Source organism: Oncorhynchus clarkii, chromosome 13 (assembly GCF_045791955.1).
Source record: "Oncorhynchus clarkii lewisi isolate Uvic-CL-2024 chromosome 13, UVic_Ocla_1.0, whole genome shotgun sequence".
Taxonomy (NCBI): domain Eukaryota; kingdom Metazoa; phylum Chordata; class Actinopteri; order Salmoniformes; family Salmonidae; genus Oncorhynchus; species Oncorhynchus clarkii.
In genome coordinates, this window is record NC_092159.1 from 35,597,842 (window position 1) to 35,717,074 (window position 119,233).

Genomic DNA, 119,233 nt, shown 5'->3' on the forward strand with positions numbered 1-119,233 from the left:
TTTGACCCGTTATTACGTCCGCCTCTGGGCCTTTAGATACATGTCCTGCCTTCTTTACCCCTTGGCACGTCGTCTACTCACTTCAAAGACTATACCAGTCTACCACGGTCTCTTCTCAAGATGGAACATTAGGTGTTGTCAAAACACTTGACAGTCCCACAGGCACATCACTTGCGATCCACAGTACATTAAATGTTTACACCTATGTCAACAATGTGAATTTTCGGTCATGATATCTTTCAGACCAGCAGTCAAGAGTTGTCACGTTCTGATCTAAGTTCCTTTGTTTTGTCTTTTGTTTTAGTTGGTCAGGGCGTGAGTTGGGTGGGTTGTCTATGTTAGTTTGTCTATGATTTGCTATTTCTGTGTTTGGCCTGGTATGGTTCTCAATCAGAGGCAGCTGTCAATCGTTGTCCCTGATTGAGAACCATATTTAGGTAGCCTGTTTTCCCATTGTGTTTTGGGGGTGGTTGTTTTCAGTCTTTGTGTGTCTACACCAGACAGAACTGTGCCGGTTGTTGCTTTATTCAGTTTTCACTAAATAAGATGAACTCTTACCACGCTGCGCTTTGGTCCTCACCTTCTTCCACCGACAGCACCCGTTACAAGAGTGCAAAGGACACGAACAAAGTAAGCCACTTTACCGTAAGCCATCGGCAGATAGAGATTGAGCACACGAGACAGAGAGAGAGATGGAGAGTAACGGAAAGAGAGGAAGAGTAGGTGAGCTGCTGCTAGACTATACTACCTCTGGCTCCCCAACCCGTTTCTCACAAAGAGGGCATTATTCTCACTCTGGGCCAAGTCAATCTGTTCCGTGTTTCCTTAGGAAATGTCCACTTAGTCCTGGGAAGTCAGAGGCTTCCCACTGCACCTTTGATTCAGGCCTTGTCTAAATAGTTGCCAGGGTGATTACACGGGTCAGGGCGACCCGGGGGACGCTGGTAAATAAACGCACGGGGCGAAGACAAATTCTAACGAGGAAGCCTTCCGACACCTCCAAAGATAACCTGTTTTCATGTCCAAATGTTAGCCTTGTAACCGCTCACTTTCACCACTTTGCATATTTCACGTTTGGTTAAGAGGCCTACTATATCTAATGCTGTGAGAGGTAAAAGAGGTTAAAAAAACTATATTTCTATAGGGTTGTATGAGGGCGGTAGCCAGTAGCCACCTACCTGGTGAATATTGATTGGCCATTGGGAGGTTCCATAGTCTTATCATATAATGACAACAGAGCTTGTGACAGAACATGAGACATGCGTATCGTCAGATGGTCCGGCGGAGTGTGTGTGTGTGTGTGTGTGTGTTTGTCCTTTTACCTACGTAGGTCGACGTACCTGTAGAATAAAGATAACAAAGATTTTTTTTCAAGGAGTGACCCTCTTACAATACATCTCTACTTCAATCCCAGCTACAGAGCTAAGGAGACGTAGAGACACTCCTAAACAGATCTGTCATTCCATTTAACGCATAACACACAGCACAGAAGACACCCATTTCTTTCCCCGTCAATATTTTGCCAAGACGAATCTAAGGCTGCAGGCGAGCATGCGCCTGACTACTTTTGTTTTCTCCTTGACGACTTGAAGCTCTTCAGTGACAATCGTTAACCGACTGTAACCGTGTGCTATCGCCAGGGAAGAGGAGGAGAGCTGAATCTGCTGTGTGAACAGTAGGGTGTTGTCCAAATGCCAATAGGTGTTGAAAAGATGGATGTTGATACATGACCACAGGATCTATTATTTATTTATTTAGGAGAGGAGAGGAGAGTCCCATTGAGACCAAGGTCTCTTTTACAAGGGAGCCCTGCATGACAACACCAAACACAATCGAGGCAGGAGCATAAGAAACCAAACAAAATTATTATAATTTTTTTTTAAGTACAATCATACAAACACACACATAGACATTTCAGACCCTAAAGCGCTGTGTGTGTCAGGTTCTACAGTGCCGACCCACCAGGGTTTGACCTGGAGCCTGTGCTGTGGCAGGAAATGTATCAAGGGGGATTGAAGTGTATCCTACTGTGAGACCACTCCGTGACGCCATATGTGCCTGAGCTAAAGCAAAGATTAGCGCTCCCTTTTCTGGGAGCCCTCAGCAGATTCACGCTTTAGATCTTGCTCCATGTCCACTTTACACCTAATATAGGATCAATTGATGCTTAGTGCCCGATAAACACTTCACCTAATTGTTCCCTTGTAACTTCCTCCCTTGGGAGTCAGCAACTCTGTACAATTCATTTTCTGTGATGTAGGCCCCTTTGGTGTGGCTATGAAAGTTATGATACAAGCTGCAACAAGGGCTTGTTGTTTCTTGTTCACATGCATTCAATTGCACTTCCACTGTGTCCTCCAGCGAGGTCTCAGAAGATACCCTCTCAGCATTTGTTTCGCATTAATATCCTCTGTCCCAAATGTCACCCTATTCCCTATATAGCCCACCACTTGTGACCAGAGACCTCAAAAGTAGTGCAGTATAAAGGGAATAGGGTGCCATTTGGGATGCAAAGCCCTGTCTACCAGCCCAGCTTTGGAAACACTAAACAGTCTCGGCAAGCTATGAGGCTGTTTGACCCGCTTGACCTGCAGAGGGAGCTTCAGACCTGGTAGTCACCACCATCACTGCCCAGACGACACACACACACACACTCACACTCACACACACACACACACACACACAGCAACATATAATTACCCTGTCCTCACTTAGCCCTGGCTGGCTATTCATAGTATAAAGACAGTATCCCATTATTACGCTCACAGACAGACTGCTGTGATTCAGAGAATCTTTCTCCTCTGAGGGAAATGTTGGATGTTGAAAGAGTGAAAATGTTACAGTAATATCACTAGTGTGTTTTTGACCCATTTTGATTCATGTAGCAGTGTTGTGAATGAAGGTTCAAGGAGGTTGTCTCTCCCAGTCACAGGTCTGCCACATACACAGATCTGCAGTTCCCATACAGTAGGATAGAAAGTGTTTCCAGAGCAGCCACAAGCCATTAGACACACATGCCCACACACTCGCTCGCTCATATGCACGCTCACACACACAACGTACACAATTTCAAAATCTCTGGTATAAAATAATAAAACCATCAAAAACTGATGTAGTTCATATGAGAGGCTTTCAGAAATAATGACAAACATTTTTTTTAAAGACGGCTTTAAATCATGTTAGATTATGTACCTAATATTTGGGAGTGGTTTGCAAATTAAGCCATTCTGGAGAAGCCGTTTTCCTTAATTTGAGAGAGTTCAGTTAAAGGGTACAACAATAGATATCTAGCATTGGGGTGAGTTTCCATTTGAAGCAATCTGGAACCATACAGTACCAATACAGTCCGTCTTGGCTGGAAGCTTAACAGTGAAAATGTGGTCAACAGTACCACCTAGTGTTGGTCCCATGTAACGTCAAGTGGAGCCAGACGTTCCGGTCACGTGGGTGTTCTTGAACAAACAGGTCGCAAGGTGGCATGATTCCCACTTTACAAACAGCTGCATATGTTCACTTAGTCATCCTATTTCAATAGGAGCTTCAGGCACAAACAACAAACAAACGTGTCGTTAGGCTTGACGTCAATGGAAAATGATGTTCCCACAGCAATGAGCGCTGATGAATTTGTACATTTACATTTGGGTCACTTAGCAGATACTCTTATCCACAGTGGCTTACAGTCAGCGCATGCAACCAAGGTAGGTATAAAACAACTACATACCATGGTTAATATTCAAATGAAGACAGGGACAAAGGGATGATTCAACACACTTTTTCTCAAGAACGTTTGCATGTGGGAAGGGTAGTACAGTATTTCCTGTGAGAGTGAGGGGGAGGGGGTTGATCCTGTCCATGATTAGATTAGGGGCTGATTGGGAATCAAGGAATGAATTAATCAGATCAGATTAAGTGGTTCAGTACGACCAGCAGAGCAGATGCCGACTAGTCTCTCAATATCAATGTGCAACACTCTCGTTAAGTCCCGGAGACGATGTTCAAAGATATGTATGGGCAAGAAAGCATGATAGAAAGGGAGCGCGAGAGAGACACACCCATACAAAACCATGTGCACGCACACACACACACACACACAAGCACACACACACACACGCACACACACACGCACGCACGCACACACGCACACACACACACACAACACGCACGCACACATGCACACACACACACATATACACACACACACACACACATACACACACACAACACGCACGCACACACGCACACACACACACACACACAAACGCAGACACCCACTACTGACACCCACCACTACTGACCCACTACGGCTAGCTTATCTCGTTGTGTCTATGCAGTGCGGTTCCATGTATACTGCATGATCTCCTTGTGTCTGAGTATACAGATATTGAGAACACCTGCTCTTTCCATGACATAGACCGACCAGGTGAATCCAGGTCAAAGCTATGTACCCTTATTGATGTCACTTGTTAAATCCACTTCAATCAGTGTAGACGAAGGGGTGTAGACAGGAAGGATTTTTAAGCCTCGAGACAATTGAGACATGGATTGTGTATGTGTGCTATTCATCGACTGAATGGGCAAGACAAAATATTTAAGTACCTTTGAATGGGGTATGGTAGTAGGTACCAGGCGCACCGCTTTGTGTCAAGAACTGGAACACTGCTGTTTTTTTTTGCGTTCAACAGTTTCCTGTGTGTATCAAGAACGGTCCACCTCCCAAAGGACATCCAGCCAACTTGCCACAACAGTGGGACACATTGGAGTCAACATGGGCCAGCGTCCCTGTGGAACGCTTTCGACACCTTGTAAAGTCCATGCCTTGACGAATTGAGGTTGTTCCGAAGGAAAAATGGGGGTGCAACTCAGTATTAGGAAGGTGTTCCTAATGTTTGATGCACCTTCAGAAAGTATTCACACCCCTTGACTTTATCCACATGTTGATGTGTTACAGCCTGAATATAAAATGGATTACATTGAGATTTTTCATCGCTGGCCTACACACAATACCCTATAATGTCAACATGGAATTCTGTTTTTTTTTAAATTTTACAAATTTGCTGAAAAGCTGAAATGTCTTGAGTCAATAAGCATTCAACCAGTGGAGGCTCCTCACAGGAGGAAGGGCCATCCTCCTCAGTGAAATGTCATAAAAATAGTGAAACATTAAAAATGTTTTCCTTTTTAGATAAAACTATACTAAATATATTCATATGTCACCAAATAATTTGTTAAAATACAGTGCTTGCAATGAAGGTCTACAGTAACTTCAACAGCACTGTCTGGGCTAGCACCATGGTGTAGTTGGAGGACAGCTAGCTTCCGTCCTCCTCTGGCTACATTGACTTCATTACAAAACCTAGGAGGGAGGTAGGCCTCACCCCCTTCCATTACCATAAACTTACATGGTAATTATGACCACTTCCGGAGGACGTCCTCCAACCAATCAAAGCTTTTGCTGTATGACCTGACATGTTGTCCATCCAATCATAGATGCAGGATCAGAGATTGAACCTAGTGTGTTGTATTGAGATTGTGCCACAGAGCATTATGGGGGTTCTATGTGTTGAAGAACCCCTTTCATTCTCTGGGATACACGGAAAAGGTGCAAATTAAAGGCGAGGGTCGACCTCTGCCTGAGATCAGTTTCGTGAAGAAGGATGAAAAGGTGCAAATTAAAGGCGAGGGTCGACCTCTGCCTGAGATCAGTTTCATGAAGAAGGATGAAAAGGTGCGAGCGTTCAATACCAACTGGTATCAAATGTATAGCTGGTTAACAGGGAGCCTATCATCAAGCCGCCTGTAGATGCTTTACATGCTGAACATCTTTTCTGGGATGTCGAAAACAATTCCGAATGATTCGATAGCTTCCATCGCATCATCCATTCAAAGTTGGATTAGAGAGGTTGACGCGGCACACAAAGTAGGCTGTGCACTTTCCTTCGGTATTTATTTAGCAACGATGGTAACACGTAATCACTCCAGACAGACACAAGCAAAAACTCATGGCATAAATGTTGCAGCAGCCTAGGCTACCCTTAAACATTGGAGATGAAAATGGGATGGGATGAAAACGAGACAATCTTTCCGTCTGATCAACTGTAGGCTACTAATAAGAGCAGGTGCATACAGCCTATGTGCCCGGTCCATCTGGTCAGGATAAACTAAATGGTAACGTTATGTATTTATAGTTTGTTTGGGTGTCAGGAGAAAATGTGAATGTGATCAAATTTAGAATATATTCCAAATTTGGCTGGCTAGGCTGCCTATACGTTTTTAAACCCAAATTATTACCTGGAATAAATCAATCAAAATAATAGTGATGGCAGATGTGAGTCCTTTTTTTTTTTTTTTTAACAAGGCCTACAGTTGCATGGGGGCGGCAAGTAGCCTAGTGGTTAGAGCGTCGGACTAGTAACCGAAAGGTTGCAAGATCGAATCCCCGAGCTGACAAGGTACAAATCTGTCGTTCCTCCCCTGAACAAGGCAAATAACCCACTGTTCCTAGGCCGTCATTGTAAATACGAATTTGTTCTTAACTGACTTGCCTAGTTAAATAAGGGTTTCAAAAAAAAATAGGCCTGCATGATGCAAAGATGCATAAAGCAAGGTCAGCCCTGTGAGTTCTGCTTCATCAGTTGTAGTCTACTGTACCTGCTATTTGTATTTACAGCTAAGTCTCCTCCTGTTCCCTGAGGTGATGACTAGTCCACTCCACTACCTTTGTCAACTTTCTCCTGACATGAACTGAAGCCACGACGTCTCACGTGCCCGCTCATCCACTGGCACATTGAATGTTTCCCCTCCAAGCACTGTGAGCAACCCTATTGATTTTCTCTCGTTACTGTATGTCGAGTCAATCACAATCACCTTTTTACACGGCAACGATTTTACTCCTTGCTTGGACTAACTCATTCTTAGCTCTTTGTGACAACTGTCTCTTTGTGTTATTGTTTTTTTGTCTTCCCAGCCAAATCCTGTCCTGCACTGGTCAAGCCTCTGAACACCTCAACTCATGTCTCATACCCTCATTCAATCCCTGCTGTGATCCCTTTCCCACACGGTGTAAGTAGCCCTCTCCTTCCCCTTCCCCATGATATTGTACTATACATGTCACTATTAAATGCTTTAGGTTAAAAATAATTTGTCTTTGATGATTTTTGAAACACACTTTGTGGTATATCCGTGCGTTCCGCGCCTATACCTCCACTGCATTCAACCCCTTTGTTATGATAAAAGTCTAAATGAGTTCAGCGTTAAAAAATGTATATGATACGTCGCATGGACTCACTCTGTGGGCAATCATGGTGTTTAACAGGGTCGTTGAAGGACTACCTCGTCTCTTTACCCCACACACAGTGCTATTATCTGTAAAGGTCCCTTAATTGAGCAGTTGATTTCAAACACAGATTCAACCACAAAGACCAGGGAGGGTTTCCAATTCTTCACAAAGATTTCTTTTTTTTAAAGCAGACATTGAATATCCCTTTGAGCACGTTGAAGTTATTAATGACACTTTCAACAAACATTGTCGTTACTCCAGAATACTAACCTAATTGACAGAGTGAAAAGAAGGAAGCCTGTACAGAATACAAATATACCAAAACAGGCATCCTGTTTGCAACTAGGCACTAAAGTAATACTGCAAAAAATGTGGCAAAGCAATTCACTTTTTGTCCCGAATACAACATGTTATGTTTGGGGCAAATCCTATGCAACACATTACTAAGTACCACTCTCCATATTTTCAAACATAGTGGTGGCTGCATCATGTTCTGGGTATGCTTGTAATTGTTAAGGGCTGGGGAGTTTTTCATGATAAAAAAATTTATGGAATGGAGCTAAGCACAGGCAAAATCCTAGAAGAAAACCTGGTTCCCTCTGCTTTCCATCAGTCATTGGGAGATTAATTTACCTTTCAGTAGGACAATAACATAAAACGCAAGGCCAAATCCACACTGGAGTTGCTTACCAAGAAGACAGTGAATGTTCCTGAGGGGTTGAGTTACAGTTTTTACATAAATCTGCTTAGGATCTATGGCAAGACTTGAAAATGGTTGTCTAGCAATTACCAACCATCAACTTGACAGAGCTTAAAGAATTTCCGAAAAATAAGTGGCAAATATTGTACAACCCAGGTGTGCAAAGCTCTTAGAGACTCACCCAGAAAGATTCACAGCTGTAATTTATGTCAAAGAGGATTCTAAAATCTGTTGACTCAGGGTTGTTAATTCTTAAGCAAATTAGATATGTATTTACTATATTTTTTATACATTTGCAAAAATGTCAAAAAACTTGTTCACTTTGTCATTATGGGGTTTTGTGTTTAGATGGCTGAGAAAAAAAATATTTAATCAATTTTGAAATGTGGCTGTAGCACAACAAAATGTGGAGGGGTATGAATACTTTCTGAAGGCGCTGTATGAAGTTTCTCTCCAAAACGCTATGTATTTTTTTTTTTAAATGTTGCTAAATTAGCTTTTTATTGTTGAAAGAAACTAGGAAAGAGATGGGTGTGTTTTTCTCACTATCTAATCATGGCATGGGGTTGTTCAATGACAGCCATGTGTTTGTTTAAAATCTATCACTTGATGGTTTCATTTCAGAGAGACAATGAATCACGTTTTTTTTTTCATTCAGCAGATGCGCTTATCCTGAGTGCCTTACAGCAAGTTCATTCATCTTAAGATAGCTAGGTGAGACAATCACATATCACAGTCAAATATACAGGGTATGAACATTCCATTCCATCTAAACAATGGATATGTAGCTTTTTGCACACAAAAAAAATCTGAGAACAGTAATATTTTACACACATATGAAGGTACACAAAAGCAATAATATCTGATGAAAAAAACACAAATGTGAAAAATTGGTGTATACTGTATATCGTTTTGGAAATAAACCTTTCATATCTTCCTCTTTTTGTTTACTTATCAAAGCAAAATGTTTTTTATATTATCACATTATTATTACAATTTTTATTTATTTAAATTTGTATTCATATAAAAAATATTTTCCTGGCATGGTTTAGAGGGCAAGTTAAACACCAATTAACACCATTCTGTGTGATCACCTTCAACCTATGGTGAAGCACTTCTATCCTGATGGAAGTGGCCTCTTCCAGGATGACAATGCCCCCATCCACAGGGCACGAGAGGCCACTGAATGGTTTGATGAGCATGAAAACGATGTTTACCATATGCCATGGCCATCTCAGTCACCACATCTCAACCCAAATGAACACTTATGGGAGATTCTGGAGCAGCACCTGAAACAGCGTTTTCCACCACCATCAACAAAACACCAAATTACGGAATTTATTGTGGAAGAGTGGTGTCGCATCCCTCCGATAGAGGGAGGATGACCCAACACCCTATTAATTAAGACACTTTATGTTGGTGTTTATTTTATTTGTACCTGTATATGTTTCCTTTCTCTAATCACCATGACTATTATTCATTTTTTTACTGTTATTGTTGTCATTGTCTCACTTTGATTTAGCAACAGTAGTTTTGCCATTCATGGAGAGAGAGAGAGAGAGAGAGAGAGAGAGAGAGAGAGAGAGCGAGCGAACGACAGAGAGAGAGAGAGAGCGAGCGAACGACAGAGAGAGAGAGAGCGAGCGAACGACAGAGAGAGAGAGAGAGCGAGCGAACGAGAGAGCGAGAGAACGAGAGAGAGAGACCACTTATTTGGATAGTCCCAAGTAGATGTTTTGTAGTTAACAACAATAACTTTCAACACCATTTCAACTAACTATCTACTAACCTTAACCCTTACCTTAACCCGAAAGGTAACTGTTACCCTAACCTCAACCCTTACCCTTATTCTAACTCAGCAAGCTGTTGGATATCAAGAGATCGACAAACTATCCGAATAACGTCTGACTGAAAACGAAAGGTGAGTTTGAATTCTTACAATTCAACGTTCTAGTTCAATGGGACTGTATCCGTTCACAGTGACATATATCATACATCAACCCACCTTCTGATCAAAATGTTGATTTCTAAAACATACATTACAACTTGATTGAATCAAGGGATACGTGCAGCATGAGACGATCCATGTTCATATGAGGTGCAAAACAAGGGAGAAGTCACAGAGAGAAGTCACAGAGAGAAGTCACACAGAGAACCAAGAGACGTCGAAGAAACTGCTGTAGTGGATACACTTTATTTACAAGCCAAACAAAACCAGGTCAGAGGGTGCACTTGGAACATTCCGGAGCCTGTTTGGAAGCTCTAGAACCGCCAGAGATAACTGACAGGTGAGGAGGTTAGGGTCATAGATCGTCAAAGAGAAAGGAAGGACACCATCGTAACCAAATGATCCCTCCTGTCCCCTGAACTGTCCCCGGATAAATATCCTCCTCCTGAGGTGACCTTTGCGTAGCCCAGTCAGTGTGCAATGTTGTGTTGTCCAAAACTGGCTAACCTAGTGGAAGTCTCTCGTGTGGGTAGTCACATGGGAACACATGGCTAACTTACTGCAGCTATGTACCACTCTTTACAGTGCTGAAAAGGCTGAAACTGACAAATACATATGATGTTTTTCCCTGTGTCCTTGTGTGCTAGGTGATTATGCAGCCTCCCTTCTCAGGCTTGTAGGGGTTCTTATCATCTGGTACTCCTGTTATCAGGAGGTCGGTACCAGACGCAGCCTCACACCAGTCCATGATGTCTTTGGATGTCTTGGACACCTAAGAGAAATGGAGAGGGGTCAATAGAAGTTTGTATTCTTTCAATGCAGCATTCTAATTCAGTTCAATGGGACGGTGTCAGTTTGCAGGGATGCCTTTGTCATACTACAGAGCCTCTCTACGTGGACCCTTTGATGATACTTACAGGCTCCCTGGGCGTCGAGACCTCTTTCTTCAGCTGTTCCAGCTCCATCTTAAGGATGTCAACGTCTGACATATCCCGAGCCATCTTTCCCTGAGAAGGAAGGAGGCGAGAGGACGCATGAGAGAGGGCACACAGAATAAACAACAAACATTCACCATGCTATAACAAGTACCTCTTATCTTGTTGCTTGTCAATATTGATCACAATTCATCCAAATCCATGTGAGGGTCTTTGGGATTTGTGAATGACTTCACTAATTGAACGGGTTGGCATACTTGTTTGAAATTCTTCTATCTGTCTTCAACAAAGCGCTTCAATGGGTAAGCCCATGAACCCAGGTCTTAATCTTCACCTTTCAAATCCATGTAATTCCTCTTTCTTAGGAATCTCATGCTGGGATGACCGGTCCAAGGCACCCTGGCCTGTTTTCTATTGCATGTGTGGTAAAATAAACCTATGATGTCACAACAAGCTAAAGAAGGTTGCAGAACAGGATTATCCAATAAGAATGCACCCTATACATTGTCTAAGTTTGTATGGCTAGTTGCCAGGAATTGAGAATACACCGACTGAGTTCCAAAATATATACAGTTTACACTATATTTTTGGGGGAGGGAAATTAATCCGCTGGCCTACAAAAGGGGAACCTTAGATATCTGACTGTATGAACAAACCAGTGAACTTTTGACATATCTGTAGTCCTTGTTGACTCTTCCCTATCCTGAAAGAATCTATCATGCAACTGAACTTTTTAAATACATGAAGGCTATGTGGTTGGTGTTCTTTGTTGGGTCCTACTTCAACCCTAGCCTCTACCAACACACTGTGCCAACATAATCAGGCAACCAACCAAACCCAAAACGAGCAATTACATGTCACATGAACAATCATATCAGGTAAGGGAGCCACTGTGACAGTGGGTGGTGCAGACAACAGCTTTATTACATTGTGACTTCTAGCCACGCTGAGCAAACACACACTGCATTCATTCATTAATTTCTGTCCCAAACAAGGCCGTTGTTTGGGACAGAAATAGAAGAGCACAGACAGAAATTCAGTCCCCCCCCAAAAAAAGAACTCAGACATCACTCAATCTAAAAAAAGAAACAGAGTTATGTCTAACAACATTGAAAACAACTTGAAGGGGGTCAATTATACAAATAATTGATTGTATTAGAAATGTGATACTACATCAAATGTAGTAGTGTGGCTTGTTGACTCCGGTCAATTAAAAAAAATCCATCCCTCAATAAAAAATCTAAAAGTTGTTCTAAATGCATACTATTTAATTCAATGAATTGCTCAGATGAGCTAGAATCTCCCTGAACACTGGTCCAGGCTAATGGCCAAGACTGTAGTTAGTTGCTACATCCTCTCCTCAGGCCGACACTCACCTATTGGTTGTGGGGACAGTCAATGCAGGGAAATTGTAGTCTCTCGCCCTCTATGGAACCGCTGCGATTGGGTTGTCTCCCTCCTGAGTTCAACTGGCTTACCCTGTCCCTCACCTCTCCTCTTCAGGGCGTTCTCCAGATGGCACGATGGCAGATTGGGAGGAGACTATTGCACAACCCCCCCGCCCGTTCCTAATCAGATTAGTCTATAATAATTAGCTGCGCCAAATGTCAACCTCAAATCACATATGACCTTTGAGTGTCACAGGAGGACAGAGAGAGAGTATCAGCTTCAGACAAATGCTCACAATGCCAATCCTAACATTTATCATGGGGTTTCAAAGTTTAAACTGGCCCCAGATCTGTGCTTATTATAAGAAACTTCCAATCTCACCTGGGTCACTCTCAGAGGTCAAAAACGGGAGAAATATGAGCATTCTGAATGACCAGGAAAGCATTTTAAAACAGCCAGGCCCACCGACAGACCTTCATTCACATACGGTCTCAGCCCCAAACTCAGGCCCCCAATTCAGTCAATTGATTTGGAAAGGTAAACTGCACTGGGTTCACTCAGAATGTTAACTCTGTATTGTAAGGACAGGTTAGGATTGTGATGGATTTAATTGGGGGGTAGGGGTTAGAGTTAAAATCAAATTAGAGAAGAGATGATAATAAGAACATGTACAGTATAAGACCTATACACTATATCATAGGCATACTGTTTAATAAATATTATTCGGGATCTGTGTCCCTTCCACAGGACGGTTGAGCTAACATAGGCTAATGAGATTAGCATAAGGTTCTAAGTAACCAGAACATTTCCCAGGACATAGACATATCTGATATTGGCAGAAAGCTTAAATTCTTGTTAATCTAGCTGCACTGTCCAATTTACAGTAGCTACTACAGTGAAGGAATGCCATGCTATTGTTTGAGGAGAGTGCACAATTTTGACCATGAAAAGTTATTAATAAACAAATTAGGCACATCTGGGCAGTCTTGATGCAAAATTTTGAACAGAAATGCAATGGTTAATTGGATCAGTCTAAAACTGTGTGCATACACTGCTGCCATCTAGTGGCCAAAATCTAAATTTCACCTGGGCAAGAATAATACATTATGGCGGCAGATAGTCTAGTTGTTAGAGTGTTGGACTAGTAACCGAAAGGTTGCAAGATCGAATCCCCGAGCTGACAAGGTAAAAAAAATCTGTTTTTCTGCCCCTGAACAAGGCAGTTGAACTACTGTTCCTAGGTCGTCATTGAAAATAAGAATTAGTTCTTAACTGACTTGCCTGGTTAAATAAAGGTCAAATAATTTGTTTTACAAATAATACATTATGGCCTTTCTCTTGCATTTCAAAGATGACGGGTACAAAAAAATACAAAAGAACGGTTGTTTTTTTTCTTTGTATTATCTTTGACCAGATCTATTGTGTTATATTCTCCAGAGGGTGGTGCGGTTTGCACAATGCGGTCTGCACAAAACATCACCGGGGGCAAACTACCTGCCCTCCATGACACCTACAGCACCCAATGTCACAGGAAGACCAAAAAAATCATCAAGGACAACAACCACCCGAGCCACTGCCTGTTCACACCGCTATCATCCAGAAGGCGAGGTCAGTACAGGTGCATCAAAGCTGGGACCGAGGCCATCAGACTGCTAAACAGCCATCACTAACTCAGAGAAGCTGCTGCCCACATTGAAACCCAATCACTGGACATTTTAATGAATGGATCACTAGTCACTTTTAACAATGCCACTCTATATAATGCCACTTTAATAACGTCTACATATCTTACATTACTCATATCACTTGTATATATTGTATTGAAACCCAATCACTGGACACTTTAATAAATGGATCACTAGTCACTTTAAACAATGCCACTTTAAATAATGTTGTTATTTGTTAGATATTACTGTACTGTTGGAACTAGAAGCACAAGCATTTTGCTACACTCGCATTAACATCTGCTAAACATGTGCATGTGACAAATAAAATCTGTCCACAAATAAAATTTTCCACAAACTTCAAAGTGTTTCCTTTCAAATGGTACCAAGAATATGCATATCCTTGCTTCAGGACCTGAGCTACAGGCAGTTAGATTTGGGTATGTCATTTTAGGTGAAAATTTAAAAAAAGGGGTGGATCCTTAAGAGGATTGTCAGGCATGTTATGAGTATGGATGCAAGAACTGACATTTTAATATGAAAATTACAAACATTAGAAGCCTTTTTAAACATTGAATACACTATAGATCCTTCTGGACTTCACTTGCACGAACAATTCCAATCCCTCATCCCTGTTTTGCCTCTTAAGAGTGACCTTCCTGGTTGTCTGCTTCTGTCCCATCTGAACCTGAGGCCTGGCACATTTGGTATCTGGCCTCATGTCACCTCTTATTAAAGGAGCAATCTCGGACAGATACAGGTGTAGAGTCTTAATTTGATCAGTCTTTTATTGTTGAGAATTTTCCTGCACAGCCGGAAATGCAAACTTATAGTGTATTCAATGTTTAAAAAGGCTTCTAATGTTTGTAATTTTCACATTAAAATGTCAGACTTGATTTGCCCTAATGAAAAGTGTGTCAACCCCTCTTATGTTCCTGCTGTAGTAAACTGGCTCAAATTAAGATCCTCCATCTGTAGGGCTGTAGAAATGAGACACTCATTTGTATGGACGGTCAGTTCTTGCATACATAGCCTATCTATGAGATCAAAATTGTAGTTTTAACCATGTTTCTAAGCGTTACACTGATGGTTTGCAATCACATTATTTACAGATAATTTAGTTCAACAATCTAATATTTTGGATTGTGACGGAGAAAGACCACTGAACTCATTTCATGAGGCATTTATTATTGACATTCTTCAAAAATCAATGGCTATATATCATCAATCCAAAATGATGAATCAATCCCAGATTGTCCCTTTAAAGGCCACATCCTGAATGACCAACCCCTTTAGCCTAAATACAAATTGCTTCCTGAGTCAAATCCTCCCAATCCCATTTCAGAGTCTTGTCTGTCTTAATCCATTAGATTAATGACTGAACCCTGCAATTTATTTTTGTATGTGTGGGAGGGAAGGGGGGGGGGGTAATCTAAAATAGAATATTGTGTGACCAAAGTGTTACAATGCACATTGCAGCTGACATACACACACACAAAAATACACTGAAATGTGCATTATGCAATGATATGGTCAGCGATCATGTAACACTTTTACAACATACAGAATTGCTCTGGTCATCAAGGGGCAAAGTATTGACACTTTTTGTTTATTGAGAGACGAGCTTAAAGTTTTCTTTACTGACCATAATTTTCACTTGTCTGACCCCTTGTATGATGACGAGTTTTTCACATGACTGGCCTGTCTGGGTGATGTTTCTTCTCGCCAGAATGATCTGAATCTAGGATTACAGGGACTCTCCGCAACTATATTCAATGTGTGGGACAAAATTGAGGCTATGATTAAGAAGTTGGAGCTCTTCTCTGTCTGCATTAACAAGGACAACACACCCGTCTTTCCATCATTGTGTGCAAATGAACTCAAGCTTATGGACAATGTCAAAGGTGATATAGCGAAGCACCTGAGTGAGCCGGGTGCGCAATTACGCAGGTACTTTCCTGAAACGGACGACACAAAATTGTGGATTTGTTATCCCTTTCACACCCTGCCTCCAGTCCACTTACCGATATCTGAAAAAGAGAGCCTCATCGAAATTGCAACAAGTGGTTCTGTGAAAATGTAATTGAATTAGAAACCACTTCCAGATTTCCGGATAGGGCTGCGCTCCTCAGAGTATCCTGCCTTGGCAAATCGGTTGTTAAGACACTGATGCCCTTTGCATCCACGTACCTATGTGAGAGTGGATTCTCAGCCCTCACTAGCATGAATACAGACACAGACTGTGTGTGGAAAAGGATTTAAGACTGAGACTCTCCATTACAACCCAACATTGCAGAGTTATGTGCATCCTTTCAAGCACACCCTTCTCATTAACCTGTTTTGAGTTATTCACAATGTTTGATGAACAAATAAGGTTTAACATGTAAGATGGCTAAATAAAGAGCAACATTATTGATAAAAAAAACAGCATTTGAGAGTGTGCTGACCCTGGTGCTAGAGGGGGTACACAGCTGGAGGTTGAATGTTTGAAGGGGTATGGGCCTATAAAAAGTTTGGGAATCACTACCTTAACCTAACCCTAACCTTAACCTGTGTGGGTCTTGGTTGCATGGGGAGGTGTCAGGTTAAAAGCTGTGGGTTTACAAGCAGAGGAAAATACTTATTTCTAAGAAGAAATACATTTAAAAACTGTCTTTACACCTAAAATAATAATTATACATATAAACATTTATTTTGTTTTAAATTGTAGTTTTACATATTACTATTATTATATATGATTTATACAAAGGTTTTAAAAAAACATCAGGGTTATAGTTTAATATTGCATGGTAAACTTAATGTAATAAAATTGATTTTAATATGTATGCATTTCTGTACTAAAGTTTTTGAATAAAATATAATAAATTAAATAGTTCTTCCTCTGGACCTCTGTCTCTCCCCCAATGGGTGTGTGTGTGTGTGTGTGTGTGTGTGTGTGTGTGTGTGTGTGTGCGCAGCTTGTAACCTGACACCTCCTCATGCAACAAAGACCCCCCAACACACACACACGGAGCCAAGCTTTCTCGGAAAGGGGTTTGGTTTGCCTTCTCTCGGACTTGAGTGTAAAGGCTCTGATTGTCCACAAGAGGTCAAGATGTCCTTCTTCTTAGTTGTCTGTGGCTTCAATGACATGTCATGTAGTCTGGAGCAGAACTAAAAGATGGTGTTCCCTTCCTCTCGTTCTGGAAGAGTGATCCTCTGAAGACAGGCTAATCAGCCATGTCATTGATCCCCTGTGGGGTGATGAGAGCAGACGATGGTCTGAAGAGAGTAATAGGATGGTCCTACTTGAATTCACTTTCCTAGATACCGTACTTAGGACAGCTAATCAGCTGTACCAGTGATTGTCTGAGGTGAGCATCTCGCCTCTTCCTCCTCATGTTGGTCTTCAGGATTCGAACCACGATGGACATGAGCTGCAGGTCTTTGTCTCTCTGGTCTAAAGGAAGGTGAGTTTCTTTCTTCACCTCGTGTGTGGAGGTGTCAAAACCCCAACACCAGTTCTATCCTCCCCTCTGCGGGTGGGAGAAGGTCTGGTGATCAGCACAATCCCAAGCGCATCTGCCCCATTGTGATCCTCACAGGACAGTCATGAGAAGTGTTAGTGTCCATCTGTTGATTCCTGAGTGTTGAACTTATGCCCACTCTATAGCCACCCTGGCAATTATCTGACCCTTCTGGTCATTACGAACGTAGGAACATCCTGACGGGCCGCCCCCAGGTGGTGAGGGTAGGCAACAACATCTCCTCCCCGCTGATCCTCAACACTGGGGCCCCACAAGGTTGCGTTCTGAGCCCTCTCCTGTACTCCCTGTTCACCCACGACTGCGTGGCCACGCACGCCTCCAACTCAATCATCAAGTTTGCGGACGACACAACAGTGGTAGGCTTGATTACCAACAACGATGAGACGGCCTACAGGGAGGAGGTGAGGGCCCTCGGAGTGTGGTGTCAGGAAAACAACCTCACACTCAACGTCAACAAAACTAAGGAGATGATTGTGGACTTCAGGAAACAGCAGAGGGAACACCCCCCTATCCACATCGATGGAACAGTAGTGGAGAGGGTAGCAAGTTTTAAATTCCTCGGCATACACATCACAGACAAACTGAATTGGTCCACTCACACAGACAGCATCGTGAAGAAGGCGCAGCAGCGCCTCTTCAACCTCAGGAGGCTGAAGAAATTTGGCTTGTCACCAAAAGCACTCACAAACTTCTACAGATGCACAATCGAGAGCATCCTGGCGGGCTGTATCACCGCCTGGTATGGCAACTGCACCGCCCTCAACCGTAAGGCTCTCCAGAGGGTAGTGAGGTCTGCACAACGCATCACCGGGGGCAAACTACCTGCCCTCCAGGACACCTACACCACCCGATGTCACAGGAAGGCCATAAAGATCATCAAGGACATCAACCACCCGAGCCACTGCCTGTTCACCCCGCTATCATCCAGAAGGCGAGGTCAGTACAGGTGCATCAAAGCTGGGACCGAGAGACTGAAAAACAGCTTCTATCTCAAGGCCATCAGACTGTTAAACAGCCACCACTAACACTGAGTGGCTGCTGCCAACACACTGACACTGACTCAACTCCAGCCACTTTAATAATGGGAATTGATGGGAAATGATGTAAATATATCACTAGCCACTTTAAACAATGCTACCTTATATAAATGTTACTTACCCTACATTATTCATCTCATATTTCGCTACACTCGCATTAACATCTGCTAACCATGTGTATGTGACAAATAAAATTTGATTTGATTTGATTTGATTTGAATAAAAAAACAAGGGACACATGTACTCAGCACAGCCCCTCTCTCATTTCAGTCCTAGGTTTATGACTTCTAGGGAGTGTTTCCTAGATGCTGTGCTTCGACATATGCATTGATTGGTCTTAGGTTTTTAGACTGGTTATCTGACAACTGCTAATGCAAAAAGAGTTAAGAAATACATTTGGTTGATTGACAGATTTTTATTATTATAAAAAATAACAATATTCTTATTATCAAAATCATCATCATTATTATTATTATTATGTTACAGGTGAGACATACTTCACATTTTTGGGTATCAAATCAACAAAAAGTATTGAATCAACAATGACATAATATGCAACTAACTATTTACTTTTTTTTTTTAAATGTGTAAATCATTATTATAACAACTATGGAGTTCAGTTTATATAACAATGGGGTGAATGAAAAAGGTTGTATATGTATTAGGTTGATGAGATCATAGATTACATGTAAAAAACAACGCGTAACTAAATCCAAATATGTATTTGTGTTATAACCTCTGAAAAACATGTCTACAACTCACAAGTGCTATTAAAAATGTGTAACATATTGAAAGACATAATAATATATACATGTACCACATCTCAATATTCACAAGAAACATATTCTAAACAAAATTGTAAACTCTTTACACATACTTATGCTACTTTCACATAACAAAATGCAACGTCAGTGTCAGTGTATGCATCCTTAGTTGATGTGGGGAATGTGTTATAGTGTGCACATGTTCCCCCTGTAGATATTCCATAGCATCTTAGATTCTAGTACATTAGTAGTACGTAACAGTGTAATAGTGCAGTACTACAGTACGGTCCTGTCTTGACAGTCTCGTTTGAAACTTTAATAAAGCTCCTTGTCTATTGTCAGAACGAGCCTTCTCGATATGTGTGGTACTGCATATAAAACATCAGTGACTCCTTGATTCACCGACGGTTCTCGCTCTCTACAGTTTAACATGAACAATAGTTCCCTCCCCTCTAAAAACATACTTTTGGATTATAAACCACGTAAATCAAAAAAAGGATGACTAAAATAGCCAATGTATCTTGTCATGTCATATACATCATAACCCAAGGGGAGGTCGAAATTGTTGTTTAAATGTTGCATATACATCTTTAAGTACATAGGCATTGCGTTACATGTTAGAATGTCTGATAAACAACTATATTGTATACATTGACAATATTGTCTGGTCAGAAAAATATGAACATAATAATAACGTTTTTCCTGCTCCTTTATGCAGACGATACAGTTGTGTATTCTATTGCCCCGCCCCGCTGATTATGATCTGAACTACAGTATGCTTTCATTTTTTTTTTTAACAGAAAACCTTTATTGACATTAAATTATTAAGGTCAAGAAGGCTCGTTCTGACAATAAACTAAGTATATGTTGTTTTCTAGAGTGCACAAAAAAGGATTCTAATGATTGAAGTGTATGTACCTAGTATGGTGTATCAGTATAGACATTAAGTTGTCTTAAAAAAAAACATTCAGAAATTAGTTTAATTAAGGTGCTGAATATAGAAAGGAGCTTCTTCTATAGAAATAGGTCAGGCCTCTTGCTTAAATAGTACAAAGCAGATCATTTAGTCGATGTTCTTACTGGTCCTAGATTATGGCAAAATCATTTATATGAATGCAGCTGCCACTTCATTAAAGCCATTAGATGCATTTGACCATAGATCACTTTGTTTTATTATGGGTACAGGTTCAGTACACATCCCTGCATTCTCTATCCTAAAGTAGGCTGACCTTCTTTGAGGTCACGTCAGTCAATTCATTGCTCTTTTTGCATTTATAAAGCTCTTTGACATACTGTAAACTCCCTTTGTAGCTATCTATAATAACCATTAGACATACTAGTCGGAGTTATCATACACAGTCTCAGGGATTGCTAGTTCTGGAAATTCCTTTGGTCTGTACAGAGTTAGGTCAATCGGCTCTTTGCAGCTTACTTGTGGAACAATCTCCAAGCTTCTCTAAACGTTGTTTTGATGACTCTAGGTTAATACAGACTGCTGAATGAGGACCTGTTACAACTTACAAAACCTTTAAAAGGAGTTCATGAAACCATTCAGTCATGGATGTACTGTATGTAAACATACGTAACACATATTGCTTGTTACAGAAGACTACGGTTGTACATTGAATAGCCATTCATCATTGTTACACCTCCTTGATGTGATTGTTCTCTATGTCTGTACATGTTTATAATCCACATAGTGTGAATAGTGGTTTCCATAAAGTTATTACCCCCCTAAACCTGAAATTACCTTTATGATCTTTCTTACCACTATTACTTTGGAGTTCTAATCCCCCTCTTTCAGAATCCTATTACTTTGGGGTTCTAATCCCCCTCTTTCAGAATCCTATTACTTTGGGGTTCTAATCCCCCTCTTTCAAAATCCTATTACTTTGGGTTCTAATCCCCCATCTTTCAGAATCCTATTACTTTGGGGTTCGAATCCCCTATCTTTCAGAATGCTATTATTTTGGTTCGAATCCCCTATCTTTCAGAATGCTATTATTTTGGGTTCGAATCCCCCTCTTTCAGAATCGCCACTGTGAACAAATCTTCAAAATTCATGAACCTTCACTATCTTCATCCCTAAACTACCAACAATAACTATTGTCTATTGTTATTCTCAATGACCTTACTGCCAATATGAAAGTTTTATATCTAGCTAAATACAATGTTGGAGACAGTTTTCATGTCTTTGGATATGCAAACATGTATTAGTGTCACGCCCTGATCCGTTTCACCTGTCCTTGTAATTGTCTCCACCCCCCCTCCAGGTGTCGCCCATCTTCCCCATTATCCCTTGTGTATTTATACCTGTGTTCTCTGTGTCTGTTGCCAGTTCGTCTTGTTTGTCAAGTCAACTAGCGGTTGTCTCAGCTCCTGCTTTTCCCAAGTCTCTCTTTTTACCCCCCCCCCTCCTGGTTTTTTCCCCTTGACTGTCCGGACTCTGAGCCCGCCTGCCTGACCACTCTGCCTGACCCTGACTGCCGTCCTGTACCGTTGCCTCTACTCTGGATTTACTGACCTCTGTCTGACCGGACCCCGAGCCTGCCTGCTGTCCTGTACCTTTGCCCCACTACTCTGGATTATCGACCCCTGCCTGCCTTGACCTTTGTTTGCCTGCCCCTGTAGATGTAATAAACATTGTTACTTCAGCACAGTCTGCACTTGGGTCTTATCTGAAACGTTATAATAAGATTATATTTCTCATGAAGAATAATGTTGTTTTAATTCTATAAAAGCGTCACGCCTTGTTTTGGTCATATGTTCTCTTATGGATCAATGATTTTAAATGACAATATAGCAATTATGTTCTCGCCTCAATTACTTAGAAGTGCATGTGGTCCCACCCGTCCCATGTGTGCCCAGGTGCATAATTGGTAGCCCAGAGAGAGTCAGGATGTAAGGCATACTAGTTATGGCAAATGTTAGGAAGACCTGGTTGTTGTTAAATATATATAAAAGCAAATCTTTACTTTGACCACATTTTTTCACCTACTTTTTATTTGGGCCTTTTTCATTTACCACATTGCTTGGCTCCAGCCAATGGAAGCTCAGTACATGTACCAATAAAAAGAATGCAAGTCAACCATTGATGGATGGTGACGAAAGTAATGATATTGCCAGTAGTCATGTTAAGGTTTTCAATATTTTCATTGGTGGAGTTTATTGATTTGCATGTGACTGTGCATTATATGATGCCTGAATAGGAATAGGATCAAGCCTACTGGAATTCCTGATCAATTCTCGATTCAAAAAGACACACCACTGTTTTGGGGTTAATTCCACATCTGCTTGCATTGCTTGGTAGTGTATTAGCATGGTATGAAACATAAATAATACAATTTAAGTCCATTTAAAATAAAACAGTCTCCTAAATTAAGATGTTGTGAGGACACAATTTTTATCCACAACAACAAAATCTTTTAGGATGTACCTGTTTTCAGTAGAGAACATATGCAGATTATTTTACAACTTTGTGTTTTGTTTTAATTATTGTTCTTTAGTAAATAGGAAACTCAACAGTGTGTTAGTCTGAGAAACATGAATTAGATAGTAGTTTTATGTTTGTGAAACCTTGAAATGTACACAATGAGAAGTGATTTTGTAACAATGATCGGGATGATCTGTGTTCAATACAGGAGGAAAACAAACTGTAGCATGCTTTCTGGTCACGCGCCTCTAACAGTACACTCCAAGCTACCCTCGTTCAAGATGGCCGTACTTCTTCATTACACAAAGGAAAAACCTCAACCAATTTCTAAAGACTGGTGACATCCAGTGGAAGCGGTAGGAACTGAAAGAAGGTCCCATAGAAATCTGGATTCCAAATGAAATCTCCATTGAAAAGAGTGACCTAAAAAAAAATCTGAATGGTTTGTCCTATGGGTTTCGCCTGCTAAATATGTTCTGTTATACTCACAGACATGATTCAAACAGTTGTAGAAACTTCAGAGTGATTTCTATCCAAATCTACTAATAATATGCATATCTTACCTTCTGGGGATGAGTAGCAGGCAGATGAATTTGGGCATGCATTTCATCCGGAAGTGAAAAATACTGCCCCCTGTCACCAAGAAGTTAAGGTTGCTGCCCCCATCATCGCCAACCTTATCTCAGACATGTTTAACATGTCTCTCCATTATGGGGAGGTTCCCATGGCTTGGAAGGCAGCCACAGTTCATCCTTTCCCTATAACAGGAGATCAAGCTGATCCTGTTATAGGCCTATTTCTGTTTTGCCCCGTTTATCAAAAGTGTTGGAAAAACTTGTAAATAATCAACTGACTGGCTTTCTTGATGTCTATCGTATTCTCTCTGGTACACAATCTGGTTTCCGCTCAGGTTATGGATGTGTCACTGCAACCTTAAAATGTCCTCAATGATGTCACCACTGCCCTTGATTCTGAACAATGTTGTGCTGCTATTTCTATTGACTTGGCCAAAGCTTTAGACATGGTAGACCATTCCATTCTTGTGGGCCGGCTAAAAGAGTATTGGTGTCTCTGAGGGGTCTTTGTCCTGATTTGCTAACTACCTACCTCAAAGACTGCAGTGTATAAAGTCAGAACATCTGCTGTCCCAGCCACTGCCCGTCACCAAGGAAAAACCCCAAGGGTCAATCCTAGGCCCCACGCTCTTCTCAATTTACAGCAACATAGCTAAGTAGGAAGTTCCTTAGCCATTTATATGCAGATGATAGTGTCTTATACTCAGCTGGCACCTCCCCGGATTTTGTGTTAAACGCTCTACAACAAGCTTTCTCTACCCTTAACCTTGTTCGGAACACCTCCAAAACAAAGGTAATGTGGTTTGGTAAGAAGAATGCCCTCTCCCCACAGGTGTGATTACAACCTCTGAGGGTCTAAAGCTTGGAGGTAGTCACCTCATACAAGTACTTGGGAGAATGGCTAGGCGGTACACTATCCTTCTGTCAGCACATATCAAAGATGCAGGCTAAAGTTAAATCTAGACTTGGTTTTCTCTATCGTAATCGCTCCTCTTTCACCCCAGCTGCCAAACTAACCCTGATTCAGATGACCATCCTACCCATGCCAGATTACGGAGACATAATTCATAGATTGGCAGGTAAGGGTGCTCTCGAGCAGCTAGATGTTCTTTAATATTCGGCCAGCGGATTTGCCACCAATGCTCCTTATAGGACACATCATTGCACTCTATACTCTGTAAACTGATCATCTCTGTATACCCGTCGCAAGACCCACTAGCTGATGCTTAATTTATAAAAAACCTCTTAGGCCTCACTCCTCCCTATCTGAGATATTATCCCCCCCACACACACACACACACACACACACACACACACACCTTTGGGGGGGTGGAGAGAGGGGTCCAGAGGAAGAGCTCATTCATTCCTGGGCCTGTCCGATCTGACATAGAGCAAGTATTATCTTAAGCCATTCTCTCATGCGAAACACAGGAGAAAACCTCCAGTTTGTTGGCAAAATAAAGGGGTGTTGAGGCAGCTGTGTATGAAAATCTTCACTGATGAATAATTCGGTTGGAAAATGTAACCCATATGGCCTTCACTCATATCAATCACACCATTAAAACAATCCGGTGCATCACAAAGAATGGCATCGATGGTTTTGTCATCGTGACCCAGACATGAAGGACACAATACATCTAGAATTGGTCTAGGAGACATGTTTTCTGTAGATTCTCTCTGGGTTTCTTGTCACTCGTAGTGTTCACAGGACAAGACTAACACTTACTTATACTCAGGCAGACCTACCTAGAAAGGACTGTTTCACTCTACAAAGGGTCACAAACTCACTACACAGCAGCTCCATAAGTTCACTACATAAATTCCAAATGGTTTCAAAAATGTCAAACAGTTGAAACTCAGGCCTCCCCATTCACTACAAAAATTCCCAACCATTTCAAATGTTCAAACACATTTTCTTTAATTTCAACAAGGTCACTTCACCACACATCAATCACCAGTCCATTACTTTTTATATCAAACATGTGCTTTACTTCAAAGAGACAGGTGCCCTATCAATTTACACAAGCACACCCAAAATAGCGAGAACATCCAGACAGGATATCCTTAAAAGGGCATAAACACAGGAATAACTCAGAAATCACTTTTTGACCGCAACTGTCTACTATATACTCTTTATCACTCCTGTGAGCACAGAACTCAGTAGAGGAGAAAGTACCTAGAGCAACAGTTTCAGACCGTTCTAAATGTGACTCTGTAAAACCTTTATTTTTTCACAAACGGTCGTAAAAAAAAGATACGGGTTTCATCACCTCACTCATTTGCTTCCTGTACATTTTTTGAAGAGAACTGCACCACTACAGACGGGATGCCGCGATTACACATTTGGAATCGTGCACCTCACTATTGCGCCACTATTTTCACTGTAATTCTTTGTAAACTATCCATAACGGATACATTTCAGGTGGTTCTTGAAGAAGTGGTGAGCTAGTTTGTCTTCTAAATCTTTGGATTTTTGACGTCGGAACGACGAGTACTTTGCGTTTGCAATTTTGGGTTGGTGGTCGATGCTGACATGACTACAGCTGGCAACCAGCAAACTGCCCAACCCATCCATGAAGAACTCTGAAACAGACATATGGACAGGGAAAGTGGAATGGAGAAAAGATGAATTACCAAAGACAGCAGTGCCTTAAGCGTAAAAACAGCAACATGGGTTTAAAAAAGCAACATGGGTTTAAAAAAGCAACATCTATAGAAACAATTTACTTTTTCTAAACTTACCACACGTAACCGAATTTGTCTTGACACAGCTTACCAGATTTCCTACTGACATAGTTTACAGACTTGCTGCAATCTGTGGATGTGCTGTTGAGCAAAGCACCTAACCCTAACTGCTCCTGCAAGTTACTCTGGATAAGAGTGTCGGCTAAATTACTCAAATGTAAAACATGTGCAAAGGTTTATACGGGGATTTACCGGCCCTCTTAGCATAGGATGAACTTTAATGTCACTGGTGGGAATAATTGTCTTAGACACACAGTACTGCTATATACAGTACAAACCGACTGAAAAATACACACATTATACAATACCGCCGCCATACACTTTGTTCACTTCTCATACTGTATATCTACATACAGATGAGGTAGGAAGTTCACATACACTTAAGTTGGAGTTATTAAAACTCGTTTTTCAACCACTCCACAAATTTCTTGTTAACAAACTATAGTTTTGGCAAGTCGGTTAGGACATCTACTTTGTGCATGACAAGTCATTTTTCCAACAATTGTTTACAGACTACAGATTATTTCACTGTATCACAATTCCAGTGGGTCAGAAGTTTACATGAACAAAGTTGACTGCCTTTAAATAGCTCGGAAAATTCCAGAAAATTATGTCATGGCTTTAGAAGCTTCGGAGTCAGTGCCTCTTTGCTTGACATCATGGGAAAGTCAAAATAAATCAGCAAAGACCTCAGGAAAAATTATTGTAGACCTCCACAAGTCTGGTTCATCCTTGGGAGCAATTTCCAAATGCCTGTAGGTACCACGTTCATCTGTACAAACAATAGTACGCAAGTACAAACACCATGGGACCACGCAGCCATCATACCGGGAAGGAAGGAGACGCGTTCTGTCTCCTAGAGATGAACGTACTTTGGTGCGAAAAGTGCAAATCAATCCCAGAACAACAGCAAAGGACCTTGTGAAGATGCTGGAGGAAACAGGTACAAAAGTATCTATATCCACAGTAAAAACAAGTCCTATATCGAAGAAGCCACTGCTCCAAAACCACCATAAAAAGCCAGACTACGGTTTGCAACTGCACATGGGGACAAAGATCACACTTTTTGGAGAAATGTCCTCTGGTCTGATGAAACAAACATAGAACTGTCATAATGACCATCGTTATGTTTGGAGGAAAAAGGGGGAGGCTTCCAAGTCGAAGAACACCATCACAACCGTGAAGCACGGTGGTGTCAGCATCATGTTGTGGGGGTGCATTGCTGCAGGAGGGACTGGTGCACTTCACAAAATAGATGGCTTCATGAGGGGAAATGATGTGGATATATTGAAGCAACATCAAGATAACAGTCAGAAAGTTGAAGCTTGGCCGCAAATGGGTCTTCCAAAGGGACAATGACCCCAAGCATACCTCCAAAGTTGTTGCAAAATGGCTTAAGGACAACAATGTCAAGGTATTGGAGGGGCCATCAAAGCCCTGACCTCAAATTCAATAGAAAATATGTGGGCAGAACTGAAAAAGCGTGTGCGAGCAAGGAGGCCTACAAACCTGACTCAGTTACACAAGCTCTATCAGGAGGAATGGGCCAAAATTCACCCAACTTATTGTGGGAAGCTTATGGAAGGCTACATGGAACGTTTGATCCAAGTTAAACAATTTAAAGGAAATGCTACCAAATACTATGTGTGTAAACTGCTGACCCACTGGGAATGTGATGAAATAAAGAGAAGCTGAAATAAATCACTCTACTATTATTCTGACATGTCACATTCTTAAAATAAAAGTGGTGATCCTAACTGATTTAAGACAGGGAATTTTACTATGATTAAATGTCAGGAATTGTGAAAAACTGAGTTTAAAAGCATTTGGGTAAGGTGTATGTAAACTTCCGACTTCAACTGTACATAACACATACTGGCCAAGTCTCCCTCCTAAAATAAATCAAGAAGCTAAACAACTAATATGTATACAGTACCAGTCAAAAGTTTGGAGACACCTACTCATTCAAGTTTTAGTTTTTACTATATTGTAGAATAGCGAAGACATCAAAACTATGAAATAACACATTTGGAATCATGTAGTAACAAATTCAAATATATTTTTCAAAATAGCCACCCTTTGCCTTGATAACAGCTTTGCACACTCAACCAGCTTCACCTGGAATGCCTGTCCAACAGTCTTGAAGGAGTTCCCACATATGCTGTGCACTTGTTGGCTGCTTTTCCTTCACTCTGCGGTCCAACTCATCGCTCGTGTTTCTTGGTCTCACATCTTCTTCTAATTGGTGTCCTTTAGTAGTGGTTTCTTTGCAGCAATTCGACCATGAAGGCCTGATTCACACAGTCTCCCCTGAACAGTTGATGTTGAGATGTGTCTGTTACTTCAACTCTGAAGCATTTATTTGGTCTGCAAATTCTAAGGCTGGTAACTGAAATTAAATTATTCTCTGCAGCAGAGGTAACTCTGGGTCTTCCTTTCCTGTGGAGGTCCTCGTGAGAGCCAGTGTTGTCATAGTGCTTGATGGTTTTTGCGACTGCACTTGAAGAAACTTTCAAAGTTCTTGAAATGTTCCATATTGACTGACAGTCATATCTTAAAGTAATGATGCACTGCCATTTCTCTTTGCTTATTTGAGCTGTTCTTGCCATAATATGGACTTGGTCTTTTACCAAATAGGGCTTTCTTCTGTATACCAACCCTACCATGTCACAACCCAACTGATTGACTCAAACGCATTCAGGAAAGAAATTCAGTCTACAAAGGGACATCGAAGGGGAGCGGCTCGAGAGTTTCAGGTTCCTTGGTGTCCACATCACCAATGAACTATCATGGTCCAACCACACCAAGACAGTTGTGAAGAGGGCACAACACCTTTTCTCCCTCAGGAGACTGAAAAGATTTGTCATGGGTCCCCAGATCCTCAAACAGTTCCACATCTGCACCATCGAGAGCATCCTGACCGGTTACATCACCGCCTGTTTATGGCAACTGCTCGGTATCTGACCGTAAGGTGCTACAGAGGGTAGTGTGTATGGCCCAATACATAACTGGGGCCAAGCTTCCTGCCATCCGAGACCTATATACTAGGCGGTGTCAAAGGAAAGTCCCAAAAATTGTCAAAGACTCCAGTCACCCAAGTCATAGACTGTTCTCTCGGTTACCGCCGGGCAAGCTGTACCGGAGCGCCAAGTCTAGGACCAAAAGGATACTTAAGGCTTGGGGGTAGAAGCTGTTAAGAACAATAAATCAAATGGCCATCTGGACTATTTACATTGACCCCCTCACCCATTTGTTTTGACATTGCATAGATATTAAACAGTAAGTAGCAGCATAGTCACTTTACCCCTAACTACATGTACAAATTTCCGCGACAAACCCTGCACATTGACTCGGTACCGGTACCCCCTGTATATAGGCTTGTTATTGTGATACTTTTTATAATTTTTTTACTTTAGTTTATTTGGTAAATATTTTCTTAACTCTTCTTGAACTGCATGGTTGGTTAAGGGCTTGTAGGTAAGCATTACACCGTTAGTACTCTGCCCATGTGACAAATAAAGTTAGATTTGATTTCCACAAATTCACTTTCTAACAAAGCACACCTGTTAATTGAAATGCATTCCAGGAAGCTGGTTGAGGGAATGCCAAGAGTGTGCAAAGCTGTCAAGGCAAAGGGTGGCTACTTTTGAAGAATATAAAATACATTTATTTAACACTTTTTGGGGGGTTATTTCACTGTTTTGATATCGTCACTATTATTGTACGTTGTAAAAAAATAGTAAAAATAAAGAAAAACCCTGGAATGAGTCGGTGTGTCCAAACTTTCGACTGGTACTGTATGTATATAAAATAAAATCAAAAAGTATCCCATCTAATGGAGCTCTTCAGACCTCAGCGAGACTTCCTGGATAAATAAAAGGTTAAATATATATGTAAAAAAATAATAATTTAAAAGCCAACCTGAATGCGCCACTCTCTTCAGCCGGGGGTCAAAGCCCACTTTGCGCACGGCGTCGGTGCGACCGAGGAATAAGTTGACCACCCCGCTAGTGAAGGAGCAGGTAGGGAAGCCTGGAACAGGTTGGTATTTCACTGCTCCCTTTCTGTTCAGACAACCCCCGTCCTCCCCATTACCCTCCTCGTACACCAAAGAGAAGTAGAACTGGCCGTGGCCCGCCACAGAGCCCCCCACCTGATCACAGGAGGCAGAGAACAGAGCAGGTCCACATGTAGTAATAATATTTATTACTCTTCATTTCATTTGTAAAGCACATCTCAGACCCAATGCCTAGAAAAAAAATTGAATATAAAACAATCCAATACACAGAACATAGGAAAATTGTAAAAATAAAGTGCTAAGAGTGTATCTAGAACCTAAAAGAGTTATTCTGCTGTACCCATAGGAGAACCCTTTGTGTAACTATTTTTTGTTATTGGTAGAACCCTTTTCGGTTCTATGTAGAAACCGTTTTACAGAGGGTTCTACATGGAACCCAAAACGGGTCTACATGAAACCAAATTGGGTTATCCTATGGGGACAGCTGAAGAACCCTTTTGGAACCCTTTTTTCCCCCCAAGAGTGTGGAACACAGACAACAAGCAAAGCTATATTCATGTGTTGTCAGATCCAGATCCAAATAGATTTAGCAGAGGTCTTTGAAAGCTTTTCTGAACAGCAGGTTATTGACCTGTGCCTTAAACGAGGACAGAGACTCTGCAGCCCTGACAGTGTATGGAAGTACGTTCTACAGCCACAGAGCCGCTCAACTGAAAGCCCTGTCACATAGTTATTAGTCTGCTGAAGGGAGAGGGACCTGGAGGAGGGAAATGTGCGTGTGGGGCAGGAGGGTAGAATGACGTCAGACAGGTACTTGGATCCAGAGTTGTGGATAGCTTAGTTGGTCTGAAGCAGGATTTTATTTTATTTTAATTGTTTTCACAACATCAATATTGCGAAGAGAAAGTGTTGATTGAGAGCTGTGCTACCACTGAATTCCAGCCCCAGTCTAAGCAAAACAGGTAATACTTGTTCTAGCCTGGTGACATATCGGGGGAATCAGGCTACAGTTACGCTGCTCACCACGTCTAGTTCTGGTGTGGCCTCCATCACCTCCACCAGATTCTCGATCTTGGTTTTGTCTGTGAACAGGAAGTCGTCATCGACCCAGAGGAAGTATTTGGTCGTGACCTGAGAGACAGCCAGGTTCCTGCCAGCAAACCAGCCCTTTTGGGAAGGAAAATGTCCTCAAAATTACTTTGCAATCTGTGATGAAAATATCCTATAAAAAGAATGGTAAACTTGTTAACAGCAGAATGTGTTCCCGACTCAACAGTTCATCATCAAAAGTCTTTGGGTGCAGGGTTCTAAAGGCATACAGATGTAGGATCGTAATTTGACCAGCACTGTCGACGCAAAATAGTCCTGCAGCAAAGGGATTTGAACGTTTCGTACATGAAATGTTGCTTGATATGTGGTTAGGCTATTAGCTGGCTAAAATTACACTACATAAGAAGTGCAACGCAGTTAATAGAACCATGTGTTAGTACGGGTTTTCAGTGGATTTATGCAAATCCCAAAGCTCATCTGTATTTTCTTACGGTGCGTGAAAATTCACAGCAACAGTGATCAAATTAAGATCCTTCACCTATATAACATAGAAAAGGAAACCCTGCCCTTACTGAAACAAAATGTTCTTTAGCAGCTGCAGATATCTAACAAATGGACGGGTTCTGCCGACAACCATTAGCGGTAGGAGAACAATTGGCATGCACCTATTATTTCTAGCTTATGCCACATTGTCCTACTGCTTTTCTTCACATTTAACATTTCTTATGTACATTTTTTTTTTAAAGACTAACAATTCCATAACAGCTTCACAATGGTTGGCCAGGTGAAAGCTATGATCCCTTATTGAGGTCACTTGTTAAATCCACGAGTATGTTTACATGCACACTAATAATTGGATATTAAACTGATTATGGTAGTAGGCAGATTATGCAATAGTCATGTAAAATAGTCACCTTCCTCTGTTTATCTTAAAAATCGGCGTCAGGTCAAAATCGAAGTAAGCATACGCCGATTAAGACTCCTGGTTTTCTGAGCAATCTTTCGAATGATTAGGACATGTAAACACCTTCAAATCAGCGTACCAGAGGTATTGGATCTGTGCATTTGATACCACCTGCCGAGCGAGCCTTCCTCTTTAGCGCGAGTGAAGTGTGTTCGGAACAACAATGTATGGCTCCTAGGAAGTAGTTCACATACAAACTTTATATGTCAGAACTCCGAATAAAAAATGCTTCCCAAAAATAGGATGCTCGCTGTGGTAGAACGGTTTTCTTTGATTGGCGTTTGTCTGCATTCATCAAAGTAGCATTAGGTAGCCTGATTTCAGGTGTGTCCATGTAAACAGGATTGTTATGGAAATTATTCTTACAAAGCATGTGAATGTCTTAATCAAACTATTATATTAAGGGGGGAGTGCAACTCAATATTAGGAAGGTGTTCTTTATGTTTTGTACACTAAGTGTCAGTGGAGGCTGGTTGGAGGATGGGCTCATTGTAATAGCTAGAATTGGACTAATTAATTTCATTCCAGCCATTTAAATGAGCCTGTCCTGCTATAGCTCCTCACACCAGCCTCCACTGCTCAGTATATATTGACAGTCAATGAGAAAATGAGAAAAACGTATGTGACGTCATGTAAATAAACTTGCATGCTTACGAAGGCTGTTGCCTAAACCTGCTCATTTGACTGACTGCTGCTGATAATGACAATTCAAACTTCAAGGCTTTGGTGGTTGTCTGCGTTCTTCTCAAGTGTATTTTTATTCAAATCCAGTGTGGCCGACTGGAGTTCGTTACAGATGTAGGATCTTAATTTGATTACTCATTTGTTGCTGAGAATTTTGCTGCACAGCTAACGTTTGTAATTTGCACTTCAAAACTTGCCCCAACGGAAGAAAAAAAGCATCAACCCCTACAAAAATGTTCATTAATTATAATCCACATTTCCTGTTGCTGCAGGATTATTTTCCTGCTGTAGCAAACTGGCTCAAATTAAGATCCTACATCTGTAAGTGTAAGTCTATGGCATGTTGCCCTTATTGCACGGATCTGCTCCTGGAGACAAATACATACACCTGGGTTAATTAATAACTGACAATAACATTTCAATAAAATGTTATTTCTATTCCTTTCAACTCAGAAATTCAATCACACATGCATTTTATGTCCATCATCAATTCACGTTGAATGTCCACTTTGAGGTTTTCAATTTGACCAAAACCAGCTTGTACCTGTGCTGGGGGCATGATGTACTGCTCAATGTTGGAGCCATTCACTTTCTGTGGCTCCAGGCTGTCGTCGGCAATGATGATTTTGATGTCCTTGTAATAGGTCCTTATGCTACTGATGAGGACCTGCAGCTCGGTGTATCTCAGAAACGTCTTGGTGACGATGGTCACCCGGTCGTTGATATCTGCAATGAGAGAATCTCTGGTTTAATGCAGTGACATCCGAGATCCTACTGCAATTGGAGGTGGATATGTGTTTGATTTGTATAATGAAAAAAATATAACCGTAACATGTAAGTGTTGGTCCCATGTTTCATGCGCTGAAATAAAAGATCCCAGAAGTTTTCCATACACACAAGAGTATTTCTCTCAAATGTTGTGCACAAATTTGTTTACATCCCTGATAGAGCATTTCTCCTTTTCCAAGATAATCCATCCACCTGACAGGTGTGGCATATCAAGAAGCTGATTAAACAGCATGATCATTACACAGGTGCACCTTGTGCTTGAGACAAAAGGCCACTAAAATGTGCAGTTTTGTCACACATCACAATGCCACAGATGTCTCAAGTTGAGGGAGCGTAAAATTGGCATGCTGACCGCAGGAATGTCCACCAGAGCTGATGACAGATAATTGAATGTTAATTTCTCTACCATAAGCCGCCTCCGTCATTCTACAGAATTTGTCAGTACATCCAACCGGCCTCACAACAGCAGACCACATGTAACCATGCCAGCCCAGGATCTCCACATCTGGGTTCTTCACCTGCAGGATCGTCTGAGACCAGCCACTCGGACAGCTGATGAAACTGTGGGTTTGCACAACTGAAGAATTTCTACACAAACTGTCAGAAACCGCCTCAGGGAAGCGCATCTGCATGCTCGCTGTCCTCACCAGCGTCTCGACCTGACTGCAGTTTGGCGTCGTTAACAACTTCTGTGGGCAAATGCTCACCTTCCATGGCCACTGGCATGCTGGAGAAGTATGCTCTTCATGGATTAATCCTGGTTTCAACTGTACTGGGCAGACGGCGTTGTGTGGACGAGCGGTTTGCTGATGTCAACGTTGTGAACAAAGTGCCACATGGTGGCGGCGGGGTTATGGTATGGGCAGGCATAAGCTACGAACACAATTGCATTTTATCGATGGCAATTGTAAATGGACAGAGATACCGTGACGAGATCCTGGGGCCCATTGTCGGGACACTCACCTCCATCACCTCATGTTTGATAATGTAATGTAAAACCCATGTCACAAGGATTATAAAGCACAGCCCCATGTCGCAAGGATCTGTACACAATTCCTGGAAGCTGAAAATGCCCCAGTTCTTCCATGGCCTGAATACTCACCATATGTCACCCGTTGAGCATATTTGGGATGCTGTGGATCGACGGGTACGACAGCGTGTTCTAGTTCCCGCCAATATCCAGCAACTTCGCACAGCCATTGACGAGGAGTGGGACAGCATTTCACAGGCCACAATGAACAACCTGATCAACTCTATGCAAAGTGGATGTGTGACGATGCAAATTGCAAATGGGGGTCAAATCAGATACTGATTGGTTTACTGATCCACTACCTACTTTTTTTTTTTTAAATGAAGGTATCTCTGCCCAACAATGCATATCTGTATTCTCAGTCATGTGAAATCCCGTATCAAGGGTCCTTTTAAGGTTTTATACACAATGTTTGCAAGTGGTAGGCACCAATATTGATAATTCAATAAGATTATGATAACTTTCATATTGGTTTATTCTCCCTGTTAACCTACACTATTATGTAAAAAAAAAAAAAAAAAAAAAAAAAAAAAGCATACATGACTGTTCCTGCATGCACAAACCCTGCTCACTGACTTTTACATTAGGAAAGTCTATATAATAATATGTTACCAGAGGGCCTCCCGGGTGGCGCAGTGGTTAAGGGCCACCAGAGACTCTGGGTTCGCGCCCAAGCTCTGTCGTAACCGGCCGCGTCTGGGAGGTCCGTGGGGCCTAGCGTCGTCCGGGTTAGGGAGGGTTTGGCCGGTAGGGATATCCTTGTCTCATCGCGCACCAGCGACTCCTGTGGCGGGCTGAGCACAGTGCACCCAGCCGGCAGTGCACCCAGCCCGTAACCAAGGTTGCCAGGTGCACGGTGTTTCCTCCGACACATTGGTGCGGCTGGCTTCCGGGTTGGACGCGCGCTGTGTTAAGAAGCTGTGCGGCTTGGTTGGGTTGTGTATCGGAGGACGCATGACTTTCAACCTTCGTCTCTCCCGAGCCCGTATGGGAGTTGTAGCGATGAGACAAAATAGTAGCTACTAACAATTGGGGAGAAAAAGGGGTAAAATTCAACAACAAAAATGTTACCCGACAACTTCAATTTTATTTAACATCTGGCTTCCACACAGACTGTTCCTACGGACTGTTATATGTTATGTTTTTTTTGTTGCTTAAGAAGCAGTGGCATCATGAACTTTACCAAATACCAGGATATCAAGGATCTGTAAAATATTCTGTATGGAGGAATGGTCTAAGATCCCTCCCAATGCGTTCTCCAAACTCACAAAGCATTTTAGAAAAAGTCTGTCATTATGCTTGAGTCTTTTTTTACTTCTTAAATCTATTTCTGAGCAGTTGTATTACTATAAAATAACAATTTCTCTCTTTTCTTGCATACAATATACAGCAACTCAGTTTTTTTATTTATTTTATAGTCTTTTTAGCTTATCTTTATCAAAAAGGTGCCAATAATTTGACTTGGCTATGTCAATACAGCAACATTGCTGATAGCAGTTAGGTGATGGCAGGTTGAAGTTGGTAAGCCAGCAGAGTTTGGGCTCATGATGAAGATGCTTTAAAAGCTCCACTTTTCAGGAATGGAGGAAGTAGGGTCATGGAATGTTGAATTTGGCAAGCTGACAGCATGTTTGCTCTGCTTTCATATTTTCATTATCTACGAGGGGTGATGTCATAATTCCTCCTGATGACCTAATCTTGGTACCTGACGATAGCCCTAAATTTTGCCGTTTTAAAGACGCAGCCATTTGCACATATCTGTAGAAGCTTCATGACCAAAAAACAACAAATTAACAATCACATTATCTTTAGTGTACCCTTTATGTCTATTCCACCACTCTGATCCCGAGTCTTGATCCTCCCCCTACGGTTGATGATTCATTATCCCCAATTTCACTCTTCAGATACTGTCTACAATACAAGGGAATAAAAGGGGGCATCTCACCGTTTCCTATGTCATATAAAACAGGCACTGATGTCTGCTGGATGACAATGGGGAAGACAGCCTCATGGTGTTCAAACGTGAAGTGAGCTGGTGAAAGAGCAGGGACGGGTGGCGTCATGAGAGTCTCAGTTCATGTGGAGAGGAAGACATGGCTATGGTAGGAAAGCTGGATCTATGGCCTTACCCAAGTCTCCAGTCCTCATCCGGTACACAGTGCTGGTGTAGGTCAGTCGTCCCAGAAGATTGTTGAGGTCATATAGGCTGGTAGACTGGACAGTGATCTCTTTCTCTCCCTGTCCCTCTTGGTCTCCCTCTCCAAGGGCCTTGATGGCCAGGACACCACTGGACACACGCAGAGTCACCTGCAGGTACATAACACCATAGCGTTTTCATAGACTTAGGCCAAAGGTTGAGCAGATGGACCATTTTCCACTTCTATGGAACTTATGTGATTGTACAGTTGTTGAATCAATGTGGTTCCTGTTAGCATCTGCATACTTCTTTCTCTAATCAATTAAGTTCCTCTGGGGTGTATTAAAATGACATTTTGCTGATAAAAGTGAGATTGAAGCAGAAAAACACTGAATTGAGATTTAGCGTTTAGATACACAGTTCAAAAATGATTTGCATCTTTTGGAGCACAAAACGTGTCAGCATTACTGTCATTGTAGACAAATGTGAAAAATAGGTGGATGATTTGTTCTACATGGTAAAACTTTCATTTGAACATGTGCCTTTAATATTTGTGCAACGGTCTGCGGATAGGCAGTTAGCTAGGAAAACATTTTGGGGAAAAAACTCCTCCATCCTGTTCATTTCAATGCGGTCTCAAAAAGACATACCGTAACGAGGAATGAACCCGTGTGGGGGGAGAAAAAAAACGGATGATTTGTTTACATAGCAGGTTAGGATAACTAACGCGGCAGGTTAGGTGAATAAACGGAGCAAGTTAGAATGGCTTAGGGTTTGTTACAGTTGTCATGGGTCCACTAAATGAAGCGGTTGTAGGCCTACTCCATCCAGTCACAACGGTAGAAGCATAAACAAACCATCTGTGGGACAAATCACAAGTATCACAACACTGGGACGAAAGTTACACAGGGTGAAAGTAACATCCCCATTTTCTCAGATAACTCAGAAGCTAGAATGATGTAGTGAAGTCAGCGCGACCATCGGACCCAGAAATGTTTTTTTTTTGGTTGTAGAGATGTGCTTACATATGTCATTTTCTTAACCCATCTAGTGACTAAACGACAGCATAGCTTTTAAGTATCATGTTAGCTAGTCTTGGGTGAGACGAAATTTCAACTGATGACCTGGAATAAAATAAACACGTTTAAACACTGGCCATTGCCTCTTATAATTCATATTGCTTTCATAATGTTATCTAAATGTTTAAAAATGATATGACATCTTTAAAATAATAAAATAAATCAATGCATTATTATAGCTATGATTCTGGGGGTCAATTACCTCAAGCATGATGAGTTTGCCATTTGTGAAGAGAATAATGTTTATTCTATTAAGTCACGAGGAGTACGCATGACAAAGACGCACATCTGATTTGTAGGGCTAAACATGAATAGTCATTTAACATTTTCATTAAAGAAATGTTGGTTAATATAGTTATTATGTGATCATTTTAGTCCGATTAATAGGCAAAATAAGTTTTACAAAAATAGTGGTGGTTGTGCGACATTGCGATTCTGACGCATGGTTAATTTTAATGAATTTCGAACCAATATATTTATTGAAGCGACACAAACAAGAAACTATGTCTGATAGTACCTTTGTTGACAGTAAGGAGCATTACAAACCCCAAAAAATGTAAATAAGATTGATATTGTGCACTTTCGGCCAGCTGTTAATTTTGCCCCAAGCCTGTTTTAGTTTAGACCCGCCTGGCAGGTACAAAAGTATATTTTAAAATAATGTATGCTAGACATTTAATTAGGGTTTATAGTGTTATAGGTCATATATACTGTAAGTTGTTTATCATAAAATGTTTTTTTCTAGCACTATCGATCTGCGTAAATAGCAAAAAACTAAAAAAGTGTTAGTTTCATCCCCGTTCTCCCCTACATGAAGTAAAAGCAAAGCAGAAAATGGTAGATATGACACCTGATGTAAAGAACCACCACCAAAAAGAGCAAGTAACTCTTAACATTAAGGGTAAAATTGACTTTGTTTGTATCCTGCGTTTGTCTGTACACTGGCTTTAGCCATAACATACGTCAATAAATATCCTTACTGTATAGCCTTACCAGAGAGTCCAATCAAACACCAACAAAGAGGTGTTCATTACAACATGGAGAACATAAGACCAATAACCCCAGTATACATTCAAAGCGTTTCGAACCAACCTTGTAACTTTGTCTTTTTGCTGCATGGAGAGCTAAACCTGAAATAATATTTTTATTGCACAATTTAAATATCGAGTTACGAAATCTATTGTGTAACTGCTTTGCAAAGAACATTCTATATATACACAGTTAGTCTATATTGATGGACGGTACATAAACAAATGGCTATTGCATAGGCTACCTGGTATCAATGTCTTCTGAAGAGGGACAACAGTGAACCCCTGGATTGGATATTGAAGAGGGGTGTTGGATGGAGCTAAAATAAGCCTGTTCAGACTGGAGCTTGTCCTAAGGGGGTGATCAAATGGTCCCATTAATGTTTCCTGAGTACAGCACGTACAGTTGGCCGTGCGCATGTGCATATCTAAGGCATACCAATCCATTTGGTGAGTATTCTAGCATTCTTGAAATGGAAGAATGTCATGTCCAGAAATGACCTGCTTGCCAGTGTAACGGAATTACAATAAACTAACTCCACAGTTGGCTTGAAATGTTAATGGAAGGCGGTCACGAGTGTTGCGAAGCACAAGTCTCGTGTTCGTGCCGGGGGGGAGTACTAGCTAAGCTACGTGATTTCCGTAACACCAGGTTACATCTGTAGTTTTTTCACCCACCTGATATGATGCTTCCTGTACTCCTCAGCTCTTCGTTTGACTATGTTATCATACCGGTCTTTTGGAAGGTGATCTTTCAGTACCAACACTCCGCCTCCCTGACAGGTGCAATTGGGTTGTCTGAGACTGGTGGATGGTAGGGCTCTATTGATTCGCAGGGACAAATAGAACACAATCTGCAAGAACTGAGAAGGTCCCATTGCTGAAGATAGAGGACCAATATACAATTTTAAAACTGGTACAGTACTTTATTGATTTTCGCGATGGCAGAACAGTCTTTAAAAAAAACAAGTGTGTTTTCAGGCTTCACCATAACCGGTGAAAGTCTTCCAACTACAAGTTCAAACAAACAGTTGCTGATAAAGAAAAAGGTACCTTATTTGCTGAGGAACTAATTGATCGGTGTGTTCTTCTGTTGTGCTATAGTGGTATATGAAGGTGTACATCACTGATGCGGACAGACAGAAAATAGCTAGGACAAGTACCTGCTTGCACCTGCCCATCTGTAGAAGACAAGAGCATCATATTCTGACCAGGGAAGCAATGTAAAATCTTGAAGTGGCTACCCACTGGGAACAAACTGGTTGAATCAACGTTATGGTCATTATACATATAGGATTTTCAAAAAGTCATCAATCTAAAGAAAGACATTTTGTGGATTTCTTAACCTAAATCAAATGACATGGTTCCACGTTTTGTTGATTTCACTTTTTCAAATTGCTTGTTGACAAACTCAATCACATGTACATCAAAACTAGACATCTGGGCCCCGTGGGTAATATGCTTTCTCACTCAAATTACAACTCTGCTACTAAGACTTCACAGGGCAGCTTATTATTTTTTTGCCAAAAGTTTCAATCATCATGCAAGTTACGCAAATACAGTCATACCATATATACAGTGCCTTGCGAAAGTATTCGGCCCCCTTGAACTTTGCGACCTTTTGCCACATTTCAGGCTTCAAACATAAACATATAAAACTGTATTTTTTTGTGAAGAATCAACAACAAGTGGGACACAATCATGAAGTGGAACGACATTTATTGGATATTTCACACTTTTTTAACAAATCAAAAACTGAAAAATTGGGCGTGCAAAATTATTCAGCCCCCTTAAGTTAATACTTTGTAGCGCCACCTTTTGCTGCGATTACAGCTGTAAGTCGCTTGGGGTATGTCTCTATCAGTTTTGCACATCGAGAGACTGAAATTTTTTCCAATTCCTCCTTGCAAAACAGCTCGAGCTCAGTGAGGTTGGATGGAGAGCATTTGTGAACAGCAGTTTTCAGTTCTTTCCACAGATTCTCGATTGGATTCAGGTCTGGACTTTGACTTGGCCATTCTAACACCTGGATATGTTTATTTTTGAACCATTCCATTGTAGATTTTGCTTTATGTTTTGGATCATTGTCTTGTTGGAAGACAAATCTCCGTCCCAGTCTCAGGTCTTTTGCAGACTCCATCAGGTTCTCTTCCAGAATGGTCCTGTATTTGGCTCCATCCATCTTCCCTGTCCCTGCTGAAGAAAAGCAGGCCCAAACCATGATGCTGCCACCACCATGTTTGACAGTGGGGATGGTGTGTTCATGGTGATGAACTGTGTTGCTTTTACGCCAAACATAACGTTTTGCATTGTTGCCAAAAAGTTCAATTTTGGTTTCATCTGACCAGAGCACCTTCTTCCACATGTTTGGTGTCTCCCAGGTGGCTTGTGGCAAACCTTAAACACTTTTTATGGATATCTTTAAGAAATGGCTTTCTTCTTGCCACTCTTCCATAAAGGCCAGATTTGTGCAATATACAACTGATTGTTGTCCTATGGACAGAGTCTCCCACCTCAGCTGTAGATCTCTGCAGTTCATCCAGAGTGATCATGGGCCTCTTGGCTGCATCTCTGATCAGTCTTCTCCTTGTATGAGCTGAAAGTTTAGAGGAACGGCCAGGTCTTGGTAGATTTGCAGTGGTCTGATACTCCTTCCATTTCAATATTATCGCTTGCACAGTGCTCCTTGGGATGTTTAAAGCTTGGGAAATATTTTTGTATCCAAATCCGGCTTTAAACTTCTTCACAACAGTATCTCGGACCTGCCTGGTGTGTTCCTTGTTCTTCATGATGCTCTCTGCGCTTTTAACGGACCTCTGAGACTATCACAGTGCAGGTGCATTTATACGGAGACTTGATTACACACAGGTGTATTGTATTTATCATCATTAGTCATTTAGGTCAACATTGGATCATTCAGAGATCCTCACTGAACTTCTGGAGAGAGTTTGCTGCACTGAAAGTAAAGGGGCTGAATAATTTTGCACGCCCAATTTTTCAGTTTTTGAATTGTTAAAAAAGTTTGAAATATCCAATAAAAGTCGTTCCACTTCATGATTGTGTCCCACTTGTTGTTGATTCTTCACAAAAAAATACAGTTTTATATCTTTATGTTTGAAGCCTGAAATGTGGCAAAAGGTCGCAAAGTTCAATGGGGCCGAATACTTTCGCAAGGCACTGTATATAGTAAAATGACAGATGGGATGAAAACAGGAGATTGATACAATTTTATAAATTAATTAAGCAAGAAATGGCGGTGGAAACGTCTTTATGCGGAAATATTGATATAATAACCATCATATCGAAAGTAATCTTACAGTCAGTCACGCAAGGACTGTGTTGTCCTCCCACAACGACTCGGGAAACCAGACAGTTTATTAGGATACAGATTAAATAAATGACCTTCACAGGGCAGTGAAAGTACACTGAGATCATCAGCTTGATGCTCCTTTCCAATAAATATTGAGGGTCTTATTCTGGTGACATGACGGTCGATGCTTGACTGCCGTTCGCTGCTTAAATTTGAGCCCTATGCACCCCTCAGTTTTGAACTGTTTCGTTCCGGAATCTATTTGCCAGGATCCGGTACCTCTCGTGGCATGAATAATAATTTTCACTGTTTGCAATGTAAACATTTTAATCAAAACGATCAAAATGTATTTCAGTTGCCTCTGTAATTACCCTGCCACTTTTTTTAAAAAAGTACTCTAATGTGAAAACGTAGATTGGCTGCATCTCTCACAGAACCAGAATTTCTATGATCTTTCCCTCTCTCTGCTCTGAGACATGAGCCTGCAACTACCATCTCTCCAGAGTTCGACTTCATCATTTATTTAATTATAGGCTCATAGCCATGGGAAGGGCATTGGTGGTGCTGCAGGAGCACCCCGCATACTTTGAAATACATTTGCCTGTAATTTAGCCACAGAGGATCAATAGATTACAAAATAAATCAAGTATTGCCTAGCTGTGGGTTGTGTATAACCCAATCACAATGCATTGTTTACAGTCGGGAACGCATGGCAAATCTGTCAGTGAACAGCATGCAGCCAAAACAGGCCTTGTGCAATATTTTAAATGCAATTGTGGGATAGCACAGGTTGGAAAGCAAATGGCTCCTGCTGAAACAAAAATGATTAAAAGCCTATCTTGAGAGAGATAGGCTTTTGGCAGGAGCCCATCGGCTATCGTCAGTGAGTGAGCTGCACATCATTGGGTGAGTCATTGAAACTGGAAAGTGGTTTGATGAATATCATTTCCTCCTCATATCAAATGTTATTGGACACATTCACATATTTTGCAGATGTTATTGCAGAAACATTAGTATACATACGATAAGTATACAAGTATACAAACAGACAATGATAACATATGCTAGGGGGCACAATACATTACAGATTATACAAAGACCTTAAACGATACACACAATACGACTGTTTTAACAGCTTTCTTATTGGAAGACTTGTCTTCATATACTGCTCGAATTCCTTATAGAAAACATGGAAGAGTTCACTCATAAAAAACATTTACGAATATGACATTTTACCATTAGCACAATTAGATTTATGGAGGTAAAATGGTTTTTCCTTCATCCTTATTATAGATAAGGAAACCGAGCAGCACATTCGCCCATAATAAACAAAAGTCATCAAGAATATTAACCATTATAAATATCTTGCCGTAATGCCAAAACAGTTTCTGGATGCTCAACACAATGTGTTGTTAATGTTAATGTATTTTTTGAGTTTCTTCGGGTAATGATTCGCAGGGTAATACTTATGGATCATTCTGAGAGACTTCTTTGACCATGTTAACAAGCAGGTTCTTATGTTGTGGTAATAACCATACTTTTTCCCAACAGACATTATTGACAAATGTATTCTAGTAAATTGTAACATAAGGAATATATACAGTATGCCTTTGAAATAAAGCACGTGTAGATCGGTTGTTCTGAGGAAGTAATGAGAAACAATTTTTCCTATTGGAGAGTCAACTGGATTAAGTGAGGGTAGCTCAAGAAGGTGAGGTCTGGTTCCACCTCTAAACAACATAAGTTCCAGATGGAATAGCGTCAAAGACTATGGCGAACTCTCTAGGTGTGAGTTATATTGTAACGAGATAAAACATTCCTCATAATTGAATAACAATCATTCTGCATTAAAAAGGTTGACTCACCAGGAGGATATGAAAAAAATAAAAAGACTCGTTTATATACAAAATATCCTTACTGTTCCAAATTAAATACCTATGCGGGGGGAAGTACACACACACACACACACACACACATATAAATATATATAATGACCATGCTAGCCAATGAAAAGCAGATAATTTTGCAGGAATCTTATCAATGTAATAGTTACAAAGTAACATAAAATGGAAGCCGATATTTTTATTTGTCAAACGGCAGCCAAGGATCGATCATAATTTCACCAGAATAAGACCCTCGATATTTATTAGAGTATAAAACTCCATCACAACATTTTCACCACCCTGTGAAGTTCATAACATATTTTAAGATATTAAACTGCATGCTTTCATGAGTCATACTAGGGATACAACACCATCGGGTGACCCCGTGTTTAATATGATGGTTATTATATCAATAATTGCCGCATAAATGAGTTTCACCGCCATTTCTCGCAAAATTACCGAGACAAAAAGATCCTGCCTTGTCTAGTGTATTTTGTTTTTGTCGAAATTTGGAAAGTTTACCGGCAAATTTGCCTGTCAACATTTTTTATCCGACACAGGCTACTCACATAAAAAGGTTGGATGGTAAAGTAGTTAGTGAAGCTCCGCGCACTTCTAGTGGTAGGCTACAATCTTATTTTAGGTTTGTGGAGATGTATTTATATATATATAAATTTGATTATTGTTTTAATCTACCGATTTTGAAGACTGGTTTGCAGATACTTATTGGATGGATAAACCCCAAATGTAAATTGTATAGCCTAATGTAAATACAAAAAAATATGTTATAAAATAGCCATAGCCCTGTAAATAGTAGGCTACGCCAAATTCATTATATTAATAAACATTTACATTTGGATAAGACAATATGCAAATGTTTACTATTCATTTAATGAAAGTTCCGTAGGTCTACTATAAGGCTATATATATGCCTTGACGCATACTAGCCTACTCAAACGGAAAGCATATATCAATTATGCGAACTACATTTTAAAACTGCTTAGTGAAAAGGCTAAAATACAAACCTTTTTGCACACAATTCTACGATGGTCCAGTCATTCAACTTTAAAAAATAAAAATTAAAATCTACAGCAGATCTGATCAGAGGGTAAACCAAAGATTATGGATATATTGACAAGACACACGTCTCTATGCCCTAACAATGAGTCGTTGTCAGCAAAGCAGCACAACGGCTGTAGAGGTCATTATTGTAACCCTTTTTTGAATATTCGATAAGGTTGTTGACGTCAACCGCCTCTATTCAATGGAGAGAGATACTATTGTAACCCTTGTTACTTGTTACCCTTGCTTTGAGCGGTACAGTCCATATCCTTCCGCCCCCTGATATTAATGTACCTAGGCTATTCAAATGAGATGTGTACGTGCTCATCGTACACTACTGTGGATCAAAAACGTCACATAGGTAAGCAATACTTCTGTGAGCTTTTTTATATTGATTTATATGCACTTAATATAACGTAGTTTCATGGTTAAATGGTGTGAAAGTGATTAGTGAAAATATGTTAGTATTTACAGTGCATTCGGAAAGTATTTAGACCCCTTGACTTTTTCCACATTTTGTTAAGCCTTATTCTAAAATGTATTAAATTGTTTTTTTCCCCCCCATCAAATCTCCACACAATACCCCATAGTGACAAATCAAAAACAGGTTTAGATTTTTTTAGCAAATTTATGAAAATAAACAGAAATATCACATTTAGATAAGTATTCAGACCCTTTACTCAGTATTTTGTTAAAGCCCCTTTGGCAGCGATTACAGCCTCGAGTCTTCTTGGGTATTACGCTACAAGCTTGGCACACCTGTATTTGGGGAGTTTCTTACATTTTTCTCTGCAGATGCTCTGCACAGCTATTTTCAGGTCTCTCCAGAGATCTTAGATTGGGTTCAAGTCCGGGCTCTGGCTAGGCCATTCAAGGACATTGAGACTTATCCCGAAGCCACTCCTGCACTGTCTTGGATGTTTGCTTAGGGTCGTTGTCCTGTTGGAAGGTGTACCTTTTTCAACAATGATCTCTCTGTACTTTGCACCATTCATCTTTCCCTCAAACCTGCCTAGTCTTCCTGTCCTGGCCACTTAAAAACATCCCCACAGCATGATGCGCCCACCACCATGCTTCACTTTAGGGATGGTGCCATGTTTCCTCCATATGTGACGCTTGCCAGAGTTAAATCTTGGTTTCATCAGACCAGAGAATCTTGGTTTATATTTTATTAGGATCCCCATTAGCTGTTGCAAAAGCATCAGCTACTCTTCCTGGAGTCCACACAAAACATAATACAGAACATTTTTAAAGGCACACGTATCCTACATATCAATTCATATACACAAACTATCTAGGCAAAATAAGGGAGAGCCATTGTGCCGTGAGGTGTTACTGTTTTTTTAAATCAAGTTTGCTGTTTATTTAAGCAATATGAGATGGAATGGAGTTCCATGCAATAATGGCTCTATATAATACTGTACAATTTCTTGAATTTATTCTGGATTTGGGGACTGTGAAAGACCCCTGGTGGCATGTCTGGTGGGGTAAGTGTGTGTGTCAGAGTTGTGTGTAAATTGACTATGTAAACAATTTGGGATTTATCAGATTAATGTTTCTTATAAAAAGAAGTGAAGCAGTCAGTCTCTCCTCAACTCTTAGCCAAGATAAACTGGCATGCATAGTATTTCTATCAGCCCACTGATTACAATGAAGAGCAAGAGGTGCAGCTTGGTTCTGGGCCAGCTGCAGCTTAACTACGCCTTTCCTTGCAGCACTGGACCACACAACTGGACAAGAATCAAGATAAAATGAGACTAGAGCCTGCAGAACTTGCTTTTTGGAGTGTGGTGTCAAAAAAGCAGAGCATCTCTTTATTATGGACAGACCTCTCCCCCATCTTTACAACCATTGAATCTATCTATAGGTTTTGAAAATGACAGTTTACAATCTAAGGTAATGCCAAGTAATTTAGTCTCCTCAAATTGTTCAACAGCCACACCATTCATTACCAGATTCAGCTGAGGTCTAGAACATAGGAAATAATTTGTACCAAATACAACACTTAGTTTTAGAGATGTTCAGGATATTACTGGCCACCCATTCCAAAACAGACTTCAACTCTTTGTTAAGGGTTTCAGTAACTGCATTGGCTTTGGTTGCTGTTGCGTATATGGTCAAATCATCAGCATACATGCTTTGTTTAAAGCCAGTGGCAGGTCATTGTCAAAAATAGAAAAGAGTAGATGGCCTAGAGAGCTGCCCTGCAGTACACCATACTTTACATTAAATCAAAGTTTGTCACGTGCCGAATACAATAGGTGTAGACCTTATGATATGCTTACTTACAGGCTCTAACCAATAGTGCAAAAAAGGTATTAGGTGAACAATAGGTAGGTAAAGAAATAAAACAGTAAAAAGACAGGCTATATACAGTAGCGAGGCTACATACAGACACCGGTTAGTCAGGCTGATTGAGGTAGTATTTACATGTAGATATGGTTAAAGTGACTACGCATATATGATGAACAGAGAGCAGCAGTAGCGTAAGAGAGGGGTTGGCGTGTGGGACACAATGCAGATAGCCCGGTTAGCCAATGTGCAGGAGCACTGGTTGGTCAGCCCAATTGAGGTAGTATGCACATGAATGTATAGTTAAAGTGACTATGCATATATGAGGAGAGTGGCGGCAGCGTAAAAAGAGGGGCTGGGGGGGGGGGGGAAATGCAAATAGTCTTGGTAGCCATTTGATTACCTGTTCAGGAGTCTTATGGCTTGGGGGTAAAAACAGTTGAGAAGCCTTTTTGTCCTCGACTTGGCACTCCGGTACCGCTTGCCATGCGGTAGAAGAGAGAACAGTCTGACTGGGGTGGCTGGGGTCTTTGACAATTTTTAGGGCCTTCCTCTGACACCGCCTGGTGTCGAGGTCCTGGATGGCAGGCAGCTTAGCCCCGGTGATGTACATGGGCCGTACGCACTACCCTATGTAGTCCCTTGCCGTCAGAGGCCGAGCAATTGCCGTACCAGGCTGTGATGAAACCAATCAATATGCTCTTGATGTTGCAGCTGTAGAACCATTTGAGGATCTCAGGACCCATGCCAAATCTTTAGTTTCCTGAGGCTTTGTCGTGCCCTCTTCACAACTGTCTTGGTGTGTTTGGACCAGTCTAGTTTGTTGTTGATGTGGACACCAAGGAACTTGAAGCTCTCAACCTGTTCCATTATAGCCCCATCGATGAGAATGGGAGCGTGCTCGGTCCTCCTTTTCCTGTAGTCCACAATCTTCTCATTGGTCTTGGTTACGTTGAGGGATAGGTTGTTATTCTGGCACCACCCGGTCAGGTCTCTGACCTCCTCCCTATAGGCTGTCTCGTCGTTGATCAGGTGTTGTGTCATCTGCAAACTTAATGATGGTGTTGGAGTCGTGCCTGGCCATGCAGTCATGGGTGAACAGGGAGTACAGGAGGGGACTGAGCATTAGAGAAGCTTCCATTAAAAGAATACCTTTGAGTTCTATTAGATAGACAGCTCTGAATCCACGATATGGGAACAAGATTATCCACATGTATCGATCACATTTTTTCCTAATACTGTTGAACTAAAGCTGTATCCATACCCACTGGATGCAGTGATCACAATATAGTGGCTATATCCAGGAAAGCCTAAGTTCCAAAAGCTGGGCCTAAAATAGTGTATAAGATAACATACAAAAGATTTTGCTGTAACTCTTATGTGGATGATGTTTGTTGTGGAAATTCTAATCGATAATGAGGAGACACAAGATATCACCATTCAGGATATTACTTTATTCAAAACGTATTAAAGGAAAGCAGGTCACACCACACACAAGTGAATGATCTGCAATAACGATGGCTGGTCGACAACACTTGACTGTTGGGTTGAGAGCCCTGACACAAAGAATACAAATATATTTTATAGCAAAGATGCACCACCTTAGTCTACATGACAGATGTGTGGAATGGGTCAAAAAGGTTAGGATTCATATGAAATAAATTAATCATTTATAGCAGACAGTATCTGCTGTAAAGACTGTTCCCATTGTGTGGAAACATCATTATCCATACCCAAGCCATCTACACCCTGGTACCTGCCATTACACAAACACCAACTGTCTATGGAATGTGGGCTCCGAGAGAGGACAAGACCATCATAAATAAGTTGCTAGAGTTCAAGCTCAGAAGCTTCTCTCAGTTCACACAGACACAATAGAGTTCTAAGAACCCTATTCCACTGGTTCTCGATCCTGGTCCCGGGGACCCGAAGGAGTGCACATTTTTGTTTTTGCCCTAGCACTACAGTCGTGACCAAAAGTTTTGAGAATGATACAAATATTAATTTCCACAAAGTGTGCTGCTTCAGTGTCTTTAGATATTTTTGTCAGATATTACTAAAGTATAATTACAAGCATTTCATGAGTGTCAAAGGCTTTTTCAATTACATGAAGTTGATGCAAAGAGTCAATACTTGCAGAGTTTACCCTTCTTTTTCAAGATCTCTGCAATCCGCCCTGGCATGCTGTCAACTAACTGGGCCACATCCTGACTGATGGCAGCCCATTCTTGCATAATCAATGCTTGGAGTTTGTCAGAATTTGTGGGTTGTTGTTTGTCTACCCGCCTCTTGAGGATTGATCACAAGTTCTCAAAGGGATTAAGGTCTGGGGAATTTCCTGGCCATGGACTCAAAATATCGATGTTTTGTTCCCCGAGCCACTTAGTTATCACTTTTGCATTATGACAAGGTGCTCCATCATGCTGGAAAAGGTATTGTTCGTCACCAAACTGTTCCTGGGTGGTTGGGAGAAGTTGCTCTCGGAGAATGTGTTGGTACCATTCTTTATTTATGGCTGTGTTCTTAGGCAAAAACGTGATTTGAGCCAACTCCCTTGGCTGAGAAGCAACGCCACACATGAATGGTCTCAGGATGCTTTACTGTTGGCATGACACAGGACTGATGGTAGCGCTCACCTTGTCTTCTTCGGACAAGCTTTTTTCCAGATGCCCCAAACAATCGAAAAAGGGGATTCATCAGAAAAAAAATGGCATTACCCCAGTCCTCAGCATTCCAATCCCTGTACCCTTTGCAGAATATCAGTCTGTCCCTGATGTTTTTCCTGGAGAGAAGTGGCTTCTTTGCTGCCCTTCTTGACACCAGGCCATCCTCCAAAAGTCTTCGCCTCACTGTGAGTGCAGATGCACTCACACCTGCCTGCTGCCATTCCCGAGCAAGCTCTGTACTGATGGTGCCCTGATCCCGCAGCTGAATCAACTTTAGGAGACGGTCCTGGTGCTTGCTGGACTTTCTTGGGCTCCCTGAAGCCACCTTCACAACAATTGAACTGCTCTCCTTGAAGTTCTTGATGATCCGATAAATGGTTGATTTAGGTGCAATCTTACTGGCAGCAATATCCTTGCCTGTGAAGCCCTTTTGTGCAAAGTAATGATGACGGCACGTGTTTCCTTGCAGTTAACCATGATTGACAGAGGAAGAACAATGATTCCAAGCACCACCCTCCTTTTGAAGCTTCCAGTCTGTTATTCAAACTCAATCAGCATGACAGAGTGATCTCCAACCTTGTCAACACTCAAACCTGTGTTAACGAGAGAATCACTGACATGATGTCAGTTGGTCCTTTTGTGGCAGGGCTGAAATGCAGTGGAAATTGTTTGGTTTTTTTTTTGGGGGGGGGGGGGGGGGGGGGGGATTCAGTTCATTTGCATGGCATAGAGGGACTTTGCAATTCATCTGATCACTCTTCATAACATTATGGAGTATTTGCACATTTCCATCATACAAACTGAGGCAGCAGACTGAAAATTAATATTTGTGTCATTCTCAAAACTTTTGGCCACGACTGTACACAGCTGATTCAAATGATCATCTCATCAAAAGGCTCTGATGATTTGACTCAGGTGTCTAGTGCTAGGGCAAAAACGTGCAACCTTTTGGGTCCCCAGGACTGAGAACCACTGCATTCTGTTGCATAAAACAACCATTTAATGCAATGACAATATAGTAATTTCCCCACCATATGTTCAAAATGTTTGTTGGTCTGATGTGATTAATATCCTGCACTTGATGAATTTATGAAATTGCTTCTTCCAATTAGTGATAAACATGCACCCGTTAAGAAACTGACTGTTAGAACTGTTAAGGCTCCGTGGATTGATGAGGAATTTAAAAACTGTATGGTTGAAAGAGATGTTGCAAAAGGAGCGGATAATAAGTCTGGCTGCACATCTGACTGGCTGACTTACTGCAAATTGTGAAATTATGTGACTAAACTCAACAAGAAGAAACTGAATTATGAAAAAAACGGAGTACTTCAAATGAAATTATGGGCAGAGAGACAAATTCAACTCCATATGTCATCGAATCATTACAAAACTATTTGATTTTGCCAATTATTTTAATCATTACTTCATTGGCAAAGTGGGCAAACTTAGGCAGGAAATGCCAACAAGGAACAGTGAGCCATCGTATTCATGCATTAAAAAAAAGCTAATAACGATAGAAAAGCATTGCAACTTTAAACTTTGTAAAGTTAGTGTGGGAGAGGTGGAAAATGTATTGTTATCGATCAATAATGACAAACCTCCTGGCATTGACAACTTAGATGGAAAGCTGCTGAGGATGGTAGCTGACTCTATAGCCACTCCTATTTGTCGTATCTTTAATCTGAGCCTAGAGGAAAGTATTTCACCTCAGGCCTGGAAGGAAGCCAAAGTCATTCCATTACCCAAGACTTGTAAAGCTTTTATTGGTTCTAACAGCATATTTATAAACTTGCTGCCAGCTCTTAGCAAACTGTTGGAAAAAATGGTGTTTCACCAAATACAATGCTATTTATCTGTAAACAAATTAACAACAGACATTCAGCATGCTTAAAGAGAAGGGTACTCAACATGTACTGCACTGACACAAATGACGATTTGTTGCGTTGGGTTCTTATTTTTCAGAGTAAATGACTCGCGGACACTAGAGAAGCTTTAACCAAGTTTAAGTCTTCCCAAAGGTTCTGTACAGCTGTAATCAGACAGCAAAATATATATATATATATATATATATATATATACACACACATCTCATGAGTTATATACAAATCCTACTTAAAACACTCCTCTCCAAACCTTACCCTCTTTATTATCTTTGTGTGGAGCCATAAAATGTAACAGAATAATAAACCTTTATTACTCCCTTAAGAGAATCTGTCCTCACCTTCCCCTCCTCCATCTAATACACAGATGTGGATCGGGAAAAAGATGGACACGTTGCTCTCCTCTCACCCCCCCCCCCCCCCCTTCCGTGCAGCCTTTGATATTATTGACCATAACCTGTTGTTAAATATATATATATATATTTTATGGCTTTTCAACCTCTACCATATCGTGGATTCAGATCTATCTTTCTTTAATGGAAGCTTCTCTAATGTCAAACATGTAAAGTATGGCATACCAATGACCTGCCACTGGCATTAAACAAAGCATGTGTGTCCATGTATGCTGATGATTCAACCAGACACGCATCAGCAACCACAGCTAATGAAGTCACTGAAACCCTTAACAAAGAGTTGCAATCTGTTTTGGAATGGGTGGCCAGTAATAAACTGGTCCTGAACGTCTCTAAAACTAAGTGCATTGTATTTGGTACAAATCATTCCATAAGTTATAGACCTCGGCTGAATATGGTAAACAATGGTGTGGCTGTTGAACAAGTTGAGGAGACTAAATTACTAGGCGTTACCCTAGAGACTGTAAACTGTCATGGTCAAAACCTATAGACAAATTGGTTGTAAAGATGGGGAGAGTGTTATAAAACCTCCAGGGTGCACTATTGTAGCAGGCATTGATGCATTAACAGCCCCTCTATTGACTTTTATTGACTTTTTTATGAGACCACTCGCAAAACGGCTCCACTCCTTTGTAAAGGACACCAGAAGTGTCCTGAGAATACTTTGTTAGTTGCTTATGATGTTGAGTCGTCACACAAATATTCCACACGAGGGCGGTATTGAAGCTATGGAACATTTTCTTCTGCAACGTGACCCTAATGAACTACCTTCCAGTGCATCCATTATAACATTGGTCTAAATAGTACTCTCTCTCACACACAACTACTTCATGTTTCTAAATTATTTCTTTATTCAGATGAAGGGTACTGCTATGGGATCCACCAATGGCTTTTAACTACGCTAATTTGTATGTGGGTTACATAGAGAAACAGTCCATTTTCAATTCTCTCAAATGTTTTCTTGCCTAACATTATTTGGAAACGGTATATTGATGATATTTTTGCTCTATGGAGGGGTGATGCAAAACAGCTCCAGGTGTTCCATGCTTTTCTTAACTCCTGTTTTGAGCATCTGAGATTTACTATGCAATCTGATACACGTCAAATCAGTTTCCTTGATCTTCTGATCTTGTGTGAAGATAATGTTCTCTACACTGATCTTTACAGGAAACCTACTGATCGTAACAGTTTGTTGAGGGCTGATAGTTGTCACCCACTTCCCTTGAAAAATAGTGTGCCTACAGCCAATTCTGTCGAGTCAAAAGAATTGGTAAACAAGAAAAAGGATTTCGACAGAAATATGGCTGAGATGCAAAGAAAATTCAAGTAGAAGGGGTACAAAAATGGTCAGATAAATACTGCCATTGAGAAAATTAAAAACATTACCTTTTCAAGGTGATTCTAGCAAAAATAAGCATTCTTGCGTTCTAACTACCCGCTATTCAAAGTGCTCTGAACAAATTAAGGGAATTGTTCAAACATTGGCACATTCAAAGAACCGATGATAGTTCGAAAACACATTTCCGATACTTTCCCTTGGTCGTATTCTCGCGGAGCAGACACCTCAGATATCAATTGGTAAACTCTGATTTACCACCAAGATATCCCTGCACAACGTCTATTTGCTCCCCTACTGGATGGAAACTACAAATGTAATGGCTGTGCTCAATGCAATGGCACTTATAAATGTAGATCCTTTAAAACACACCCAAACAGAGAAACAGATCCCAATCTAAAGGAGTTATCGCGGGCTCCACTTAGACAGTTATTTATCTTATAACTTGTCCTTGTGGTAAAAATTATCTGGGTTATACAAAGTGCGAATTAAACGTACGTATCTCGGAGCATCATTAGGTGCAAAAACTCGACACCCAGTTGCGGCCCACTTTTTGGAAGAAAACGACTCGATTTCGTCTCTACGTTATATTGGCCTCGAACATGTCACCCTCCCCAGGAGAGGGGGTGACCTCGACAATGTATTGTTTAAACGAGAGGCTGCCCTTGCTCCCTTCGGTCTCAACGTAGACTTTGATCTGAAGCCATTCTTGTGATTTTGCTATTGTACATGTTTGTAGGCCTATGCAGCCAAATGGTATCTATGATCGTACGCTATCCATTTATGTTATTTGTATGCTATTTTAATATATGATAATTAAACAATGATATCAGGCCACACCCGGCCATGATTACAGGCATCGGTGTGCAGTGTTGCCAATTTAGCGACTTAGTCGCTATATTTAGCGAGTATTCAGACCCCTCTAGCGACAAAAAAAAAAACAGAACAAAACAAAAAGCGACTAATCTAGCTACTTTTTCTGGTGTTATTGGAGACTCTGACGTGAAAACACGTATCGTTCTTACTCATCTCAACGAGCAGCGGGTGCCCACCCCCTGTCCCAAAGCACTCTCAGCCGCCCAGTATTCGCGCTGCAGTCAGAGCAGGAGATGTTCACCCCTCCGCGTCCAGACTGAAAATGAATCGCGCATGCGGGAAGCCGCCGCTGGCTGATCCCGCCCTGGCTTACATTACATTATTATTATTTAGTTTTTACAATTAACCTGATTAGGGCCAGACTAGTTACCGTCATTTTCTCACATTGCCATTGACAGTTTGTTTCTATTGTCTTTTTAGATTGTATATGTAAAAAAATGTTATGGTTAAAAATGTTCATGTTTTACTGTGACTTGTTGTAGGCTCCTAAGTGGACCATAAGGTTCAAAACCAAAACAAATTAAGAAAAATAAACCAAAAAATGAAAATAAAAACCGAAGTAACTCCGGCAGAGTGTCTATTTTGGGTAACTTTTGCCGGTCCAAAGACCGGATAAAAGAGGAGGGTTGGAATTGTGACATTAAAAAAACAAGAATCGACAGAAGAAAGTTCATTTGTAATTCTAAATATATTTAGGGTGTTTTTTTTAACTCACTTTTTGTCTCTCCCAAGACGTTATTCTTCTCTCCTGCAGCGTCCATCACAATTACATTCACATGGTAAATTATGCAAATTGGCCGATGACGCCTTTAGCGAATTTTAGGACAGCCAATAGCTACTTTCCATACCTGCTAAATTGGCTAGGTTTCACCAACAAGCTTTAATGACCTGGAAAATATGTTTCCTGCACATTTTTTTCCCACATAAAGCTCCTTTGTGGAATAATTCAGACATAACTGTAAGGAATAAGTCATTGTTCTACCCCAGCTGGCATGAGAGGAATATTGACTTTGTTCTTGATGTTTTCGACAACAAGGGTAATATTCTCACATATGAACAATTTATAACATTGAAAGAGTTTCCAATACCTTTCAGAGAGTTTATTTCTGTGATCAAAGCTGTTCCCAGTGGTCTAACTACACTAAAGAAAACTCATCTTGGTTTTGGTAATGATCACAAAGTTTATCCAGAACTCAGATTGGAAAGTGTTGGCTTACTTGAGAGATCTTTAGGTAATAAATATATAAGACAAATTCTTCATTCACAAAACCAGCTCACACCGAGAGGAAAGTTTTTCTGGAACATGCTTATTCCTGACATTGTCTGGAAAAATGCATGGTTAAGGCCTTACAAATATTGCATACCAAACAAAGTTAAGGAAGTGCACTTCAAAATGTTACATAAGATATATAAATACATAAGACATGTAATTCTATAATATCCAAATTTGTGGCTATTGATGATATCTGCGTTTTCTGTGAAAAACAAGGTGAGAATCTGTCTCATTTGTTCTTTGAATGTAAATTTGTGTCTTTTTGGGAAAACCTTGCAGAATACTTATTTACCATTATGAACACTACCTATGTTTTTGACATGAAAGATATATGTTACTATTGCAATGATAACAAGACCACTGAAATGATTGTGATTTTTTAAAATTCTTGTTGCCAAATACTTCATACACAAACAAATATTCCACAATTCTATACCAAAATTACACATTTTTTGGATTGAATTTAACTATTTTATTAAAACATTAACCCTAGTAAACAATAACAAGAATAACATCTTCCTAAATCATTACAATAAGATTTTCTCAGAGTAATTACGATTGCACTAGAATTGTTTGTTTTATTTAAATAGTTGTTGTTTTTCTCATTAATACCTGCGTTCTGTTTTGATGTAATGTTTTGATGTAAGAATGTAAATTGTTGATCTGTATTTTGAATAAAATAAAATAAAATACTTTAAAAATAAAATGAATCTGCCAACAATTTTATTTATTTTTTAAATAAAAATAAATAGCTACTTTCCTTACTGAGGAGTTGGCAACACTGCCTATGTGTGTCTTTTGACACTATATAAATTAGTCATCCCGCAGTGTTTGTCGTTATACCCTGATGAAGACAGCTTGTCTGTCGATACCTATATAAATATTGATGCATCTGAGCCCCTCGAGTGTGCGGCACTCCTTTATTTTTTTCAAGTGTTCCACTCCGCTAGCCAACACCTCGCCTAAATTGGTGACACATTCAACTTCATATTTCATCGAATCAGATGGCTTATTCATCACAAAACTATTTGATTTTGTCAATTATTTTAATGGTTTCTTCATTGGCAAAGTGAGCAAATTTAGGCAGGAAATGCCAACAACGAACAGTGAGCCATCGTATTCATGCATAAAAAAAACTAATAACGATAGAAAAACATTGCAACTTTAAACTTTGTAAAGTTAGTATGGGAGAGGTGGAAAATGTATTGTTATCGATCAATAATGACAAACCTCCTGGCATTGACAACTTAGATGGAAAGCTGCTGAGGATGGTAGCTGACTCTATAGCCACTCCTATTTGTCGTATCTTTAATCTGAGCCTAGAGGAAAGTATTTCACCTCAGGCCTGGAAGGAAGCCAAAGTCATTCCATTACCCAAGACTTGTAAAGCTTTTATTGGTTCTAACAGCATATTTATAAACTTGCTGCCAGCTCTTAGCAAACTGTTGGAAAAAATGGTGTTTCACCAAATACAATGCTATTTATCTGTAAACAAATTAACAAAACTATCAGCATGCTTAAAGAGAAGGTCACTCAACATGTACTGCACTGACACAAATGACTGATGATTGGTTGAAATAAATTGATAAGAAGATTGAGGGAGCTGTACTGCAAGATTTCAGTGCAGCCTTTGATATTATTGACCATAACCTGTTGTTAAAAAACATATTTTTGTGTTATGGCTTTTCAAACTCTACCATATTGTGGATTCAGATCTATCTTTCTTTAATGGAAGCTTCTCTAATGTCAAACATGTAAAGTATGGCGTACCAATGACCTGCCACTGGCATTAAACAAAGCATGTGTGTCCATGTATGCTGATGATTCAACCAGACACGCATCAGCAACCACAGCTAATGAAGTCACTGAAACCCTTAACAAAGCATTGCAATCTGTTTTGGAATGGGTGGCCAGTAATAAACTGGTCCTGAACATCTCTAAAACTAAGTGCATTGTATTTGGTACAAATCATTCCTTAAGTTATAGACCTCAGCTGAATCTGGTAATGAATGGTGTGGCTGTTGAAGAATTTGAGGAGACTAAATTACTAGGCGTTACCCTAGAGACTGTAAACTGTCATGGTCAAAACACATAGATTAATTGGTTGTAAAGATGGGGAGAGGTCTGTCCGTAATAAAGAGATGCTCTGCTTTTTTGATACCACACTCCAAAAAGCAAGTCCTGCGGGCTCTAGATTTGTCTAATCTTAATTATTGTCCAGTTGTGTGGTCGAGTACTGCAAGGAAAGACCAAGTTAAGCTGCAGCTGGCCCAGAACAGAGCGGCACGTCGTTCTCTTCATTGTATTCAGGTGGCTGATATAAATACTATGCATGCCAGTCTCTCTTGGCATCACTTCTTCTTATAAGTAACATTGTGTTGAAAATCCCAAATTGTTTGCACAGTCAACTTACACACAGCTCTGACACACACGTACCCCACCAGACATTCCACCGGGGGTCTTTTCACAGTCCTCAAATCCAGAAAATATTCAAGAAAGCGTATAGTATTATGTAGAGCCATTATTGCATGGAACTCATATTGCTCAAATCAACAGCAAACCTGGTTTCAAAAAACAGATAAAGCAACACCTCACGGGACAATGCCTCTCTCCTATTTGACCTAGGTAGTTTGTGAGTACCTATTGATATGCAGGCTGTGTGTGCCTTAAAAAAACTATGTGATGTAGTTCTGTCCTTGTCTACTAATGTTCTGTATTATGTATCGTTTCATGTTGTGTCGCTAGAGGGGTCTGAATACACACTAAATGTAGCGACCAAGTTACTAAGATGGTAATACTGTTCAGGCGACGCGCTGCTGTAACTGAAAAGCTGCCTTTCCAGAGCGTGCGCTGATGTTTTAACTAGTAAATTGGTTTTAACTAGTAAATTGGTTGCCCATTGGATTGTTGCAGTGAATTTAAGGCATTCATGGAATTCCAGACAAAATCCACAGTAGGTCTGTGTGTTTCAAAATGTAAACTTTAATTCCATGTAAAATTACACATTGAACCAATGGCTGATCATTTTTAAACATTTCAACTATTGTTCAAAATATGCATGTTGTAAACCTCCAGAATGTATGAAGTCAATTACTGTTTTTTGTCCCCCAGATGACTAAAATCATGCCCATTTTAAGTCAGTTAATTTGATTGGCAATCTTTTGTGCATTTAACAGTGGAGGTCAGCCATGTAAAAGGCTAGCTGCATTTTTTAGATTACCTTGGTCCTTGAATGGACTACGGTAACTCCAAAACCAGCATTGAGTCTATTTGAAATTCTTGAGATTCAAGTAAAAAAAAATGTCACATAAAAATTGAAACTTCACATTTGTTGTAGAGTTAAGACAAAAGTGTAAAAAAAATAAATAAAAAATGATACTGGCATTGACCACTGTGGTTAATCCAGCATGAAAGTGACCGGATGCTGGATATACACTGAAGAAATACCCTTTGAAATGTAAACATTGGCACAAGTCTCTTAAAGCCCCATCTTGAAATGTTTGTATTTGAAACATATTTCTGAAATGTAAAAAAAAAAATCATAATTAAAAAGCTCCAAGATGAAAAAGGGAAGCCACTCTATAAACTCCAGAAGACATTAATCTCTCATCATGCATTTCTTAAATTAGATTTTGCTTCAGGGCTTTCTAAGGGCCAAATCATAACTTGAGATCTGCCTTCAACGCTCACATATCCCCCAATGACATCAATGCAAGGTGCACAGAGTGTGAGTTTTGAGCATGTACCTCAATTTGTGATTTGGCCCAAGCACAGTAGTGAAATCAACTACACGAGGGGGGGTGAATCCAGACTAAATGTACAACCTTTTCCACCAAACAAACCTTCAGCAGCCAGAGTGCTGAAGGCACGCTTACTGCAATTCTGCCAGATCCAAATATAACCACCGCAGTCTAACCCAAGATGCTCTCTGGCACTCAAAACAATGACCTACTGCACCAAGCCACCAAGCAATACCACATCAAATTTACCACAAAACAGTTTGTCAATGGGAGGAACTGCTTATTTTAGCATGGTGTTCGGCAACCATTTATTTAGGCTTGGAGGAGGAATGTTGGGAGAGTTCATTCAGGATCCTGGGGGTGGCTGCTGGGGGGCTCCCCCCATTATCGGACAGTGGAAGGAGTCTGGAACGCGTTTGGTATACTCTACGAGCTGGTACGACTCCCTGATGTCTGAGAGGCCGAACCAAAATACAATCCAGCTGCCGTTGACAAAGCTTCCGTCACAATGCTTGAAGTACCTGAGGATAGGTGGAGAAAAGGAAGGAAAAATACATTCTAAAAAAAAGAGACAACCCTGTACACAGCAGTGAGTCTAGGTGTTGGTTCAGGCAGGGACAACTAGTATCCAAAACATCTACATTAGAAAGACAGAGCTTGACTTTTATTTTTAATTCACAGTTAAAACATTTTAAAAAAATGAATTTTTTGGTAGTGAAAAAAAAACTTGACAAATTGCCCTGCAGAATTGGAGAGAAAATATTCTAGATACTCTCAACTGGACTCTGATACTTCAGCCATTATGTGGGGCCAAAACAGCCATAAGTCATGTTTCTTGTGTCCATTGTGCAGTGGTGTCATGTTCTCCTCACCAGGGGTTGATGCGGTTGGTGGCGCGGGACCTCCAGAAGAGCTTGCCCAGGTCCTGCCTGATGCACTCCCACAGGATCTGGCTGGTGCCCTCACCCTGCTTGCTGCTGCTCACCACAAACTTGTCCAGATAGGGCGTATCGCTGCTCAGAGGCTCCCTGGTGATGATGGCTGCTGCACTGTACCTGCAGGTGATAGAACATTCCATGTTGCGGTTTCTTTGAGACACGGGCAAGGTTCCCGTTCTTTTCCTACCCTTCTCCAGTAGCGTGGACTCGTTCACTCCTCCTCATGCATTGAAAATCATTGGGTTGGTGTAAGCATTGGCTGGAGGAAGTTTCCTTCCACTGCCATATTCCTCACAAAAATTGTTTTTGTTCATCTATGAGAGCGGATTGTAGAAGTTTACACATCTGGAGAAGGGTAAGAGAATCGGAATGTAGCCACAGATCAGGAAAAGGCAAAGGAAAAAAGGATGCCACACATGAAGACGTGTGTGTGTGTATGTGTGGGGGGGGGGGCCTACCCTTCAGAGAGGTAGATGGAGTGGAGGCGGCCTTTGAGTGACTCAATGTAGTCCTCCCTCAGGTTCTTTTCGAAAGACTTGTTTATCAGGGCCAGTAGACGGTCTAGGTCTATGTCATCCAGAGTGCTGTACCTGGCCAAACAAAAGGATAGAGAGAGAGATGGTAGTTGCACACAGTAATTGTAGTTGTGATTAACTTTGCATCACTTTTAACAGATACCTGACAAGCTCATATGACAAGACCCGTGGGATGACAGGCATCACCCGTCTCAAAGTCAGAATTAATTAATTGGCTGACGGGAGAAAAGTCACCTTTCCCCATGCCTAATTGCACACATGCAGTGCACAAAAGGCTGAAGTCAGAATTGATCTTATCAAAACACTATAAATCTGTAGTTGATCTTTTTCTTCCTGCGCAAACCTTAACTTGCTAACTCTACATCTAGTTAAGGAGTTGTGGTTGTAGGAGAGTATTTGTTCCAATGTCCTTGTTTCACATCAGATAGCACAACGGCCATCTGCACGGGCTTGTCATGAGGGAGTACTCTGTGCACAGCCTATGTGCGATTAGAAGTGGAAAATACCACCTGTGGTGTGTGAACAGACACTTGTCTCCCTAGACTCCCTAGACTTATGGTTCCTGTCCTGTGACAGGTGAAATTATTGTTATGGTGCCGATACGAAAGGCTTAGTGAGGAAACTAAGCAATATAATGTCAGAAGTAAATGGCATGAGCAAGTAGCCTAATTGTTCCTAAATTTCACACAAAAATCTTGCACTGACGTCAATGGAAGAGTTTCCGTAATAGTCAGGTTAAACATGCACGACTCAAGATAGGAGGCTCCGCCCACAGTGAACACATCCAAGTTGAAAGCAAAATTGCAAGCTAACAGAGAAGAGAGTATGATAGAGAACTTACATATTTAGCTGGTTTATTTGATATGAATGGTTAACAATTCATATTTAACTAATAGTAACACTGTCCTGTTAGTGTCTGTGTTTTCATGTTCATGCTCCACTAGTTCCCTGCAGCTAATCTGGACGTATGGTCACTAGAGACGGCTTGAGCTGACAAATTAGTTAAAGACTGCATTACATAGACAAGGTGTGGTGGGTGTAACCGAGATAGCCAGGAGGAGTTTAGAACAATTCCTCAATGTCTCTAAATCATCCTTGCATCTGGGAAACTAAGCCAGGGAGGGGTTAAGACAACAACCCAAGTGCAGATAATGACAGGATGAACCCAGAGTGGCTTATGATGCTCCTTGGTCTGCATGAGAGGGGATTGAACCAACCATGGCTGAGCATTGCTAGTGTCAGCTATATATAGTACTCTGCATTTGTGTAAAGGTTAGGTTACTCGGTCGACTAGCCTCATTGCAATAATTACATCGATATTAAATAAAGATGATTGTTTGAAGAAATGACCAAGTCTCTCGCAGTACTGAATTTCCACAACAAGAGACTGAAATACTCACTTGTGAATGGGGTCTCCATTCTTGAACAGTGTACCAGAACCTATGAAAACAGCAGGGGTGAAAATGAACAATTGTGTGCACAAAGCATGTCAAATCAGGAAACACACATGCCACGATACAATGTTGAAGACAAGGTGAACTAGCTTGAAAAGTGAATTACCCAAGGACTGTTGAGGAGTCTGCCATTTCCTTGTGTCAGTACTTTTGAGTGTACGAAATGGGATAAATCTAACCAGTTAGGTCAGTGAAGGATTGATTACCTGTCGTGTAGACTTTGCATGCAGTGACTCACATTTACATATCTGTGCTGTATGATAAAGAAATGGAGACACCCAGGTCAACGAGTGCATCTTTAAAACCTCTGCTGTGCTAAGGTCACGTCTCAAAATACACATCCTAGGACCTTAACATGACCCTTGGTTGGATTTCAGGTGTCACAGATACACATAGATGCCGTGCACAACATGAGCTGCATGCATGGACACACAGTCTACTACAGTGGAGGCTGCTGAGGGGAGGACGGCTCATAATAATGGCCGGAACGGAGCGAATGGAATGGCATCAAACTATGTATTTTTTTAACTATTCCTCTCATTCCGCTCCAGCCATTACCGCGTTTCCGTCCTCCCCAATTAAAGTGCCATCAAACTCCTGTGGTCTACTACACCTCGAGGGCCAGAGTGTCTGCTGGGGTCTGTTCTTTACTTCAATTCAGCGAGTGATTAAGAACTGGGACACCGGCAGCCGTATGTATGAAGTGCCTCGGAGCATAATGAATACGATTATATGGACAGGAAGGACCTGATCCTAGATCAGCACTCTTACTCTGAGATGCTTGATACATAAAAGCCCCTGGGAGATAAAAGGGAAGCAGCAGAAAGGGAGTGAGCAAGGGCTGACTCCAGAGGACTGAAGTTGCGGAACGCCTATGCCTGCCTTAAGGGGCCCCAAACTCTGCTCAGCAACATGAGAGGTGAGCCCCACGTGCCATCAACAGCAGCAGTGACAGGTGCAGAGTGTGAGTGAGTGTGTAGAGAGCATTGGTTAGACATAGGGGTTAGTCAGTGGGGGGGGCACACACATACAGGTCTCCCTCACCCTTGTGGCTGAACAGCTCTGTGAGCATTGTGCTGGCAGAGGTGATAACTGCAGAGGACTCGCAGGGAAGCTGGTTCAGGAGCTGGGCGATGGTGCCCACCCTCCGACGCTCGGCCAAGCTCAGCCACGGCGCCCCCGACAGACTGGGAAGATCACCGGGCAGAGACACTAGATCCAGCACCTGATATGTGGACAGGAGAGTGGGACAGAAACACATCAAGGTGAACAAAATAAAGGAAACACTTGAGTAAATGAGGGTTCTGGCGGCTCGGTTATGGAGTGGGGTGCATTTTCCTGACATGGTTTAGGTCCTCTCATGCCCTTGGAGGGAAAGGTAAACACCAATAAATACACAGCCCTTCTGTGTGATCACCTTCAACCTAAGGTGAAGCACTTCTATCCTGATGGGAGTGTCCTCTTCCAGGATGACAATGCCCCCATCCACAGGGCACGAGAGGTCACTGAATGGTTTGATGAGCATGAAAACAATGTAAACCATATGCCATGGCCATCTCAGTCACCACATCTCAACCCAATTGAACACTTATGGGAGATTCTGGAGCAGCACCTGAAACAGCGTTTTCCACCACCATCAAAAAAAAACACCAAATTACAGATTTCTCATGTCTCCCTCCAATAGAGTTCCAGACACTTGTACAATTTATGCCAAGGCGCATTGAAGATGTTCTGGTGTTCGTGATGGCCCAATGTCCTATTAAGACACGTATGTTGGTGTTTCCTTTATTTTGGCAGTTCCCTGTAGTCCTATACTGGAGAGTAGGCAGGTGTTAGGCCTCTTTGATTGGGAGTAAATAGCCTACTGCTTCTAATGTACAGGAAATGTACAGATTTATCTGCTGTGAAAAGTCTGATGGGCCTACCTTCAAAGAGCAAAGAAGACAGCGACAAGCTCCTTAACTACATGCTGTAGGTCAAGTACCATGAACGCACATGCATTGAGAAAATACTTAACCTCCAGCAATCTGCCACCCAACCCCCCCCCCCCAAAATAACCCCAAATCAACCCACCTTGTGACTCTGATTGCGGAGGCCTCCCCAGCTGTTGAGGAACATGACTTTGAGTGGCTGCAGGACCTTGGAGATGGAGGCCGTGACATTCACCGAGTCCAGGGCCACCGAGCGCCCTGTGGTGTCCCGCCCCACAGGGCACACTAGGGGGATGGCCCCGCAGTCCAGGCTCCACTGGAGCAGGCCTTTGTCCACTGCAATGGAGGACCCTGCACTGACAACACATAGGGCCGTTATTCCTCTTAAAAAGAAGTCAAAACAAACAAGTAATATCGTAATGCAAAGGAGGATAGGGTAAGTGTGGTAGGGGAGACCTGCTTCCTTGGGGTGGATCCTGCACCAGCAGCAAGGCCTCTGCACTGAAGAAAGGTATGACACTGGCTGAGTGGTGCTGTAGGACCTCTGTTAGGGTCTGGCACCGCTGAACAATATCAGCCCTGGAGTTGGAAGTAAACCCGTCTGGAGCGTCGTCATCCTCAGGCCGTGACAGTCCCATCACCACGACTGGCTTCATGTCCATCCGCTGCAGGAACGAGAGCCCAAACGCCAGACTCTGCAGCATCTCTCGGCTCTCGAATACAGATTTGTCCACCTGACATGAAGATAGATTTCAAACGACAGTGAACAAGTGCTAGATATCAATAATTTATCAAAACTCATAAAAGGGCTAACCATGACGAGAGTTTCTTCTTCTTTCGGATTTGGTTTGGCGGATCGCATCCAACTTTTAGGCGCATACACCACCACCTACTGTACTGGTGTGTGAGGCCAGTCACAGCCTATCTACAGTACATTCTTGATACGGTAATAAAAAAAATATGGGAAAAGGTAAATCTTCGCAATCCCAAGTACTTCTCTGCCGCCTCAATCTTTATTTTCTGTGAATTCCAATCCATTTCCGCAGTACAGTTGACAACCGTGGCTATGAATGCTAAGAAACCCACCTTACTGAAACACATTTTTCCCATTCCTCTCTATTGGTCTCTGGTTACTCACAGGAATCATCTCAGTATCCCTCACCCTGTAACTATCTTCCTCTACTACGTCTGCATACGACACTTTCTGTACTACTATGACCATGGCAACCTCAACCTCACACCTCCCATCTCCAACCCCATGGGCACCCCCACAACTAACCACTTTCTCCAACGATACTTCACATTCCTCCTGCACACTTCTCACATCAAGGAATCTCCCTCCTACACACTGCTGCAACATGCCCATAAACTTCACACCTAAAGCACTGTAGTATTTTCGGAACAGAATCCCTCACGGAATAACTTCCTAACTTGACCTTATCTGGCAAAGGCTCTGCAAGACTGAGTCTTCTCCGTTTCCCCACACTCTCCTCCAGATATGCATCGCACCAAGCGGCTGGCGTCGCAGACAACGGGACTCCTCCATTTCAACTGATCCCCCTTAACACTTAATGCCTCCCCGTTATCACTCCTTTCAACGGCACCCTGCTCTGGAAGGCAAAGCAAGTCACATTTCTTGTTCCTAATCACGTGACCCAGGGCCCGCTCCCTGAAGAAACACAAAATCATCACTAGTCCACTCACTTAACCTCACTAACTCAACAGTCCCCAACCTCTTCTCCACCCAACCTGACACCACATATGGATCAGCCAAAATGCAAGGATCCATTCTCTCCACGAATCTCACTCCCACTGGGCCAGAATCATCCTTTGCGTCCTCACACAAATTCTGCAGTCCTCACTGCAGGTACTACATCCATCCTCTCGTCAGGTTCCATCTCTGAGCTACTATGGGACATATCCCTCTTTTTGCACTTGACGCCAACCTCCCTCACCACACTGCTTCCCTCTACACTCAGCTCCTTTCCTCACCACACTGCTTCCCTCTACACTGAGCTCCTTTCCTCACCACACTGCTTCCCTCTACACTCTGCTCCTTGCCTCACCACACTGCTTCCCTCTACACTGAGCTCCTTTCCTCACCACACTGCTTCCCTCTACACTGAGCTCCTTTCCTCACCACACTGCTTCCCTCTACACTGACTGCTCCTTTCCTCACCACACTGCTTCCCTCTACACTGAGCTCCTTTCCTCACCACACTGCTTCCCTCTACACTGAGCTCCTTTCCTCACCACACTGCTTCCCTCTACACTGAGCTCCTTTCCTCACCACACTGCTTCCCTCTACACTGAGCTCCTTTCCTCACCACACTGCTTCCCTCTACACTGAGCTCCTTTCCTCACCACACTGCTTCCCTCTACACTGAGCTCCTTTCCTCACCACACTGCTTCCCTCTACACTGAGCTCCTTTCCTCACCACACTGCTTCCCTCTACACTGAGCTCCTTTCCTCACCACACTGCTTCCCTCTACACTGAGCTCCTTTCCTCACCACACTGCTTCCCTCTACACTGAGCTCCTTTCCTCACCACACTGCTTCCCTCTACACTGAGCTCCTTTCCTCACCACACTGCTTCCCTCTACACTGAGCTCCTTTCCTCACCACACTGCTTCCCTCTACACTGAGCTCCTTTCCTCACCACACTGCTTCCCTCTACACTGAGCTCCTTTCCTCACCACACTGCTTCCCTCTACACTGAGCTCCTTTCCTCACCACACTGCTTCCCTCTACACTGAGCTCCTTTCCTCACCACACTGCTTCCCTCTACACTGAGCTCCTTTCCTCACCACACTGCTTCCCTCTACACTGAGCTCCTTTCCTCACCACACTGCTTCCCTCTACACTGAGCTCCTTTCCTCACCACACTGCTTCCCTCTACACTGAGCTCCTTTCCTCACCACACTGCTTCCCTCTACACTGAGCTCCTTTCCTCACCACACTGCTTCCCTCTACACTGAGCTCCTTTCCTCACCACACTGCTTCCCTCTACACTGAGCTCCTTTCCTCACCACACTGCTTCCCTCTACACTGAGCTCCTTTCCTCACCACACTGCATCCCTCTACACTCAGCTCCTTTCTTCACCACAATGAGCTCCTTTCTTCACCACACTGCTTCCCTCTACACTGAGCTCCTTTCTTCACCACACTGCCAATCCACCATCTTCTCCTTCACCAGATCTTCCAGAAGGCTTGTGCAATACCCCCACTCCATATTTACTCAGAATATGCTCCACTTTCTTCATTTCTTCTTTGTCTGCCATCTTCCCACAGAAGGATTACCAAGCGTTTGCTTGTCTTTTATAAAATATGTTTTATTATTATAATAATAATCAGGCTCTCGACACTATCTTAAAACCTTCCATGATGAGAGCTACTGGGCGTGTAGCAGAGCCGGACTGCTCATTAGGCAGGATAACGCGGCAGATTGACTAGGGCGGGATTTTCTGAGCTAAACTGACCAAGACACACCTCCAACAACACATAAAACATCACATAATTCTGCCCAAAAACAATGACAATTTCTCTCAAGTGGCATGTTGGCTTTTTAGGTGAGAGCTGATGCCGCCCTGTGATAAGCAGTGTCCACTTTGTCAAAGGCAGGAATGCAACATATTTATCCTGTCCATTCCCAGCGCACTTCTACAGGGTGCTGTTGGAGAGACGCATTGCTGCGGCGCACCACCAACATTCTGTCCCCCCCAAAAAATGATCTAACACAAATCATGTAACAGATATAGCCTGTGGTAGAAAGAGTATGTGGCCTTTTCTGTAGCCTACAGGCTGGAGATAAAAATGTATGACAATGTAATGAGATGGAAACTTTATACATCATGCAGGTTTCTCCGGTCAAATAGCCTAACCTAAATGGCACCCAATCAAATAAAACAATGCTCTGACATGTTAAACATATCCTAAAAACAGGACAGGTCAAAGTCAAATGGACACTATGGAATCAACAATCAAATGGTTTTATAAAGCCCTTTTTACATCAGCAGATGTCACAAAGTGCTACACAGAAACCCAGCCTAAAACCCCAAACAGCAAGCAATGCAGATGTGGAAGTACGTGGTTAGGAAAAACTCCCGGCTACTCACAACTGCTGTTCCAGCGGGCTAAATTGTCATGATCAGTGGCTTCAAGTTTGTAGCCTTACATTTTTTTACGAGCTGATCATAGTGAAAAAATAAAATTATTCTGCATTTCCCGCTGTGTAAACACATTGCAAATAGGCTCAGAATAACTCCTCCTGATAAAGTTGGGTAGCTGATATAAATTACATATTTTAAAAACGTTCATTCAGAACTGAAAATAATCCCGATATCAACATCTGGAAAATACATATTTTAAACATCATTTTGCTTACTGGGACTATTCTAGTAGAGGAGGCAATTTGATTATTATCGGCAGTGTCCAGTACCGACCCTGATGTGACGTCTTATTCCAGATACACTCTAACACACCTGATTCAGTAACCAAGGTCCTGCTGAGTGGCTGATTAGAATAAGGTGTTCAAGCAGGGCTAGAACAAAAGCCTGCAGACAGCACACCCAGTAACTCTTCAGGAGGAGGGTTGGCCACGCCTGCTCTAAAAGTGGCTGACTGGTGAACCTATCCTGCTCTTGAGCTAGTCACCTCACAATATCAAGAGGTACACTCCTCCTGCCCATAAAGCTATGCAGCGCCAGCGATTTTTGCTAGCGACTATTGTTTCTAAGGTTTGTGTGTAGCACATGAGCATTGCGCAGAACGTTAAACGGAGGAGATATTTGCCTATGTATGAGCTACCTAGTTACAGTTAGGTAGTTATAGCATAATTCGAATTGGATAGGTTATCATGAGATTTTTAGTTCAACTTGTTGGACAGATGCCAGGCAGTAACTAGTTATAAAAATTCTGACAGCTGTACACAACAATTATTAGTTCGCTTCAATCACTTGGTAACGAACCAGCTATTCCGTTTGACAGTTATTTTCATTCATTGTGCCTCTATTTTTTTTGCAAGTTACACTGGTATTAGCCTAGCTTGTTAGCCACTTACCTCGAGCACTGCAAATGCTGGCGCTTGTGCCAAACTGGCTCTCTGAAATTGGGTCAACCAGTACCGAGCTTCTCGAGGGTCTCCACCAATTTCATTGAGAAACGCTTTCACATCCCGATAAATTAACGTGCGGTTTGACAGAACGTAGCGGTCAGAGGCTGAGAAAGAGTTAGGGAACTCTTGCTGGGCCAACGCCGGGGTTTTGCCTCCCTGGCCGACCGCCTTTGAACTCGCCAAGCGTCGCTGAAGTTTTAACATTCGCCGGTGACATGTGCTCGGGACAAGCCCCGGTGAGGGGTTCGTCAAGTATTTACCAGCCATTACCATGACTCTGCAACTGGAGGTACCACTGTTGACTTTAGCCATGTTTGCTGGCTAATAGAGGTCGTTTTATAACTAGCTAAGTAACTAAACTGGTTCTACACCTCCAACACGCCTAAAAATATTACTGACAGACACGTTTCAGGCAGAGGGATTTAACTAGTGTAGACGACGGAAGGACCGTACTCAAAAGGTGTGGTTGCCATAGACACCACGCAGCTTCATAAAAAGAGGGTCAGTTCTAGGTTCACTCCAACTCCAGTTGTGACGGTGATTCGCCAATGTAAAGTACGTTTTATTTCAGACATTCACCGTTAGCATATTTAAATGTTGACAATGTCCATTCCTCTCTGATTACTACGAAAGATATATATATTTTTTGACTGGGGTGAATGTGCGATCGCTAGGGCCCTTGAGTTTCCCAGTGACGTGGTTAATTCCACCAATTACATTATTTATATTTTGTATTTTAAAACAATCATAACCTTTTAACTGAAGTTCATCCTAATTTATTTAATATGTACTGTAGCCTAAACTGCATGGTTTCCCGGGTAGTAGTGGGAAGATCACAACATATCATCTCGTGACTCCAAGTTTACTTCGATATGATGGCTATTATATCAATATTTGCGCATAAAGGCGTTTCCACCGCAATTTTTTTCCGCATAATTCATTTTACGACACAAAAAAAATCCCACCCTGTCGAAAGAACAAATTGTCAGTCTGCATTTATCAAATTGTACCGGCATATCCTATTTCCATCAGCTGGGTCGTGACTTTTTTCAGTCATCAGGTAATTCATCCACATGAAGTGGTTGGATGGAAACCTCGTTATAAACATCAAAACAAGTGCACGTTGTTCTTAAAACATCTGGCCTACTCCCACAACCTTTGATTTGCATAAAAAGTATTCATTTTTATAGAAATAATTGATCACATTAATTGCATTTAAATCTCTTATCTGCTATAGCTTTTCCATGGATTATCGTAGAAACATCAAACTAAATCCATACTATTAAAACAAGACACTCAATGGAACTGACCCAAGTCATCACCAAAATACACATTTCGGCTGTACAAATGGTGCTACAGAATTACCTGCCGGTGACTATTGGCACACCGTCTCACAGCCACTCTCAGAGACAAACTCTGTAGATTGTTTGCTAGGGACCAGGTTGCCAGATGCCTTATTAACACACCTTGGGGTCAGCCGATCTAGGGCAGTCATCTTGGGTTCCAGATCCCCAATTCCTTTCCGTCGTCTCCAAGCAGTTGCAGAGAGAGCATCAAGCTCCTACACCTCTGCCCTGCCAACACAACTGGAGTCATTCAGATACAGTGCCTTTCACATTTTGTTGTGTTACAACGTTTTTCCCAGTGAATGACTGGGATTTTATATATGGACTGTGCGACTCTCTTTACTTCATAGCTTATAGTTTATTCGCCGTTAGTCAGCACCTCTACATAAAATATATTTTTTTCTGGGTGTGTGCCAGCTCATGTTTGTTATTCACAACGTTGGATTGAAATAGATTTAATTGTAATACAAATCACATAATACGTTATAGACTCAGTCCGTGTGAAATAATAGTGGTTGACATGATTTTTGAATGTCTACACCTTCCGCTTTCCCCCATACATACGTAAGGTCCCTCAGTCAAGTACTGAATTTCAAGCACAGATTTAAGTACATAGACCAGGCCCTTACTGCCTACATAGACTTGAAATGATTGGCCACTTTAATAAATTGATCACTAGTCACTTTAATAATGCCACTTTAATAATGTTTACATATCTTGCATTACTTATCTCACATGTATATACTGTGTTTTAGGTGGTTGTTGTGGAATTGTTAGATTACATGTTAGATATTGCTGCACTGTCAGAACAAGAAGCACAAGCATTTCGCCACAGTCGCAATATCTGCTAACTGTATGTGACCAATACAATTTTATTAGATTTTTACAGTGCATTCGGAAAGTATTCAGACCTCTTCTCCTTTTCCACATTTTGTTAAGTTACAGCCTTATTCTAAAATGGATACAATTATTGTTTCCCCGCATCAATCTACACACTACCCCATAATGACAAAGCGAAAACACGTCTTTAGATAATAAAAAATACAACAAATACCTTATTTACATATTTCAACAACAAAAATAATCTAAAAACCTGCTTTTGCTTAGTCATTATGGGATATTGTGTGTAGATTGACGAAGGGGAAAAGATACATTTTAGAATAAGGCTGTAAGGTAACAAAATTAGTAAAAAGTCTAGGGGTCTGAATACTTTCCGAATGCACTGTATATCAATATTTGCGCATAAAGTCGTTTCCACCGCGGTTAACTGCATAATTAATTTTACCGACACAAAATATCCTACCATGTTGAACGAACAAATTATCTGTTGGCATGTCAAAAATTACACCAAAACGTCCTGTTTCTATCACAGCTGTTGTGATTTAAAAACAAATATGATATGACTTTACTTGCATAAAAACTGTTTGGAAACGTGTGATTGAAATTTAAAGGAAATGTTCCCCGTTAGTGGAGACTGCATTCACGGTAAATGCTGCAGATTTTCACTCAATAGGACATTACCTTTACATTTCTAGCGCGCTGTATGTAACGAATTTCTATGATTTTGTTATACTCTTTGGTGTGGTGAGGGGAAAGGCTCATGTACTACAGTAGGCCTAGCACCAAAACATCACTGCAAGGGCATTACTTTCTTAAATTGTTTATTTTTAAAATTGTATGCACTCAATTTAGTTCTGAAAGATTAGATGCCATTCATCATCAAAATGAATCCCTTACAGGGGGATCCTATATATTTGAAAAATAAGCTTTCCTGAGTATTGCACATATAGGTCAATGCAATGGTCTCTAAACCAGGTTAGCACATGGCCAGCACATGGTTGATCAAATATGAATGAAACAAATGAAGGCATCTTGAAATGGGCGTGATCTGAAGATACATCTGCAGCAGAAAACACCAGCAATAATGTAGACCCTGACTCTACGGTGCACCAAAACATTACAATACTCTGGCTCTCCTCATTCCTTTAAGACTTCAAGTGCTCTTACTAGCCTAACAAATGTGCGTGATTCTGCGGCTTCCCCATCACTCCTCACCTCTCTGCAGCGTGTACATTCTACAGCCATTGTGATTATACAGTATTTTGTAGATGATATGGAGTCTTTTTAACAGAATCCATTCAATGCACTTCAGGGGTCAATGCAAATCCACTCAACGTCCCCCAACCTGGTCTGAACTCTTTTAGGAAAAATACATTCTCTGAAGTTTGTCTCCAGTTGAAGGCTGACATTGTTTCTTTTAAGGCAGCTTCTCTTATCTCATGGTAAAGGTGTGAGCAAATCTGTCATCTCTGAACAGCCACAGGATTATTTGCAATCTGCTGAAATGGTTGCAACATCCATCCATGATCTACCAGAACCTAGCCAGAATGAGGCCCAGTTGTCAGAGGTGAGCCCAGTGGGGGATGTAGAGATTGACGCCTGCACCAAGGAATTTCTCAGCATGATTCTGACTTCCAATGAATCCGAAGACCAGGAGGAAGAATGCTCCCCTGTCGAGATGCATCCCCACTGCTATCCAGTATCAGGACAGTTTCATCTCCCAACTGGATGACTTCACTACTTTTCCCTTTCTGCTTGTGAGTTATCATCTGATGTGAGTCCACAGGAAAGTGCAACCAGCATCCAAGCCCTTACATCTCCATTGGGTCTTCCAATCCCAAGCATCAGGAAACTATCCAGTATGCTTGGGCAGTATACCGTATACCGGGGTATTTGAAAGAGTTATGGGATGGTTTTTCAATATCGTTAACTATTTCTTTGAAGTTTTTACATAAATGTTTATATTGGTAGCTACTTTTTAAAGGTGCAATATGCAGAAATCGCTCCATTTCCTGGTTGCAAAGAATTTGAATAGTTACCCTAATTTCAGTTTATACGACAAAAGAAGCAAGTATAGTGTTGAGAATCATTGTACCATCGAAACCACTGGGAAATATAGTTTCCATAACCAAAAATATTGTATTTTCAGCTGTTTGAAGCTGGTGTACAAAAGTTAAAGACACAAAAACTGAACTTAAGAATGGGAGGCATAGAAATATTAAACAGAACAGATCTACAGCTTCTTATACTTGCTTTCAATGAGAATGACATATCTATAACTCACATTTCTATGTGACTTTGGTCAGATCGCTCAAAAAGTTACATATTGCAGCTTTAAGTAAATACCTGCAGTCAACTTGTACAATGGGTTAGGAGATAAAGCAGATAGAGTTCTTAATATCGCCTGCCACATTATGAAGCTTATGGTTTCCCAGAACAGTTGTCAGTCATGTGTTTGTTTGTAAATAGCACAGCCTGAGAAAGTGGGAGCAGTCGAGTCCAGCTGTGTATTGACAGGGGTCGCATTTTATATTGAAAGTCAACTGTATTTATTTTGCTTCAAAAGAGTGATCAGGGATGTGCAACTTTAGTTTTCCACCACAGAAAATACATTAGTGCAACACATTCAGAATAAAATAGCTTAATTTTCATCAGATGACAACAGAAGTGCAATGCTATTTGGCTGGCAGCCATACAAGTAAATGAGCTTACAATGAAAAAGCAAGGTATTTTTTGCAAAAACGATGCATGGCCATAACATTTCTAATGTTTTGCCATATAAAGAATGTAGCCAGCTATATTTCCTAATGTTTTGCTTAAAGTTAATATTAAAGCATTTTACTGGAGAAAAGTAGGCTACACCGAAAAGTACCAGAAAAAAGTAGCTACACATCAGTCAGAGCACTGTCTGCTGATAGAATGCTCTTTCTTGAATGCAGCTGAAGCACAAGATTTGTCTGACGCTGAGCAGAAATTACAATAAGAAGCATTTTAGATCTATGTTTACAAAACGCAGCAATATATTTGTTATGCATTTCTAAAGAGAATTCTCGGTGAAAAAAAAAAAGAAGCAAAATTCTGTGTTAACGTGACCCCTAAGTTTAACTTGCTAGTTCCCTAAGTAAGTGGCTGAATTAATAAGGAGATGTGGCACTATTGGTGTTAGCTTTCTGCTGGGTTTGAGAAATCTGTACAGTTGCCATCTTGATTTCCTTGTGTTTTTTATCCTCTCTGTTCTCAACCTCTTCTCAGAGAAGAGCAGGCCCTAGCAACTCCAGACTCCACACAGACACAGCGTGTACACATGCAGTTCTAGAGTCAGCACTGTTCTTCTTTCAGACAAGCATGCGTCAAAACTTTGTACGTTTTCACAATGTCCCTCATTCACATGCACCTGTAAATGTCCAAACTCACAGAAATAGCATTCGGTAGCTTCTACCTATAGATGTATAACTTTATGAGCTGGATTGCCAGTCTTTCGCAATTTTGTTTATTTTTGTTTGCGCTCGATAGCATATGTAGCTAGCATCATCCATCAAAATGTGTTATTACTTGCGCTAATTGTGTTAGCGTTCTGGTAATAGACGACCAATTGGATTTTCTTTTTTTTGGCGCCCCCTTGTGTACTTAGCCGGTAATGCCATAAAGCTCGGGATAAGAGGATAGAATGATGATATGAACATTTGCATATCGCCCAACCGTACTATCCAGTCAGAGTCCAGACAAAAGCTCTGGGGGGAGTTTGCGAGGTACTCCTAAGATCTGAGAAAAGTTTAGATCTTGCAAAACCCTCTCAGAACTCAGAGCCCTGCAGCAATGTCGCTAGACAGACCAAGATGCCCACCATGGTAAAAGACACCTGTCTGTGTGTTTTCTGTGAATGTTGATTCAGAGGCATCTAAAATCATTCACACGTTTGTGGCGGATTTGGATAACATCGTACAGCCCATTGAAGCTGGTGATAACATGAAGTAGGCTGGTATAGATCGGCCAGTAAGCACACAGATGCACATCCTCCAATGGATCTGAAATGAGCAACTTGCAAAGTGTACATTGTACCAAGAAACAGAAAATATTGTGGAACAACATGTCGAATGTGGAACAAGATGCAGAGCAACCTTGCAGATTTTTTCAGTGATGGGTCAACCACCATTGGAAACAATTCAGCTTAATTTCCAGAACAAGAAGCTCTTCAGGAGTTCAGCTCTGAAGACATTGAGGACCTCCATAGAGGTCAAAGTGACTCTCAGGTAAGCCAGAGTGACCTTGACACCAGTACCAAGGAAATCCTTGGTGAGATCCTGACCACTTTCAATGCCAAAGTGGCAAAAGCTCAGTCCTTGACCTATTGGAACAAGATATCCTGACAAGTCCCTTGCTGCTTGTCTGTTCGTGGACTGTGTAAAAACAAACCTGGATGTTATTTTAATCTCAAGTCACCCCATACCCTCTGAATTTATGCTATCTAGCTATTTTTGAATTAAGTTAATACATTTGTAAAAAAAAACACACAAAACAAAACATAGGAGTTGTTGGCCAAGATCTCGCGATACATGGCCCCATCCATCCTCCCCTCAATACAGTGCAGTCGTCCTGTCCCCTTTGCAGAAAAGCATCCCCAAAGAATGATGTTTCCACCTCCATGCTTCACGGTTGGGATGGTGACCTTGGGGTTGTACTCATCCTTCTTCTTCCTCCAAACACGTAGAGTGGATTTTAGACCAAAAATGTTCACTTAAAGGGATTTTAAACTAATTTGTGCACAAAGTTTGAGAGAAATAAGCTCTCCACTCTACGTGTTTGGAGGAAGAAGAAGGATGAGTACAACCCCAAGGTCACCATCCCAACCGTGAAGCATGGAGACAGGACGACTGCAAAGGGGACAGGACGACTGCACTGTATTGAGGGGAGGATGGATGGGGCCATGTATCGCGAGATCTTGGCCAACAACTCCTATGTTTTGTTTTGTGTGTTTTTTTTTTTACAAATGTATTAACTCAATTCAAAAATAGCTAGATAGCATGGAACATTTCTTTGATATTTTATTTCAGCTCATGAAACATGTGACCAACACTTTACATGTCGCGTTTATATTTTGGCTCAGTATTTGTCGACACGTCCAAATGTGCAGAGTTTACCCCAGGCTTACCCACACAATATGTTTAGGCATGCGCAAAATATGAAATTGTCTCAATGCAACAAATGATGTTAGGCAAAGTAGCAAAGCTTATACTGACCTTGTCCATATATAGTGACTCATAAACGGTCGCGCAGGTCAATGATTTGAATGGATGGGCATGCATACCCTGGCGCCTTTCCTGAGGTCTTTGATGCAGTTTTAGCACACTTTTTTGATTTTGAGCATAAAAATCACCAGAATCATTGAGAATGTAATTTTATTGTATTAGATTATTACAAGGGTGTGCACTGTCTACCCTGCCTACCCTGACTGTACATCACTGTGTACATCCAATGCCTCAACATGGATACTCAAGAGTAAATGGAAAAGTAGAAGTGAAAAACTTTGATCGACACAAAATCGCGTTCATGTCAATCTCACTGTTCTGTCTTCAGCTCCCCGCGTCGTTTCGCCATCTGCCATGTCTCCGCTAGAGGAGGATTTCCCATCTACCTCAACCACAGACGAAACCACACAAATTCACCCGCTTTGTGAGGATGCTTTCCGCCATCAACTGAGGCCTGCAGAACACATGCAAACAGTTCTCCAACAAGACCATCTAATTCACTCGACTCTTTAACTAAAGGTCATGTTATTGCATTCCATTTTATCGTGTGTCTTTCTAATATCTTAGGCATGGACTCAACAACGTGTCTCTCAAATGTAATAAGTCAACACTCATAAATGCATAGTAGAACATTCATGTGGCTTTTAAGCTTGGGAATGACCTCCCCTTAATATCAGAATAAAGTCGCCCTAATATCCATACAAGGTCCCCCAATATCACCATAACATCCCCATATCGTCTCCATAACACTCCTCTAATATTCCCATAATGTCCACATAATATTTCCATCCCCTCACTTACTGTTTCTTAATATAATGCCTCAGCCATGGCCCCTGGATAGTAATGTTACGTGCCAATCAGAAAATGTTTCTGCAATTATAGATCACAGCCACATGAGTGTGCCACCCCCTCATAATTGCCAGGGTCCATGAATTGCAGGTGAATAGAATATCTACGTTCTTTCACCAGTTGGTGACGGAGGGTCAATGGGAACCTCTATAATACAGTAAAGTATTGTGAAAGTTGACTCTTTCCTTCTTACTTTAAAGGTTTGACTAAACAGGATTTACTCTTTGCATGACCAGGGATGAGTTGATTTAACTTTGAGTAACAACAACAAGTAATAAACGCTTTTGATAATCAACGCTTGCAATACTCATGCTCCGATTTACTTTTGCTGTCAATTACGTGTAAATCACTAGAAACATTTCAAAACTTACTTAGTGATAAATTACCCGTAGGACCTGATGTAATGTACAATGTACAGTATGAAGCGTATATGTGTTGAAGGTATTGGATTTAATTATGGGTGCTGTTCATACTGCATTCCCATGAATGGTGAAAATGAAATAAAAATCAATCTGAATTTTTATTAGCACCCCAAATCAAGTCAGCAGGACTAAGTGTTCCCACCTACTAACAACCTGCCCCTGTCTCTCCCTGCAACGTGTTGAAAAGGCAAAGGAACAATTATGCAATGATGTCATATGAAGAGTAGGCCTGTTAGTACATCGTTTTTCCTATCCCTGTTGGTATAAGCACATGGCCACATGAATTTCCCCCTGGTGGGATAATAAAGTTGATCTGAATCTAAATCTGGTGGTTTTCTTTGCCTGGCTAACCACGATAGGCTACAAGGCTCAGATGCTACTTTTAGCACCCAACCCAACCTGCACATGACACCACGTGGAGTGATCCGGTCCAGGTATTCTGTTACAGTGTAGCTGTCGGCATAGTGACAAAGTGACGTGTGTCTTTGAGGTCATCAGTGTCCCAGCCAACTGGATGAAAGGGACACATGCTCTGGGTACACCGTTGGCACACCTCGTGGGGCCTTCCGAAAAATTCCCTTGACAAGTGGGGCCTTCCGAAAAATTCCCTTGACAAGTGGGGCCTTCCGAAAAATTCCCTTGACAAGTGGGGCCTTCCGAAAAATTCCCTTGACAAGTGGGGCCTTCCGAAAAATTCTCTTGACAAGTTGGTCCAGCGGTGCAGTAAACACTTGCCCGACAAGCCTTATGTAGAGTGGTGGAAATAATCAGGGAACATCTATTTTCACTGCACTATGTCCTCCCAGTCGCAATGGAAAGATACTGCATAGAATGTCCCCTTATTGACAGCACAGACCTGGTAGTTTCCAGAGATTGTCTTATGTCGAGAGACAAGTACGGGACCCAACGCTGTATTCCTGGAATCCCTTTGCCCTTTCCTGTCAACCCGTCAAGGAAGTTATATTTATGGCACTGTATCTTTTGAATCCACCCTAAGGGTTGCGTAAATACTATGATAGTGACTTAACATCAAGCTGGCAGGAATAGATACTTCAGTAGATGCTTTTCCTTTAATTGACATGTAAAACTGTGACAGCCCGTGTAATTAAACTGTTACAGCTGTCCTTTTGGGCACATGTCCCAAAGGGAAGTGTTAGCCTCATTTGGTCTTTTAACTAAAATCGTCACTTTAAAGCTAAATAATAGGCATGTGAGACATGCCATTACACTCAACAGATGTCACCAAAGCAGCCCTCCCTTCTTCCACTGAGCTTGCAATGAATACCATTGGATAATAATTCAATGTTGTTCTAGTCTAGTGCAAAGATTCATCCAATCAATCCCTTTATCAATATGGGCTCTGTTACTGTTAGTGGGTCGGAGGACTGCAACTTCCAATGAAGCTACACCATCTCTTTACAGACAAAAAAAGGATTCATCCTCCCATCTGACATAGCTGTTATCTTTTGATAGAGATCAGAAGCCCGATCATCCTGAAAAGGGAGAGGTAGATGTATCATTGCAACATAAATTGGCATAACATTTGAATAACACAATTGTAAAAAGGATTTGAAGGTATATATTCAGGATGTTAAACCTTCTAAATTGAATCAGTACATACATAAAACGATATAAAATATTGAAGTTTAAAGCAATTCCACTGAAGCTTGTGCCTTCTTCGCCACGGTGAAGGGGCTCACAAGTGGCGCAGTGGTCTAAGACACTGCATCTCAGTGCAAGAGGTGTCACTGCAGTACCTGGTTTGAATCCAGGCTGAATCACGTCTGCCCTTGTTTTGGAGTCCCATAGGGTGGCGCACAATTGGCCCAGCGTCGTCCGTGTTTGGCCGGGGTAGGCCGTCATTGTAAATAAGAATTTGTTCTTAACTGGCTTGCCTAGTTAAATAAAGGTTAAATGTAAAAAGGTACAGTTTAAACCCAACAACAAGCATGTACTGAGTTCATTACCTCCTCAACATGGGAGCCCCACAAGGGTGTGTCCTTAGTCCCCTCCTGTACTCCCTGTATACCCCCGACTGTGTGGCCTCACACAGTTCCAACTTCATCATCAAGTTCACTGACAAGAGTAGTAGGCCTGATTACCGACGAGACGGCCTACAGAGAGGAGGTAGGCACTCTGACTGCGTGGTGCCAGGTAAGCAAGCTCTCCCTCAACGTCAGCAAAACAAATGAGCTGATTGTGGACTTCAGAAGGAACCCGGTTGGGCATATCCTCATCAAGTGGGCCGGACACCGTGGTGAAGAAGGCACGGCAACGACTCTTCAAACTCAGGAGGCTGAAGAAATGTGGCCTGTTCCCAAGGACCCTCACAGTGTTCTACAGACTATACTGAGTTTCCGTACCTGTCTACATCACAGCAAAAATTGTCCGACTGCCCTCCCCCCACTTGCTGCTCCCCATATGGATATTCCACCCCACCCACCCACCCACATTTACATTGCCCCACACCCCAATGGACATTTATCATTGTTACAGCTGTAAATATATTTATATATTTATTTATATATATTTTTTCATTCACTTCTCACTTTTCATTCACCCCCCGCGCTGCTTCCCCTATGGACATTCTACACTGCTACAATTGTACATTTGTATATATAATTGTATTATTTTCCTCCTTTTTAACCTGCACTGTTGGAGCTTGGAGCATAAGAAGTTTTACTGTACTCTGCAATTACATCTGCGACCCTGTGCACATGACTAATAAACTAATCTAATGTGTACAGTATGTGTTTTAGTTACGTCACATTCAGGTCATTACTCACAGGAAGTTGTGTTTTTTGCAATTTACGGATAGATTTTCCTTGGGTTTTCGCCTGCTGTATCAGTTCTGCTATACACAGACATTATTTTAACAGTTTTGGAACAGAGTGTTTTCTATCCAATGCTACAGAATATATGTATATCCTAGCTTCTGGGCCTTCTGAGTAACAGGCAGTTTACTTTGGGAATGTCATCCGAAATTCCGAACGAAAACCAGTCTCCAAAACAGGTTATGTCACATCCAGGTCACTACTCACAGAAAGTTGTGTTTTTTTGCAATATTCGATGTGATAGGCTACTATAGATAGAAGTCTTGTTGAACTTTGGTTTGAACTTAAACAGTGATGCTAGCCCCAATCATGTCCACCACACCCGGTGTATTAAATGGCACGTCACTTACATATACAGACTTGGTTACCACCTGGGTACATAGTCAGACTCCGTGAAGTCAGGGACACAATCAGAAAACGCTGATACTGATCTTTAAAAACCCAGATACTCAAGCAGAGAGAACGCAAGTGTATATGAACAAAGAGAGGCAGTTTGTGATGCAAGCCATGGTGTGCTTTAGTGTTACGGAAAAGAGGTCACTGACACGCACGAACGCGCGCGCACACACACACACACTGTCTGGAGTCAGAGAACAGGCAGCTAGCTCTCTTCCCTTCCCTTTTTGTGTGCGTTCTCAGCAAATAGCCTTTGCCGAGTCATCAGCAGCTGACACTAGGCTGCACGGCGCCCCAGATGCATGTTCGCGCTTTTTGTCATGAATCTTGTTTTGGAGGCAGCTTTTCAGAGTGGTACTAGCTGGCACAGCCACAAAGTCATCAAATCTTATTTTAAACCTCACCTTAACCACACTGCTAACCCTAATGACTAATCCTAACCGTAACGGGTGCTGAGGAGCATTTTTCTCTGCTAATACAGGAGTAATAAAGGCCTAGTTCACACATTTTGTGGAGAAAAACAATACATGAATAAATTATTAGGCATATATACAGTGCATTCGGAAGGTTTTCAGACCTCTTCACTTTTTTCACATTTTGTTACATTACAGCCTTATTTTAAAATGGATAAAATTGTTTTTTTTCCCCTCATCAATCTACACACAATACCCCATAATGACAAAACAAAAACAGGTTAAGACATTCTTGTTAATTTATGAAACATAAAACCTGAAATATCACATCTACATAAGTATTCAGACCTTTTTACTCTGTACTTTGTTGAAGCACCTTTGGCAGCGATTACAGCCTCGAATCTTATTGGGTATGACGCTACAAGCTTGGCACATCTGTATTTGGGGAGTTTCTCCCTTTCAAGCTTGGTCAGTTTGGATGGGGAGCATCGCTGTACAGCTACTTTCAGCACTCCAGAGTTCCCGTGGCTAGGTCCTCACCTTAGAGTCCTATTGCCGTATGGATTGTATATTTATATAAAGCCATCAATGAGATTTTACATGGCATACAGCTGAAAGGACATACATGTCATTTAGGCGTTTTGTGATCAGAAGTTAGTCAAGATGTTATGGAAACGTGGTCAACCCATTGAAATAGCCTTATAAAACTCAACCATTTAAGTGTGGGGCCTTTACTGTCCAGATATGGTTTACTACTTTGGGACACCCACCACTCAGTCATTCTCAAGACATGTGCTTGGTCCATTCATACAGTACTGATGAACAGGAGCCGGGGGAAATGACATTAACATAGCGGTGCTATGAGCCACTGGCAAAGACTTGGGTGCTTCGCATACCCAACCTTCACCCCAACCAGTCTGCCCACACTAGATTCACCAGGGCTTTATGTAACCTGTCTGTCTGTCTGTGCGTCAGAGTTCCCCTACCTCTACCCGTCTGTTCGTTCTTCCCTCGTTTCCAGTCTGCCCACTCAGCTCTTATCTCACTGAGGTGTGTCAGTGTACCAGACATGGACACGGGTGGATGTTTGCAGTCATAAAGACCTAATGCTGCCAAAGTCCCCACAAACACCCTGCATGGTGGGCAAAGTCTCCAGGAAGTCCCCTATGCACCCCACCTCTCTCTAGTCTGCTGCCTCATTTTCCTATAGCAGGTCGTAAACAGTGGTGTAAAGTACTTAAGGACAAATATTTAAAGTACTACTGAGGTAGTTTTTTGGGGTGTATCTGTACTTTACTATTAATATTTTTGACAACTTTTACTTCAATGCATTTTCACTGACACCCCAAAGTACTCGTTACATTTTGAATGCTTAGCAGGACAGGAAAACTGTCCTAATCACAAATATTTTGGCAACTACATTTACCTTTGATACTTAAGTATATTTAAAACAAAATACTTTTCTATTGTCACTCAAATAGTATTTTACTGGGTGACTTTCACTTTTACTTGAGTCATTTTCCATTAAGGTATCTTTACTTTGACTCAAGTATGACAACTGGGTACTTTTCCCACCACCGGCCGTCAATACAGGGAGGTGGCAATGTGGAAGATAATTTGGTTGTATATGCTTGTTTTTAGCTAGGTTAGAACACATTAGCCTAGTTATACTATGCATGAGTATAGGTTCCTATGTACAACCGTTTTTTTTTTTTTTAACTAAGTTTGTTGTTACAGTTGCTATGCTAAGTTGTTTTGACCCATCTTTTTAGTTTGGATTTCTTGTATCGTTGTCATTCGAAAATTGAGAACCATTGTGCTATAAAAGCATAGAAAATGGGAATGTAGTCCAAATTGAACGTCAACTCATCGATCTTACTCTGACGACCATCTGTGGGACAAGATAGTCCCCCACACTCTTAGAAAAAGGGATCCAAGAAGACTGCAGAGGTTCATCATATTTTGAATCACTCCTCTGATCGAGCGTCATGACTGGCGCAGGCATTGTGTTCACCGCCGCCTCAAAATAACATATAGGCCTGACCAACCACGTCCACAAATGGCTGCTGTACAAAATGTTCTAAAATGAGAGGAGCACAGCAGTTGGACTCAGTGCGCAGACTCGCACACACGGACAAAGGCACACCCATACATACTTTCCAGGAATGTACTCTTTCCAAGAAGGGGAAATCGGTTTGACAGTGATGGAATAAACATCTGCAGAAGAAACGCATTATGAAACCATCCCAAGTTACCCGGTGTTGAAATATAAATCTCGCATGAAGCAACGGGAGATGGAAAAAAATATGATAAGGCGATTTCATTTTGTACTGTACATACTATACATATAACTGTATAGTGTATCAGCAACAACTGAAGGCCCAAAATTCAAATTCTGTAGATTTGTAGTGAGTCCCACAAAGGTGCCTTTGAAGACAGTGGCCGCCTCAGAGAAACAGTACTTGGCATAACTCAGGTCTATATCTCCATGAATGGTTGGCTCCTGGCTCCTACACTTGTTGTTCTCTCTTGAAGAGACAGTTACATAAAGCTGGGCTGTGCTCTCCTCTCTGATTGGTTCCAAGGGCGCCGCCTGACGGGTTAAGATTGATTGCTTCCTGCAGCAGGCTCTCTCCATGCCGGCCCCTTGTTCTCTGATAGTATGCATATGTTTAGCTGTTCGAGGGAGATCAGGCAGTAGAGCTGAAATGCTGAGACTGACTCTGGATCAGCACAACAAGTCACAGAGTTGACCGTAACTCAGTCATAAATGCTTATGCTGGCCTAAAGGCTGCTTACTTAGCAGATATGACTGACCTTTGACCTTGGCTGTGAAGTACAGCATCGAACTACTGCCACAGTTGTTGTTCATTCATGTGTTTGTTATTTAATCAAGACAACAAAGAAAAACAACTTCCTTATTTGACATCATTTATTTTACATAATCACTTTATTCCTTAAAATAAGACATTTGAAATGTACATTTTGTTCAATGCAAGTATAATACAAACCAAACTGGTGTTTTGGCTTGATTAGAAGATACTCAGTGGACTGGGTCAGCTACAATTAGGGATGCGCACACACCTGGACCAATAGTGTTCATGCTATTGCAAAGCAGGACAAACTGTCACTACAGTGGTACCATTAACAAACCTCTATAGTGCAGTCGTCCATCTTAGGAAATACATCTCCACATTTTCTTCTACCTCAAGCTATTCACACAGGCAAGGAATTCCATCCATCACAATTACAAAATACACATTCGGCTGTCTGCACTTGCTCGCGTTTTGGACATTTTGTTCAGGCTAATGGAAAGAAAACAATGTTGCGTATACATTTTTCTCACTGACCAATCCAAACAAAAGTAGGTCCATATACAATAAAGGATTTTTATACCAGGAAAACAATGACCAATTGGCTAATATTTGTGAACAATCTGTTCTGTCTGCATTCATAGGCACTTATCAAGGACATTAGAATGTTTGATGTTTGAAATGTGGGCCACTTGGCAATAGGCACTCATGAAATTTAACACACGTTTCACATACTATGTGATACAGTCGAATAGTTATGTTGCTACAACATCAACCTTCATAACAGGTTATAACCGGACATGGCTGATCTGACTAACAAAGGGAGGTGCCAACAAGGCTAACCAGTCGCTGGCTGTCACCGTGCTTTACAACACTGATAACTGATAAGTAAACACCCCCTTTTTGTGTGTTCTCCATACTCTGATAAGGATTTGAAATGATGCGACCTCCACTGAAACGACCCACAAATGAAGTGGCTATTCTTCAGTGAATACCGTCATGACCACGTACCTTCTCAACTCTGAAATGGTCGATCCCATGTTCTACCGGAATGACAAGATCTCCCACTTCCGCCTTGGTTTTTCTCCTTCTCCGCCACCCCTCCTTCACTTTCATGCTCCCCTCCACTGTCAACCCCAAATCCAGGTTTTGTAAGTGGGGCAGGAGGCTCCCGCTAAGGGCCTTGGTGTGGGATGGAGCATACAGATCAGACTACTCGTATTTGGGGAGCAGTTTAATTTGAGATCGACAATCACTTGCACTTTGGAAGATGGCCTTTCTAAGGCAACTGGTTCGGTCCCCTCTCCCTGAACCCCCCCTTCCTAGGAACACAACATTAGTGGGGACAGGAAGTGAGTGGGTTTACCCACTTCCTGAAACAGGAAACCACTAGGGGTTTTAAAGCTGTGCAATCAGAAGCTTCTTCTCTTCTAGATCTCCTCCAGGATTGGTCGCGACGTCTTTCCCCCCACCACCACGTCAACATTAGGTCCCATTGAGATTTGGCCCCTTTTCTCTCTCCTTAGGGCTTAAGGTAATTGAAAGGTCAAAGTTCACTTGGCGACTCTATATATGGCCAGGTCCAGCGGTTCTTTACTGGGAACACACCAGTCATCTGCCTCCAAGTTGACTTTGTAGTGTTTCAGAGCTGTCTTGTTGAACACAGGAAGCCTCTCCACTGAATCTGTGGACAATGCCTGAGGGAGAGAGCGGGGGATAGAAGATAGAGTTAGCGATTAGCATGTCTAGGAATGTGACAACTTGACAGGTTATTAGTATCTGAGCTGTATACGGAGGTAGTAGGTCATTGCCTCTTACCTTCATGTGAATGACAGCGTCGGTACCATGACCCTCCATTGAGTATAACTGCAGGTCTCCCTGGAAGTAACGCGCATAGAGGCGTGAAATGGGAAGCCCATAGCCAAAACCAGCCTGGAGGGACACACAACAGGGGAAATGTTACGGCTAATGAAAATACATTGACATGGTTGGAACTATTAGCACGGTTAAAAAAAATAGGATCTTCGGTCTCAAGGTACAGAAATACTGCAACAAAAAACAAGGTCATCTAGTCGTAAGTATGGCTTCTGTGCGTTTTTAGGTTCTGTGAGGTTATATAAGTAGATGTGTATGTATCACACACCAGTGGGGCCCGCTGATTGTCACCGAAGTCGGGTCTGGGAGCTGTGGAGTACATGTAGCTGAAGAGCGTCTCAATCTTTCTTAAAGGGACACCACCACCCCTATCCATCACCTAAAAAGAGAGAGAAAGAGAGCGAGATTACACACAGATTACGCTCACACACATTTATTGACAATCTGGGTCCATTTAAGTAGAGTTATCACTGATTAACACTCTATATATTGGGGCAAGAATACATGAACAAAAATGCCAGAGAGAACATCGGGCCAGAGAGAAGAAAATGCTATGGTCATTAGGAATAATCAAGGCATCTAGTGCAGAGGTGAGCAGATGGACCTGGTGGAGGTGGATCATGAGAGGATTTAGCTCAAATTCATTGAGACAGCCATAGTTTCACATTCACCACTGCTAAGATTCGAATTGGGGGAAAGGTTAACAACATCAGCCAATAGCAGCTGTAGTTCATCCCTTACTAAATATTTTGTCCAATCCTGTTAATGAGAGCATGGCTTAAGTGGCTCTTGATGGGAATGATGCCTTGGATAACTCAATCAAGGCTGTACTAGGGGGTGAACTAGGCGGAGGGCACAATAGAGGAGAGCTAAGCTGTGGCACAACATTACTGCCAGCATCCTCTTTCTCTTACAAACCGTTGGGCTGTTTCAAATAAGGATTTGTAGTGGTTACGCAATGAGGGAGTTCAATTGAATAACAGGATTGGGTTTACGGTTAGAGGTCACACAGGCGTATGTGTTGGTTCTATTTTGGGTTTGTTGTTTTGCGGTTTCATGGAGTTTAACTGGATTAGAAACGTTCACTTTTTTTTAACCGAGTTTCCAACAGTTCTATACTTTGTCCCCAGTTCTCTCATCATCTTGGGGTGGCAGGGTAGCCTAGTGGTTAGAGCGTTGGACTAGTAACCGGAAGGTTGCAAGTTCAAACCCCCGAGCTGACAAGGTACAAATCTGTCGTTATGCCCCTGAACAAGGCATAACTGTTCCTAGGCCGTCATTGAAAATAGAATTTGTTCTTAACTGACTTGCCAAGTTAAATAAAGGTAAAATTTAAAAAATCTTGATTTTAATTCCCGCAAGGCTAGATGAGCGCTGTGATTGGAAGTCTGCCCTGCCGCTCACCTTGATTGACAGATCCTCTCCGCCAAGGGCCACCATGACTCTGATGGGTGGGAGGTTGTTGCTGACTTCATTGGTCTCAATTGTAGCTCTCATGGCATTCTGGGGGACATCAAAAGAGACCGTTCAGGTACTTGCCAACACACGCCATCATAATTTGATATTACTGCCCTAAAGTCATGCAGGCAATGTTCTCCCCATCATCCACTTTGAGTTTTAAGATATCATTACACGGACTCACCTTGAAGAGCTCAAACAGCATGTGGTAGAGATGGGAGGGGATATAAGAGATCTGGATTGGATCTCTGACATTGTTGGCTGAAAAGGGAAATGATAACAGACTATGAAATCCCCATAGGTGCATCGGTTTATTTCCCTATTAATAGCTACTAATGTACCACATGTCACACTGTTTAGCTTTTAAGATAATGTGTGAGTTTTTTTCTTCCAAATTTAGAGGCCTGCTCTGCTTACAGTTCATCTCCCTTAGCTCCAGCACAGGGGCCCCGAGGTAGTACTGCTCACAGAGCATCTTGGCGCTCTCAAACGCATCTGGAGAGAAAGAGAGGAGAAGGAAAGAAATGTGATTAGCTGTTTCCAGCTGTCACTCCGCAAACAAAAATGAACATGATAGCCAAATGTAGACAGAGCCACTCTTTGTGAGTTATCGGCTTCAAATAAACAGAATAAGCACTTCAAAAACTGGGTCTTTCTATCACCCTAACACCTAATTTTCACCTTAGACCAATTTAATGAGCAAGCCCCAAAGGTTCTCTAACCTCGAATCACTTCAGTGACATCACACAGGGAGTCAATGCACCCGATGGTGTTGGGGTGGGCTGGGTTGGTGTTCCCGTTGAATACAAGTGCTGCAGAGAAAACAGGGACAAGGGGAGGAGGAGAGGAAAAGGGGGGGGAAGAGTTAGACTGTTACATGTGGTGGACCAAGTCCAAAATGTTTCGGTGAATGATTGAAAAAGGAAAAGACTGGGCAGGAGAGTACCGGCAAGGCCCAGTTCTGTTTGAATGACCTTGGACAAATAGAGCTGAGGTGGGTTAAGTGGGAAAAAAAGTGGTCCAAACTCGAAGAGCAGTTTGAACCTGTTTTTCATTGGTTGCATAAGAGCTGACAACACAAAATGCTGTACCCATAGCACAGCATGGACACTACTTATCCTACTACAGTTGGAAAATTCTAGAGGCAAAAACGAGTAAAATTAGTTCTTTATTCTCTTAACAACCCTATTTCCTGTCTTATAGTCAAGCCTCCGGGCTGAGACTGTCAAAAAAATCTACCTAAGCATGTGCAAGCACCTCTGCCAGTCTTTCCATGCCAACCCTTGTATAACTGGTTGCCAGCACAATTAGAACACTACTTGGATGTGTGTCAAGACTAACAGTGTAAGCATTAATCTCAGCTTCAAACGGCTTGTTCAATGCCAGAGCCAAATTGTTGCACTGCCTTCTGCTTGAGTTGCAGGTTCAGTTAAGGGGAACTGGATTGGTCAAGGCCAAACTGATATAGGCGAATCCCTGTCAACCATCAGCAACAGCTATTTTCTAAGAATTGCTCCCCTGGAATTGGTGAGAGGTTGGCAAGTCCCCAAAAACACATCCCCTAAACTATGTTAGAAAATAAACAGATAGCTTTGACTGACAAGCTTATTTTGAACTAATCCATGTGGAATGCCTGTGACCTCAGAGGCGGGACTTACTGTGCTGGTTGATGAGCATGCGGATGGAGATACGGCTCATGTAGAATCGGTCCAGGAAGTACTGGATGTTCAGGCTAGTGACCGGGTCCTGGCCGAAGGCGTCTTTGTACTCGATGACGCCCTGCGCCATAGTGGGCACCACATCATTGTGCCTGTTCCTAATGGTCTCCAGGGACTCAACAAACCTGGAGAGAGGGAGAGAAAGGGGGCTGTCAATCTGAGTATTTAACAATCCCCCCCCCCCCCCCAAAAAAAAAATAATAATAATAATAATAATAACCAGCTAGTTTTTCAGAGTTAGTATTAGATGATTAATATATGCTATTTAGAAGACGGTTTTATCCAAAGCGACTTACAGTCAAGTCATACATTTCATGTACGGATGGCCCCAGTGGGAATCAAACCCTTCATCCATCTTGGCATTGCAAATGCCATGCTCTACTGCTCTACCGACTGAGCCACGCAGGACCACAATATGGAGGTGCAAACTTACGATTCCAAGACACTGTGGTCGTCTGGGCTCTTGTCGAGGAAGTCCAAGATCTCCATAAGGCTTTGGATGTACCTAGGAGAGAGAGAGAAGGAAGAGTTAATTAGGTGACCTTAGTATTTGGATGTACCTAGGAGAGAGAGAAGGAAGAGTTAATTAGGTGACCTTAGTATTTGGATGTACCTAGGAGAGAAAGAAGGAAGAGTTGATTAGGTGACCTTGGTATTGCCACGTTACAATCAAACAGCCATCGTCAACATTTGTTTAAATACTGAGATGAAAAAAAACATTGACTCGCAATAGTAATGCAAAAGGCTATTGGGTCTCAGGCTGTGTCAAAAGAGACAGTTAGTAGATAGGGAAGGTACTTTTGCACTGGTCATTTTCCAGTTGGCTTTTGGACCAGCTAGGTGCCATTCCTGCATCCCTGTCCCTGCATCGCTCTGATACCAGGACACCCCTCATCCATCTCGCATTGCTAGGCACATTGTGTGTGTCTCAATATGTCCATATGATTTCTATTTTCTTAAATCAGGAACCTAGGATAACCTTAAGATGCATGTTTACATTTTACTTGATGTGTAACTGCTACAAGCATCCATGAATAAGATAAAATAACAATGTAGTGCTTTGTTTCATCTATACTCCATCTCTATTGATTCCTATGAAGGCCTGTTGTCAACCACACATTTTGAACGTGTTATTCTCACTTTGGGTGTGGCTCACTCCTGTTTGTGTATCCGGGGAAACATTTTTAGCCACCCCTATCTGACCTCCACACAACAAGAGATGGGAACTCCGCAGTCCCAGCCCCTCTCCTCCACCAATCAGAGGGCAGTATGCCAAGAACATACCACCCCCAGCTCCAACCACTTCCTTTACCTGCCTACAAGGGAAAACAAGATTACATATCAGGGCAGTGCACTGTGTCTTCTTTATATAACGGGAACCTACTATCTATCATGTGCCAGTTATCATATTAATGATGGCAGTTCAAATTGACACAACACATTATATTACCCGTTTGCTACACAGCTGTTAGATTATTAGATGATCAATCCCATTGACTAGATGTGCAATTAGAGCTATGTGTAAATGTGCATTGTAAATGTGCATTGTAATGGTGATCTAACTATGGCCACTAAATCAAATTGTTCACCTCAGGAATAAAGGAAGTGTGTTTTTCTTCGTTTGAAAGTCTTTCTCCGGGTTCAATGTGATGTACCCTGCTCACAGCAAAGTTCATTTTACGTCTTCCCGACTCCACCTGAGGCAGATCGTTACAATCACAGCAGTACACAGCTACTTTTGGAACATGTGCTCCCGCAGCCACTTGCAAGAAAAACATCTTCCCGTTTATAGCCGGGGTGCGCAAACTGGAGACACATTTCATCATTCAAACCATTAGCATAAACATCCTACAGAGCTACGTACACGCCCGATGTGCTCGATGTGTTATCGTTGGACACTTCTGGTCATAAAACTCAGTCATACCAAGAAAATACACCAAATAATACCATGCGTATTCAAATCATGTTATACCGTAGAAGTGCAATAACATTATCAAATTGAGTTCTGGCATTCCAATGCACATTCTAAAACATCAGATTTCTGCCGTTTATTTTTTTCTGTAAAGGTATTTTGTGACTTCCTTCATCAAAACCCAAAGTGCAATATACTTCCATTGGCTATTACACAAGTGCAATGGTACAGTTTGCACTTGAAGTTCCCCTTTCGCACTCTGGAGTGCGCGGAGCGGTCAGAGACGTAGGCCACTATACTCAACTGTTCCTACCAAGACAACACTGAGTCAAAAACAACGAGGGGAGGGAGGGAACTGGGACAAAGTTCACAGCGCGAGTGAGTGGCGCATAGCTTGGACACTATAGCTATGCATTGGCCAAATGACCATGACAACAACGTTGCTTAATCAAACCCCGGGTATGTGCGCTATGCTGCAAACAATAAACACGTTTGTGCTGACACTGTGGCACAACACATCCCGATTATAGTATATAGAGGGCGACAATATATGCTACTGTCCCGTTAAAAGTTTACGTTTTCGGATAGGTTCCTGATTGCTCTAGCAGTCTCTTACCAGCGTTGCACCAGCTGCACCGATGGTGTGGTCAACAACCGGTCCGGCAAGAGGTTGAGCTCTTTCATGATGTTGGACAACCGGACGGGGAGTTCTTGTCTGAGGAAGGCGAAGGATGTCTTCTCGCAGGCATTTGTAGAACCTGGAGATGGTCGGTGTCAAAGTTAGATAAGCTAGAGCAAAAGTGCTTGAGGATATATCAAAGCAATTGTGTAATAATAATAATAATAGCTATTATTTACCCTCATCATCATTATCACCTGTACATGCCAAACTATGGCCTATGCAGACAGGCTTCTGCCTATTCCTTCAGTATCTCATATCGTTACTGAAAACCATGGTAACGTTGTAGTCTACATTTACACAGTATGATTGGCTAGCTGGAACAACCACGTTTCCTTACATAAACATGTTCAGTACATGTGACTGCTGCTTGGGGTCAAACTTGATCCAGCCTACATCCGTAGGTAGTATTGTTTGCACAAGGGACAAGTCAGTGTAAACATATTGAAAAAGGATATCTAATTACCATAGTCAGTGTTGTAGTTTAGATTGAGATTATACCCCTATGTCTTGTATGGTTTAATTACCATTTTCTTTACATTTCCTACCATGTGTTACTCTGCAAGCCTACAAAACATACAATGATATCCCTCTATCAGTGTGCACGACGTTGAAATTAATATTGAAACATTGTGCCCTCGAATTATTTGCTGAGCAACATCATGGCATTGGAATTCAAAATGATGCCGTTGAGTTTGTATTCTACTCACCGAAATCCAAGAATTGCTTCATAGACAAAGGTGATGGTGAGAATTTAGAGAAATGGTCAATATGCTTTGGCACGTTGGCCAAAGCAGCGTTCTTCATCAGGAATCTGACAAACTTCATTATGCAAGGCAATTAAAAATCGTCAAGAAAAATCGAAATGTCCGTTCAGAACACAAGATGTATAGCTCCTGTCAGTTTAGGTCTGTCTCGAGTGTTTACGTTCAATGTTGATTTTCTGAAGATTGCGATAGTTGGAGTTGTCTTGAAGTAGACTTCTCCAGCCAATAGCGTTGCTTTATGCGCAGGGCTGGCCAATGAGAGTGGGCGGTCAGTGCGCAGTGCTAGGAACCCCCCCACACCCCCACACAAGACATAGTCAACAACCCAACAGGGGCATGATGATGGTGTTGACAGATTGTGTGTGCCATCTCTAATTTACATAACCTAAATTAACCTACTTGTAGTCTACCTCTGTCGCCTGTCTGGAAATAATCTCTGTTATGCTGTTGACAACCTCAACAAGGTGACGTTCAGGGATGGTAGCCTACTGCTGTCCAGAAAACAAGGGCTCAATTTGAATGTTACTGTGAATGCAGGGCATAGGTAATTTTATTATAATTGATAGTTCATTTCAATATTTTCACATTCCTGTGTTCATTTGACTTGGAACCAGACCCCACAGACCCCCATGACAGCAACACAATTAGACCCAATCAAATTATGAGAAAACAAAAAAATATTACTTGACACATTGGTAAGAATTTATCAAAATACAGAGCAAACTAGAATGCCATTTGGCCCTAAACAGAGAGTACACAGTGGTAGAATACCTGACCACTGTGACTGACCCAAATTTAAGGAAATCTTTGACTATGTACAGACTCAGTTAGCATAGCCTTGCTATTGAGAAAGGGCGCCGAAGGCAGACCTGGCTCTCAAGAGAAGACAGGCTATTTGCACACTGCCCACAAAATAAGGTGGAAACTGAGCTGCACTTCCTAACCTGCTGCCAAATGTACGACCATATTAGAAACACATATTTCCCTCAAATTAAACAGACACACAAAGAATGAGAAAAAAAATCAAAGTTGGATAAACTTCCATAACTATTGGGTGAAATGCCACACTGTGCAACCACAGCAACAATATTTGTGACCTGTTGCCACAAGAAAAGGGCAACCAGTGAAGAACAAACATCGTTTAAATACAACATACAGTTGAAGTCGGAAGTTTACATACACTTAGGTTGGTGTCATTAAAACACATTTTTCAACCACTCCATTCTTGTTAACAAACTATAGTTTTGGCAAGTCGGTTAGGACATCTAATTTGTGAATGACAAGTCATTTTTCGAACAATTGTTTACAGACAGATTATTTCACTGTATCACAATTCCAGTGGGTCAGAAGTGTACATACACTAAATTGACTGTGCCTTTAAACAGCTTGGAAAATTCCAGAAAATTATGTCATGCCTTTAGAAGCTTCTGATAGGCTAATTGATATAATTTGTGTCAATTGGAGGTTTACCTGTGGATGTATTTCAAGGCCTACCTTCAAACTCAGTGCCTCTTTGCTTGACATCATGGAAAAATGAGGGAATGAAAATTATATGCAAATATTGAAGCAACATCTCAAGACATCAGTTAAAGCCTTTAACTTGGTTAAAGACATCATTTTCCCTTATGTACTTTAACTATTCACACATCATTACTACACTATATATATATACACATAATGAAACCAACACTTGTAACTGTTGCAAGTGTAATGTTTACTGTACATTTCTTATTGTTTATTTCACCTTTGTTTATTATCTATTTCACTTGCTTTGGCAATGTAAATCAAATCAAACATTATTTGGCACATACGTAGTGTAGACCTTACCGTGAAATGCTTACTTACAGGCCCTTAACCAACATAGAAGTTCAAGAAGAGTTAAGAAAATATTTACCAAATAAACTAAAGTAAAAAATAATAAAAAGTAACCCTAAAATAACAATGATGAGGCTATATACAGGGTCTATCGGTACCGAGTCAATGTGTGGGGGTACACGTTAGTCGAGGTAATTTGTACATGTAGGTAGGGGTGAAATGACTATGCATAGATAATAAACAGCAAGAATCAGCAGTGTACAAAATAAATGGTGGGTTGTCAATGTAAATAGTCCAGTGGCCATTTGATTAATTGTTCAGCAGTCTTGTGGCTTGGGAGATGAAGCTGTTAAGGAGCCTTTTGGTCCTAGATTTGGCGCCCCGGCACTGCTTGCCGTGCGGTAGCAGAGAAAACAGTCTATGACTTGGGTGACTGGAGTCTGACAAATATTTGGGCCTTTCTCTGACACCGCCGATTATATAGGTTCTGGATGGCAGGAGACTTGGCCCCAGTGATGTACTGGGCCGTACACACTACCCTCTGTAGCTCCTTACGGTCAGATGCCAAGCAGTTGCCATACCAGGCGGTGATGCAACCATGCTCTCGATGGTGCAGCTGGAGAAGGTTTTGAGGATCTGGGGACCCATGACAAATCTTTTCAGTCTCCTGAGGGGGAAAAGGTGTTGTCATGCCCTCTTCACAACTGTCTTGGTGTGTTTGGACTATGATAGTTCATTGGTGATGTGGACACCAAGGACCTTGAAACTCTGGACCCGCTCCACTACAGCCCCGTCGATGTCAATGGGGGCCTGTTCGGCCCGCCTTTTCCTGTAGTCCACGATCAACTCCTTTGTCACATTAAGGGAGAGGTCGTTGTCCTGGCACCACACTGCCAGGTCTCTGACCTCCTCCCTCCTCATCATTCTCGGTGATCAGGCCTACCACTGTTGTGTCGTCAGCAAACCTCATGATGGTGTTGGAGTCGTGTTTGCCACTCAGTTGTGGTTGAACAGGGAGTACAGGAGGGGATTGACTACACACCCCTGAGGGGCCCCAGTGTTGTGGATCAGCGTGGCAGACGTGTTGTTGCCTACCCTTACCACTTGGGGGCGGCCCGTCAGGAAGTCCAGGATCCAGTTGCAGAGGGAGGTATTTAGTCCCAGGGTCCTCAGCTTAGTGATGACCTTTGAGGGCACTATGGTGTTGAACGCTGAGCTGTAGTCAATGAACAGCATTCTCACATAGGTGTTCCTTTTGTCCAGGTGGGAAAGGGCAGTGTGGAGTGCGATTGAGACATCTGTGACTCTGTCTGGGCGGTATGCAAATTGTTTCCCATGCCAATAAAGCCTTTAAATTAAATGTGTGAGTGAGTGAGAGAGAGTGAGCGTGTCTAGGGATTCTACCCTCTTAAAAGACAGGGTATGGGCATGATCATCCAAGGAGATGTTGATGATTCATCCTAATTCAGCATGTAGACAAGAGGGCAGAGTAAATCCAGTTGACCAGCACCTGTCTTTTGATGTAGCTACATACCCGTGTTTACTCATTGGCTAGCTTGTGAAGGGACGTGATCAGACAGAGAGACAAGGAGAGGAAGAGTCTGAGTTGAAGGGCCATGTGTGATTTAGAATGATTAGTTGTTGTGGTGGTGTACTATAAACACAGGGCAGTGATCCAGTTAATCGGACCAGTAGACATGAGGGACCGCGCTCAAAGTACAGGATTATATAACGATCCATTGGATTCCATCTTGGTATTGGTGGGGTCAGTGAACCTTGTGCAGGGAATAGTATACTGCTCTGCTGCTTTGACAGTGTTCACTGTATAGCCTACTAGTGTGCAAACCATGTAGCCTGGCCTACACTAGTGTCCTAACCGTCTAAAGTACACCAGTGGTGTCATATATACACTAAAGGAGGCCAAATTCAAGGAAATATACAGTGCAATATTCACAATGTTTCTCAATTAGGTTACATTGTTGTGGGCCCAAACAAGAGAGAGAGATAGGAATATGTTGATTACATAATACAGTATATCAGTACAGAGAGTGCTAGCTGCCTAATGCCCTCAGACTGAAGTGCTGTGTAAGCACATAGCACAATGGCCCACTGCCAGTCAATGGATACTCACTTTTCCAGGCCAACAAGCAATGCACCAACCTGTTGCTTTTACCCGTGGCCTGCAGGGGGGGAAATGACAAAAACATTAGATCTGAGTGAACAGTCGATTGGATAAACAAGGCCGAGTGTATTAACTGGCTTTTCGCTAGCATCAGGCCGATTAGATCGCTATGCGTTACATCACAGGCCACACGGCATTCAGGAGAAGCAACGGTTATGTGCATTGGCTCCAGACATTCTATGCTAGATACACTCTCGAAATAACATTTTTGTGTAGATGGTCATTTCAACCGTTTTCAAAAGACATCACATAGTAATAGAGAATACATATATATAAATATATTAGCTGTTTTAAGTAGAAATAGCTAGTACTACCGACGTCTGATGACCCGTTAGATTAGATCACTTTTAGTCATGAATGTAAAAAAAAAAAAAAAACCCACATGGCAATCATCTTCCTGGTCCTTCACCCTCCTCTTGCCGTAGAAACAGTGTTGTACTGGACCAGGGTTAACAGGAAATAATGTCAAATGAGATGAGACGGGTCTTGCCCAATTTGTCCAAACGTCTGTTCCTTGGAAAGAGCCTTCTCACAGTGCATCACTCAGCACTCTAAGAGCACACATTTCAACACGTTTAATCGTCAAATTAGGTGACAAACAGAAACAGATATTAATAACCGGTATTAATATATTAATACGACATAAATAACCATGTATTAATAGATTTTAAATTGCCGAACACTTATTAATCACATCTTGCTTGGGAAAGATTGGCAGAGTAACCTGATCTCTCTTCTTAGAAAGCCCCTCTCCCTCGACCTCTCACCCAGTAAAAACAACCCCCTCTCCCCCCTACCCAGCCTAGTATAGGTTTGTTGACATGGAAATGACTAGCTGTGGTCAAGTTGGGAGTGCCATGGTAGTGGACCATGGGATGCCAAGCGTTCAGCACCCAGTGAAACCCAAGAAGTGACAGGGCACAATTACCTATGTTCACATGTAAGGAATCAGCGATGTTATTTTCTTGTTGTGTATGTAGGCTTGTGGTGAGCTGTGACAAGAATTTCCTCTTGACAGACAATAAACACCAATCAATCAATGTATGTTTACCTAGTACCTAGTAAACATCTGGTTTTTGAAATGGTGAAGTCATTAAATATTTATTTACTGCTATTGATTTATTTCTGTAGAAAATCCAAAACATGTTTAGAATTGCAGACTCAAAGTCAACACTGAAACTGTGAAACTGAGGTGTAGAGTCCATAAGGACTGTATTCAACGTGTTATTTATGTATTAGGATTGTTTGGTACTTTTCTTTAGCACGTGATTCTTTGGGAGTACCCACTTCACACCTGGGAAGGTCACTGACGTTAGTACGCCTGTCTAGACAATCTGAAATCACATGTACACTATATATACGAAAGTATGTGGACACCCCTTCAAATGAGTGGATTAGGGCTATTCCAGCCACACACGTTGTTGACAGGTGTATAACGTCGAGCACACAGCCAGGCAATCTCCATAGACAAACATTGGCAGTAGAATGGCCCGTACTGAAGAGCTCAGGGACTTTCAACGTAGCACTGTCATAGTATGCCACTGTTCCAACAAGTCAGTTTGTCAAATTTCTGCCTTGCTAGAGCTGCCCCGGTCAAATGTAAGTGCTTTTATTGTGAAGTGGAAACGAACAATGGCTCAGCCGCGAAGTGGTAGGCCACACAAGCTCACAGAAGGGGACCGCTGAGTGCTGAAGCGCGTAACGCATACAAATCTTCTGTCCTCAGTTGCAACATTCACTACCAATTTCAAAACTGCCTCTGGAAGCAACTTCAGCACAATAACCGTTTGTCGGGAGCTTTATGAAATGGGTTTCCATGGCTGCACGCACACCGCAGATCACCACTCGCTGAGCAGAGCGTCAGCTGGAGTGGTGTAAAGCTGGACAACATTGGACTGCGGAGAAGTGGAAACGTGGTCTCTGGAGTGATGAATCACGTTTTTACCATCCCACGTTTTGCCATCACAACCATCCGTGATTGGGAGTGCCATAGGGCGGCGCACAATTGGCCCAGGGTCACCCAGGGTAGGCCATCATTGTAAATAAGAAATTGTTCTTAACTGACTTGCCTCGTTAAATCAAGGTTAAAATATTTATATATATTTTTTAATTCCCCTGTGCACAAAGCGTGGTCCATACAGAAATGCTATGTCGAGATCGGTGTGGATGAACTTGACTGGCCTGCACAGAGCCCTGACCTCAACACCATCGAACACCTTTGGAATGAATTGGAACGCCGACTGCAAGCCAGTTCTAAATCACCCAACATTAGTGCACGACCTCACTAATGACCTTGTGGCCGATTGGAAGCAAGTCCTCGCAGCAATGTTCCAACATCTAGTGGAAGCCTTCCCAGAAGAGTGGAGGCTTTTATAGCAGCAAACAGGGGACCAACTCCATATTAATGCCCATGATCTTGGAATGAGATGTTCGAATGAGCAGGTGTCCACATACTTTTGGTCATGACGTGTATATGCTGCCTCCACTGTGACTGTAGGCCGAGCTAACGATCAGAGACTCGACAGCTCAGACTAGTAATATTCCATGTATGTCTAATTCAACTCAACGGTTTAATTGAAGTTGAGCAAACATGAAATGATTGGGAGAAGTGCTTTGAGAAGTGTATTTGATGAGCACAGCAGTATGTCCTGGGTGGAGGAAGTTGACACTTCATTTAGACACTGATAGTCCAAATACCCACATACTGTAAATAGATTGTCTGACTGTGAGGTAGGCTATAGTTTCATATTAGGGGATGAGACCTTGATTATGGTGGAATTAGAGTGCGAGACAAGCTTGTAAAGCGGAAGGGGAGGTCCGTGTGTGTGGCACAGGCTCAACTGTGGGAGAGGTGGCATTTTTAACAGTTGGCCAAACATAGAGTTGGCATGTATAGAGTAAACACCATGCTCTATCATGTGGGGAGGAACCCAGTGTCTGCTCTATCAATTGTGTTTCTTGTTTCGAACATGACATCTAACTGATTCCAGTGACTCCAGACAGAGTCAGTATATTAAGTTAACATAGGTGTTGTTTACATGCTATTTGCATATGTGCGTCATTTGCTTTGCACTTCATGGGGTTTTGATCTTCTAGTAGTGGGTAAGTAGCAGGCTCGTGCAAGCTGGAACCTCTCATAGGACCAGGAGCATATCTCCTGTTTCTGTAGCACGAGGCAGCTTGATGTACAATTACACCCCCTGGAGAGGACACTAGCCTATCACAGGGCCTTACCCCAAATCTCCTTAATGCTGAGTGCAAAGCAGAAACGCATCGGGTCCTATTTTAACAATCTTTGGTATGGATCGGCAGGAGATCGAGCTCCCAAACTTCGAATCAAAGGGCGGACACTCTAATCGTAAGGCCACCAAGTTGATCTTCTAGTAGGCCTACTTGTTAACCCGAGACGAACGTTGAACTCTGCTCTAGTGACCTACTGTATATAAGAACTGATTTCGGATCGGCTTAGACTCACGTACCTGCATTATTGAGGTTCTCCGCTTCGAGTGTCTGTGCTTGTAAGACAATCTCTTTAGTACTAGCCTTACCATTATCATCGATACAATCATCTTAACACTGGACTGTACAGCGTTCAGATGATGTACAAAAAATGCAATGGTACCATTAACATCATTGATGACAGGTCTGTGAATTATACAGAACAAAAATATAAACGCAACATGAAGCAATTTCTAAGATTTTGCTGAGTTACAGATCATAGGAGGAAATCAGTCAATTGGAAATAAATTCATAAGGGCCCAATCGCTGGATTTCACATGACTGGGAATACAGATATGCATCTGTTGGTCACAGATACCTTTAAAAAAAATGGGCCTCACAATGGGCCTCAGATCTCGCTGCGGTATATTTGTGCATTCAAATTGCTATCAATAAAATGCAATTGTGTCCGTAGTTTATGCCTGCCCATACCATAACCCCACGGCCACCATGGGGCACTCTGTTCACAACTTTAACATCAGCAAACCACTCACCCACATAACGCCATACACATGATCTGTGGTTGTGAGACCGGTTGGTTGTACTGCCAAATTCTCTAAAACGACATTGGAGGCAACCTATGGTAGAAATGAACATTAAATTATGTGGCAACAGCTCTGGTGGACATTCCTGCAGTTAGCATGCCAATTGCACGCTCCCTCAAAACTTGAGACATCTGTGGCATTGTGTTGTGTGACAAAACTGCACATTTTAGAGTGGTCTTTTATTGTCCCCAGCACAAGGTGCACCTGTGTAATGATCATGCTGTTTAATCGGCTTCTTGATACGTCAAACCTATCAGGTGGATGGCTTATCTTGGCAAAGGATAAATGCTCACTAAGAGAGATGTAAAACAAATTTGTGCACACAATTTGAGAGAAATACGATTTTCGTGCATATGGAACATTTCTGGGATCTTTTATTTCAGCTCATGAAACATGGGACCAACACTAACTGTTGCGTTTTTTATTTGTGTTCAGTGTATTAAACAAGGTCGCCATCTGCTGGCTATGTTATATTTTGCATGCAGGACATATGCCACTGAGTGGATGAAACGTTGTTGTGCTGGCAGCTGGGAGAGACAGAGGGAGAGAGAGGAAGAGAGAGAGAAAACAGAGACCCAGAAAACCTGAGTCTACGCCTTCTACGGAAAAAGAAGGAACAGCACGTCAGAAATCAGCTCAATGTAATTGAATAATCCATAGACTAACCACTTCTGGGAAAATTGGAAAACACCATCCATCCATCCATCCATACAGTTGAAGTTGGAAGTTTACATACACCTTAGCCAAATACATTTAAACTCAGTTTTTTCCAATTCCTGATATTTAATCCTAGTAAATATTCACAGATATAGGTCAGTTAGGATCACCACTTTATTTACAGAATGTGAAATGTCAGAATAATAGTAGAAAGAATTCTATACTTCAGCTTTTGTTTCTTTCATCACATTCCCAATGGGTCAGAAGTTTAAACAATTAGTATTTGGTAGCATTGCCTTTAAATTGTTTAACTTGAGTCAATTGTTTCGGGTAGCCTCCCACAAGCTTCCCATATAAAGGTGGGTGAATTTTGGCCCATTCCTCCTAGCTGGTGTAACTGAGTCAGGTTTGTAGGCCTCCTTGCTCGCACACACTTTTTCAGTTCTGCCCACAAATGTTCTATAGGATTGATGTCAGAGCTTTGTGAAGGCCACTCCAATACCTTGACTTTGTTGTCCTTAAGCCATTTTGCCACAACTTTGGAAGTATGCTTAGGGTCATTGTCCATTTGGAAGACCAAGCTTTAACTTCCTGACTGGTGTCTTGAGATGTTGCTTCAATATATCCACATACTTTTCCATCCTCATGATACCATCTATTTTGTGAAGTGCACCAGTCCCTCCTGCAGCAAAGCACCCCCACGCTTGGGATGGTGTTCTTCGGTTTGCAAGCCTCCCCCTTTTTCCTCCAAACATAACGACAGATCATGGCGATATACTGTGCTCTCAACAAAAACCACCATCTGCAATGATCACATTCTGTTAGAAGTTCCAATTGGTTCATGCCCTGAGAGCAGGTACATTAGGGACACTGTAGCATGCAATACATTTTCTACAAAATCCCATATCTATTTTTCTTCACAGTTGACACACAAAGATTATCTAGAACCCCTTTTATTTCAAGACCTGTGCATATCTGGATTAAAGAGAATTTCTTCTCATAAAAATCTCTATCACTCAATGGGGACAGCATAAATAAATAAACTGCCATAATTGAGATAAAATGAATCAATCTATTTATACAACAATCTAATCAAGGTTCGACATCAGCACTTTGTGTCAGAATATATATTTTTAAAATGTTTTATTTCTTCTGATGAAGGCAGTTATGCAACCAGAGATCCATGAGGCAAAGAATATGACTACTGAACACAAACTATCCTATATGATATGGGGATGTGATGCTTATTTTTTTCCTATTATCTTGTTATATTCTTGGCCATAAACTCTCACATGTCAGTGATCTTCTGATGTGTTACTCCTTGGTCTTTTCTGAACCTTGCTCCAACCTATTTCACCGTCTTCTATTGGTAAAAACGGTTCAGTTCATCACAGAATAGGAGTGTAAAGAGGGGTTGAGGGGGGGGGGGGGGGGGGGGGGCGTCACAAGCATCCACAATCCAACCATTGTCGATGTAAACCGCAAATGAACGGTTTTGACCCCCTTTCTCGCAATGAATTTTTCACAGTTTCTCACGAGGAAGCGTAAGTATATCGTGGTATTTGTTTGACAGTGTTTATTGTTGTGCCTTTGTAGAGTAATTTTTAATTTAACAGGTGTTAAGTAACGCTCACGGCAACGTTTTTGTATATATTTATAAAAAAGGGCTCGATATGAGGAAGAAGGGAAAAAGCGCGAGCTCATTTTTTTTCCGTTGGGAGAGATGGAGAGAGCTGCGTCGCTGTATACAGCCATGTTGTAGACTAGGTTAGCTGCTGATTGCACTACAAAGTGAGAATGGCAACGAGCACTAGTGTCTTGCCGCAAGGAGGGAAACGATATAGAAGCTATATTGTAAGTAATCACAGGAAACATGTCGTCTACACAACCACACGTAGCATACGACGTGGTTGTTGCTTGCGGAGATATTCATGCACGTGATTGATTGTTGTGTTCTGGTAACTGTCTTGACATAACTCCTTTATTGTCCTAATGTTGGTGCATGTGGCTTTGAGAGATCATCGTACACTGGACAGTTCCCGACTGGTTTAGCAGCGTAGACAAACTTGCGCTGTTCACTTGCTAGTGGTGCTGAATGCTCAATGTTGACAATGCTTCAGACCAAAATGGTTGTCTCACTTAAATATATATATTTTTTAAATACAAACGCAGCCTACGTGCTAAAAACGAAGTTACCTTGGTAACTATGTCTATGAACCACCACTATATGATAACAGTCACTAAGTTCATTATACACCAGGTAGGTCAACGGAAGTTTATTCAAATGAAAATGGCCTTGATCAAACATGGTGCTTGACATTTGTGTTCAATTATGTAAACACCATCCGTAGGTCTTTCAAAGACCTAAGTTGTTTTGTTGAAACGTTGAAATGTCCCTACTATGGCAGACCATGACCATCGTATGTATATGTGCCATAAAGAAATACAGCTGGACGTGCATTTGTGGAAACAAACAGAGAGAATCCATTAAATCAGAGGAATCGATCCTTCTGTGCATGGTGCTAAAGCGCGGCTCACCGGCCACCGTGAGTAATTGACTGGCCATTAACCACCCAGCGAACCAGTCAGAGGCTGTTAGCGAGAGGAACAGCGAATAGCATCTCCATATGCTTGACATTCCGCTTTGGGGTATAGGCGGTAACAACTGTATCTGGGGGTACTTTGGAGAGTGACGTGTTGACATGAGAGTTTTACTCAGTTTAAGTTATGTTACTGTTAAAGGTTATGCTACTCGTCTTAAGTCTATTTTAGTAAGAAATCAGGTTTGCCTAAAAGTCATGTCTTGATTTTTTTATTCGACGGATTTCAATGATTTATTTTGATACAGCTGTTTATGGAAACGTTCAAGGTTAAGTGTCTGGTGTCTTGCTTAAAAGGCCTATCACTTAATGTCCCTCCTGAAATCAAGTAGGCTATTTGGAAACTTCTGTTCTCAGACCACTAAGCCCTTCCATTCCAACCGCAATGATTAAGCATGTGCGCATAGCGATATTGAACATTCCCCTCATTGATCTTTCAAACCTATAGCTTTCTGGAGGCATTGTCACTCATTGCTTTTCAGAGTGCAAGTCAAATCCATTACTGGAGAAGACCATACAGATAGGCCTGTACAGCACTTGAGGCATGATGAAACATGGTCGTGGGCTGTTGACAGTGATAATGATGATGATGTAGTCTATTATGTAACATGTTCCACCAGGTCTACTGCAAGAGAGGTTAAGGGTGTTCATTCCAAATAGCACCATATTCCCTTCATAGTGCACTACTTTTGGTCAAAAATAGTGCACTATAGTGAAAAGGGTGCCATTTGGAATTACAATCCTATATTATGTGGAGGTGAGACACCTCACCCACCACCATTTACACCCTGTTATCAACAGTTAGCCATGTGCAACAATGCCCTAATGCTACATTATTTGTTGTGCCTTTTGGCTGTATGATTGTATTGGGTTTATTTTGTTAGGAGCACAGCATTCAATTGGGGCTTGGTGGGGCTTGGTGTAATATGAAGGTTGATGGGAAAGATTAGAACTCAAGTCAAACCGTTTTCCCTTTCCCATTGGTGGCTTTCGGTACGTCACCAGGGTGTGTGTCTGACATATAGATGCTTTTCTGCACAGGGCTGCTGTGGATTAGGTCTCTGGCTCGCTGCACCCCACTGGGACAGCTCTGAGATATATATATATATATATATATATATATCTCCTTCCCTCTCTCTCTGTCCTGTCAGAACTAGGTTACTCATCTCCACCTCACAAAGCACATAGGCCACTATCTATTCAAGCTTTTGACCCCTCCCCCGAGTACTGGCCTCAGTTCTCCCCTCACATATAGGATGGTGCCAATCCTCAAAGACACCCTCTATCCCGCCATCCTCTTCCTCGCTCCTCCCCCTTTCCTTTGTTTTTGTTGCTCCATCTCTACATTCCTTAAGACATTGTTTTCATTCCATTTGTTTGTCTTTGCCAGGACCATGCACATTCTAAGGGCTTGATTCAATCCGTAGTGCTGAAGACGTGCACTACAGCGCGATAGAACTGTAAAGGCAACGTTTCTGCGTTCCCCCGAGACTGTATTCATGGTAAAGGCTGCAGATGTTAGCTCAATCGGAAATTGCCTTTAAAGCTAGTTGATGCATCCATTTATTTCTTATTTTTTTAAACTTAGAAATACATTTTATATACCCATTGATTCTTGAAGACTATAACTTGTCTCATGAGCTTTAGTTCAACTGTCGTACCCCATCAGAACCCCAAATATAAGCTTGTTTTACTCCCAACGTTTATAAACAATGTAAATCAACACTCTATATCCTCAAAACGTGCATCCTTAGCCGTGTGTATGAATTTGAGAGTGGCTACATTTCTTCAGGCCCTCCATCAGCTTGTTACCAAATCAGAGGCGAGGTGACTGCTTTGTTGTCGTTTAAATGAAGGACTCCAGCTTTAAAGTATCCACTGCCAGTCCTGTACCTTTTTAAGTGTCAACCTTCGGTGTCATTCTCCCTACACTGAAGTGGCCAATATGATAGATGCAGCCATCCATCTTACAAGTATTTGACCTGAGTACAAGATAAGCAGTAAGGCTATGACCAATTTACCAGAGCGGAGTTCAACATTCATCTGGGGATTTACGTGTGGGCCTGCCTGAAGACCAACTCACTGGCCTTGTGGTCAGAGTGTCCACCCTGAGATTGAAAGAAGGTAAAAATGGGACCCGATCTCTGTGTCTGCTTGGCACTCAGCATTAAGGAGATTGAGGGTAAGGCCCTGCCATAGTCTAGCGTCCTGTCCGGTGGGTGTACTTGTACATCAAGCTTCCTCACGCTACAGAAACTGGAAATAGGCTCCTGCATCTATGAGCCGTTCTGGCTCACTCGTGCAAGGCTACTTACTTACATATAACAAACAAATGCAGCACTGAAGCGTACTATGACGCCAAACCATTGCAGTAGCTGGTTTACAGAAGCATTGTGCTAAGCTAAACACTGAACCAAAGCAAAGAAGCATATTGAATCTCTACAGCACATTGGGCTAAGCTAGTGTTAGCTCAGGGCATCCATTCTGGCTGATATCCGGAACATTAAAATATGAATTAGCCATGTGACATTGACATATGGGCTTGTTCTGATTGGCCTTGGGGTGAATGGGCTCGCTAAGCAGCTCGTGTTTCACTGTAGCTAATTCGTCCTCTGCTTTCTGAACAGAGAGAGGATGTGTGTGTGCAGTGTGAGTCAGTGAGTTGATGCATGTGTGGGTTTGTGTGTAGGTGTTAGTAAATGCATGTGTGTGCGTACTGTGTGTGTGTGTGTGTGTGTGTAGGTGTTAGTAAAGGAAAGATGCTCGACCCTTCTCGGCAGAAGTAGAACTGTCTTTAGGCTAGGCTCCAGTCCAGGTAGAAATGCAAACCATTTGCAACCAAAGGAGACTTGGAAAAGAGAAAAATTGGCAGAGGTGCATATTTCTATGGATCCACATGCATAGAGGAACAAATGTAAACACGTACATGGGGGACGGGTCCACAGAAAAGTTAGGACATCCGACTTAAAACTTTGCAACTCGCACACTGTCAAGTGTCTTGATATTCTGTATCACAAACAACTCTTTACTCCCGCCTCAGATTTAAAAACCTTGAACAAACAACAAAACCCCATTCATAACAGACTCTATTGTGATGCTCTGGTGTACAGTAGATCTGGTGTACAGTAGATCTTGTGTACAGTAGATCTGGTGTACAGTAGATCTGGTGTACAGTAGATCTAACCAACTCATTAATCCAGTTGTCATCTGTCTTGCACCCATTCAGCTGTCTCCTCCCTCGGGCGATGAAGACGCACTTAGAGACTCAAACAACGGAGGGTTGGCAGGGAGCGTTTGCCGCTTGGTTGCATAAACATTGTGCTATAGGGGCCAATCTGCCATTGAAACAATGACAAGGTGGGCACCCCCTCCTCTGGTTTGTTAAAAGGCTGAAAGATGAGGCTGGTGAAATGTAACCACTCAAAACTTCTATCAAATGCAAAGGTTTTAACCATGTTTTGTGGCTATACAGTGTTTGTTTACATTTACCATGTTTAAAAACATTGGAGTGAAATGCATTTAGAATTGCTGTTCCAATGGGGTACGACAGTTGAACTAAGCTCATGAGGCATTTATTCGTTCTATTCTTCAAGAATCAAGGGGTCTGTGCTGAGTGGACAGAACATTAGGAACACCTATCTAATTTTGAGTTGCACCCCCCTTTTGCCCTCATGACAGCTCCAATTCGTTGGGGCGTGGACTCTACAAGGCGTCGAAAGTGTTCAACAGGGATGCCGTCCCCATGTGTACTCTGATGCTTCCCACAGTTGTGTCAAGTTGGCAGGATGTCCTTTGGGTGGTGAACCATTCTTGATACACACAGGAAACTGTTGAGTGTGGAAAAACCCAGCAGCGTTGCAGTTCTCGACACACTCGAACCGGTGCGCCTGGCACCTCCTACCGTGCCCCGTTCAAAGGCACTTAAATATTTTTTGTCTTGCCCATTCACCCTCTGAACGGCACACATACCACAATCCACGTCTTACTTGTCTCAAGGCTTAAAAATCCTTCTTCAACCTGTCTCTTCCCCTTCATCTACACTGATCGAAGTGGATTTAACACGTGACGTCAATATGGGATCATAGCTTTCACCTGGATTCACCCGGTCAGTCTGTGTCGTGGTGAGAGCCAGTGTTCCTAATGTTTTGTACACTGAGTGTATATCGTTGATTCCTACGTTCAAAAATGCATGTTGCAACTGCAGAGTTGCCCCTTCAACTGGAAAAGCGTCTCGTCTCCAACGGGCGAATCTCGTGGGCATTACACAGGATGCAACGGCACCAGCCCCCTGGAGCATTGTGGCAGCTGCAGTTCCCGACCTCCAGGGACAAGGGTGGTTAGGTGGGGAAACAACTGGTTTATATCTGTTAACATGGTTTCAATGCAATCCAATACAACTTGTGTTATTATTCATCCCAGAAGGGGCAATTGTGCTGGGTAAGACTTTGTAAAATAAGATCCCAGATTGGTTTCTAGTGGTATCTTTTTTTTTTTGGGGGGGGGGGGGGGGGTATATTGATGTTAGTGGAGGGTTGTTGACCATGTGGGTACTCAGAAAGTGACTCTAGGGCACTTTGAAACACATGGTTCACTGTGGTATTCCTGTGTGAAGTCTAAGCTGGAGGGCCTTACTTTCATTGGGCTGTTTCCGTATCTATTCATGCCTCTGCGACGGAGATGTTGAATGATGTCGAATCAGAAATTGAGAGATGCAGCTGGCAGAACAAACAACATCAAAAGAGCACCACTCTCTCGGGTCTCCTGTAATTGTAAAAATATGAGCCAAGCTGAGCTTAACAGACTCTGATTCAGCCCAGCAGCCTTTGCAGGCCAGGGGACTTCAGCATGATTATGTGTATGCATAATGTACATTTGTTTTTGGAGAGGGGAAGGGGAAAATAGTTCAGGGGAATATACATACATTTTCGATATGGAGTGGTATGGATACTTTGATATTGAATATATTATTGTTACAGCGTTGGCCACCTTAATGTGTTTCGGACCGGGAAACCTTCCACATACACAAGCGATGGCTGTCTGTACGTGTGACAGTTGGTTTGGCCTAGATCTAGGCTACAGCAGCCAATGACGCATCTATACATCTCTTTAGTTGAGTATTCCAGATTTCCCAAATGAGAAGGGAGGGGGAGCACTCGAAGAAACAAGGTGTTTTTTTTTAATGTTTCAGGATGTGGGATGGTACAACGTTCATGGCAACAGCCAACCGGATTTAAACGGTGGCAGATGGAGCGGGCGATGTGTGGCCTAGACTGCGGACAGACTGCTTGGCAGGGTTGGCACACGACCCTTCTATATGCCCTGTCGGCCATGGCTCTCACTCACACCAGAGCTGCGCCAGGGCCCGTCGCTCTGCCATTTGAGCCTCGTTAGCGCCACCTGCTGCGAGAAGGAGAGTGGCTGGCAGAGAGAGGCTAGCGCCGGAACGACCACGGCCTTCTGTTCCCTCGGAAGGCCTGGGGACCGTAGTGTGTGTTCACTGAACTGGAAGAGGCCTTATGGGTGGCGCAGCTGCCCTGTTGCCTTCATGCTGCTATGAAGTGATATCCTTCCGGTTATCCTAGCCTTCTATGCATTGGGTGCTGTGGTCTGTTTACAAGTCATCTGACATTAGTTACAGTGTTGTTTGACGTTGAAGTGATTGTTCTTCACTCCAAAATCCCAGTTTTATAAGATACTTTGAGACTTGAAATGTGTCAACGCAATCTGTTGTGTGTGTGTGTAGATCCACCTATACATCTCAGTCCCACATGAATGGGAAAGAAGAGAGCATTTTCTGATAAAAATCCAAAATAGTTTCCAAATGACACCCATTTAGGAAACAGACGGACTGTTCTGCTTTGACTGTGGGTATTGCATTTCATAACGTCAGTATTACAGAATGACTGGCTCTAATGACTTACCCTCCTTCCTGTGTTCCCCTTTAGGTAGCCACTGACCTGCCTAAGGGATGGAGTCCCTCTTCGGGGGAGAGCTGGGCCTCCTGGGCGGGGGCGAGGGGCTGAGGGATGACGGCTGCGGCTTGGGGTCGGGGGTCAACTGGTCGTCCTCACCCATCCAAGACGACATGTACCCCTCCCACTTCACCCTGGCCGCCGCCTACCATGACATCAAGACGCGATTGGCCAGCCTGGAGCGAGAGAACAGCAGCATCAAGAGGAAGCTGAAGAACTATGAGGTCAAGGTAGGTTGACTGATCCGTTCATCACAGAGGCATGCAGATACATACAAACAGTATCCACGAGTTCATCCGACTCTGGCGAAGTAGCTGGAGCTCCATTGCCAAAATCCCAAACTATCCCTTTAAAAAGGGTATCACTGATTTTACATGACTGAATTGGTAGAAGCTATTCTATGGAACCGGTGCTTTCGCCTATGCAACGGAGTTAGATCAGTGTGTACTCCCAGGAGAGGAAGGAAGGGTTGATTTTCAAAGTACTGAAACAATCAGGCGTACCCGAATGAGGCCATTATTCAGTTGAAACTCACAGTGGAAAAGCTTATGGTAGAGGAAGGTTATTTTCTAACCTCTAATAATGATAATCTGGCCTCGACCTGCACTGGTGTACTATTTTTCTCCATCTACTTTAGCTTTTTCCATCTCCTATGTTTTGGGCTGTGACACACCTTGTCCTATTCTCACCGTCTTCCTTTGATCTCCTTTCTTTCTCACCTACTCATCTGATTTGCCTCCTTTGTCCTTCTCTTGTTCCTCTCCCCTCCTTCTCTCCCTCAGTTCCCTATGATCAGTGAGTTTGAGGAGGAGAGGACCCTACAGTGCTGCTCCTGTGAACCCAAGGAGACCAGCCTACTGCAGTCAGAGACCACCAACCTGCAACAGAGAGTCAACTCCCTCACACAAGAGGTAAGACATGGAGGAAGAGAGAGGAGGGGAGAGGAAGGAGACAGAAGAGAGACGAGTGTGAAGAGGGAGAGAAGAGAGAGGAGAGAAGAAGAGGGGAGAGGGAGCAGACAAGAGAAGGGAGGGTGGTAAGAGAGAATAGAATAGGGAGGGAGAGGTTGGAAAAGAGGGAGTAGAGGAGAAAGGAGGGTGAGGGGTGGGAGGAACTGCACATCGAACACATTTCTTTCTCCTACACTTTTCCCTTTGAAAATGTCCACTTTCCCTCAGCTCCAGAAGAGTAAAGAGCGAGAGGAGAGGCTGGAGGATGTGATTCAGGCCTATGAGAAGATCCACATGGAGAAGAGTAACGTTCAGAGAGACCTGGACAAGATGGTAGGAAACAGTGGGAAAGAGTGTCCCCTTCTGGACACCATGAGTAGTACTCTGCACGCGCGCATACACCCTACATCCGTGCGCGCGCGCGCATACACCCTACATCCGTGCGCGCGTGCGCATACACCCTACATCCGTGCGCGCGTGCGCATACACCCTACATCCGTGCGCGCGTGCGCATACACCCTACATCCGTGCGCGCGTGCGCATACACCCTACATCCGTGCGCATACACCCTACATCCGTGCGCATACACCCTACATCCGTGCGCATACACCCTACATCCGTGCGCATACACCCTACATCCGTGCGCATACACCCTACATCCGTGCGCATACACCCTACATCCGTGCGCATACACCCTACATCCGTGCGCATACACCCTACATCCGTGTGTGCGTGCGCATACACCCTACATCCGTGTGTGCGTGCGCATACACCCTACATCCGTGTGTGCGTGCGCGTGTATATGCACCCTACGTGTGTGCGTGTGTATGCACCCTACGTGTGTGCGTGCGTATGTGTCCGTGTGTGTGTGTGTGTGTACCCTACATCCGTGTGTGTGTGTGTGTGTGTGTGTACACCCTACATCCGTGTGTGTGTGTGTGTGTGTGTGTACACCCTACATCCGTGTGTGTGTGTGTGTGTGTGTGTACACCCTACATCCGTGTGTGTGTGTGTGTGTGTGTGTACACCCTACATCCGTGTGTGTGTACACCCTACATCCGTGTGTGTGTGTGTGTGTACACCCTACATCCGTGTGTGTGTGTGTGTGTGTGTGTACACCCTACATCCGTGTGTGTGTGTGTGTGTGTACACCCTACATCCGTGTGTGTGTGTGTGTGTGTACACCCTACATCCGTGTGTGTGTGTGTGTGTGTACACCCTACATCCGTGTGTGTGTACACCCTACATCCGTGTGTGTGTGTGTGTGTGTACACCCTACATCCGTGTGTGTGTGTGTGTGTGTACACCCTACATCCGTGTGTGTGTGTGTGTGTGTGTGTGTGTGTGTGTGTGTGTGTGTGTACACCCTACATCCGTGTGTGTGTGTGTGTGTGTGTGTACACCCTACATCCGTGTGTACCCTACATCCGTGTGTGTGTGTGTGTGTACACCCTACATCTGTGTGTGTGTGTACACCCTACATCTGTGTGTGTGTGTGTGTGTACACCCTACATCTGTGTGTGTGTGTGTGTGTACACCCTACATCTGTGTGTGTGTACACCCTACATCTGTGTGTGTGTGTGTGTGTGTGTACCCTACATCCGTGTGTGTGTGTGTGTGTGTGTGTGTGTGTGTGTGTACCCTACATCCGTGTGTGTGTACCCTACATGGGTGTGTGTGATTACCCTACATCCGTGTGTGTGCGTGCGTATACACCCTACATCCGTGTGTGCGTGCGCGTGTATATGCACCCTACATCCGTGTGTGCGTGCGCGTGTATATGCACCCTACATCCGTGTGTGCGTGCGCGTGTATATGCACCCTACATCCGTGTGTGCGTGCACGTGTATATGCACCCTACATCCGTGTGTGCGTGCGCGTGTATATGCACCCTACATCCGTGTGTGCGTGCGCGTGTATATGCACCCTACGTGTGTGTGCGTGCGCGTGTATATGCACCCTACGTGTGTGTGCGTGCGCGTGTATATGCACCCTACGTGTGTGCGTGCGCATGCACCCTACGTGTGTGCGTGCGCATGCACCCTACGTGTGTGCGTGTGTATACACCCTACATCCGCGTGCGCGTGTATACACCCTACATCCGTGTGCGCGTGTGTATACACCCTACATCCGTGTGCGCGTGTGTATACACCCTACATCCGTGTGTGTGTACCCCCTACATCTGTGTGTGTGTGTGTGTGTGTGTGTGTACCCTACATCCGTGTGTGTGTATCCTACATCCGTGTGTGTGTGTGTGTGTACACCCTACATCCGTGTGTGTGTGTGCACACCCTACAACCGTGTGTGTGTGTGTACACCCTACAACCGTGTGTGTGTGTGTACACCCTACAACCGTGTGTGTGTGTGTGTGTACACCCTACAACCGTGTGTGTGTGTGTGTGTACACCCTACAACCGTGTGTGTGTGTGTGTACACCCTACAACCGTGTGTGTGTGTGTGTGTGTGTACACCCTACAACCGTGTGTGTGTGTGTGTACACCCTACAACCGTGTGTGTGTGTGTGTACACCCTACAACCGTGTGTGTGTACACCCTACAACCGTGTGTGTGTACACCCTACAACCGTGTGTGTGTGTGTGTGTGTATACACCCTACAACCGTGTGTGTGTGTGTATACACCCTACAACCGTGTGTGTGTGTGTGTGTGTGTGTACACCCTACAACCGTGTGTGTGTGTGTGTGTGTGTGTATATACACACCCTACAACCGTGTGTTTGTGTGTGTGTACACCCTACAACCGTGTCTGTATATACACCCTACATCGGTGTGTGTGTATATACACCCTACATCGGGTGTGTGTGTGTGTGTGTGTGTGTGTAGAAAATGTGCATTCACGTGTGTGTGCTCTGTCAGACAACACTAGCAGAGCAGCATATGGAGCGTATCTGTGGTCTGGAGTCAGCTCTGAGGCAGAGGGAGGGGTCCCTGCAGAAACTCAGTGCTCAGCTGCACAGCAAGAACATTCATTACCTACAGCTACACACCAGTCTGGACGTGCCTCGCGGTGAGTGTGTGTGTGTGTGTGTGTGTATGTTTGAGTGAGTGCGGGTGTGTGTTTCTCACTGTGCCTGGATGTGTGCTACAGAGCGGAACGGGCGGGGTCCGACCCTGCAGAGCTCTCGTAGTCTGGACGCGGTGTCCGACCTGAAGCTGCAGCGGTTGGAGGCGGAGCTAGAAGGGGCGCGGCAGCAGGCCCAGGGTGCGTGTCAGAGAGAGAAGGCGATGAAGGAGGAGCTACAGAGACTGCAGGCAGAGATCAGACAGCTGCAGCAGAATGTACAGAGACAGGTCAGATAGTGACACACAGGAGGCTGGTGGGACCTTACTAGGGGAGGACTGTCTCATGGTAATGGCTGGAGCGGAGACATGGAATGGTATCAAATGCATCAAACACATGGTTTCCATTACTTTCAGTCCATTATTATGAGCCATCCTCCCCTCAGCAGCCTCCACTGACACACACGTCTGTCTCTGTCCAGCAGGAGGTGACCACACCCTGTGAGCACTGTGACATGGAATGGATAAAGAAGGCAGGAGATGAACAGTGAGCGACAGCTGCCCCATCTAATACTCCGGCCATGTAGCTATTGTCAATAGAATAACCAGGTCTATGACCCAAAATGGAACACTATTCCCTATTTAGTGCACTACTTTTGACCAGGGCCCCATAGGGTGTGGTGGCCTATTTATGGAATAGGGTGCCATTTTGGACGCAGTCCTAACATTGAGAGATGATCAACTATTGTCCCTCCTTTGCAGGGTGAACCTGGCGTTGGCCTACACTGAGCTGACAGAGGAGCTGGTGCGTGTGCGAGGTCTGGCTGTCAAACAGACGGAGATCCTCAGGAAGGCATCCCACGAGCAGATGGGTCAGTAGAAAACACAAAAATTGTTCTCCATATTGATGTTGAAGTGAGTATAATTGCAAAAATACCCAATGAGGGTGCCAATAAGGACAATAATAATAAATGCGATTTAGCGGATGTGTTTACCCAAAGTGACTTAGTCACGTGTGCATACGTTTTACGTACTGCTGGTCCCGGGAATTGAACCCACTATCCTGGTGTTGCAAGCTCCATACTCCATCAGTTGGGCTACAGAGGTAGCAATGGACGATAATAACCATCCCATTCTCTCTCCTCCAGTCCTGAGACACTCCCCAGCCCCCCAGCGTCGCTCCCCGGCCTCCCAACGCCCCTCCCCAGACCGCCTCCACCCCTCTCCTCCCCTCTCACCTTCCTCACCCCCTTCTGGCCCCGCATCCTACTCCCCAACTGGCCTCTCTTACTCCCCCACCGGCCCAGCCTCCTACTCCTGCCGGCCAACCAGCCAACGGCTACGTGCCCGCTTCCAGGGGCGCCGCAGCTACTCGGAGGTGGCCGACTCGTCTGCCCACCAGAGGCCCCCCCCCAGGCTGCTCCGTGACCCAGTCTCCACCCTGCCCAAGCCCAAAAACATGGGGGAGTCTGGGGCTTATTCCCGCCCGCCCAGGATTTCCCTGGTGGGGCTTCCCCGGCCGGCCTCGGCCCGTGGAGCTGTAGGTGCTGGTGGAGGGGGAGGAGGTGGTGGCACCAGCCTGAGCAGTAGCCCCCACCACCATGCTCTGGAGCTGGGCTTCCCTCTAGCTGCAGAGGTACATACAAATATGGTATTTACACTACCATTCAAAAGCTTGGGGTCACTTAGAAATGTCCTTGTTTTTGAATGAAAAGCATTTGTCCATTGAAATATAAAATACAGAATAAATGTAAATTACTATTGTAGCTGGAAAGTGCAGATTTTTTATGGAATACCTATGTAGGCGTACAGAAGCCCATTATCAGCAACCATCACTCCTGTGTTCCAATGTCACACTGTGTTAGTCTTAAAATAAAATAAACTTGGATTAGCGAATTGATCATTCGAAAACCCTTTTGCAATTATGTTAGCACAGCTAAAACTGTTAATAATTGCATAAGGGTTTTCTAAATGATCAATTAGCCTTTTAAAATTATAAACTTGGATTAGCTAACAATATGCCATAGGAACACAGGAGTGATGAATGCTGACAATCGACCTATGTAGATATTCCATTACAAATCTGCCGTTTCCAGCTACAAGTCATTTACAACGTCTACAATGTATTTCTGATCAATTTGATGTTATTTTAAAATGGACAAAAAAAGTGCTTTTCTTTCAAAAACAAGGAAATGTCTAAGTGACCCTGAACTTTTGAACGGTAGTGTATTTCTTTTAAGATACATGTATAAAATAAGGTTAACCGCACCACCACCACCGGTTTTAATGATGTTACTCCCTAAGAGAACTATTGTAAAACATTAAAATAACATGTTACTCCCTAATCCATCCAGGGGCGTCACTTCTGTCATCTGAAGGATCCCCCGGCCCCCACCCCACAGGTCACCCCGCCCCAGTCGTCTGACGATGAGGAGTGGAGGTGCCCATCCCCGGTCTCCAGTCCTCCCAGGACACTGGGGGCCATGGGGGTAAGCTCACGGGAACCCCCTCCCTGCCCTTCCTTCTTGGCCCTAAAGGACCCGGCTACCCTCGCCTGCCACCTGCCAGGGTACCTGAACGCAGACCATGCCCAGTCCTGGCCCTCCATCAATGTGAGTTGTTGCTGCTCGAGTTCAGAGCTCAGTAGTGTATCCCAATAGCAGTAATAAGAGCTTCCTTACGTGACATGCAAATAGAAAACAGGTTATTTTAGTCATTACAATGAGTACATTTACAGTGTTTACCTTCGAGTTGAGCGTTTACGCAGTTTTGTGATTGGCTGCCTGCAGTTGTGGATGGAGACGGAGGAGAACGACGCCCGGAGCTGCCCTCTGTGTCAGCTGACCTTCCCCACTGGTTACCCCGACGACGCCCTCATCAAACACATCGACACGCACCTGGAGAACAGCAAGATCTAACCCCCCCCCCAAGACACAGATCAACTTACCCTGCCAAATTCTAACCTAAACCATGATCAGGAAAATCCATTGCAGATCCCCTTTGCAATATGACACTCTAGGGCAGACTGCATCCACTGAATCATCCATCTACATTTAGATGTGACACTAGTCGTTTTCTAAACTGGAAAGTTTCCTGTATTTGACCATGTTAGTTTAGGGCTATAACAAGGGCCAGTGCTGTTTCTGAATGCTCCCCCTCTCTCCCATGTTATCAGGTATGGTCTTTGACATGGTTACCTCACACTGTTTTTAAAACCCATCAATAATGGGTCACAGCCCAACTACATGCTTTTATCACAAAGTTTACACTGTCAAACCAGAATGAACTCGTCACCCAGACTTTAAGGGCATATTCATAACAGAGATACACAGCACTTTTTACAATTTAGTTCTAATGGAACTTGAATAGTTTGTCGTCGAGATTCAAGAACAATCTTTAAAACATCTCACGTGTCTCTGTAAAATGTAATGAAATAACATGAAGTTAAGGGTGACAGAGGGGTTGGTGATAATAGCTAGAAATAGTTGAGCTATGGCAGTGTGTCGAGGACCCTAAAACAGTGGATAGGATGGCCCACTATAGGAACCTCATAAGAAACTCCTTTATATATATATATTGACATTCAGGGATTTATGATATTGTACCACAGTGATTAAAACTAGGGCAAATAACAGTCCGAAGATGTTCTGGTTTGTAGGCGCTGTACAGTGATTCCAGGCTGTTGTTCTCCGTGGATGATTTGTGAATCTCAGAATACGGACACTTTATATGCAGTCATCTCCGGTACTTTGCCTACAGGATGTCAACACAATTCACAGCAACACATTTAAAACCCACCGGACAGGAATTTGACAGATACACAACACATTACCAGAACATCAGCTGATTTCTCAACTCAGCCAATTCGGAAATTTGCACAGCAATCAATATGATCCAAAGACACTGGATGGGGATCTACCATCAGTACATTGTCTTACCTCAGATCTTTTGGTACTTATCAGTTGAGGGACAAGTGTCGCGCAAGAGTGACGCCACCCGTCGAAAGACAATGCCATTAGTATAGATACCATAGAAGGTAACACTGCAATCAACCACAATACAAAATAAACTGCTGGATCACTTCTAGAGGAAGACCAAGAGACTCTGCCAATGAGACGAACAGTACTGAGATACAGGAGTGGAATCAGAGATGAAGGAATGACATTTGAAAAAGGGACATGAACCCATGTGTTCACATTGAATTCCAAGACACTACAGTATTCCTTTTCCGAATATTTTTTTCCCCCTTCCCCTTCCGTAGAATCATGGAGGCTTAGTTCTCTCTTTATAGTCATCTTTCGGGATTTCTGTAACGCAAATAATAAACTGAATTTCAAAAAATGGTATACCTGGTTGAACCTTAGCTTAACTCAGCCTTCAATGACTGGTCTGTTAAACAGCAACTGGTTGGACTGAGTTCCACATGGGTTCCACATTCAATTCATTATAGACGTAAACTCATAGGGGAATATGTTGAATATCGATCTATAGGCATTTTACATTCCCTGCATTGGGCAATAGTAAAATAGATTATTCCAGTTAAACAACTGCTTACAATAGCTGTGATACTCAGTTTCAAAGACGCACATTTTTTTTTTTTAGTTTAGTATTTATTTGATCATAGATTAGAAAACAATTCATTTTGGACGATTCCCGCTATAGCCCTCCCATTGTTTTTACACTGAAATGTAACAGCGGTTCTCCTTTCCGCAAAACCCACTGTTGAAACAGCCATAAAAAGGACTTCACAGTATCAACCTAAATCAAGGTTGAAAAGATAACCCTCAAAAGCATTAAAACATCAAATGAAAACTTAAAAAAAAGAAAACGACCCCTGTTCTCTTTAAAACGGGCGAGGAAGGAGACGGATGGGAGGCATTCAGTGACACATACCAATGTGTCATATAAAACAAGATGTAAAGTACAACTCGACAGGATTACCTAAATATACAA

General features: G+C 42.4%; 5 protein-coding genes across 6 annotated transcripts; 1 reads left to right on the forward strand and 4 right to left on the reverse strand.

Moving 5' to 3' along the window:
• Positions 1-10,146: 10,146 nt before the first annotated feature.
• LOC139423911 (guanine nucleotide binding protein (G protein), gamma transducing activity polypeptide 2a) lies at positions 10,147-12,345 on the reverse strand. Its single transcript, XM_071175552.1, has 3 exons — positions 12,236-12,345; positions 10,842-10,931; positions 10,147-10,696 (listed from the first exon to the last, which is right to left on the reverse strand). The coding sequence occupies exons 2-3, from the start codon at positions 10,923-10,925 to the stop codon at positions 10,568-10,570; spliced, it is 213 nt and encodes a 70-aa protein (XP_071031653.1). The 5' UTR covers positions 10,926-10,931; positions 12,236-12,345; the 3' UTR covers positions 10,147-10,567.
• Positions 12,346-25,646: 13,301 nt separating this feature from the next.
• LOC139423912 (beta-1,4 N-acetylgalactosaminyltransferase 2-like) lies at positions 25,647-39,953 on the reverse strand. Its single transcript, XM_071175553.1, has 10 exons — positions 39,826-39,953; positions 39,451-39,594; positions 39,018-39,124; positions 38,837-38,874; positions 36,658-36,835; positions 36,474-36,560; positions 33,254-33,435; positions 31,035-31,178; positions 29,915-30,146; positions 25,647-25,831 (listed from the first exon to the last, which is right to left on the reverse strand). Exons 1-10 carry the CDS (start codon positions 39,951-39,953, stop codon positions 25,647-25,649), a joined length of 1,425 nt encoding a protein of 474 aa, XP_071031654.1.
• An 18,772-nt stretch (positions 39,954-58,725) lies between these two features.
• On the reverse strand, positions 58,726-69,931 carry LOC139423913 (N-acetylglutamate synthase). The gene is made up of 8 exons (XM_071175554.1): positions 69,423-69,931; positions 64,819-65,096; positions 64,505-64,718; positions 63,476-63,656; positions 62,378-62,417; positions 60,900-61,031; positions 60,376-60,558; positions 58,726-60,024 (listed from the first exon to the last, which is right to left on the reverse strand). Exons 1-8 carry the CDS (start codon positions 69,786-69,788, stop codon positions 59,850-59,852), a joined length of 1,569 nt encoding a protein of 522 aa, XP_071031655.1. The 5' UTR covers positions 69,789-69,931; the 3' UTR covers positions 58,726-59,849.
• A 14,758-nt stretch (positions 69,932-84,689) lies between these two features.
• On the reverse strand, positions 84,690-93,300 carry LOC139364585 (pyruvate dehydrogenase (acetyl-transferring) kinase isozyme 2, mitochondrial-like). The gene is made up of 11 exons (XM_071101449.1): positions 92,988-93,300; positions 92,215-92,356; positions 90,120-90,191; positions 89,627-89,811; positions 88,691-88,780; positions 88,386-88,463; positions 88,153-88,229; positions 87,915-88,013; positions 86,779-86,889; positions 86,454-86,567; positions 84,690-86,332 (listed from the first exon to the last, which is right to left on the reverse strand). The coding sequence occupies exons 1-11, from the start codon at positions 93,103-93,105 to the stop codon at positions 86,189-86,191; spliced, it is 1,230 nt and encodes a 409-aa protein (XP_070957550.1). The 5' UTR covers positions 93,106-93,300; the 3' UTR covers positions 84,690-86,188.
• A 17,009-nt stretch (positions 93,301-110,309) lies between these two features.
• Positions 110,310-117,212, forward strand: LOC139423914 (TANK-binding kinase 1-binding protein 1-like). Of its 2 annotated transcripts, none has more exons than XM_071175555.1 (10): positions 110,310-110,543; positions 111,096-111,224; positions 111,492-111,596; positions 114,137-114,287; positions 114,369-114,571; positions 114,766-114,827; positions 115,043-115,152; positions 115,429-115,916; positions 116,635-116,892; positions 117,070-117,212. In XM_071175555.1, exons 1-10 carry the CDS (start codon positions 110,310-110,312, stop codon positions 117,196-117,198), a joined length of 1,869 nt encoding a protein of 622 aa, XP_071031656.1. In that variant the 3' UTR covers positions 117,199-117,212. The 2 variants fall into 2 exon arrangements, with proteins under 2 accessions (XP_071031656.1, XP_071031657.1); XM_071175556.1 differs by having other exon boundaries at positions 115,588-115,916.
• Positions 117,213-119,233: the final 2,021 nt, after the last annotated feature.

What these genes read in the sequence shown, in the direction of transcription:
- LOC139423913 (XM_071175554.1), bottom strand. Translation starts at nt 69,788, where the DNA reads ATGGCTAAAGTCAACAGTGGTACCTCCAGTTGCAGAGTCATGGTAATG. An exon ending in GATCCACCCCAAGGAAGCAG is followed by an intron (nt 64,719 to 64,818) that starts GTCTCCCCTACC and finishes ATGTGTTGTCAG; the next exon opens with TGCAGGGTCCTCCATTGCAG. An exon ending in ACCAACCGCATCAACCCCTG is followed by an intron (nt 60,025 to 60,375) that starts GTGAGGAGAACA and finishes ACCTATCCTCAG; the next exon opens with GTACTTCAAGCATTGTGACG.
- LOC139423912 (XM_071175553.1), bottom strand. Translation starts at nt 39,953, where the DNA reads ATGGGCAGGTGCAAGCAGGTACTTGTCCTAGCTATTTTCTGTCTGTCC. An exon ending in TTAGTTCCTCAGCAAATAAG is followed by an intron (nt 39,595 to 39,825) that starts GTACCTTTTTCT and finishes GCGAATCAATAG; the next exon opens with AGCCCTACCATCCACCAGTC. An exon ending in GAAGAGAGTGGCGCATTCAG is followed by an intron (nt 25,832 to 29,914) that starts GTTGGCTTTTAA and finishes TGTCTGTTTCAG; the next exon opens with AGTTCTTCATGGATGGGTTG.
- LOC139423911 (XM_071175552.1), bottom strand. Translation starts at nt 10,925, where the DNA reads ATGGCTCGGGATATGTCAGACGTTGACATCCTTAAGATGGAGCTGGAA. An exon ending in TCTCGACGCCCAGGGAGCCT is followed by an intron (nt 10,697 to 10,841) that starts GTAAGTATCATC and finishes CATTTCTCTTAG; the next exon opens with GTGTCCAAGACATCCAAAGA.
- LOC139364585 (XM_071101449.1), bottom strand. Translation starts at nt 93,105, where the DNA reads ATGAAGTTTGTCAGATTCCTGATGAAGAACGCTGCTTTGGCCAACGTG. An exon ending in CATGCTCATCAACCAGCACA is followed by an intron (nt 88,781 to 89,626) that starts GTAAGTCCCGCC and finishes TTTTCTCTGCAG; the next exon opens with CACTTGTATTCAACGGGAAC. An exon ending in GGAGCTAAGGGAGATGAACT is followed by an intron (nt 88,230 to 88,385) that starts GTAAGCAGAGCA and finishes TTCCCTTTTCAG; the next exon opens with CCAACAATGTCAGAGATCCA.
- LOC139423914 (XM_071175555.1), top strand. Translation starts at nt 110,310, where the DNA reads ATGGAGTCCCTCTTCGGGGGAGAGCTGGGCCTCCTGGGCGGGGGCGAG. An exon ending in AGAGAGACCTGGACAAGATG is followed by an intron (nt 111,597 to 114,136) that starts GTAGGAAACAGT and finishes GTGCTCTGTCAG; the next exon opens with ACAACACTAGCAGAGCAGCA. An exon ending in AGTCCTGGCCCTCCATCAAT is followed by an intron (nt 116,893 to 117,069) that starts GTGAGTTGTTGC and finishes GGCTGCCTGCAG; the next exon opens with TTGTGGATGGAGACGGAGGA.